This window comes from Dipodomys merriami, unplaced genomic scaffold (genome assembly GCF_024711535.1).
Source record: "Dipodomys merriami isolate MVZ:Mamm:240054 unplaced genomic scaffold, mDipMer1.0.p SCAF_2, whole genome shotgun sequence".
Lineage (NCBI taxonomy): Eukaryota > Metazoa > Chordata > Mammalia > Rodentia > Heteromyidae > Dipodomys > Dipodomys merriami.
Window position 1 is genome coordinate 8,067,526 of NW_027203381.1, and position 143,667 is coordinate 8,211,192.

Genomic DNA, 143,667 nt, shown 5'->3' on the forward strand with positions numbered 1-143,667 from the left:
CCACAATGAAGGGGTTATTCCCTCACATTTTTAGATTCTAGTCTTTCTGTTAGAAAGTGCAACAACATTCTAATTTCTTGTGTTTGGTATATGACTTAATTTTGGTCTCCAGAAATCTGTAGATTCTGTTTGCAGTATCATGAACTTTGTTCACAAAGATGGGCCTTGGGGGTGGTTATAGTTCTTCAATTTTATTGGCACTTAGTAGGTCCTTTTATCCTAGAAGCTCTTGCCAATCAGTTCTGAATTGTTTTTATTTATATTTTTGAAAAAAATCCTTTTTTTCCTTTACATTTGGTGTTTTCCCAATATCCTATTTTAATTCATGGAAGGGAATATATGATTACTTTCAATTTATTCTGGGTTCTGTCTCATCTCAATTTCTATTTTCCCTTCCCATCCTCAGGCAAACACAATTCTATATTGATATGCTTCGGCCCTTAGTTTTATTCTTATATTTTTCCCCATGGGAAACTGTCCAAATAGTGTGTTATAAGATTTTGCCTCTGTGTGAGCTTTATAGAAATCTGATATTTGCGGTTGTGTATCTAGAGCATAGGTCATCAAACTTGTTTGGTCAGGAACCAAAATAACAAGTATCTTAGTCTATGGAGGCCAACAGTCCCTAGCATTCAACTATGTCTGTGGTAAGCAGGCAGATACCAACAGGTGAACATGGCTACCTTTCTATACAATTTTACTTACTAAAACAGCCACTGATTTCTGCTTCAGAAATGTTCTAAATATGTGCACAAAATGGTAGAACTTCATCTAGTATAGATACAAACTGGACAAATTGTTTATCAAAAAGTTTTACTTACATATAGTTTTATATATAGTGGTCTGGATTCTTTGTTGTTCCATTCTATCTTATGTTTCTAAAATGCAGCCAAGTTATTTCTTATAAGTAGAGCTTGCATTTTCATTCATCTGTTCCTCCTCAGAACAAATTATCACAATTTTCTTATCCATGCCCTTGTCAATATATATTTATTTTCTGTTATTTTTATATGCTTTTTCAAATATATTTGCTCACCCAAAACATAACTCAAAAAACACACCTTCCCAATACTCACTACCATAAACTCTCTTGATTTTAAACAACCTAGGATGCATACACATAAGTCATAATTTTCATTTTCTTGACTGCTGAAGAAACTGAATACTCCTATGACATAATAATGATGTGATTTCCTCTTCTGTGCAATGCTTATTTGAAGGCATAGCGATGTCCCCAGACACTGGACAGCTCAGGGAAGCGCTTGCGGAAATGGTGCCCTTTGTTACAGAACTTCAGAAAGAAAAAGGAATACATTTACAGGTTCATTCTACATTCTCACTGGTCCATGCTTGCACAGATTCTGTAGAAAATTAACTTTCCCACATGCTGTCTGGATTATAGCCCACAGCCTCTCTGTGCAGCCAGCTGCTGGGAGAAACATCTCTAAAATGAAAGAAAATCTGGTGTTACTTTTCACATTCGATATGTGGCTTGAATGTCTGTGGACACTTTTCAGCCTATTCATATTTTAGAACAGGACCTCACAAGTCACCTGGAACCTTCTCTGGGAAGCTGGTAGAAACATGTGACTGGCTTCGCTGGGCTGTCCTGCTGGTATCCTCACAATATATCCCCACAATATACTTGAGTCTCTAGAAGAACTTCCCAATCTTCTCTGCAGAATAACAGCTGTTATATTTCAGGAGGCCTGTGAGGCCTGTAAAATTCAGATTTTAAACTTGCAGTCATTTTCACTTTTACCATAGCATCCCTGATCTTATCAATCTGTTGTTCTGTAACTCAAAGGTTTACCCTATATTTCACTCTTTCCAGAGAAGCAACCCTCCAATCTCCAACCTTCTCCCTGGGAGAAAAATAGAGAGTCCTAACTGCTTGGTGAACAAACTACTAGTCCTTGGGCTTTTGCTATTGTTTAAGTCGTCCATTCCCAAGATACCTGGTGCAAATTCTTCAGATTTTAGAAACACCAATTTTTAGTTTTCCCATAGCTCGCTTTCAAAGATTCAGTCTTCTTGGTTCTACTGAGCCAAATTTTTTACTTGTCATGAAGAATCTACTTTTTTGCATCTAAGAAGTTACTGTTGCATTCTCTTTGATTTCCTTTCCCTTTATGAGTGAATGCTGTAAAACAAAAAACTTCCCATTTTTCTTCTACAGTTTGAGGAGAGAGCTGAGCCTTAGTGTGTTTAATCTGCAATCGTCAATCAGATGTTTCCTAAATTCCTCATCGCCGTTTTCCCAAGACAATGATATTCCCAATAGTCGATTGACCACATTGTGACTAAGAGCAGGAATCTTCAAACTGGTGGAAGAGACATTCATGTACTGTTGGGGACCTAGTGTTGGCCAATACATTTGCCCGCGATGTTCCCGCTCATGTATGAGCTGTGCTGTGACTCCCTGCGTGACTTTCATCTGAGTCAAAGGTTACCTGTGACTTTTCACAATGCTTCGCCAGCTTAAATCATGGGTCAGCTTTGAACCTTACCCTAGTCTCTGTTGGTCTCTTTCCTGTGTCAGCATCCAATCTTACTTCCATGGCCTCATGTTCACATGCCCTCTTCTACCGCTCATCACCCGCCAAAGGAGACTAATGGAGACTGAAGTGCCTGGGGACCTAGGACCTGCAAAAGCAGAATGAGAGCATGTTGTGGGGAAATGGGCTCCGTGCTTTCTCCTAGGAAGGTCTTCATTTGCTCTTGGTTTTCCCTGGTATAAGCCATAGGGTCTTCACACGGAAACTTTGTAAGTTCCCCACGGTCCAGCAGCTCTGAAGAGACTGCTTATTCTTCCTGACTATGCCGGAAGTCAGCAAATCATTTCTTCTCTGTCTAACATGCTGTGCTCTTTCAACTCAATGTGCATCAATAACTGCAGAATATGTTCCTTAATATGCAGATTCAGAAGGGACTAGGTCTTTGATGAGATCTTACATTCTGCATTTCTTTTAGGTCATGTATCACCTTTCCACAGTCTAGTCTGAGGAGCAAGCACAGAAGCACACTGGAGTAGCATGGTTCCAGGTGTTCCCCACACTTCTTCCTACACTACCAGAACCTTCCACACTGGCAGAGGGTGGTGGACTCGGCTCCTCGTCCACATCTTCATCTCCCATCTTCTGTCTGGTTTGCAGCTAATGTTTTAAACCAAAAGCATTCACAGAATCTCTGTTGAGTGCTTGAATAACAATGATCCCAAAAATGAGAGAGAGAGAGAGAGAGAGAGAGAGAGAGAGGAGGGTGCAGAGAGAGAGAAAGAGAGAGAGAGAGGGAGGGAGAGAGGGAGGGAGGGAGAGAAGTGCTTGGAAGTATTGTAACTCCCATAGTAAGCCCATACTCATGAGCTGATGATGCGAAGATGTTTAAGTCCATTTCATTTGTTCTAATGTGATGCAAGCTCTGGTATCTGTTACCCCAGCGCTCTCTGAAGATCAGTGTGTTCTGGGACTGCACGGGAAATCACACCGTGTGAGCTTCTCCTTCCCTATTCTGCTTTTTCTCTCACCTCTGCTTTCCTTGTGTTCATTCTGACTCTTCTGAAGACTTCTCCTTCACAAATTCTATGGATCCAAACCTGCTAAGGGTCTACTTTTAAGAGAATGTAATCTAAAATGAGTAGGCTCATAGATGCCTGGGGAATGTAAGAAAAGAAGGATTATAGCAGACAAAAATCTCTACCAAGAGGCCAGGCACTGGTGGCTCACGCCTGTAATCCTAGCTACTCAGGAGGCTGAGATCTGAGGATAATGGTTCATAGCCAGCCCAGGCAGGAAAATCTGTGAGACTCTTATCTCCAATAAATGACAGGAAAACCGGAAGTGGCGCTGTGTCTCAAGTGAGAGAGCACTCACCTTGAGCTGAAGAACTCAGGGACAGTGCCCAGACTCAGAGTTCAAGCCCCATGACTGAAAAAAAAAAATCTCTACCAAGAGACTGTGGCTGGTACTTGCAAGTACCCAGTGCCTAATGGTAAGTACTTCATCAAATTTGGCTGAATGGCTGATTGGATCACCTAATCCAATTTCTTAGTGGCCTAATCTGATTTCTGGATCATGGGGCTCAAGCAGAGCTGAAAGTTCACCATACCCAACTACCAGCCTATCCAGCACCATCACCACCAAATGACCACAATCCTGTTCTTAGATTGCCAGGTGTTTGGGAAGGTTTAGCATCAAATATTCCAGGGCCCCGCATCAACCATAGGATCTGTACTGTAGGCCTGACCTGCACCCTTGATCCCCACTTTCTTGAGTGTGCCCCCCAGACCTTGCCACACTCTGGAAAGAAACAGCAAGATCTCTATCCTTGCCACATCAGCCCAGAACTGCCCACTGGACACTCCTCTAGCACTATGATCTTCTAATCGTGAGGAAAGGCAGGAAGATCAATCCACACGCAAACACCACTTCCTGCATTTTTCAGGGCCGCCCTGTAGTGCATGTGGACACCACCACCACCACCACCACCCCCCGTGCATGCGTTCTCGCACTATTTGGGGAAGACAGGCCCAGGAAAGGGGCGTGGGTATGAAACGTCATCACTAGAACAGTGAGTTCACTTGGAGTACTTTGAAGAAAAGGTTTGCAAAATCTTTTGTACGGTTCCTTGAAATTGCTGCATGACCTATCAAGATGTGAAATGCAAGAAATCACGTATTGTGGTTTGTGGGGGCAAAATATGAAATGATAGGATTCTGTCTAGGCAAATGATATTGGAAACACATAAATAGAAAATGTGGAAAGTTAAGACAGAATATTTGCTCAAGTCATAGTTATCATCGCTGAAGAGAGGAGCACTTCATTTCAGTTTTCAGAGTGAAATCCATGATAAGGATACTTGTTTATCACTCTTCCTTACAGCTTCAAAGAGTAAGGTTGTTTTTCTCTTTTGTTCCACTCTTGTTTTCCATTGTACTTTGCATCTGGCAATTCTTCACACAGTCTTCTCTTGCTTATTTTATTATGCCACTGACCCATTCAAATCCTTTTGCATTTCTTACTTCTTGGCTTCAAAATAGATTATGAGTTTTGCATTTCTTACTTCTTGGTCTCATAATAGATTATGAGTTTTGCTAGGGTAGAAATGTACACTGACACTGTTTCTTTGTGTATAATAATTATGCCTCTTTAGATCATTAATAGTGTGATCATTGAAACTGAAGATAGTCCCTCAAGTAATAAACCCTAGACTCACAAATAGAAACTATTATAGTTTTGATTTTTTTGCTTTTGAGTGTTAAGCTATGTCATGACCCTTGTAAATTTGACAATGGTTGCATAAATCTTATTTTTCTATTATGAAAGTCATAAATTTGGAAATCTTGGCTAAGTTTGCACATTTTTCTTTCCTCTGAAGCCTGAAATTTACATCCTTCTTTTTCTAAAATGTTTCTGCCTCTGGCTCTTTCTTTGATATTTATCTACCCAAGCCCCACCTCATAAAGCCCACACAAGTTCTACTTTTTGGTGCACTTTGGAAAGTTCACCAACTAAGATATAAAAAAAAAAAAAATAAGTTCAATACTCACTTTTATCTCTTAGAGGAAAATTAAAGGTTCTCCAAATAAGGACCAATGAGAGTAATACCATCTCTAAATCCTTTCATAAATCTTCAACTTTCTGAAGACCAACCCTGCCCTTACTCTCTGAATTTGTTTTCAAATTCTGAAGTTCTGATACGGCTAAATGTCTCACTTTACCATTCTGTCTGACCTTCTTTTCTGCTCTCCAGCATCAGTTTTGCTTTTTAATCTCCCATCACGTTCTCTCTGGCTTTTTCCTGTTTTCTTCTTCTTTTTGGGGGGTGGGGGTCAGGTCGTGGGGCCTGAGCTCTGGGCCTGGGTGCTGTCCCTCAGCTCTTCAGCTCAAGGCTAGTGCTCTACCACTTGAGCCACAGTGCCACTTCCGGTTTTTTTCTTTTTTTGCTTATGTGGTGCTGAGGAATCAAACCCAGGGCCTCAGGTATGCAAAGCAAGCGCTCTACCACTGAGCCACCTTCCCGGCCCTTTCCTGTTTTCTTTTTGTCATACATGTTTCCCAGCCTCTCCTGCCTGGGAGCAAGGCCATGAAGCAAGAACTCTCTCCCAAGATAGAAGCCAAGGGTACAAGACGGAAGCAAAGTGTGGAGCAGACTGGGAACACTCATTTATTAGTCATTCATTAATTTATTCATTTAACTCAACATAAATGATGAATAATTTCCCATTGAAAATGAAGATGTAGGTTATATTCAGCATAAAAAGTGTCAAAAAGTGCCGTGCCCCTGCACCAAACCTACCCCTGAGCACAAATGGCTGTGCAAAACAGCTGCCTTTCCTGCTCCTCACCACACCCGCGTACCTGCGGCTTGTTCTACCACACTAAGCGCTCTCAGCGATTCCTCGTTTCTGGTTCCACAGCCCAGTTTTACTAGCTGTCTTTGAGCCTCTTTTCATTTGGACCATTTTTACATTTCTCTTCGCATAGGCTTTTGTCTGACTAGGGTTGGGTTTGGAGAGGGGAGATAACAACCTTCTGATCTAGCTTTTCATCCCATTTCGTCCTTCCTTGGGATATTACTGTCTCCTGGGATTAAAATGTCCCCCATCCTTCACTGGACACATCAGATGTCTTTGCATCAGATTCACACAGGGAGTGGCTGACAGGCTTTTTTCACTAGGAAATGGTATCAACCTGAGGATTAAAATCACAGGTATTTGGGACACTGTAAGCATTCAACAATGTTGACAGATGTGAATTTAACTGACTTGCGGTCATAATTCCAAGACAACTTCTCAACCTAGCCCAGAGCTCTCCCCTTAGTGCTTCTTGTTGCAGCTGGAAGGGACTCCTCAATGAACTGCTTCACCTCTGCCTTCCTTCTCCCTCCCCCACAGCATTCCTCCTCTTGTGCTGGGCTGAAATAAACACTTCCCATTGCTGTATACGCCCCTTTGCTGGTACTTAAATAAGGTAGATGTTCAATTGACTCAAGCTTTAAGCCAATGAATAACAATATAACGGTAACATTGTCCCGGTAATAGAGATATTTTTATCATCTCCTCACTCCGTTATCACTATATGATAACAGAGATTGTGTCTCCTCCTCTTTTACCTCCCTGCATCCTCTCAACACTCACAACTGATTTCAGTAAAGAATAAACCTGCATGTTTGTTCAAAGCAGGATTTTGGAGCCTGGCCACTGTGGAAGAGCAGGCTAGCTTTGTTGTGGAAACTGTTGTTCCCCTCCCAATCTCTAGAGGGCAGTAGCACCCACCACCCATACACCAGACATTGCCAAATGCCAGCCCGTGGCATACATCACTGGAGAGGCATGATGCATGTGCAGCCTCCATTCATCTTTACAGAGATCATTCAAGGCTGAGCGGAAGGCCATCATATGAACTTCACGTCAAAGGGAGCCCATTACTTGTAAGCATGTCATTCATCATTGTAAACAACAACACTGCTTCGCAGGCATGACAACAGTCCTTTAATATTTCTCTGGTAACTAGTGATGTTATACATTTTTTTTCATCATTTTCTTGAGTTCATTTTGATGGTATTTTATATGATCAAATACACATAGAGCCGGGCGCTGGTGGCTCACGCCTGTAATCCTAGCTACTCAGGAGGCTGAGATCTGAGCATCGCGGTTCAAAGCCAGCCCGGGCAGGAGAGACCATGAGACTCCTATCTCCAATAAATCACCAGAAAACCGGAAATGGCGCTGTAGCTCAAGTGGTAGAGCGCTCGCCTTGGACAGCGCCCAGGCCCAGAGTTCAAGCCCCACGACCGACAAACAAACAAACAAACAAAAAAACACATAGATACTGTGCCTGAGAATAACCTCCTCTGGTCTCACTGTATGTGAATGTCTCAAGACGTGTGTAATTTATCAAGCTGCAGTTTTTTGTTTTTAAACCATCCAGTGTGTCTGCTGATTTCTAGGCACATTCTGGCTATCAAAAATGAGGGAAACCATGTAACCTATGTTTCTCTGGGTCTGGCTTACTTCGCTCAACAATGCTATAAAGAGGAAACAAAATCTTAAATCTTGGTTCATCCTCCATCTACTGGCCTATTCTGCTGTGCTCTGTGTTCTTTTTTTATTTTGTCGGTTGTGGGACCTGAACTCTGGGCCTGGGCGCTGTCCCTCAGCTCTTCAGCTCAAGGATGTTATACATTTTTTGTGCACATATTGGCCATTTATATTTTTGTCTGTGAAGTATCTGCACCAACGTTTTTGCCCGCTTTAAGAAATGGCGTGACTGTCTTGGAGTACAGCGCTTCTTTTATCTAGTACACACGCGCAATCGTTTCTTCCAGTCTATGACTTGCTGTTCTTTGTAAAGCGCTTCTCTCAGAGCAAAGATTTCACTTCCGATGAAGTCTGCCTATATGAAGTCTGTTTATATTCTTGAGATTCTAGGAAAATTTTTCTTAGCCTAAACTCATGAAGAATTTTTTCCTACAATTTTGTCTCTTTCCTTTAGGTCTATTATCTCCTTCAAATTAAGTGAAGTAAGATATATCAAGGTAATTGTAAACTACTCATAATAAAAACTGTCAGATCACTGATTCTTGCAACTTAGGTTCATATCAAACTCAATAGGCTGAGTTAAAAGAAGACACACACAAAACAATACCATATATTTGCATTCACTTTAGAAAATTTCAGGGGGGAGGATCAGGTAGGGAGGGTATAGGAAGGGATGGGAAGGGGAAACAAAGGAGGAGGCAACAATGCTTGATAAAAAATGTACTCATTATCTTGCCCATGTAATTGTAACCCCTCTGTATGGTATTTTCACACACACACACACACACACACACACACACACACACACACACACACACACACACACACACACACACACACACACAAATTACCAGAAAATGAAGCCGACTCCAGAAAGAATATTAGTAGTTGTCTAAGGATAGGATTTAGAAATAAAATGGTGGGCTGGGAAGTTGGCTCAGTGGTAGAGTGCTTGCCTTGCATGCATGAGGCCCTGGGTTCCATTCCTCAGCACCATATACGCAGAAAAACCAGAAGTGGCGCTGTGGCTCAAGTGGTAGAGTGCTAGCCTTGAGCTGAAGAGCTGAGGGACAGCGCCCACGCCCAGAGTTCAGGCCCCACAACTGACACACACAAAAAAAGAAGAAGTAAAATGGTTTTGAAAGATGGATGATGAAAGTTTAGAGGGCAATGGAAATGTTTGGTACTGAGAGTATTTAAATTTGTCTAAGTGATGAAATGGGTCAACATAAGTGCAGTTTATTAAGCCTAATCTATGCATTAATAAAGCTGTAAAAACTCAACTTGAGATAAAGGAGTTATAGGATTTTCCTCTAGCCAGTTTATGAAGAATTAAGATCCTACCTTTACACCATACCAACCTCAGCATTTGCCTAATTCCACATAGCACCTGAATTCTCCATGACTTACCAGTCTTGGCCTTTTGCTGGGTTAGATGCAACTCCTGTCCTCTAGGGGGCAGACTTAACCAGGAAAACAGTTCAGGAAGCTACTAGAACACTGGGTTGGTCTTAGGTCCCTGGCTTTTCTCAGCTTCCAACTGCCAATTCAAATGCCATTTATTCTTCAAGTTCAACTCCATCCAAATGCTCCTATGACATGTCTTCTAATTTTCACACAGAGCAAAAATGTTTCTGCATGCCAAACTTGGATCCAATTTTCCTTTATTCTTTCCTATTGTTTCATTTATTTTATTTTATAGATCTTAAAACACCCAGTCTCCAAAAGGCAGTGCCAGTCTTTAGAGACAAGGTAATTTTTACTCATTTTTCCTTCCTCCTTGTATTTTTCACAGAGGTATTTCTTTTTTTTTTTTTTTTTTTTTTTTTTGTCGGTCGTGGGGCTTGAACTCTGGGCCTGGGCGTTGTCCCTCAGCTCTTCAGCTCAAGGTGAGCGCTCTACCACTTGAGCTACAGCGCCACTTCAGGTTTTCTGGTGGTTTATTGGAGATAGGAGTCTCACGGTCTTTCTTGCCAGGGCTGGCTTTGAACCGCGATCCTCAGATCTCAGCCTCCTGAGTAGCTAGGATTACAGGCGTGAGCCACCAGCGCCCGGCTGACAGAGGTATTTCTTAATAAATGTTTTTTGAGCTAAGAACAGCATTTTATGCATTCATTTTATTATTCCTGTATGCTACCAGAAGAGAGCACAGTTCCTATTTCCTTCCTTCAGTTCAGGTTAATGGTGTTTTCTGAGAGGTGTTGTCATTCGGTCCTGTAGATAAAAACACAGACAACTTTCTAAGTTCCTCCTGATTTGATATTTACAGCAAGTGACATGATTAGATTTTTTTCTTTTGAAATGTCAGAAAAGCCAGGCCTGGACTGCATGACCATAATCCTAGTGACTCAGGAGGCTGAGGCCAATTTGGGAAATTTAGTAAGACATGGCATGAAAATAAAATGGTCTTAAAGAGGAGTATAAGGATAGAACTTATATAAAAGTATGATATGCTTCCAAAACCAAACAGGAAATTTTTCAGGTGCTTTTTGAGATTAACCCAACTGATACATATTTAGAAAGATAATGAGTGATTAATCATATTTCCATTTCAGTAGAACAGCCTGCCCAACTTTCTTATCTACCTTGCTGAAATATTACTTTCAGAACAAGTTCATAATCTAAATTCTTTCTGTTTTAGCATTTGAAAACTGCACAGAAGTGATCAAACCCTATAGTAACAAATTCTGTAATCCTTGTCTACAACCTGGATTGCTTGCTTACAACCAAGGAAGAAGGTCTTCTACAACTGAGATCCAATGTTCAGCCCCATACCAGGTCGTCACCTTCAGCTTACCAAGAGTGGACCACAGGATATCTGTCTCTGATATGATGTTACCCTCATAATCATCATGGACAAATGTCTAACCTACATCAAGCCACTTCCTACGATAAGATAAATTCAGGACATGAAGATTTATTATACAAGACCACTCTCCTGAACTCTTCAAAGCATCAAGATCAGGAACTCAAAAAGCCAAGAACAGCTCCCTTTTAAAAACAGAGATGGGACACACATCCAAATATAATGTCAACACTTTGTGGAATTGTGGGTCACTCAAAATAACTGTATGAAGCTTTAAGGCAATTCAGCAATTTATAGTGTCTTTCATAAAATACATGTGGTAATAATATTAAGGCTTTTGTTCCTCAAGTGTTATATATTGTGAAAAATATATTATGAAAAAATGTCTTTATTCTTAGAAAAAGCATATTAAAGTATTTAGAGGAAAGTATCTTGTTATAGTTCAACTTATATTCAAATTGTTTGGGAGGTGATAGATGCATAGGTAGATGTGTAAAACAATAAATAACTCGTGAATCTGAGGTGTGTGCACATGTTTTCTAAATAGTTTTTTTAATTATTCTATAATTTTTAAGTTTTTCAAAATTTAAGACATGAAGATTGGGTACAAGTCAATGACAATTTAAAACCTGTACTGCTGGACACCAGTAGCTCACACCTGTAAGCCTATTCAGGAGGCTGAGATCTGAGGATCCCGGTTCAAAGCCAGCCTGGGCAGGAAAGTCCGTGAGACTCCAATAAAGCACCAGAAAAACAGAAGTGGTGCTGTGGCTCAAGTGGTAGAGCACTCACCTTGAGCTGAAGTGCTTGTGGAAAGTACCCAGGCCCCATGACCGACAAAAAGAAAAACAAATAAAAGAACAAAAAACTGTACCAAGTTTCACTTCTTATCATCACCATTTCTACCCTTAGTAATTTTCATTCTAAATCTCCATAAGCTTTTGAAGAACTTTGTTGCATATGGAAATGTATTTTAAATACAAGCGGAAGGGTCTCCTCTCCTCCTAACATTCTACCAAAGACAGGTGGCTGATAGATTTTAGATATTAAATGAAATTTGCAAACCCTAACCAGTGAGTCCCTAATGGAGGCATCAGTGGGTCTGAGTTCTGCCGTCACCTGCAGTGACTTACAGTGTCCCCAAAGAGGAGGATATAATCCTCAAGGAAAGCTCTGGAAGCCACAGACATCCCTGTGGTTGCTGAGTCAAACTTTATGCTTTTGCTTGTGCTCAGTTCAAGCTAGGAATGACTCAGGCTGATTAAGGTGAATTAGCTGATTAAGGTGATCCATTGTTATACATGCAGAGGAAGCAATTGCATAGTGCTCTCCACACAGCGTAAGTCAAAATTCTTACATGTACCACACAAGGACCTCAGCTTGAACTCATTTATTTTCCTCAAGAATTCACACTGAAAAGATTCTTTCTGTGAAGATTCTCTCGGCTGAACCCCATACTTGCATTCCATAGTCCTCATCAAAACATGTAATTAAACATACACTTCTGGATTCGCTTTTGAATGTGTTTCCGAACTCCACGGGGTGAGTGGCTGGGTCTGTGGAGGTGTGCTATGGAGGTGTGCTTAGTACCAGCTGTGCCAAGCACCCAGCAGCAGTACCTCAGCATGTATTGCCAGAAGGCTTACTGAGGTCCCTCAGCCGGCTCCTAGTGTACCCAGAGGAGCAAGCAACACCTTCAAACCCGCGTGACCACAGCTGCAGTCTCCACACCAAGGTAGTTCTCACTCCCCAGAGGTCAAGTCCACATTTGGGCAGCCAGAGCCCCAGGAAATGGGCCCAAGAACTGAGACTCTAGGGTTGATGTCCCAAGATGGAGGAGCAATAGTAAAGCTCTAGTGTTTCAGTCTGTGTTCCCTCCCCAGTGCCACCTATTACTTGCTTTGTATTTGTGCACTATTCCTCAGGCAGCTTTTCAAAGAATCATGGAATATGAGGGTCAGAAAACTAGCTATCTGGAAAACAATCTCAGAAAGTAAACCAACAAACAAACCTATGTTAATTGCATGAGTTAAAAATCTATCCTTGCTAAGCCTCACTCAGACATCTGTTTCCAACATTGTAGTGAACGCATAAACAAGTAGCCATGAATTATCACAAGAAGAATTAGAGTAGCTCATTGTATTTAACTTCACTACTTAGTGATTATATAATTTTTAATAATATGTATAATATAGTAATAGTATGCAATCATCTATAGCATCTCCATATAATATGGTCATAGTATAGGGTTGTATATAGTAAATCATGTAATCTATGAACACAGGTACACATAAAGAAGTCCACATTTATACATTCATGTATGCAAATTTCTCTGGAATTTTTGATAGGTAAACTCCACAAAGATTATCATCACATACTAGGCTGGGTTTGAGAGCCACTAACACGAATGCATATAGATATGTGTATCAATGTATATTATTCTGGATCCATTGTAAAGTTAAAGAGAAGATTAAAGCATTAAAAATCACATGTGAATAATCAGATAATGGATCAAAATTCTGACTATGTAAAGAACTAAAATAAATTAAACAGTAAGTAAACAATTCAATTAATATGCCAGCAAGAAAACTGAGCAGATAGTTCCCACAAGAAGAAATATAAATGACTAATAGATACTTGAAGATGTGCTCAATATCCTTAGTGAAAAGGAATATTGTTGAACCACACCACACTGGGTCCCATTTCCCCATTTCACCCCAAGGAGAATGGCAGCCAACAAGAAAACAAATAAAAGCAAATGCTGGTGAGGATGGGGGGGGGGAAGAAACCCTCATACACTGTTGGTGGGAGTGTAATTATGGAAATCAGTATGGAGGTTCCTCAAACAACTAAAATAGACCTTCCCTATGGCTGCTCCATACTGAAGTAGAATAAGTCAATATATCAGAAAGACATCTGCATAGCTATATTTATTGAAGCACTGTTCACAATAGCCAAATGATGGAATCATCCCATCATATATTAAATGTCATACGTATCATCATAATAGATATGGTACATATGTGTTATACATATGAATATTAAACATCCATAAAGAAAAATGAAGTCATGTCATCTGCAGGAAACTGGATCACAATTGTAGGGCATCCTACAGAGCAAAACAAGCGAAACTAAAAAGACAAAATGCCATATGGTTTTATTCATATGTGAAAGATTTCAAATACATACATATTTAGGGACATTATGGACATCTACTTGTATAACTACATGTATAGATGAGCTGAGCATGAATCTAAGGAACTATGTAAGAGGAGATGGAAAAGGAGGAAGAAAAAAATGGTTAAATAATTATTGAAATATATTTTGGAAGAAGATGAATGTGGTCAAAATAGATGGCTTGCAACTATAAAAACTCAAGTAAGCTGCTGAAATTGTTTTGAAAAGGAAAGCAAGTGGAGAAAGGGATTAGGTTGATGGGACCACACTATAAATGTGTGAACTCTAACTGAAATCTCCTCTGTCTGACCAATGTAAGCTTATAAAACATTATTCTAATTAAAAAAGAAAGGCATGGTATAATTCAAGAAAGATGCAAGGCCAGTTTGGAAATGGAAATCAAACTCCTGGATTATTCCTCCAACCCCGGTGAGAGCGCAATGGAATGAAAGGACAGGCCAGGGCAGGGAGCGCTTCCGCTCCTCCAGGAAGCTGAGGAAATTCAAGGACCCTGCTTGCTTCCTTTCTCCAGTGTCTTTTCATTGATGGAAATCCCTACACAATTTTAGAAGGATGTGGGCCAGCTTCTGACCTAAGCATGTCATAATTTTTTAATTAAAGCTAATAAGCTCACTCATCTTAATTTTTACATTGTTTCACCAGCACAATTTCCTATTTCTGATTTCTATTGCAACACCACCTAGTTACTCTCTTGTTAAAACTGCACACCATCAGGATGGTAGAGCATGCTATGTGTTTGTATGATTCTATACAACAGTTCCAAAAGTGGGGGAATCCTTCTTTCTAGAAAATTCTACATTTTGATAGAACAAACTATGAGAGTGTACCAATTATAAGATGTAGCTTTAATGTCTGTTTCACAAGTAATCTGAAGTAGAAGGCCCTTCTCCACAGATTTTTAGTGCTATTTACAATTCAGATAATATTATACTTCCTATAAATCTATCTCTAGCTAAACTGTATATAGATACAGAACATACTATTCATGTTATGATTCATATCACCTATATGATATATGTCATATGGGTGACACCTGTATTTATATGCATATAATAGCATATATACATGTAATCATTTCCATATGTGGCTTTTCTGCTCTACATGTTTAATTATTCCCATAAAATACGCTGCAACTATTTGCTCCTGATCTTTGGCCCCAGTCTATGAGTGTACTAGGTGGCACTTACTTTAAGTGTTCAATTTAATGATTTATTTATTACCTTGCCATCTTCTCTGCCATAATTCCTCTTTCTGAAGTTTGAAATACCAAGATCAAAGAGATGGATCTGTAACATGTCTAACCTCAAATGTTTATCTTTCATCGTATGCCAACGTATTCTAAAAACAGAGAGACAATGATTAAACATAAGCCTGCCGGAACAGGACTGTAGACCGGCCCCGGGGCGGGCTCTGCGCCGCCCCCTGGAGGCGAGCTGCAGGACTTCTCTGGAGAAATGCCTTGCTTAGATGCTCTGGACAAGAAGGCCTGGAATCTTTGCGTGTTCCTTGTGCTAAGGGGACGGACTGCAAGGAGCTTCCACAGTGCTCGCATCCACTTTGCGGCTTCTCTCTTTTTTCTTTAGTTTGCTTTTGTCCCCCCTCCCTGTAGGTTGTCACGTGTCATCCAGGCTGGCCTCGAACTCCATCCTCTCGCTTCAGCCTCCCCACTGCTAGGATGACAGGTGTGTATCACCACACCCAGATTCTTTCAACTCTCCGACAGATCCAAGTACAGGAGTACATTAAGAAATCAAGTAAGCTATGTCTGGGGCGAGGCGTGTAAAGATACAAATGTTAAGGAATAGTGACTGGGTTTTTTTTCTTTTAAATATCAAGCACATAAGGAATTTCTTTGAACATAAAACGTAACTCATCTAACTTGGTGGCTACTTGGCATAGTCTTAATGTGCTCTTTATGTGAAATGAATGAAGGTTTTTATTCATGCTTTCTACTAGAAGATGTTCATTTCTCTTAAGCATTTATTTTTTGGCCAGCATTTGTGATGATAAATTCTAATGATATTTAACATGGCAATATCAGTTTATTATTCGTTTTTGGCAGTGGTGGTAGTACTGAGATTTGAGCCCGGGGCTTCATGCTTGCTAAACAGTCATTCTACCACGGAGGCACATTCCCAACCTTCTTCTTCTGAGATAGTCTTACTTCCTGGCTTTGTGCATGACTGGGACATGATCTATCTATTTATCTATTTCAGGCTTCCTGTCCCAGCTCGTATAACAGGCATACAGCACCACACCTAGCTTGTTTTCACTGAGACAGAGAATCAGACTTTTCTGCCCAGGCCTACTTGGAACTATGATCCTCTGATGTCATGTCTCCCGAGTAACTAGGATTATGCACACAAGTCACCCATGTCTATCTTGATTACTTCTTCAAATTACTTTTGCTTTTCACAAATCCACTGCTCCCTTTCCTCTACTTTCCTTCATCTTCTCTCTTGTGATTGACTCTATTTCTTCTGATTTTTTCTTTCTTCTTCCTTCCTTCCTTCCTTCCTTCCTTCCTTCCTTCCTTCCTTCCTTCCTTCCTTCCTTCCTTCCTTTCTTTGGTTGTGAGGCTTGAACTCAGGACTTGGGCACTGTCACTGACATTTTTCACCCAAGGCTAGTGCTCCACCACTTTGAGTCACAGCTCCACTTCCAATTTTCTGGTGGTTAGCTGGAGATAAGAGAATCCGATAGAATTTCCTTCCTGGGTTGGTTTTGAACCTCAGTCCTCAAATCTCAGCCTCCTGAGTAGCTAAGATTACAGGCCTGAGCCACTGTTGCCCTGCAATTTATTTATTTTTACTTTATTTTTACTGATTTATTTTTACTTCTCTTCATTAGGAAAGTCAAATTCACAGATTCCTCATTACAGTATCAGTCTTGGGCCAGGGGGAGGAGAGCATTGAAATAGTTCCTACTTAGGGGACCTAGTTTACGTGACTCTTGTGGTTCAGCACACAGAACACACCTTGTCTATATTTACACCAAACTTCAATGCAATCTTGACTCCATTATGTTGCCTTCTATCCAGTTATACAGCTTAGAACAAAATACATTAGGCAAATATGTCAATTTACTTTTACATGTAGCAATGATTTTACAACTAAAGTTACACCCTGTCACAAATAAAACTTTCCTCTATTATACAGTGTTTAATATCATTTGAGAGCACTGAGTAACATCTTAGTTTGAGGAGTAATTCCTTACAGGAAATGATGTGTCCCCTGAGCCCAGGATTCCTCTCTGTCTCTTTCTCTGTCTCTGTCTCTGTCTCTGTGTCTCTGTCTCTGTCTCTGTCTCTGTCTCTGTCTCTGTCTCTCTCTCTCTCTCTCTCTCTCTCTCTCTCTCTCTCTCTCTCTCTCTCTCTCTCTCTCTCTCTCTCTCTGAAAAGAAGTAGGAAAAAAGCAAGACTAAGAAAGTTAAACAGAGAAGTTCAAGGAAGATCCAAGTGAGAGGATAAATGTGAGAATGGTACTGCCCCTGAGGGCGGATGGAATGATACAGAATCAGGAGGAACAGGGCAGAGAGATCAAGGAATCAAATCCCACACTTTCCAACCAACATTGAAATTCAAGTCAATGCCAAAAAAATCACAAAACACAAAACCCCCACAACAGTCAGGATGGCTTACATTGTAGAGGAAAACAAATACTAATGGAAAAGGGAAGCTGATCAGTCCCTGGTGGTCCATGGAATCATGCACATCAGAAAGAAGACCATTAATGGATTTATTCCGGGACAAAGCCATGGATTTGGTAAGTTCACTGATGAGAATTCAAAAATATTACACTACCTTTTCTTTTCTACTGTAGTGTGTGTGTGTGTGTGTGTGAGTGTGTGTGTGTGTGTGTGTGTGTGAGAGAGAGAGAGAGAGAGAGAGAGAGAGAGAGAGAGAGAGAGAGAGAGAGAGAGAGAGAGAGAGAGAGAGAGAGAGAGAGAGAGAGAGAGAGAGAGAGAGGCTGGATTCAAAGACACTTCATAAAAGGTCAAGGCCAATTAAGCATCAAGATTCTACTTTCTGGGAAGTTCAAGGGTTCGCTTCACATCCATCCGCTGAGCTGCCCGCCATGCTCCCCAAGAACACAAAACACATAGCCGCTGGCGAGAAGAAGCCTGGCGGAGGGACACTTTTTCCTCGGCGGTATTGCTGCCGTAACTTTAGGTTCTTGGGAATCTGTTCATTTTTGCCTGCTTGTTTTGCCTGTAATAGAGAGTGGTTTAGTACCCAGCACTATGTGTCCCATTCAAACTAACCATTTTACCCTTGGAATCTTAAATTCCCGGAGAGTTCTCATTATTACCTACGTCCTATAAGTACCACTTTTCTCAAGCACATTTGTTTTTGTATTTGTTTCTTTACCTTTTTCTTCTTTTTTTGTTTTGTCTTGTTGATCAGACTGACAAGAAGAATTAGTGATTTTTTTTTCAGCATTGAAAATGAGGGAGTTCAATTAAGTTGGACTATTTCAAAATTATGTATACTCTATCTGGGTTTCCCATATCTATTTATTTATTTATTTTAACTTTCTTGGGGTGGCCAACATCAACTGTCTTCATACACTTTCTTGGCTGCTTCTGGAACTATTTAATTTGGAAATTATAGTGACTCAGATGCCAGCTAAGGTAGTGGAAGGTGCTTAGAGCAAATTAGGGAATCAGTTACTAGGCGCACAAATTTACTCAATGAAAAAGACCTCAAGAGGCCAGTAAAGGTTAATAATAGCCCAATATTACCGATATTTCATTAGTTACACACCCACTGATTGCTTTCAGTTCTGTGAAAACCTAATTGGAATGTCCCATCTTAAGCCTATTATTAATAGTAGGTAGAGAGAGGGTAGAGAGATAAGAAAACTATCTCATTGCATGGAACAATCATCCTTAAATGATTTGTCTGGCAAAGTGATCATGCAAAGGTGCCACGGGAAATAGCATGGGATCAGAAGATACCACAGCCTAGTGAAGGAGGCAAGATTAGAATGCCTGTTTTGCAGAGAGCAGCTTAGCTCTGAGAGGTTCATGCCTTGCCCAGGTTTGTTCATTACCAAGTACAGATTCAGGGTTTACATTTCTGTCACTAGACACTGAGTCTAGTGATTTCACCACCACCTTCTCAAGACATGCCCTAAAAGGGAACTCAGGCTTTAGTCTTCACATGTGTCATGGAATTTGGTGGTGAATCTGTCTCATCCTGGACTTTTCTTTGTTGAGAGACTCTTGGTTATTGTTTCAACTACATTGTTTGTTATAGATTTGTTTCAGTGGTTTACATCTTCTTGGTTCATTGTGCTCTATCAAGTGAATCTAAAACTGTCTCTTTTTCCTAGGTTTTCCAGTTTAATATATATTTCCAAAGTGTTCCCTTATGCTCTGGATTCCGTTGGCTTTTGTTGTGATGTCATCATTTCCATCTCTAACTTTACCTGGCTCATTTTCTTTCTCCTTTTTAATCTAATCTATAGGCACATTCTAGTTACTACAAGTGAGGGAAACCATGCAGCCTATGTTTCTGGCTTACATCAGTTTCTACATCTTTCTATTTCCTTATGAATGGTACAATAGCATTCTTTCTGATGGATGACTAGAATTCCAGTGTGTGTGTGTGTGTGTGTGTGTGTGTGTGTGTGTGTGTGTGTGTGTGTGTGTGTGTATCACATTTTAGCCGGGCGCTGGTAGCTCACAGCTGTAATCCTGGCTATTCAGGAGCCTGAGATCTGAGAATTGTGGTTCAAAGCCAGCCTAGGCAAGAAAGTCTCTGAGACTCTTTATCTCCCATAAACCACCAGAAAACCAGAGGCACTGTGGCTCAAAGTGGTAGAGTGCTTGCCTTGAGCTGAAGAGCTCAGGGACAGTGCCCAGGTCCAGAGTTCAAACCCCATAACCTACCCATACATATATATTTTTTCTGGACCCATTCACATTTTCTTGACCCATTAGTCCAGTGAGGAGCATCTAGGTTGATTCCATATCTTGGCTATGGTAAACAATGCAGCAATGAGCATGGTTGTGCTGGTCACTTTAGTGTGGCCTTGTTTGTGTTCTATTGGTTAAATACCCAGGAGAGGAATTGCCATAGGGAATAGGCCATAGGGAAGCTCTGTGTTTAGTCCTTTGAGGAACTGGGACATGATACATTACGCAGAGCTCTAGGCACTCACACAGAGTGAGATGAAGGGGGATATTCTTAGGAGTCACAAAGGAGCAATAGCCATCTGTACCTGACTACATAAAATGGTATTTATCAAAATCAACTCAAGGAAATGAAAACAAGAGATTTTTTATTCTCTTTGTTGCTGTTTTTGTTTTCATTTCCTTTCATCTTGCTTATTTATCTGTTTTGAGGAGGGCACGAGGGGCACAGAAATGCAAGGAAAAAGGTGAACAAATGCAGCAATGATACTCACTAGACAGTATGTTGAAAATGAGCTATAGAACTTGTGGGTGTGGATGGGAGGGAGAAACTGGGAGAGAGAAGGGAAGGAGTGACACTGTTCAAAAAGAAATGGACTCATTACCCAACTTATATAACTGTAACCTCTCTGTACAACACCTTTACAATAACAATAATGGTTTAAAAAAAAGAATACCTGAGTCCCCCTGAGATCTATCACCAATGCAGAGCTCAGTGAGTTACTTGTCCCTCCATGGGCAGGCACAGGGGTATCCCGCCTGCTGCCCGAGGGGTACACTAAGGAGACCACAAACTAACAAGCACTGAGTGAGTAGCAGTGTTTTCAGTAACCAAAAAGGGAAGCTTCCAGAGTGGAAGTGAAGAAGTGAGCAACCTCCTCTTACCACCCTTCTCCCAACTCACACGTAAAACCAAATGGAAGGAAATTCTCTAAGTTGTGTTTAGGGGCCCAGGGGGCCCTTGTCTCACAAGTTCTCAGAAATAGAAATGCATCCTTATATGTATGTCTAACTCCTTGAGACACAAACCACAGCTGGCTCTAGTTCTTACATTTCACCCACGCCTTCCTACTGTCTTAGTCATTTGCCAACAGGCTGAACAGGGACCGCTGCATCTCAGAGGCTCTTACTTCTGTGAGGAGAGCCATAGCTTTTCAAGTAAGTTGAAGGATTTCTGGTTTTCTGGTCTCTAAGAAACATCAGCCAGTCACATTATTTCAGCTGACCCTTTTATGTGTAGGAATTCCCAGAGCCGTTTTATTAGAATCACACCTCTAGACTGGGAGAGTTGCTAATAAGACCTTTGGGTATTGGCAAGACATTAATTAATAGCTCCAAAAATTAATAGCTTTGAAAAGAATTATGACTTTCTCATTAATATTCCAACCCACACCTAGCAACTACAAGTTTTCCCTTTTATGTGGTCTTACCATAAGGAGTCCCTTTCTCCTTTCAGAACCATAGGAAGAAAAGGCACCTCCTTATGCTTATAAATCAGTAGAATCACAGTTTGCCAGTAAGACAAAAAAATTACTAAGACCTCAGCTCATCTCAACCAATAAACAGGAAGGGTACCTGGGGGGAGAGCCTGTCATGCCAGCTATGTGGAAGACATAAACAGGAGAATCAAAGTCCAAGTAGACCAGCTGACCTGGGATGGGGAGAGGGGAGAGACAGATCCTATTCCCCAAATAACTAAATAGAAAAAGGGCTGAGGCTGTAGCTCAGGTGGCAGAGCATGTGGCTAGCAAGCAGAAACCTCTCAGTTTAAACCTCATTACTGCAACAAACAAACAATAATCAGTTGGATAAAGATACATATATTATTAGCTCTGTTTCTTGATGAATAGAATGTGTTCTTCTGTAAATATATATGGACAATTCTGGAGAAGAATTATCATTGGAATAGAGAATAAGTGTCCCTTCTGTCAGAATTAATTCTCAGGAGTACTTCTTAGATTTTTACTATTGAGATCATGATTATATAAACTTTCAGAAAGTTATTGTAATAAAGAATACCAAGCTAATGAAATCATCTAAAAGTATAAACAACCTAAACTTAAGAACATATTGCTATGTAATTACAGAGTTGCTCAAGTTTATAAGAGGTGTGGTATTCCAGGAAAGTCTGAGATCAGTAGAGTGAATTGGTCAGTCAGTAATCATGCCAAGGTAGGAGGGAGCTATGTGAGGTGGGGAGACACAAGAGGCCTCTGAACACCGCCAGTCTAGAAGTGATATCTGTTCTAAAGTTTGTGACAGCATGCTCTAACGGAAAGAGCACACAGGATCTGGGGCAGTTGCTAACCTCTCTGATCTTCACTTTTCTTATAAACTGTAGATGACAATAATGAACACAAGCCTTAGTGACCATTGGGATGAAAAATGTGCAGATGTTTTATCCTGATGATGATGATGGCAATGAAGGTGGCAGTGATGGCAGAAGGTTCTTTCTCTGCATGAAAAGAGCCATGAAAACAACTTCCTCCTGGTCCTGTAGAAGGGCGGGGATATTCAACACACCTGGGGCAGAAATGTCGATTCACATTTCCAGTATAAATAAGGGAAGTACAAAACTGGGATTGCTGCTTTCTACTTGAACTTTAGAGAATATGTCACTAAAAGTGAGCACTCAAGAAAGTGTAGTGGGCATGAAGAGGACGCTGTGTTTCACCTTAGAAATGTTTAGCTTTGTTGGACTTATAAGCTTCTTGAATTTGGATAAAGTTACTTAAATATATTGCTGGCATCTGCAATTATTAAAGCGATATGACAGACTGAAATCATTTGAGTAAGAGAGCCCTACAGTTATATACCCAATTAATAAGCAAGAAAAGATTTTTGAAGTCATCTTTATGTAAAAACAACTTCATTACAGGGTCAGCAACTTCAACGACCCCTGAGCGTTCCTTCCTTTCCAAATCAAATCCTATGGAGTAACAATTATATTAATTTTTAAAGATATTCAGAGGGTCTCTGATGTGTCAGGTTGTTTTAGGGATGTGGGAATACAAAAACAAATCCAACATGAATGTGGTTCAATGGAAGGAGCTACACAGCTATTGCCTTTGCTACCACTGAGATGAAAACTTACTCCATGTGGGTCACATTTTCAGAAGCTGTGTCAGCCTTGTGCGACATCCCCCAAACCAAGACTAGGTGAGAATAACACATATAGACATTCCATGAATGGAATGGAACTCTTTAAACACGAGGTAAACACAATGAAGAGATCAACCTGTCAAAAGTGTGGGGAACGTTTATATTGAGTTTATCTATATTGCTCTGGTCTAATACTCATCCCAAATCCATGCACTGGAACTTAAACCCTCCACGCAATAATGGGCTCTTCGGAGGTGACTAGACCCCAGGACCTCCACGCATATAAACAGGACCAGTGCTGGTGTAAAAGAGATGGCAGGGAGCTGCCTTGTGGCTTGTGCAGCTCCAGTCATGGAAGGAAACAGCAGAAAGATGCTCCCTGAGGAGAAGGTTTCTCATCAGCCTCTGGATCCCCTTGTCCCTTGATTTGAGCTCTCTAGCTTCTAGAGCTGTGAGCAAAAAGTTCTATTATTTAAAAAACAAATCACCTGGTCAAAGTTATTCCATTATAAAAGTTTAAGCTGACCAGTTACCCATGTCATTTCCCCCACTTTCACACTTTCCAGTGTTCACAGCAAACCTTGGAGGCTTTGAATCTCCCCGTAGCTACCCAGAGAAGCCTGTCAGCAGCACATGTCCCTACCAATGTGAACTTTATTGTTGCCATCAGAATACATGCTCCTGTCCCCCCTTCCCTGGGGGCTACACTGGTTTTGAAGAGTTATAGATAGGAATAGTAACCAGGATGATCAAGTTCTCCCTCCAAGCAAAGCACTGCAGACCAGTTAGATTTATCTCCTACCAAGTTCCCACCAAGGCAGAATAGGTATTCCAGATTATGGCATACAATAGGCATATACTATAGAATTGTTTGGTCAGGAGACTTTCTGCATCTTTTATATTGTGACAGATTTACTCATTTATACCATATTGGTGAATTCCACAACACTTGCTGAAAAAACATCAAGTATCTTCCAGGTCCACTGCTGAGCATTGTAAGCTACCAGTAACTTCCACAGTTCTCAGGAAAATGCTTTTCAAGAAAAACATTTTATGAATCAAATATAAACCTATGAGCTGCTATTGCTTATAATTCATAAGTAAGTTCAGCATAGTCTACTGACCCTCAATATATTTTCCGCACATCTGTAAAAATAGCCTGTGACTTCCTATAAATATGTATATCTGTGAATATTTTTCCTTATAACCTCAAATCCTTGTACAACTTCCACATCTTTATAAGTAATTTCGTGTGTAAAACCAAATTAGCCACATCGAAGCAAATCAGACTTAAAGTTACAAAATTATTCTTTCCCAGTATTGCTTGCTTCATATAGAACATACATGCTCAAAATTAGTCAGAGGAGTGCAATCACACTGAAGAGATACATTGTATTTCTTTATTACGATAAATAGGAAAACTTGTAATTTTTAGAGTATATGAACTAATAAAAACAACAACTACCAACAGTTGAGAAGTACTTAATATTTGAAAAACTATGTACATATTAAGTCTTATCAAGGATGGCCCAAAGGATTTTGACCTAACATTATTAATAAAACATTTTGGTTGGTCCTCAATCTTTTATGTTTTCTTAAAACATAGATTATGCACTGAGTTTAAAAGAACAAAATGTGTTCAAATGAACTTGTATGTCTTCTTAAGTCAGCAAGGAAATAAATGTGATATCCTTCACATTTACGTTTAAGAAGCAGTAGGGCTTATTTCCTTGATAATTTATGATGAAGTTAGAATGTCTTCAATAACAGTAGAAGTCAAATGTCATTGCCAGGGCCACCTCTACAGTCTCATTGCTAGTACAGCAAGCACAATAATTCTCAGACAGAACATGGGATAAAATAGTCTCAACGATGGTGGGTTAAAAAGTCAAAGAAATTAGTAACAGATGACGCAAAGCAGAGTAGAAATTCGAGAAGCAAAGACCAAGCCCATCAACCAAGGGCCGCTGAGGAGTCAAGTCACCAATATCATCTGATGACCCATGTTAGGAAGAAATAAACACCAAGGCAACACCATGTACTTTTTAATGAAACAAATTGCTTCTGTGTCTCGTGTGTGACAGAGACTAATAGAAACCAATTGGAGTTTTCAAGGGCAAGAGACTTTACCAATAAATAAGATGATGTCGTTCTTCCTGATGACAAACATGAAAGGGTGGTCCACTCTGAACACAGTGGACTCCGGGAGTTGCTTCTCCACGATGTTGTTTTCCGTGGCAGCCGTGGCCTCCGTGCCATCTTCACTGACCTCTATGTACGACTTGTGCATTAGTTTTGAGATGTAAAGACGACCTCCTGAAGCTATTCCGGAAAGATCAGCTTTGGATTCTTCAAATATATCTTTCAGCCCAAGGGCTTGCAAATAGCGTTTCATTTCGTAATTCTTCTCTATCTTGAACTGAGGAAGAAACACTTCCACATACTGCGAAGTCATCTTCCTTGGATTGGTCCAGTTCATTAGATTCCGAAAACTCAGTTTCTTTTCAATCTGTAGGGAGAAGCAGAAGGTAATTTAGAATCACATGGGAAAGAAAAAGAATGAAACAAAAACTACAAAAAAATATGGTTTTCCAGGGGCTGGGAAGGTGGCTCGGTGGTAGAGTGCTTGCCTAGCATACACAAAAGCCCTGGGTTCGACTCCTCAGCACCACATAAACAGAAAAAGCTGCAAGTGGCGCTGTGGCTCAAGTGGTAGAGTGCTAGCCTTGAGCAAAAGAAGCTCAAGGTCAGGTCCTAAGTTCAAGCTCCAGGACTGGCAAATACACACACACACACACACACACACACACACACACACACACACACACACACACACACACACACACGATTTTCCAGAATATCCTCCTCCTCAAAATTGTGAGAAATTATTTCAGTAACTAGCTTGAGTGGTTTGTAATGAATCACATATTTAATTTACTCTTGGATACTGAAGCATGATTCATTTGCCCTTTAGGACATATCTCTTCTCCTCATACATATGAACAGATTCAGACAAAGTCATATAATTATTGTTAGTTGGCAAAAGAATATAGGAATCAGAGATTGTCAAAGAGCAAAAAGAGCTCAGTGATTATTTAAATTGGTGCTTTCTAACCATTTTACCCATCATAAAATACACAGAAAGTAGTCGTGTCTGTACAGTTGACAGGAGTAAGCTATGAAAAGCCAGATAGACTGAGGAAAATGACCCAGAACCCCAGCAGTAGGAGTTTGGGAGATCAATATTTCTTAACATATTCATGTTTCTTAATCACATTCATCAGAAAGCTTGGATTCAAATTGAGTCTTCTACTCAACAGATGAGACATTGAAAATCAAGAGAATGTGCAAAGTGATTCCTGGGGCATACGGCTAATAGCAGAAAAACCTGGTTGTTTTTTCATTTACTTATCAGTTATGCAGAAAGCATAAATAGGAAGATCATATTCTAAGCTGGACAGGGGAGGAGGGGGTAAAGCCTCCTCACAAATAATCAAAGCAAAATGGGTTGGAGGTATACTACCTGCCTAGAAAGTATGAGGCCCTGCAAACAAAACAAGCAACCACAAAACTAAAGTAAATTTCAAATCTTTAAATATATATTTTCAAAACATAGGAAAAACCTGGGTAGAAATAATACCCTTGGTTAGCAGAAACATTTATTTCTTTATGTTCTTTGTATTTCCAAATTGTTCTATACTAGCATTTCCTTATTTTCCAGATCACAGTACAGTCAACATTTTAATTACATTTGTAACTTTTAGTGTAACTGAAATGTTTGTGTGTATTTGCCTGCATATTCACAGATACATATTGGGTTACATGTATCTACCAGATCTATTACCTAAGTTCCATCAGTTTCCTTTTCCTTTATCACTTGTCTCCTCCAAGAATATACTATAATACAATCATGTGCTACCACAAAGTAATATACATGGAATGCAGAGTGCATGGCCTGGCATATGGCAAGTCCTTTTTCTTCCCAGCACTGGAAAGGACAGTGGGAACTCACCTGAGACACGTCCTCCTCGGGCAGCAGTACATACATGCTGATGCCGCCATTATATCTGAGCTGAAGAACTTGCATGGGCGGATCCTGAACAGCAGACAGATTGAACCTCCGCTCCTGGTGCATCATAGCAACCGCCTTCCCGGAGCACTGCAAGTCAGACCACAGACAGTTACTGAGAATCCCATTTCATCTGACTGGTCCACCAGGGGCAGTATTTTCCCGTGCTCTTGGTCACGGAGTCCTGTTGATTTCTTCTGACGTGTGGTTACTATGGATCACTATGGTCACTATGTGCCTCCACCTGCCCCCGTTCTATGTCTGGAGGGGGTGCAGTTCCCCTCTGCAGAAGAGTGTGAGAACGGGGGGGGGGGGGCGGGTTAGTATGTCCAGTTGTTGGAACATTGCCTCACACTTAGGGTTTTAATTGAAAATGTCCTTATAATAAGTGACAAAGTGCAGGATGTTGGTGGCTCACATTTGGAATATTAGCTACTAGAGAGGCTGAGACTAGAAGGATTGCAGTTTGAAACCAACCACAAAAGAACAATCTATGAGATTCTGTCTCCAAAAATAGCAAAAATCCAGGCCAGAGGCCTGGCTCAAGTGATAAAGCACCAGCCAAACAAGCAAGTCATGCAAGTGCAAGACTCTGAGTTCAAACCCCAAACTGGCAAAATAAAATAAGATGTAAAATAAGAACTAGGCTAGTAAAATAAATACATTAATTAAATAACTAACCAAGTGCTTCAAGAAGTAGAACACTTAGAGCACATCAAGTGCTTTATTTCTCATACATCTTCCTCATATATAGCTGGGATTACAGGAGTGCCTCATCATTCATGTTGTGTATGTGTGCTAGGAAGGAAGGAAGGAAGGAAGGAAGGAAGGAAGGAAGGAAGGAAGGAAGGAAGGAAGGAAGGAAGGAAGGAAGAAAGGAAGGAAGGAAGGAGGGAGGAAGGAAGGAAGGAAGGAAGGGGAGAGGATAAGAGATGGAAGGAGAAGAGAAGGAAGGGAAATAAAAGGAGGGAGGAAGGGAATGAAAGAAGAAATAAAAATATGAAACAGAGAAGGTAAGAAAGAGAAGAGGAGAGAGGAGGAGATGGAAGGGAAGTTGAGGGGAGGGAAGAGGAAGAAGGGAAGGAGGGGAAAAGGAAGAACAGAAAGAAAGAAGGCAGGAAGGAGAGAGGAGGAGATGAAGGTGAGAAAAGGGAAGAGAAAGCAATAAGGAGGGAGAAAAGGAAGGCAGACAGGAAGGCAGAAAGGCGAGAAAAGGGAAGAGAAGGCAATAAGGAGTGAGGAAAGGCAGGCAGGCAGGCAGGCAGGAAGGCAGGAAGACAAGAAGGGAAGAAGGAAGGAAAGAAGGAAGGAAGGAAGGAAGGAAGGAAGGAAGGAAGGAAGGAAGGAAGGAAGTCAGGCAGGAAGGCAGGCAGGCAGGAAGGAAGGCAGGAAGGCAGGAAGGAAGGAAAACAGGGAAGAAGGGCAGGAGGGAGGACTAAACAGAGGGAGAAAAGATGGGGCTAGTGCATTACTCCAGGAGAGGTGACACAAATGACAGAAAGAAATGGTGAGGTCGTTATTTTGCCTGTGTAAAGATCACAAGTGCCTGCAGAGCAGAACTTCCACATACCTTGGGAGATCGGAATCGGCAGTTGACTGTTTCACTCTTGGTGAAGGCCGACTCCCACTTGCCTTTGAAGTAAACAGCATTGACCAGCACCATGACCGCAGACGAGCTAATGCTGCTGTCACTAAACACCTTCCTTATTTTCCCTTTTGAAACACAAATTGAAGGAAAAGAGTCATTTCTTTACATACATTTCAAAAGATATGTATATATTATATATATATATATATATATATATATATATATATTTCCAAAAGCCATTAATGGGCATGAGTTTTTATTCTTAACCACACTATAGTTATACTAATGATGGTACTATTAGTAAGCAATGAATGTATCTAAATTCTTTAAGCCTCATTAGATTTCTGAGGCACTCTTACCACATTCTGTTGAGGAAATGGAGGTGCAGAGAGATAAAGTAACTCATCCAATCACAACAAAAAAGCAATGGCACTAGGATTCCTCCCCAGGCAGCCAGCCTCACAAGCCGGGCTTCTAGGCCCAGGATTGCCAGTACTGCTTAGAGGTTACCTGTGGTACCCGCCAGTCCAATGTCATTTACCTCCACCAGGTTGAAAGCATTAATCCCGCCCCTCTGATTCTAGATGGATGTGACTTTGCTAGATGCCTTGCACTACACAGGGTGCTTGCGTTGCAACAGCCGAAGCCATAATTCATGCCATCACTGAGGCTCATGGTGTAACATGCAGGATTCAACAACCAAGAAAGCAATTGTGACACACCATTGGCTCAGAGGGGTGTCGGCTGGTCAGTGGTGAGGATGCAGAGTGTAGACTCTTACGTGTGGATAGGAGTGTCTACTTAAGTGGAAAGCCATAGGAGAAGGGGGCGGAAAGATCTCCCCAAAATAATGCGAAGTTTTGTTTCCATATAAGCATTTTATGCATGTTTAGCAAAATGATCATAATCATATATAGACTTGCATGAGAGAAAACAATGTAAAACTAGTTCAAAAGGAAACAGTATTAGTAATCTAATATCCTTAAAAACTACTTAAGATTCCATTCAGTTGTTACAAAAGTAATAGTTTTATGAGGGTTTTTTTGTAAGTGCTATATTTGAAACATAATGGCTAATGTAACCCACCAGTGATGTGATGAGAGCAAAGTGAACAAAAAGGAATTTGAATATACTGTATTATTATCATCCAGGACTAAGTGAACCTTGCTAATTTTTTGCACTTAAAAGTATAAATTATACATCTCCTATTTCCCAACTAAGCTCAATGTTCAGAATCAATCTTGACGTAAAGAAATAACAACTAAGGGCTGGGAAGGTGGCTCAGTGGTAGAGCGCTTGCCTTGCATGCATGAGGCCCTGAGTTTGATTCCCCAGCACCACATAAGTAAAAAGAAAAAAAGCCAGAAGTGGCGCTGTGGCTCAAATGGTAGAGTGCTAGCCTTGAGCTGAAGAGCTGAGGGACAGGGCCCAGGCCCAGAATTCAGGCCCCACGACCGGACCCCCCCCCCCCAAAAAAATAACAACTAGCATTGGAAACAGCTGATTAACAAGACAAAAGATGAACAGATTTTCCTCTTTCTTTCAAGCGTAACCAGGACAAGGTTAGAATCCGGTTGTTAGATGGGAAAGATGATTTCACAAACAAATAGTTGTCCCTTGTCTGAAAGGTACAATACCATCACTAAATAGGTTAATTTGATAAATGAGAAAGTTCTGCAAACATTGATTACTCAATTTATACTGCAGACAAATACTAAAGTAACTTTACCTAATAGTAATCATTCCTTTGGATTAGAAGCAGCTGCATTTTAGGTCTACAAAAATTCTCACCATTAGAGTTGACAGTCCTAAATATTCGCATATGACTGACAAATCTTGTAGAAAAACAAGGCATTGCACTTACCATGTGTCTCATTTTCAATCCATTTATTAATTTTGTATGTGGTGTCTTCTATATCATTCGTAAAGTCAGCTCTTGCTACTTTGGCATTATATAGTTTCTCAGCACATTTAATGTAGTTCTAGAAAGAAGAACAAAGTTGTTGTGCCTACAAATTACCACCAACCAACATAGAAGAAATTCACTTTTGAATTTGTCTCTTAATTCCTTCTGCTTTGTTCAAGGACTCAAGTTTGCCTCAAAAATTAGTCCATGCAACTGGCTGACACTGAAAGGGGATGGGTAAGCTCAAAATTGAATTTGTAGAACAAGCACACTCTTTTTTGGGGGGGGAACTGAACTCTGTGCCTGGGTGCTGTCCCTCAGCTCTTCAGTTCAAGGCTAGTGCTCTACCACTTGAGCCACAGCGCCACTTCTGGCTTTTTTCTTTTTGCTTATATGGTGCTAAGGAATCGAACCCAGGGCCTCAGGCATGCAAGGCAAGCACTCTACCACTGAGCCACCTTCCCAGCCCCAAGCACACTCTTTTAACTTCACCTGAAATAGATTGAGGGATGTTACCAGTGATTATGGCTACAACCCATTGCTTGGACTTTATGGCTGTGTGTTTCATTGTAAATAATCTGATAGCATCTTAGCTACAATCCTCCTGCTACAAACCCCCAAAGTGGCTTAGTGTATTTAAGATAAAGGGCAAGCCTTTGATCTCAGACTGCTAATTTTCACCTATATCATTTATTTCTAGTCTATTTCCCAGTCACACTCTGCTTTCTTGCCACAACTAATTCCTTGCAGTTCCTCAAATATACCACCCACAGTCCTCTCTCACAACCAAGGCCTTCGACATGAATACATGGATACATATATTATATATATATATATATATATATATATACATATACATGTTGTATATATATATACATATACATGTTGTGTATATATATATATATATATATATATATATATATATATATATATATATATATATGTGCTGAGTGCCAGTGGCTCTTGCCTAAAATTCTAGGAACTTGGGAGACTGAGACCTGAGGATCAACATTTCAAGCTATCCCAGGCCAAAAAAAAATAAAAGTTCATGAGACTTTTATCTCTAATTAACCAGCAAAAAGCCAGAAGTGGAGATGTTCTTAAGTGGCAGAGCACCAGCCTTGAGGGAAAAAGCTCAGGACAGTGCCTAGACCCTGATTTCTTCAAGCCTCAGTAGACCAAAACTAAATTTAGTCAAGGTGTAGAATTCAAAATCAACATAAAATTGTAACACTCATATCAATAAGCTTTCTGAAAACAAAAAGAAATCCAGAAAACAATCAATCAAACAATCAATCTCACAGTTAGTTGTTACAAAAAAGCAATAAGAATTAATTTAACCAAGGAGGTTAGATATTTGCATACCTAAAACTGTTAAACAATGATGTATAGATATTATTAATTATATTTAAAATAAAAGTCATTTTATAGAAAACTCCCTTTGTAAATGCTTGGGAGGGCAAAATGTGTAACCTCACATTCTGTGTTTTTGATCAGTTCTTATCTTTCTTGTGCCCTTTGTGCATCTGACTACATCTTTTCTTTCTTTCTTTCTTTCTCTCTCTCTTTCTCTCTCTCTCTCTCTCTCTCTCTCTCTCTCTCTCTCTCTCTCTCTCTCTCTCTCTCTCTCTCTCTCTCTCTCTCTCTCTCTCTCTCTCTCTCTCTCTCTCTCTCTCTCTCTCTCTCTCTCTCTCTTTCCTTTCTTTTATGGCCAGTCCTGGGACTTGAACTCAAGGCCTGGTGATGTCCCTGAGCTCTTTTCCTTAAGGGCTAGCCTTCTACCACTTGAAGCCACAGTGCCACTTCTTACTTTTATTTTTTATATACTATGAGTATCAGACAACATGAACATGAAAATCTACTATGAATAGCAGAATGAGGGCCAGGTCATGGTGATGCATATTAGGCATATGCTGTAATCCCAAGCATTCAGGAGGCAGAGATAGGAGAATTAGAGTCCACAACTATCCAGCCAAAAGTCAGAGACCATACCTGAAAGGAAAAAAGACATAAGCACTGGTGTAAAACTCAGTTGGTAAAGTATTTCTGTAGCAAGCACCAGACCCTGAGTTTAATGTCAATACTGGGGAAAAACACCCAAAGTAGCATGATAGACAAGTCAATACCAATGTAGAAGAGTGCAGGGTACCTCTGGGTGCAGCCGTGTGCTGTGAAGGATACTTAGATGCCCTCTGTAAAACTTGTGTGGAAATCATTTGGGAGGCCTGAAAAACAAATGCTGGCCTAATGCTTCATAATTGGAAAGGTCCCAACGGGTTTGGGAGTGGCTCTAGGGTGGGGCAAAGAATTTGAGTGGGTAACAGAGGGAACAGTAATGGCTGGGTGGAACACAGAGAGCTGGGTGGAGATTAACCCAGCAATGTCACAGAGATAGAGTTCGATAGATAGTTGTCTGAAGTATGGAGAAATAAAAGGGAAAGAAAATGTCCAGATAAACACAGGGGCACTGTGGCAGCTAATTGTCCTGATCAGGTAAGCAGCTTCTGGTAGTCCTAGCAGTGTATGTGGAAAAGAACAGGTTGGCTGTGTTGGCTTGAAAAACACCTTTCAGGCTCAAGTGATCTTTGATTAGACAGGATGCCTTGATAAATAGAGTCATAATCAACACCAGAGAGAAATACTGTTAATTTGCTCACCCCCAAAATCTCCAGACTGGAAGCTCAAAAGCATTTTACTTTGGGGTCTCTCCTCAATGTTCTGGAATTCCTAAAACTCATCCTACCACTAACAATTATAACTCAGCAACATGGCCAATGTAGAAGTTCTCCTCTGTTTTGGAGCCCCACAACCTGTCCCTTTTGAAGACCCAGATTTTTCAGAGTGAAGTCAATCTCTGGAAGAAGTGAGGAAATTTTAAAGACCTTTGAGAACCAATTCATAGCATCAAGGAAAGATCCCTTTTGTCTGGCTCAGTAGAAAGGCAAAGCCTTTATTCACATAATGGACGGAACATGATTCTGGTCCAGGATGGAAAAGCTCTTCTAAGATGTACACCTTCACCTACCTTGTGAATGTCAAACACTTGTTCTGCAAAAAGACCAGTAGCAATGCTGAGCTCATAATCCTTGTGAGATGAATTTATATCAGAGAGAACTCTGTGCAGCTGAGACTGGAGTCCTGGCTGTTTAGAAAAAGATGAACCAAAATTTATCCTTACTATCATTAATTTATGCTTACTCTCATTAACATGTGAAGCAAATCATGTATATTTTACTACAAAAGAATTGGAATATAATGGTATATTACAAAAGCAACAAAGATGCAGCATACATAATCAATGGCTTTATGAGTAATGCCCATCTGATAAAGAGCTTATTGAAATAAATCAACTTAGAATTAAGATATTATTAAGAAACAATGAGCTTTCCTTGTATACAATGAAATAATTTTCCTAAGTAAATTGGCTGTGAAGAATGAAGGATAAAGCTGACCATTTAGTTCTGTGACATCTTACCAATATTTAGCCAGTATACATGCAAAATTCTGATAAATTAATATGACCTAATAAATTGTCCAAAACTGTATTTGAAAAATTTATAATCTGAGAATTTGAAACAGCCTCTTTTAGAAGATATAAGGAATACAGTTAAAATTCTTCATGAGGCAGTCATTTTCTCAATTTAGTCTCACATTTTCTTTTTCTTTTTAAGGAACACATCATTAGAAAAACAAACAGATGAAGAACACATCCATGTTTACCTTGTTATTAGAAGAGTTTCCTTGTCTTGAAGGGTTGTTAAAGTACAGCATCTGCAAACAGGCCACAAGTAAAGCAATCAGACTCAGAGGAACTGGGGAATAGTCAGCAAGATGTTTTAAAATTAAGAGCTTCCTCAAAAGACTCAACATAGAACTCCCCCTATGATCCAGGCATTTATCCAAATGATCTCAAAGTAGGCCACACTAAAGCTACCAGCACAACAATGTTCACTGCAGAATTATTTACCATAGCTAAGATATGGAACCAACCCAGATGCCCCTCAATAGATAAATGGATCAAAAAATGTGGTTTGTTTACACAATGGAATTTTATGCTTCTATCAGAAAGAATGACGTCCCTTTTGTAAGGAAATGAAAAGACTTGGAAAAAATCATATTAAGTGAAGTAAGCCAGGCCCAAAGAAATATAGGCTCTATGGTTTCCCTCATTTGCAATGATTAGTATAAGCATAAAGTCAGTCCTGACAGAGAATCATAACAGCTCAAGAGCTATGAACATATGACCATAATACTAAAAGAAGCTAATTGAAATGAATTCCAAGATATGGAAACAAGAGGTCTTATGTTTTTAGTTGTCAACCTTGATGTCACCAATGCACTTTATCTAGTTCTTTCTTCTTATTTTATTCCATTTTTGTTTTTCTATTGGTTTATCCCTGGCAATCTCTGTCTTTGATTCGGGTACCCTACATCTTGAATATGCATTTCTCTGATTGGGGGAAGGGAAGGGAATAAACAAAATGCTGAAAGATAACCAATTGTAACAATGATACTCACAGGACACTATGTTGGAAATGAACTTTACAACTTCGTGGGGGGAGAAGTAGGGAGGGAGAGAAGGGATAGTGGGAATACAACAATGGAGTGGGTAATAATGTTCAGTGAGAAGTGTACCTTACTCATGTAAATGAAACCCTCTCTGTACAGCATCTTTACAATGAAATAACATTTTAAAATATTTCTTCCCTAAAACATGTGTTTCATTTTCATTTCAAGTTCACTAGTGCCCCAGGTTCCAATTCTTCTGTGACTACAAGTGCACACTGATGGGCTGTTAGGAAAGATGATCTAGCTTTTATTTTCATCACATCTTCCTTTTCTGCTCTCAGGATCACCAGGATTCAGGGATTTGTGTTGGTTTACATCAATGCTATAAAGCTTTGCTTCCACTGAAACACTTCAGCCTAGCGGTCAGCCCAAACACAGATGCTTTGGATTAGTTTGGGCCTGAAAGATTCCCAGAGCTCACGCTCATGGACAGTAAACTTGGAGTAAGGTTCCCGGCTGGATGAATGGATTAACCCATTTCTGGAGTCACAGCTTCATGGGTTGTAATTACGGTTCTCCGGCTGCCATGAAGGGAGCTGCTTTCACTCCACTGTGTACTCCTCCCCTTCCCACCCCCAAGGATGTCGGCCCTCATCACAGGCCCCAGGCAGCAGGCACAAGCCATCACAGACTGAAACCTCCAAAAATTTAAGCACTACATTCTGTATGTCAGCCATGACTGTGATTAGAAGATGAAGATGTCTGACTGAAGATTTTCCCATGGCGATGTGTATAGAGTTATGAAATATTTCCTCCCCAAAACATTTGTTTTTACAAAATGTTATCATTAACTCTGTCATCCTCCTCGCTCGGTCCTGCCCTCAGAGATTTTGACTCAAGGTCATGTTCCAGTGACTTATGGCAAAAGACTCTTGCCCTCTCTCACTTTAATTCAACACAGTGTTTATAACAAGTTAAACGTTTTAAATGTGAAGATGTTGGTGTTAGATGGGTTTATATTTAAAAGAAAAAGAATGCTAGAGCCACAATCTAATCACACTGGAACACTTCATATATTTTTATTTATAAACAGCTATAAGAGCTGATTTGCAAATGTCTTTAATCAAGTAGAAGACAGGAGAAGTATAAATTACCGTGACACAAGTAGTGAAAAGTAGTCATTTACTATCCAGGAATTATTCACTCTGGAGCTCAGTCAGAAATTGAGAGGCATTTAAGATTCTTTCATTATTTGAAAGGTGAAGCAGTTTAAGAGGTTTTTTTTATTTTCCCATATGGCTCTCCATTCATTTTTCTAATAATGTTTCCTATAGTCAAATCTCGATTTATTCTTTTTCTTTCTAGATTCCTTTAGAACCTATGAGATCTAAAATGCAAAACTCATCCTCAATTAGGAAGTTATAAAATGTGCTATCCTGATGACATCCACTTAGGACGGGCAAGGAGAACATGTGCCACTTGTCCATCGATAAGACCCAGAAACAGCCATGGACTCATTCAGACTCTGCTCCTACAACCACTGTGATGAAAGTTCTACAGCGTTGACAGATGGTCATAGATTTGTTCTGTTGACACAAGATATGACTGTTTCAAAAAAGATATATGATTGTCTCTTCGAGTCACAACTACATTTTATGTGAAGTTATTTCTTGCCTTACTAATGGGTCATGTGTGCTCTATTTGACCACAGCTTCAAGGAAGAGAGACAAGACTTGAGATGGGGAGGGCCATTCTGCATATAGGTGACTAAACATTCTGTGGAAATTGAATTAAACCAGCCAACGCTACTTTCTGTGTCTCGGTAACTTCATCGTAAGGCTTCATGCCCTAAAATGAACAGCATCACTTTACAGACTGAAGTGGAATGGCTCTGGAGGAGGTAAGAAAACTTACAAGCTCTGTGTCACCATCAGAGTTAACGGGCTACCTGGAATTGTACTTATCCTCAATTTCCACCTCTTGTTAGTCTGGAATAAAATGTGGCATGGAAAGAGTGATATGGCAGAGTCCACAAGGCAGATCTCACATGCGAATTTAGTAATTATTTAACATTCACAGATAATGTCTTTACAGGCAACAAGTAACAGCCTGGACTTCGCAGATCAACCTGGGTGACATTTATCTCCTTCGTTCTGACTTGTTGTGTAGGACATGAAGAATTCAGCATACTTTCTTATTTTCCTTTAACCAAACACAGGTTTTCAGTGTCCTAAAGAAATATAGTAGTCATCTCATACCAATTGATAGAAGGATCTGGAAATATGTCAAGGTGATTTAGATTCTCCTGCCTCTATTTTTTAGTCAGTTTCATTGTGACTGAGACTCCATCAGGAGAGGAAAACTCAAGGACCTGCTCTCTTCATGGTATTATTTATTTTTCTATTACAATGGAGAAATTTGAAGCATGAATTTTTATATAATGAAATATGTCCTTGTATTTTCTTGTGTCTTCTTAATATCGGTTAGAAAATAACTGAAGTTTATCTCTCAGTGTTCCCCAAAATGGAAAAAAAAACAAAAAGTGGAATTTATTACTATCCTTAGTCATCTCAGTTTAAGAAGGGGAGGAAGAGAAGCCATAGTCCACTAGTATGCACTCGCCTTGAACTTGAGTGATTCCTTCATACCTTTCCTTCCTAATACTAATGGCCCAGAGTAGGAAGGGCTTTGAAACAAGTGAGGAACAAAAGTTTAACCAACGGAAATCTGCTATCACAGTGGAAGCTATCTTTGATTATGGTTTAATGTTGTCTTCAATAAACCATAAACGGCTTTGTAAACTTGTATATATATATAAAATAAGACATAATTGGACTGCTATTTGGTCCTCAGAGATTGGAAGCTTTTACTCAAAGCTTGTCAAAGACAATTAATCTTGTCAAAAATAATTGATGTGAAGTCTAAGAAGGGGAAAGAAGTCTCTTCTTTGGCCAACACTTACCCTAAAGCAGATGCTTAGCTAATTTAAAAAAAAAAAAAAGCAAAGATCCTACAGAGCTCTAGAAAAAAAATCCTAAAGCTACTATTGCATACATTGTTACCTGAGATCAAATGGTATTGAGAACAAAGGAATGATATTTGAGAACAAATACCATGAAATGATGTTAGGACTACAACATGCAAATATCTTTTCTGAGTTAACTCTTGGTACACTTAGGCAATACAAGAAAATTACATAAATATTCAGTGGACCTCCCTTTTAAGCTTGTGAGCAAAGTTTTAAAGTTATTCAGGTCTGGTGTCATTCTTTGATTATTATTAATTTTAATCCATTTTGACATTAATTTGTTGATTTTCTAATATTTCTAGCAGGCTTTTAGAACGTTGAAATGCTGCACTATTAAAGGGAAGCATGTTCATTTTTACCTAAATATTTCTAAGATTCAACAAGGAAGAATCCCATATCTAAAATGCAATAATGACACTAGTAACTATTCATCTGTGATAAATATTCAATAAAATGGAAAAGGACTTATCACAAGTACTCTATTTCTAAATTTTTCCATCAGATTCCTTGGAGTATGAGGAGTATTATGCTTTCATATTTCCTAGGTAATCAGTTTCATCACTTTCCAATAACTAGTTAACACAATCATATGATGGTAAAACATCATGGATCTATGCAATATAAGTATTTTAGGATGGGGATGAAGGTTAAAATTAAAGACAGAGAAGGTGTAAAACATATTTTACCCTCTTTATGTGCTCATGCCACAAGTTACTGCTTCTGAAAAATAGTAAAATCAAATTATCTTCTATGGCTAAGTGTCAAACACTTTCATTAAAATAGATTTGTGTTTTAGAAAGCTAAAATATGTTCAACTTTTAAATGAAACTGTAGTCCACACATGATGTAGAAAAAATATAAATATGGTCCAATGTATTTCAATGAAAATGTTATAGGAAAGGACATAGAAGTCCCTCTCTCCAATAAGGTGAAGAAGTGATACTTCCACACTTGAATTAAAACTAGCTCCAAAAAGACAATATTATTAGAGCTAAATAAAAGTATATGAGCCTGACCAGATGAGTTTATAAATATAAATATATAAATATATATATATAGAGAGAGAGAGATAAACTCTTTCACCAAATAGTGAGCAGCCTTTGTGGTTCTTTTGAACTCTATTGAATCAGGATGCTGATTCTTGATTAATCCAGTAAATAAGCTGGCTCTTCTGAGAGAATGTCTGAGCGAAGAGATGAGCCAAGAAAATTCATGACAAGGAGAATATAGGTAGATTTTAGGGCTACTACAAGGGATCTGTTTTTAGAAGACAACCTTCATTAAAGGGATATCTACCATGACAATGCAAGCACACTTTTTCAAAAGTGACAGCACTAGCCAGATACCAGTGACTCATGCCAGTAATCCTAGCTATTCAGGAGGCTGAGATCTGAGGATTGCAGACCAAAGCCAGCCCAGGAAGAAAAGTCCATGAGAATATCGCTTGTTGAACTACCCTACATATATAACTGTACATCACCTTGACAATAAAATATTTTTTAATTTTTTATTGTGAAAATACTATACAGAGGGGTTACAATTACATGGGCAAGGTAATGAGTACATTTCTTATCAAGCATTGTAGCCTCCTCCTTTGTTTCCCCTTCCCATCCTCCCCCCGCCCCCCACCCCCAGCCAAAGTTGTGTTCATTTTTTGACATAATGACTTGTACATCTCATTGTTGCAATGGGTCACCTGTCTCCCTATTTAAACTGTTTGTTTTTTCCCTTCCCCTCCGCAAATTATACCAACATCAAATACAGTGAAAGCAGGAGTTATACCGTGGGGGAGGGACATACAAAGTAACAAAGAAATCATCGTATAAATGTGTTAGAAACAATCGCAAGAAAGAAAAAACATTTGAAAAAATATGGAATGCTTCATGAATTTATGTGTCATCCTTAGGCAGGGGCCATGCTAATCTTCTCTGTATCGTTCCAATTTTCGTGTATGTGCTGCTGAAGCGAACACTAAAATAATTTCTTAAATGTCCATGAGACTATTATCTCCAAATAAGCACACACACACACACACACACACACACACACACACACACACACACACACACACAAAATCTGGAAATGCAGCTGTGGTTCAAGTGGTAGAACATTATCCTTGAGCACAAAAGCTCAGGTACAGCACCCAGGTCATGAGTTCAAACCCCAAGACCAGCACTAAAAAAAAGACACAAAAGATGCCCCCTTGCTACACACACACTGAACACTGGGCTATGCAGGGAAAATAGAAGGATCTTTATAATGTATCGACACAAATAATCTTTGACAAGTATTATGGGACATGTTACAGATGGCCCAGCTCGTAGCACCTATCAATGAACTAAAACAATGGACAGGATCTGGGGAAGAGAAGGATAACTCAGCAGCCTCTGCCTGCAGCCTGCATCTAGTATCTTATTGCAGTTGAGTTGCTAGACTTGCATGGCAATTTCCTGAGAAAAGGAAGCAGTGGCCACTGCAATGCACATAGCTGCGTTAGGGGACACGATGATGCTTTTGGAAGATGGCGGAGAAGGTGATAGTGATGGTGACTAATCAGCTAGTCTCCTGTCATCTGGTATCTCCTATTATGTCATTCCTGTCCATTTATCATGAGCCTTTAAACTAGGACATTTGGCTCAGGAGGTGTAGCTAACTCAGTGGTAGATCACTTGCCTAGCATGTGCAAGGGTCCAACACTTAGAACCGCAAACCAAACAGTACCAAACTAGGACATCACTAGTATCTCTCTAGCTCTCATATCTGCTGTCATCTTCCCAGGCAGTGGTTCTCAAACCTTTGTGTACATCTGGAGAGCTTATGAAAACCCAGTTTTCAGGCCCCACACCCATAGTTTCTGATTCAGAGGACCTGGGGTGGAGCCATGCATTTACATTTCTAACAAGTTTTCCAAGTGATGCTGAGAACGTGGATCTGGGAAAAACACTTCGGGAACCACCATATGGAGGAAAAGAATCCAAGTTCCAGTGCTACAAGGAGTCTTGTTGCTTTCTGGTTTAAAAACAAGGTCTCAGGTGTGTAGCTTCATGGTACGGCACATGCCTAGCATGCACTAAGCCCTGAGTTCGAGCCTTAGCCCAAAACAAAAAGAACAAAAATACTGCAAGCTGTGTGTTTCAGTCATACATGAAGCAGGATGCATAAGGATGTGTGAAGATGTGACCCCCCCCTCCAATCCTGACATCATCCTCCACTGACAGAGGGACCCCACAGTGAAAAACTCTTGGTAAAAAGGATTTGTCCTGTGAGTGATTGCAAAAGCTGAGACTGACCTTATCGATCTGGTGTGCGCCATCGCCACGAGCACCCAAACGAACCAGGGCCAGCGCCGTCAAGATGCTCAGAGAGGAGAAGAACACATTTTCATTTCCTTGATTGCTATCCATCTCCCGGAACAGGTCGAAGCCAAATTCTGCATTTGCTGCAGCAAGGGAGGCCATTGTGAAGTGGACTGCAGCCTAGAAGGCGATGGAAAACCACATTACTTCACAGCACGTTTGCTCTGCCTATGGTGGTCTTTAGAATCATTTGGTTTTTGATCATTCAAAAGCTTCATTTCTTCACCATGGAAAGCAATCATGTAGTAACAGGAAATAAATAACTAATAGGACAGAAAGACAAAGTTCCTGGGGTTCAGCACCCTTGGTATCAGTAGTCTAAAACTAACATTTTCTGGAATATATACATATATACGTGGTATATATATATATATATATATATATATATACACATATACATATATACGTGATATATATATATACCACGTATATATGTATATATTCATTTATATCCTAATATATATACACATATGTGTATACATATACATATACACATATATATTGAGATATAGTAATTTTTCTCACATTTTTTCAGCAAAATATTTCTACTTAAATTCTCCTATTCATATCAAAGATATATATTTTATTCTCCTTGAGAAAAATTTCTAGACTTTCAGGTCTTTGAGTTTTCAAAGCCACAGTATGAGGACTAAATGGTGTATGTTCTCAAATCATTTCAGCTTTCTCAATTGGAATAGAGCAAAAGTTTTTACAGCACTGCACAGATGACAGAAGGTGCTGTGAATTTGTTTTCTAAATTAATAAAATATTAAACTAATAGTGATTTAATAAAGTGTTAATATTTGAAACTTTAACACATTGTTTCTTCACCCTTTTCTCTACTGTACACATTCTTGAGCAATTCAGATATGCACTCTGATAATATACATATTTGAATATCTTTTATAGATGACTACCTTTTTGTATGAAAAATATGATTATCATCATATGTATGGTCAATGTGCTCAAGATATGCCAACACTAACTCTGCTCACTAGTAGAAAAGTAGTAGCACATTTAGAATTAAAGAAGAACACTATTCTTTGAATTCTTGATAACATCATGTTTGTACTGAGGACTGACAAATGATGAGTCTTTCACGTATTGGTCCCAATATCACATGTACAGATGCCTCAGAATCCATCAACTTGCATGAGTGCTGTATGCAAATTTATTCCCCTTGAATGTTACAGAGTATGACAAGCAACAAGATCTAGGAATCAGAAGTGTTCAAGGTGCCCAAAGCCAGCGACAACCAACATCCCAATAACTGTGCCATCTGGGCCAAGTATTGAATTTCTCTGTGCATCTGAGTTCAAGCTTGCTCAGTGAGATGATCTTTTTACAGCATACTCAAGGGTAAACCATACACTTTTCAACCCATTGCCTGATAAAAGGAATACACCATTATAACAAGTCTCTGGTGGGAAAAACATAATGTAGTAAACAAAGAAGATGCCAAGAAGAGAGATACATACAATTCAAAAGAACGAACTGATGAAAGTAAGTCTTCAAGTTTTGTCAGATTCAAGCTTGAGCTTAAAAAGTTAAGGAACAGCTGTTCTAGTAGATTTGATACATTGAAGATCTTGAATTCATTATTCTCTGTAAAGTGGTAAGAACCTATTCTTTCTTAAAAGACATTTCCAGAAAGCATATTCCCAAGCATTTCATTGTCTGCACTTTGGAATTCCAAGCCCAGGAAGAGCATTGAGCCGAGAGACCACAAATTAGTATCTTTCGGGGTGAGCCATTTGCGGTTCAGTGCAACTCCCATTCCTTGGCAGCATTCCTCAAAAAGGTACCACATATCTTTACTTCAAACAACAATAGCTATGTTCTTATTCGGGGCCTGAAATGTAGCTCAATGGTAGGGAGATTGCTTAGCATGTGTAAGACCCTGGGTGCAAACCCCAGCAATGTCAAGCAAGAAAATAAAAAAATCTCCAAAAGTATTATATTGTTTTAATAGCGAATCCAAATAATCCAGAGCCAGGAGCTGTGGCCATTGCCACTGGTGCTACAGGAGAAACTCCAGAGCAGCCAAGGGGAAGAACAGCAGAAGTTGAGGCTGAGGTGGGAGCTGGCAGGTACAGGCCAGCCTTGCACGCCGAGCCACGCTGGCAGTGACTGTGGAAAAAGAATCTCACTTCTAAAATACTAAAGTATTAAGAAAATAACATAAATATATGTATGCCAATTTGGAGGAATTGTGTGCAGGATTTTCTTCCCTCAAAAGAGTTTTCAAGGCCTTATGCTGATCAGTGGAAACCACACACTGTGATAGTGAAATTAGTTGCTTTGAGGAAGTAACTTCATAGGCAAGGTCTAAGTAACCCTATCTAATATGTATAATGAAAATCATTAGGTAGAAGAGTGTGGGTCTATTTGAATACATGAAAATGAAGGGGGCTAGCACCTTGAAAAAGAAAGATTTTAGGATCTTGTTTGGGGACTTGCTTGAACAGATTGATGGAGTCTGGAAGCTACTAGATGGTATCATCTCCCAAACTCCAAACACACATCTTACAGCACATTTTTATTTGGAAAAGGCTCAATGCTTCTTGTTGCTTTAGAAGTTATGTTTTACTAATTTATCCCGAGGGTTAAAAATGACTTTCTTAATTTTCAACATCATTCTTTAAGTACTATCTAAATGGCAACCACAAATCTTCATTTTCTAAACTTTTAATCTGCTTGGTAACTTTCCACCAAACTGTCATCAGATTGAAGAGAAGAAGAGCTACACAGGATTTTGTTCATTCAAGAGTCATAATCTTTTTTTTTTTTTGCCTAGGATAAATTTTATGGCAGGAACATAATACGAATGAACATAATTACAGAAAAACACGAGCCAAGACATTCCTAGACAATTATAAATTCTCAAATAACTTTCAGAATGATAGACAGCATTACATTCTATCCATTTAAACACTTTTCTCCAGACAGGTTCATGCATGCTGAAAGTAAATGACAAAAATGTGTTCTACTTCACATAATTGTTTTGTGGTTCTTAGCACAGTGCCCTATAGTTTTCTAAAATGTAGGTTCTCATCTATTATAAAGTCTGAGTCCTAATAGAAGATAGATAACTTTATCTAATGGTAAATTAATGACTTGATGCCCTAAAATTCCATCAAGTGACAGATGAACAAGCATCAACATGGAACCAAAATAATGATTTACTTTTTAGCCACTTGTATAAGAACAAATAACTAAATAGATATAGAAAATGTTTCAGCAAAAATAAAATATATTCAAAGAAATACTAGTAAGGGCCAAATGACTTGGAACTTAAGTTAGATAACTACAAAACTTGAAAAAGGAAAATAAGCTATATTAGACCACCAGATGTGATTTCCATTAGCTAGCATATCATTGAAAGACAGAACAACAAAGGAAAATTCTTTTCTAATCATAAATAAAACCTGAATAAATAAAAACTGAAGCCAAAATTACTAAAGAGTAAATTTCATTTTACTAAAAATATATTTATATGTTTCTTGCATAGGTAGTTAACTTAATATACAAGTAAGTAGTTGGCGGCCTTTAGGAAATTTATAGTATTTCAGCCTAAGAAACATTCTACTTTTCCATTCTATTGTCAGTACACTGTCAAACAAACAAAACAACAAATGTATTTTCACCGACGTTTTGTTGGAAAAGTCTAATAAAAAGAAAAGGACCTTTAAAAGAAAACACATAAAAACCAACCAAAACACAAACTTAATAAAATGTGCCATTAATGATAATATTTCAGGATCTCTAATGCTACACAATTGATAAGATGTGCCTCAAAGTCTCTATGAAAATATTACCTAACGTTAAGCTAATTCTGACTGTACAAGGAAAATTAACCATGGCTCACAGAAAATTATTGAAGAAAGGCTTTTCTATTTGCTGAATTAAAATTATGTATTAGAAGGGGTAAATACTAATGTGTACAATTTTTATCTTTATCAATAAGTTAAATGGATATTGAAAAGATAGTTGCTACTCTACAGGAGAATCTTCAGAATTTTTTCATTTCTTTCAGAAAATAATTGCAAACTTTAACAATCTTGAATTAAATGAGTATCCCACTTTGCAATTAAAGGAGTTGAATCTTGCTCCCAAGAATCAGTACATCCCAGGCTGCAGTGAGTTAAATAAGAACATAGCAACAACAGAATCCAGATTTGTACTTAATTCCCTAGTTATCTGTCAAAAGTTGGAACATAAAATTTGTGACCGGCACCCTCCTCTGTGCTGTTTTTCATGATGCTGCTTAAAATTAGTCACAGAGAAGCCAACCGGTAAAGCAGCAAATAGGGTGAGACCATTCTGATAGTTTTATGAGTTTAACACCTCATTTAGAGAGGTAGCCACAATTCCTTCATTTCTCTCCTCAGTCTGTCTGTCTAGTTACCCTTCAAGTTGAGAACTTGGGACGTATTTACCTTATTGTCTTCATAGAGGAAGTTGCAGCTGGTTGGGTGAGTCTGAGAGAGTTCTCTGCATTACTCTGAAATATAAAGCCTCTGACTAAGACACTCCCTGTTTCCTTTGGTGATCATCATGATAGTTTGAAATAATTCCATTAAGTGAAACTGTGTTCAGGCCCTTTAGAAAATGGATTAAAAGAAATGTGGGAATTTAGCTATAGCTTCTGTGTCAAGTAGTTAAAATAGATAATGCTTTAGTAAATCAAATTTTACCAGGAAAGTTTATTCATTGGTATTTAATATTACAGGACATTTCAGGATAGCATAAAAAATCCCGTATCAGGACACAACCGGTAGTTCTTACAAATGGAAATTTGATCATTGATCATTTATTTATTTATTTATTTATTTATTTATTTAATCAGTCATGGGACTTGAACTCAGGGCCAGGACACTGTGCTCAAGGCTAATCCTGTAGTAGAGCTACAGCTCTACTTCTCCTTTTCTGGTGGCAATTGGAAATAAGAATCTCATAGACTTTCCTGCCTTGGCTGGCTACACTACAGTCCTCAGATTTCAGTCTTCTGAGTAGCTACGATTACAAGCATGAGCCACCAGTGCCCAGCTCAATCATTGCTGTTTGTTTCGTACCAATTCTGGCATGGGAAAAGAAACACAATAAAGCTATCCTACAATGATTCATATTCTAGCATTTCCGAGTTCATTATTATAATAGGAAGCTTCCTCTAGGAAGCTTTCCTAGAGGTACAAAGGAAGTAAAGTCCTGGAGAATAGAGTGGGCATCTCCTAGTCTTAAAATAAAAATTCATATCATACACACACACACACACACACACACACACACACACACACACACACACACACACACACACACACACAGAGTGATCACAAGCCTAGGGTTTGTCTTTGGAACTGAACTGAGAAATACTGCCTTTGGGGTGGAAGGGGAGATGAGCAGCAGGAACATATTCTAAGTAATGTTGCTGGGTTTACCTTGGGCCTCGGCCTCGGCCCACACTGCCTCCATCTTCATGGCATGGCTGAGTGTCAACACTGATTTCCATCAAATGGCTTAGTGTTAACATTGCATGTCTTGATCACTGCTCGCAGAGCATGTGGGGAAAGCCATCCAAGTGACCAGAAAATAGAAAAAGAACAAAAATAAAAGATAATAAAATAGGAAAAGAATAATTCACAAAACTAAAAGATAAAACGTGTTCCTTATTAACTCCAGAGATGACAAAGGTTACCTTGTGAGCTCTATTACACTTTATGTTATAGGTCAGCCACAGATAAAATTCTCTTCGTTTTAATGATAAATATTGACTATTAAGCTGAACCAAAAGATGATTTTTTTCTCAAGGGCGATTAGGATGAGGTTAGAAGGAGTGGTGTGAAGAGCAGAGCATTCAAGAAGCACATCCTCTTTCCTTGAAAACAATTCTTCAGTTCCCAAAAGCAAAAGGCAGACAGGAAAAGAAATACCATTATCATGTTACTGAGGTGCCTGGAAGAAGATTTAAGAAATGCATTCACGCAGCCATTTGTGGATGCTGCTGGGAAGTGGGAATGGAGCTAGGATGAAGACTGCACATGAGCTTTTCGCTCTCATCTGGACCCCTCTCTGCTTACCTAATGCATAACCTGGAAAAGAATAAATGCCTAAATCCCTCAACTCCATAGTCTGTGTGACCTAGATCAGTTAATTTCTCAGTCCCTCTATTCTCTCACCCATAACATTAGAATTTACATAAATTTTCACTATATGTATTTTCACCACACTATATTAAAAAAAAAAAACCTCAGCCACCCCTACTATTCTCACATAGCACATTACTTTGCATGTTCTAGGCTTTTGCCAGTGAACCCCTTCTAGGGTGGTGATTTTGACTTCCTCAGGAAAGTTATGCAAGGGCTCCTAAGAGAGACTTTAGCCCTGGATGAATTGAGGATGTTTGGGCCGTTGGAAGAGAAGGCTCAGAGTTAAGGTCCTGGGAGGATGATGTGTGGAAGAGAACAGGAGGATCTGCCCATGTGCTGGGACTTCCTGGTTGTATTATCCCTGGACTTTCACATCTTGGTTGGATGTTCACCATTTCTTTCTTCCAGGAATATATGCCAATCTTCTCACAAGAAATGTGCTCACTGCTACACCCCTGAACCATGCTCCACAGTGGAACACCGTGTCTAAAGCTAACAGAAGGTATTCTGTACCCCTCAAAATATCCCATCATCCACTCAGCCATACCTAAAACATCCATGACAGGAGCCAGGCCACAGAAATGAGGTTTAGAAACCCAGGATCACCCACAAAAGATCGCTATGTGATTCCCTCATGAAGAGATCAAGGCAGGCACGAGCATCAAGTTTAACAATGTTTCTGTGGGTTGACATACCATGTCAACAATGACAGCCCGGGTTTCTTTCTAGTGGGAGAAAGATTTTTATAGCCAAAGAATGTGGAGGAAGATCTCGGGACTTCTGGCGATGTTCTGGGCTGTTGTTGTATGCTCATGTTGGGTGTACTTTTCTGTACCCAAGTTATCTATCACAGATTTTAAAAAGTCAACAGAAAAAGGTTAAATAAAAAAGGTTAAATGATCACTAACCTAATCCTGAGAGCAAGTTTTGTTGGAGGATAGACATAAATCCAGAGACCTAGAATAAATTAGTAATGAAGAGAATGTAAACTGAGGCCTGGAGGACTGAAGGGCATGGCCCACAACAGAGAAGAGGGGTCACAGTATTACCTCCACCCTACACACCAGCAGATCACTGGCTACCGGTTGCCCTCCTGGAAGAGGAATCTGGTCAGGAAGCACTCTGGGGAGACTTCAAGTTCCACACGATCATTTGCCATCGACATCTTTTGAATTCAACTGTGAACTGAACTCTTACCCACATGGACAGAAGCAGCATATTTGGGCAGGTAAGTAAGCAAGGTGCTCACTCCAACATCCTAACCCAGAGAGGGAATATTTCCATATTGCCCTCGACCCCTCAGCCACAAAGCTTTTTCTCCAGGCACTTAGGAATGACAAAGAAGGTCTGAGATAAGACCCTGATTTCTAATGTATAAGTCTAAGAAGACATTTCTCTTTTTATTAAGGTAGAGAAATTACCAATATATCTCATAACAAAGTAAAAAAAATACAATATCCCTGTGCTCTCAAGAATAACTATCTGCAAAGGAGTCACTCACTACAGAATATGATGGCACAAATACACATGCACACATACTCAACACTCAATATCCATATATTATACATGCTTCTCCAATCCTGGAATTTTTTTAAAGTTGATTATCTTTAAGTATACAAAGGAGTCACCGTTGAACAAAGCAGTTTGTAAATACCATGCATCGTGATTGGTGCCATGCCCTTCAACATTCTCACCCCTCTCCCTGTGGCCCACATCTTCCCTTACTTTTCGTAAGTTTCACTTCGGTCTCCCCCCACGTCCCTCCTCCATTTGTCTGTCCCTTTCCCTTTGTCCCACCCCATCTCATAAAGTGGGGTTTCTAAACACATAGTTTTAAAAATCTTAAAATCAGGTCTCAGTGGCGGTGCCTGGGGGCAGTCTGCACCCTACCCAAGCATCTGCTGATTGATGTTTGCTGTTCTCTTCTGAGATGGTTTCTCTGTGAGTCAGAACACAACACTGTCCCTAAAAAAGTTTATGAGCACTTAGCTTTCCATCAGGTTTCAAAATAGTATCTGACTAACATGATCGTTATGCGATTCATTCGGTGTAGGTGAATCAGAATTGAAGAGGTGATTTTTCCATGTCTGTTCTTTATAATGTGACCATGCAACTAACTTAAACATCAACAGTGTTTATCAGCCTGTCTCAAAACACATTCCTCTGCAAGAGGACATAGCAGTAGACTAATTAGCTATAAATAGATTAAAGCAAAACAGCGTTAATTCTGAGAGTTTAAGTATCTAATTTTATTGCTTTTGTCTCTGATCTCATGACCCACTGTCTTTTTTGCCCTATCCTATGCAAATTTTTCTGACCTAATGACTCAAAATGGAATTTGGTGAAAAAAATTTTAATTATTCTTCAAACTCAAATATTGATTTGGACCCCAATTTTGGGAACTGGCTTCCCTTTCTGCTGTTTTGCTGTCCTTACTTGTTCCTTCTTCTTCCCATTGGCTCTGGCCTGGAATTTTCCGAAGACATATCTGTTGGGTTAGTTATCTCACCTGACCTCTTCAGGTGTTTGCCCAAACCAAGGCAGCTTCAGATAGCATTTGAAACTGGGAGAGTTGGTTCATTCTTGTCACCCTGCCAGATTCTTCTCCACCCTTCTGACTAGCAATGGAAAGCCATATCTGCACCACCCCTACCCATCTCTGCTAGAACCCAGACTGGGGAATCAGCCCCCTGAAAAAGTGACAAGATGTGGGGACCAAAGGTAGATCAGGACCAAGCAACTGCTTATAAACAATCACTTCTCACTTGCCATAAGAACACGCACACAGAAGCACCAGCCCAATCCAGTCTTGGCTCTAGCATCATGATAATGAGTTCTGGGTTGTGTCCACTTTGATTGGCTGCACACGGGAAGAACTACAGCCCTGGTTCTTCTTGCTTATTGATTTCTAAAATAGAGTTGATATTACCACAGTGACTGGTACTCTGTTGTAAAAGACTATTAGGATTGGAAACCGTCATCCACTTACAAGGGCTTTACCCTTAGTGTGCCAATTTTTATCTTCCTTTCCAAGAAGGGAGGCTGAATAGTATGTTAAAAATTAAAGGGATAGATGCTTCCCAAAACTGAGTTTTCTTGCTGTATGCATTCTAGTCATGGTGATAATTGTCTAAAGTAAGCTAGAGTAACTTTTTGGCAGTCCTGGGGCTTGAACTCAGAGCCTGAGCTCTGTCCCTGAGCCTTTCTGTGCTCAAGGCTAACACTCTACTACTTGAGCTACAGAATTACTTCTGGATTTTTCTGAGTAGTTTATTGGAGATAAGAGTCTCACAGATTATCCTTCCTTGGCTAGCTTCAAATAGTGATCCTCAGATCTCAGCCTCCTGAGTAGCTAGGATTACAGGCGTGAGCCACTGGCACCCAGCTAGAATATTTTTAATCCTACACTTTAATTCTAGATCCATACTTCCTATTCTCTACCCATTCTAGAGATAAAATGTTGAAATAGGTGGCAAGGAGACCAAGTGGCACACCTACTGGATAATCCTCCCGGAATTACCAAGAGTCACCATAATTAAAGGTCTGCTCACCATTGTTCTCTTCTTCACTTAACTCACAAATTCCTCCCACTATGATGTCGGCAACAGTTTATTTACATCTAACCAATCCCAAACTGGCGCAAGTCCAAGAAGGAAACTCAGTCATGGGAACTGACATGCCATGTACTTCCTTGCCATACAATGATAATCCAGCTTTTGATAGGTCTTCCCAGCTCACAGGTACAGACAAGGTCACAGTAATTGTAGCAAACTAAATTTGATTCCTAATCCTTTCTTACCAAGGGCTAGGGTTCATGACGATGGCAGAGAGCCCCATAAGGAAACAAGTCTTCCTTAAGCTAGAGCTGCTGCACTGGAATCCTGAGTTTCTTTTGACCTACTCTGGCTTCTCACCCATAGTCTAAATCTCCAGGTAGCATCTCGGTGTCTGCCTATTCATAGGGGTGGTCAGAACTCTCACTCGGTCCCATGAAAAAGTAGGAAGAAAGGATGATTTCTCAATCCTATTATGGGCTCCTAGCCGAAATACCTAGTATATGTGCAGCTTCTAAGACACAGATCATGGAGTTCAGGTTAGACACAGCCCAGTAATGGGAAGAAGTGATGACAGTCTTTACAATTTCCCAGATTTCTTTTTCAGGACCATGGACATCTACCCCTGAGATAGTCATTAGTTTCCTTTGTGCCTCTCAATGGAGACCAAGGGAAGAAAATAAGAGCTTTCTTCTTGGCCTTTGTTAAAGGGCACAAAGGAAATAAATGGCTTCTACTTGAGAGTTATTTAAAGAAATATTAAAGATAAATTGAAGATTATATATAGAGGAAGTTGTAGACTCTGGTTAGAGAAATAGGCTGAAAATATATAAATTCTCTTGTAATGGTGTACTAATAGACAGGAGTTCTAGTTTGAGTGCGACCCTGCAAAAGGGAATGATCTGGATATAAAAGATCCAAGCCAGGCAAAATTCCCTGCATGTGCTAAGATACATTAGCCTATTCCCTGGAAGTGAAGTCCTTTTCAATTGTTTGTTTGATATCTTGCTTGTTCCAAATTCCAGGCGATGAATTTTTTACAAACTGTGTTTACCATATCTAATCCTTCCAATCTATCTAAGTTATTTATTTGAATAAAATCCAGTAGTAGCCAGTTCTGGAGAGTAATTGCATGTTGTAGCATAATGAATTCATTCTAAGTGATTTCATGATTGGTCTGTTTTCATTTCTTGGTAATTTTTCTGCTGTTCTACCATGGGCAAAACACAAAATAATTCAACTAGTCTACCTTTCTCATACTTACTCCATTTTATTTATTTTATCCACTTACTTCTTCTCTTCTGGCTACTTATGAAATGACTAATCTTGGCTTTCACTTGGCAATAAATACCATATTAATCTTCTTGGGCAGTTAAATAAATGTGAGCCTCTCTTAAAAGTCTGAAAGAGGGGAGATGGAATTAGTACAATTCTTCATCTCCCACAACTCAGCTATAATAACAGGAGGGAAATATATGGACAGATGTTTGAAAATAAAACTGCATTGTACTGATTATTCAATAAAGAGTGAGGAGTTTAGTATTCTTCCCTCTCCCAGTCCCATCTTGAATTCAGCCCAGCCCAAAATCTTGAGTCAACTAATGAGTAGCAGACAGAGCAAAATCCAGCAGAAGCCTTGTATTTGTAGCCTGAATAGCCACAAGGAGTGCTCCAAATGGTTCAGTGGATGTGAAGGAAATCCTTCAGAAATTTACTCTCTCCATTTCCTGCTCGCTACATACCAGTCCTCAAGAGAACCCAGGGCAGGGTTGGTCATGGCTGTTGCAGCAAGAAAAGCCTGGGATGAAGCCCTCTCCTATTCAACATAGTGCTAGACACAAAAGACATGACTTACCGTGAGGAAAATTTCTAGATAATAGGTTTTATGATAAAATTTATGGGAGACACGAATTATGTGTACACAATGGCATGCTCACTCACACCAGAACGAGATGTAAAATAGTTATTCAATAAAATATATGCAAGAATCTTTATGCTAAGAACTACAAACCACAGAAAGTCCAACACCATCTAAATAAGCATACCATATTTTACACTAGGAGACTCAGCATAGAAAGATGTAAATTCTCTCCAAATTTCTTTAAGACTTAACATAGTAACAATGAAAAACACCCACAGGAATTTTTTTATCAATAGAGCAAGATCATTCTAAGGTGTGAATGAAATAGAAAAGAAACCAGAACAACTAAAATAAGTTTCAGTAGGAGATCTGGAGGAATCACAACGTTGACTTTCAGGACTAGTGATCAAGGTGGTAGGGTACTGATGAATGTATCTTGGAAACAGAGTGGATACTTGCAGGAAGTCCTCACAAATCTGGCCAACTTGTTTTTGGCAAATGTGCAGAAACCATTTGATACAGAAAACACCATCTTTTTAAAAAATAGCTTTGGAACTAGATGCAGAAGATGTAAAAAGGAACTTCCCATAATATATAAGAATTAGATAGAAATGGGTCATGGGTCTAAATCTAAACTACGAGACATAGAATTTTTTAAATTTCTGCAAGAAAACACAGCAAAACATTTTTATGCTCTGAACGATGAGAAAAATTAAACATGACAGCAAAAATAGTGATCCATAAAAGAAAGGAAAAGATACACTGGATTTCCTTAACATTTAAAAACTTTACTCTGTAAAAGACATTGATGACAGATTGAAACTCCACCAGGTGGGAGGAAGCTTCGATACTACACTAAAGAGCACAAATAAGCATGCAAGCAGCTCAACTTCCTGGGCCATTAGTGTAATGAAAACCAATGCCTGACCACCACAGAGGGTGTGGAGGGATAGGCCTTTGTAAAGTCACAATCTGATAAAGATAACATACAGATTTAAATAAATTGTCTTAGAAAGTTAGAAAAATAGCAAAACTAGATGCAAAATACACACCACACACAGACACAAACTGAAAATCAATTACAGACCTAAATTGTAAGAAATAGGACTAGTTTAGAAGTGCATGACTGTAAACTCTACTCAGCACTCAGGAAGATGAGGTGGGAGCAGCACAAATTTGACACCAGTCTTGACTATAAAGGGAGACTTCATGGGGAAAAAAGCAAAAAGGAAAAGGGGTAGAAGAAGAAAGAGAAGGAGAAGGGGACGGGGAAGGAGGAGGAGGGAAAAGACAAAGAGAGAGGGAGGGAGGAGGGGAAGAAAGGAGAGAGGGACGGGAGGGAGGAAAGAAGGAAGGGAGGAAGGAAGGAAGGAAGGAAGTTAGGAAGGAGGGAAGGAAGGAAGGAAGGTAGGTAGGAAGAGAGGGAGGGGCGAATGAAGAGAGAGAGGGAGGGAAGGAGGGAGAGAGGGAGGAAGGAAAGGAAACCACATAAAGTTTAGTTTCTATTTAACTTCGGCATATGAAAAGATTCTTTATCTGGGGCTGGGAAGGTGGCTCAGTGGTAGAGCGCTTGCCTTGCATGCGTGAGGTCCTGGGTTCGATTCCTCAGCACCACATAAGCAAAAAGAAAAAAGCCGGAAGTGGCGCTGTGGCTCAAGTGGTAGAGCGCTAGCCTTGAGCTGAAGAGCTGAGGGACAGCGCCCAGGCCCAGAGTTCAGGCCCCACAACCAGACCCCCCTCCCCCCCAAAAAAAGAAAAAAAAAGAAAAGATTATTTATCTACAGCTCAAATTCCAGAAGCAATGAAGGGGAAAAAGTATATGAAGTGCAGTGTCAAGCCCAGGGAGACAAAGAATAAGTGTTTTTCCTTATATATCAAAGCTAGATTTAGCTTATAAACTTATAAGTAAATACATTGAGTGGTATGCAAGTGAATACTGGTCTGTGTATGTATTTACACATGCATGCATGTATATAGTCTTTCTACCTCTGTCCACTGAAAATGTTAGAAATAATAGCATTTCTGAAACAATGAACACACAGCATTATGGTTTCTATTCATCATCAATGTCTAATACGTGAGCTTGATTTCAGCACTGGAAGAAGGAAAGCATAGGTGAAGCTGGAATGTCATAAGCTAACAGAAAGGACTGAAGTGCTCGTGGAAAATAAGAATTGTCTAAGGAAGGCAGAAGCTGCTTTAGAAGAACTACAAAGCTGGTGGGGGAGGAAGAGCACACCAAGCTATAAAATGAATAATTTGTAATCATCACTTGAACTCATAAAATAACCTATACATTCATACAAATAGAAACAGAAAAGTCCATCAATAAGGAGAGTTTTAGCACATCTTTCCACTGAACGAATTCCAATGAACAAATGTAGACAAGAAAAAAATAGAAAATGAATATTAGTAAAATAGCAGTCCTAAATAAATAAATAAATAAGTTGGCAGGCATTATCCATGGATCTATATTAAAAGTACCCCAAAGTTGAAATGCCATCTCCTATACAAAACAAATAAATTAGTGACTTAGAAAGAGGTCTTGCATTTTGTGCTGTTCTTGCACAAATAAAAATGCAAGACCTCTTTCTAATCATGGGAAAGACATCATATAAGTCCAAACGGACAAGCATTGTATCACAACTAATGTTCTCATCCGTGATAAATTCCTGGCACATAGAGACAATGGAGGAAATGCCAGGCAGAACTTCTTCATGAAACATAGGAGTCAGAGGAGAGCCCCACTAGACAGAACATGGAAGTGAATGGACGCAATTTCTATCTGCAGTTCAGCCAGTAGGAACGTGGATGAAGGCTACAGAGAGATCCTCACTTTGGAATTGTTCTATCATTTTTAAATAGTTCAAGACAAAACTTTTAAAAGAAAGCCAAATAATCTTCTAATTGCTATGTGGTGGTAGAATAAACAGTAGGAGGCCAATAGGGAACTGAGGGGAGCAAACAGGAGAGGAATGAACAGGGCCACAGGGTGGCGGTGGGTGAATTCACTCTGTGTTTGAGGGCTGATCCGCAGAACTTGCTGATGGACTGGCTGAGGGAAAGGAAAATCACTTCAGTTTCTTTGGTATGAGTAACAAAGTAGATGCCGTGTTTTGTTCTGAGAGGAGGAAAAGGGGAGAAAATTTCCATTTGTTTCCATGTCAGACTACAGCCAGTATCATTATCTAGACCCTTGATCTCATACATGGCCATATCTGGCTCAGGTATCAAGTCAGGGATGGAGTTCTGAACATGGAAATTTTACCCATGTAGATCACCAGAAACCCAGGGCACTAAATGAAAAGTAAAGGATAAATGAAGACAGGTGATGGGCAGCACTGGGTGCTCTAAATTGGAGCAGTGAAGAGGCAAAGCCGTTAGGAAACTTTGAAAAAGAGAGACTGGGATAAAAGGAAGCCAGCAGCCCCAGAAGACATGTGGAAAGCGTATGTGAGTTGTCAACAGCCAGGCCAGAGGAGACGCGGCAAACCCAGCCACGTGGAGGCTACTGCTGCCTTTAACGAAATCCCTGCCTGAGAACCATAGGAACCAGGCCTCAGAAGAGAAGGTGGAGAGATGGGAGCTGGGGACCAGAAGGATCATCACCCATGACTCTTTCCAGAAGATTGATGCCAACAATAGTAAAGGAAGGATAAATAGATAGATAGAAGGATAGACAGACAGACAGACAGAGACACAGAGTATAATATCTGTGTATATATCCTAAGTCAGAAGATGTTATACCCTTATTTTATTGTGGGAATAGTGTAGTGGAGGGACCATTTCCGTAAGGATTTGTGGTATGGTGCACTTCAGCAGCCTGAACTGAAGTGTAGACTGACTGAATCTGGGTATCTCTAGAGCATGCCCAAAGTGAGATGCTCAGGAAATGCTAGACATGATTGACAAAAGATTTATTTGTTCCACAACTTACTGATTGATTCATGAGACTTTGGATAGATAAAAAGTTCTTGACGGATAAAACACAATTCTTCCTTCAAGGGGCTTAAAGTTTAGTACCAAAAAACACAAAGAGATTTAATAAGCAAACATATATATGCTGACCAAGAATGCTAATTCCCTACTCAATATTCATTTTCCCTCTTTTGCTTTCAAAGAAAATTTTGTTGGGAGAAGCCCATATGCCCACTCTGCAGAGAGAAATAAACATCTTTCCAGATCCTGCTAGCTTGGGCACCCAGAAAACATTTCCAAAATAGAAGTGATTCAATTGCTATCTGCCTGTTCTACTTTCTTCTCTTTCCCTCCTTTTTCTTTCCTGGAATATATGATACTGGGTGTATTGCAACCTCTTTGTGTTAAAGGAATGATTTTGAGGGAAAGAACAAAGGTATCTCAGAGATAGATGTTCTGATAGACTGGAGCAACCTAATTAAATGATACCAACCTCTTGCCTTATTGTGAATTTCTAATTACATGAGAGAATAAATACTAATACACTAAGCACACATATACACTACAAATAATAAGTGTTGTAATGAAAAATGTAAGCTCCTAGAAGGAATGAAGATTATATGATCATGGAAAGTTTTTCTAAGTAAGGGAGAACAAATAAATTAGGGTCTCTACTGTGAGTAATAATAGAACAAGAATGTACATTGGAGGGGGGATTCGATGTGGTGAGTGGAAGGGGAAAAGAGGAACATTCTAGAAAGCAGAAACATCAAGGATACAATGAGCAAAGATGAGGAAGTGAAGCTTCAAGTATCTGTCAGGCAAGTGTGACTTTTATTTTTTATTCATTTTTAATTCTCTAATTATTATAAAATTACATAAGTAAAGTGTAGATTTCTTTTGGACAATGTCATCCTTGCTCGATCTCTCCCAGGGACAGTGTGATTTTTGTATGCAAAATGAGAAAAGAAGCCAGTAAGATTTTAAGCAAGAAAATGGCTACTTCTTTACTTTTTAAAGAACATTCTAGCTACCCTGTAGAAAAGACACCAAACGTGGACAAGAATGGGAGCCAAGTAAGACAAAAGGTTGTAAAAACAAAAAGAAAAATAGTCCAGGTAACAGTGATGTGGACTAGAGATGAGAACCAAAGATGGAGAAAGCAGCCTGAAGATGAGAAGGAAAGAAAATGGACAGAAGGGGCTGGGAAGGTGGCTCAGCGGTAGAGCGCTTGCCTTGCATGCATTAGGCCTTGGGTTTGATTCCTCAGCCCCACATAAACAGAAAATCCAGAAGTGACTCTGTGGCTCAAGTGGTAGAGTGCTTGCCTTGAGCTGAAGAGCTGACGGACAGCGCCCAGGCCCAGAGTTCAGGCCCCACAACTGACAAAAAAGAAAAGAAAGAAAACAAGAAAATGGACAAAAATCCAATGTCCTTCCAGAAAGGACCAAACTACGCAATCATTCCATATTAACTTGACCTATCAGTTTGAAGTCAACTGGGTCTTTGAAGCCCCCTAAAAGTAATTGGGGAAAGAGTGGTGGAACATTGGCAAAACCATGTCTTCTTCAGTTAGATGAACATTCTGCCTCTATGTATTCTACACCATATCTGGGGACCGAAGGCTGGAAGTGTTTGAGACAAATTCACCCACACCTATCAGATCCATCACCCCTCACAAGAGTCTAACGCAGAAAAGCACATTCCTTTCCCTGGGAACTGGTTAAGTTTCACTCTAGAGCCTGCCTCCAATTTGGCTCATACCACATAAATGGCATGATGAGTTTCTGTTTTCATGACTTGGGAAACGCTCCCCAAGTGTAATTGTATTGTAATGCAATTCTTTAGAGTGTGACCCATTTAGGAACACAGGTCAAACTTGTTCTTTTCTGGTTCCTTGGCCTAGAATAGGTTCCCAAGACAAAGGAATTCTCCAAGCATAGCCTGGTGAGATAGATGCTACAATTCCAAAAACCAAAAACTAAGTCTTTGACTTAGTGGAATAACTAGAATGTAAAGCGCATTATTTTTTAACAAAGGAAAGTGTTCCATATGTTCTTTGCTTGATGGTCAATGATTTGTCTTTCACTAAACTCAAATCAAAGGTTTCAGTGAAAACCTTTGATTACAGCTAAATTATAGCTCTGTACCTGTGACTTTCTATTATTTAATATACTTTTCATAAATAATTATATTCCTCAGGTACTTTAACTTCAATTACTTAAGGTTTGAATGGTAGCCATCCCTTAGGTCAAGTACCAGATAAATTTGAACATTATCAAAAATAGCTTCTCTCCATGATTTAACTATAGATTTTTTGGAGGAAAAAAACCCTATTTTTAGATCTTCTCTAAGCAAAATGAACCCCAAGATAAGAACACAAGAGGTTTTATCTTTGTTGTTATTCTTTTCAAAGTACTTATACTGTACTATGTGATTATTTTTGTTTCTTTTGTATGTTCCTCCCCTATAGTATAACTCCTGTTTTCACTGTAGTTGATTCCTGTGCCCTATATCATGTATATACATTTTTCTAATTTGGGGAGGGGAAGGGAAATAACAAAGTGGTGAAATAAGGATACAGGTTGACCCATTGTAACAATGAGATACAAGGCACTATGTTGAAAATGACTTTACAACTTCAGAGAGGGTGGGGAGGAGTTGTGGAGGTGGTGAGGGAAGGAATGGTAGGGGAAAAACAAAGGAGGAGATAGGAAATGGGCTCGTTGCCTTACTCATGTAACTGTAACCTTCTGTACAGTATCTTTACAATAAAAAATACATTTAAAAAACTATTTTTAGATCTCATATGGTAGAATCTTTACTAATTTTTATTTTATTTATCATTGACTGACTTTTTAAATTATGTTTCAGTTGATGGACAAGGGCATTGCCATTTAACAAAGCAGTTTATGAACACAATATAGCTTCATCAATGTCTCCCCATCCCTTCCCTCACCAGTCTTCAGGTTGTAGGGTTTACACTGGGGTTTTTACTACTTCCCAACCCCCCTCTTCTCTTCATTCATCTACCCTTGTCCCCTTGACCACACCCCAGACCTTTGGAGTACCTGCTTCCTGGTGTTTTATTTTGCTGAACTTTTTTTTATTTTTGTTTTAATTTTAATTTTTTGTGAACATACTGTACAGAGAGGTTACAATTACATGGGCAAGATAATGAGTACATTTCTTATCACGCATTGCAGCCTCCTCCTTTGTTTACCCTTCACATCCCTTCCCAGCCTCCCCCCCCCCACCCAATCCTCCCCCCCCCTCCCCGCACCAAAGTTGTAAAGTTCGTTTTCGACATGACAACTTGTACTTCTCATTGTTTCAACAGGTCCACCTGTATCCTTAAACAACTTGTTTTTCCCCATCTCCTCCACAAATTATACCGACATCAAATATAGTGAAAGCAGGGGTTATACTGTGGGGGAGGGACATACAAAGCAACAAAGAAATAATCTTATAAATGCATTAGAAATAAATGCATGAAAGATAAAAACATTAAAATACATATCTAAGGGTTCATTTTCCTAACATCACATTATCTGACCTTTTCTGCTTGACTCATACATATACTAGATATTGCAAATAAGGGAAACCATGGGTTTCTATGATTTGGCCTTTCTAAGGAATTACACTATTTGAGTTCTCACTTGAATCAACCATATTTCAGTTCATACATTTGTATACACTTGCGTACCACCCAATGCAGTTACTTAACAGTTTACAAACTAAATCTAGCTGGCCATGTGCAACTAAATCCTTTGTCTCTCTGGTTAGTAGCAGCAGAAATACTATAAGACTTTATTCTTGCAGTAAAATTACTTTCTGGAAAATACCATTTTCAATAACTCCTTATAACAGCTCAGAGAATCATTATAATGACAGAGCAGTGGAGCAGGCTCTGTTGGGGAAATAAGTTTGATCAAAGTAATTTAATCACACATATATGTATGTGTGTATGTATGTATGTATGTATATATACATACATACACACATATATGTGTGATTAAATATACAAATATAAATATATATACTTAAGTATATAAATATATATTTATATATATGTATAACAGAGCAATGAGACCTGCTAAAACTTTTAGAAACTGGTAGGAAGATAAGGGGCAGTGATAAAGAGAGAGTGATCAGAAGATCTTGCATGCATGTGTGGAAATGTTATAATGACCCTACATATACACTGTACATCTAGCATATGCTAATAAAAATCATTAAAAATGATAGTGAAAGGTAAAAGCTCATGTAACATTATAAAGGTATCAAGACTATCCAGAGCAGTATTTCAATCTACCTCTCTGTTCTAACTCCAATCCACTCAAATCCCAGTCAATAAAACATGCTCAACACTAGACCACAGTAGCAGAATTTTCCTTCTTCTTTGATAAATTTAAAAAATAGAGAAAGCCTAACATCAGAAAAAGTCCTTATCTATGTCTTAATTCACAATATCTGTTAAGTAACTAAAGTTAATGTTTAATTGAATGTTCTATTTATATAATCTCATTTTATTATTAAGTAAGTGATGATTGAAAAGTAAGAATGAATACAGTCCAGGATAGATTTCATGCCACACTAAAAAAGTGAAGTCCTGTCTGTCACCCGTCACTAGTCAGGAAGGGCACAGATACCTGAGAAGAACTCACTGTCGTGGGTGGTACCAGGGCAGGTGCAAGTCTGGTGGGCTGGAGAAATTTGTCTGGAGCTTCATGCTTGTGAACATTTTAAAACCATGTAAATCATGCATTTGTTTTCTATAAACAGAGCAAACAATGGCAGGGACTCTGTGTGTGTGTGTGTGTGTGTGTGTGTGTGTGTGTGTGTGTGTGTGTGTGTGTGTGTGTGTGTGTGTAAATGAGAAAGATAGACAGAAGAGAGATACACAGAGAGATGTCAGCTGTCGTGAATTGGCAACTCAACAATCACACTACATTACGTATGAAGGAATGCTTACTAAATCTCAAAGCCAACACTTCCTCCACACTGCTCATAACTCAGTGAGCAGGGCGAGAAAGGATTGCTTAGAAACTAAAACTTAGAGGAAACTGTGTATAGCAAACTATGCATTGAACTCTGTTGTAGTTTTGGCTTAACATAGTGTCCAGTGCTTAGTTAAACCAAAGACTAAGCAATTCATTGTCAAAACTTATGGAAACTCTTGTTTCCATTTCTTGGAGTTTCTTTCAAAAAGCATCATTTTATACGATTGTACCAACATAGCTATTGAGCCTTTGGTATCTTCTAAGAATATCCTCCTTGGGTCTCACTGTGTGGGTTTCTAGAGTCATGTGAAATTAAACAGGAGGGATTTTTATTTTGCTTTTTGTTTTGGGGTTTGGGTTTTTTCTCCTTTGTCAGTGTTTTTTTTTTTTTAATTTCTATCTTTGTCTTTGTGCAAGCTTCTCTGTCTTGGGGAGGGTAAGGGAAACACAAAAATGGTGTGGAAAAGCATGAACAAAAGTAGCAATGATTTTCACTAGACACTGGATTGAAAATGAACCATATAACTTGTCGAGGAGGAGGGGTCAGGAGGGGGAAAACTGGGAGAAAACAAGGAAGAGGTGACAAGGTTCAAAAAGAAATTAGTTACCTGCTTATATTACTGTAATCCCTTTGTATCTCACCTTATAATAACAATAAAAACTTAAAAAGCCTATTTTATCACAAATTCCAAAGAGTAGATGTTAGCAAATGTATTCTGGAGGGGACCAGATAGTAAACAGTCTTTGCTTTGGAGACAAATATGGTCATCTGTGGCAATTTAATTTTTCAGTTGCCACATAGAAAGAAGATATATAGATAAGCAAACAAATAAAACATGGCTGTGTTCCAGTAAAACCTTAGATATAGAATAAGGTGTTAAGTAAGGTTTGGAATGACGCACAGCTAGCTGTAAATTTTTAAATGACTTCTTAGAAGTTAGATATAAGCTAAAGTATTTGACAAACCACCCAGTCGATTTTTATTATAGCTAGCTTTACAACGGAAAATTCTTGGGCCCAGTTCATTATAGTAAGTAATTAGATTAGGGTCTAGATGACAGCAAACCAGGTCCTCTCTTGAGCTCCTCAAACACAGACACTATGTTTCCCATCTAGATTTTTACTATCATTATTCCTATTTTGCATCTAAGAACAGAAATGTCTAGCTTTTCAAGTATTTTTCCATGTAGCAATGGATGAGAGCAATGCAGAGCTGATAAACTTTTTTTTTTAATTTTTGGGTCCGGTTGTGTGGCCTGAACTTTGGGCCTGGGTGCTGTCCCTCAGCTCTTCAGCTCAAGGCTAGCACTCTACCACTTGAGCCACAGTGCCACTTCTAGCTTTTTTTCTTTTTGCTTATGGGGTGCTGAGGAATCGAACCCAGGGCCTCATGCATGCAAGGCAAGCACTCTACCACTGAGCCACCTTCCCAGCCCCCTGATAAACTTTTGACTTTATAAAATCAAGAAATCCAGACTCTACATTTTCTTTTTGCAGCCTATTAAATTGCTTTGACAAAGAAAGATGCACCTTCTACTGCTAGTCCTAACATAGAACAAAATGTTTCTAAGTGGTGATGATGATTAGCATAGAATGAACTAGAAGCCAGGAGCCAGTGGCTCATGCCAGTAAGCCTAGCTACTCAGGAGGCTGAGATCTGAGAATCACTGTTCAAAGCCAGCCCAGGCAGGAAAAGTCTATGGGATTCTTAGCTCCAATAAACCACCAGAAAAACTGGAAGTGGTACTGTGGCTCAAGTGGTAGAGTGCTAGCCTTGAGCTGAAGAGCTGAGGAACAGTGTCCAGGCCCAGAGTTCAAGCCCCACGACCAGAAAAATAAAATAGAGAATGAACTAGTGAATGAGAGGAAAAGAAGGTTTTAATCCACAGTAATGCCATCTACAACAAAATAGGAGTCCCTTTAAATTTTTCTGTTTTGTCATATGGCAGATATATGCATTCTTGTGTACAAATGCCTGATTAGTCCTCAATGAATGAACTAGGAAATCTATGTTTAATCTGCAACAAATTCATCTGGAAACATAGCTTTTACCACAAAACATTGCAACTGCTGGTGTGAAATTTATTTCGACCTGTGTCATCATCTACCAATCTCTGAAACACTCTTCAGACAAGTTTTTCTTAAGAAAAGTTTTTTTTTTATAAGAAACACTTCTAGATCCTTATGGAGGCATCGGTATGTGATTTTTATCAATTCAAATTGTGAGTTTTTCTAGTTATATATTAGCACTGAAAACCCTACCACAGACTTTGAGACAAAAATCTTCCCGATTTTTGTTGTGCACATTTCTGTTCTAACTGCCACAGATGTGAAGATCTTGCATATTTACATAGTATTTTTCCTTCTTATGAGCAGGCAAAAACACCAGCAGAGATGTCAGAAGCTGCAGATCATTTTTGACAAACACAGCTGTCATACAGAAAAGTTCTAAAGCCTGGCTGTCTCAGCTTTCGATGCATTGGACTGTTAGGGGCTTGGATTAAGTCCATCAAACAAAGTAACTAAAGTTTTTAAGCTTCAGTGGTAATAAGGAAAATACAATCAAGAAGGAATATCAGTGAGTCCAAAGGAGGATATTCTGAGGGGAGGAACACAAAGGCACAATATCTATGTGCCTCTGATCATATAAAATTTTGTGAAAATGAACTCCAGGAAACAGACACCTAAAACACAAAGGATATCTGACACCTACTAATACATTTTGGGGGGACTGTCGCACGTTTTTGTGGTCTCTTGACCTGGACTTCCATGTGACTTGTCACCTAGATTTTGGCTCAGAAATCACCACTCATTCTTTTATATACACATATTTAATTCAGTATTTCTGGGCCATCCAGAGATACACAGACAGTGGCATTAACTCCTGTGGAGGTTGTCTTTTATACACTTCAGCAGCTGGCAGCAGCTGGCAAGTGAAGAATAAAGTTGATTTTCTCACATGAAATGTGTCAGCCATGGTGACAAACACTGTGATCCTGAAGCTCACTCCCCAACAACTCTACTGAGGGAGGGGAGCTTAAGATAGCTTCTGGGTCTTGCAAACAAAAGAGGGTGTCTAACTCCCAGCAACCCAGGGAGAGGGGAGAAGCTGTTGTGTTGACTGACGCTAGGTCTCTGCTCACAGCACATAGAGCCTGGGCGCCAGGGGCTCTGCCTGTCACCTGGGCTCACAGCACACTGAAGCCCAGAATCACTCCGCGTGCGTCAGAACGCCACTCACCTCGTCCCACTGCCGATCGGTGGCCTTGGCTTTGGGGATCCAGTTCCTCCTGCCTCCTTCCTCCTCCTAAGATCCTCCACCCCTCCAGTCACCTCTGCCAAGGCTCAGGGAAGATTCCCCAGTCTTCCCATTGGCTCAGCTCCGCAGGCAGAGGCACAGCGATGCCTAGAGTCCCTCCTCCCTCCAGACTGCGCTGAGAGGAATGTCAAGTTCTGGGAAGATCACCCAGGAGGGCCTCCAAGGGCTTTCCTAGCCCTGCTCAGCAGGAAGCCTCGGGCCCTGCCGTGATGTCACGTTATCCCTCCTCCCACAGAGCAGGAGGAGGGAGGTAAGCCCAAGGAAGTGGAGAGTCAAACACTTTAGAGTCCCCTTCCACCTGCCCTTGGAAAACCTGCGTGCCTGGGTTAGCTAGAAAGGGCTGCAGGTGAAAAGGTGGCCATGAGAGGCAGCAGAACTCAGAGACCAGGGCAGGGACACACAGAGGAGCCAGCCGGAGGCAGGAAGGGTCAAGGGTGAGATGTACAACTGAGACAGAATGGTCCTCCACGTTGGAGTAAGGTTGGAGGCCTGGGTTTGGTCTGTTCTCAGGGCATTCTTTATATGATGTCCCTGAAAGATGAGCTCACCAGTCTTGTGGTAAACTTGCAACCAATGGATGGTTTTGCCAATCACAAAGGGCAGTGTGTGGCTAAGAAGAAACACTGGCCCGTTTATATACACAGTAGAGACCATATATTCTGAGACAAATGTGTCGTCTGTCTCCTAGAAAAGGGCTTTGGATAGCAGAATACACAAGGCATGGTGTAGTGCTTGTATATATACATTATGCATCATGTGTGTGTGCATGTATGTAGGCATGTATGTATGCATGTACATATGTACATATATATATGTACATATACATATATATATATATATGGAACCTCACAAACCTGGACTCCAAGTTCAGCTCCTCACCTTGAACCTATGTGACCTTCAGCCAGTTGCTTCACCTCTCTGAATCTTGTTTTACTTGTTTGAAAAACAGGGAGAATGTGGATAACGTAGAGTTGAGGGGATTATAATTAGCATGTCAAGTACACAGTATACAGTAAGCACTTAAGAAATGTAGCTCGGATTATAGTATCGGGTTGAGACAGTCATGGAAACTCTAGGACATGGATGCACTCCACCTAGAACCTTCCTTAATCTATACATTGCTTATTACTCAAGAGCCAAGCTAAGTCACAATGTCCATCCCATTCCATATTTTCAAATCCCATACTGACTTTTTCCTTCCTTTGTCCATTCCTTCCTTTGTTCCTTTCTTTCTTTTTTCCTCTCTTTCGGTGTGTGTGTGTGTGTGTGTGTGTGTGTGTGTGTGTGTGTGTGTGTGTGTGTGTGTGTATGATACTGGAGTTTGAACTCAAGGACCTGCACCTGCTAGAAGACAGATACTTTACCACTCAGCCATGCTACCTGCCCTTATTTTTTTTATTTCTTGATGATATACTTTGATCAAACAATTTTACTCAATTTTCCCAATTGTTACATATAATTTTATATTATCATTCTTCAATGAATTCCAATTCTTTTCTGACCATAGAAAATAAGACATACTGTTTTAAAGTCTCTATGTTATCAAACATTTCAGAACAATTACACATGTTCACCTGGGAGGAGTAAGTGCTCTTGTTCTGTTACACAGTAGGATGAATATTGGAAACAATAAAATTCCTGTATTTCATCAAAACATCACATCGTACCCCATAAATATGCAAGCTACTAAGTAGCAGCCAAAAACAATTTTATAAGAAAACAAGTTTTTCAAGATGAAGGGGCTGGAATCATTTTAACTTTAACTAATTTGCACATACCATTCTAAAGGAGGCTTGAAGGAGACCGCCTGACCACACGTCATCCTACTTGTACTCCTTAAACTGAGTGGAATGTGGTCAGCAAAATGGAGCCATTAAATTCATAATGGAGGAAGCCTTCAGTAAAAATTGAATGGAGATATAAATTCTATATTGAAGTCACACATAAACTTTTTTATATTAGAAGGGTATGAATGATAAATCCACAAATAAGATTTACAAATACCCTAGATCTCTCTCCTGAGACCAAGTTTGCCATCTACTGGTCTATCCATGAAGTGCCATTCATCCTTCACGATTTATACAAAGCCTTTTTCTGGATTTTAATATGACAACTTACATGTATTAAATATGTTCACTTCTTTAATCAAAATTTTCAAATATAAGGGGCTGGGAAGGTGGCTCAGTGGTAGAGCGCTTGCCTTGCATGCATGAGGCCCTGGGTTCCATTCCTCAGCACCACATAAGCAAAAAGAGAAAAAGCTGGAAGTGGCACTGTGGCTCAAGTGGTAGAGTGCTAGCCTTGAGCTGAAGAGCTGAGGGACAGCACCCAGGCCCAGAGTTCAGGTCCCACGACCTGACCCCCCCAAAAAATTTTCAAATATGAGTCAGGTATGAATGACTTATGCCTGTAAGCCTAGTTACTGGGAGTCTGAGATCTAGGTGATCACAGTTCAAAGCCAACATGAGCAGAAAAGTCCTCAAGACCCTTTAACCAATGAACCAATAAAATCCAAGTGGGACGTATGGATCAAATCACAGAGCACCAGCCAGGCAAGCACAAGATCCTAAATTTAAACCCAAGTACTAGTTTAAAAACTGTTAAGTGCTATTCACCACTTTCAAATAAAATCCAAATATATAGATGTGGAATTCAAGTTAGGTACACTATCTATTCTCCATCCATAAAATGTAAAGAACTCTGGAATTTCAGTTTCTCAATGTCATTAATTTCCTGTGTGATCTTAGATAGATCTTTGTACTAATTTTTGGAGGTTTAGGAGACTTATGGCTGAGCAAAGATGCATATAAAATGTGGCGGAACAATGTCCGTCACCCCTTTCCTTCATCTTCCCTACAAAAGCCCTCCCCTTGGGCCAAAAGCTCCAATACTCTCCTCCCCTGTCCCATGGTGTTCTGCTTCATCATGGCTTCCTCTTCCTGCCTAGCTCTTAAAAGCCAGCTTAACCCTGCCACACACCTTTCTCTGACAAAATCCTTTTCCTTCATTGGATTCCTTTACTACAGTGTCCAAATCCAAAACCAAGAAGCACGGATTTGGACAAGACTTTTTGTGGACTTGTGAATATTGGTTGTGCAATGTATTTTAAAGAGTTAAGAATGCTAAACTTTCAGTTGTGTAGTTCACCAATCTCTTGTTTCACAAAGAAGGAGAAGGAAAGGAAGAGGAAGAATGAGAAGAAAGGGAAGAGGAGGAGGAGAAGTAGAAGAAGGAGAAGGAGAAGAAAGAGGAGGAGGAGGAAGAGAGAGAAGGAAGAAGAGGAAGGAGAAGGAGGATGAACGGGAGGAATCAGAGCTAGAAAATCCAGTGTGGCTCAACTCCTGACAGCACTTTCCAGAAGCCGGGCAGTTTGGGAGTATAGCATGTAGGCTTTGGACACAAGGAAGCTGTTGTCAATATTTTTGTCTTTCTTCTTTTTAAAACTTTAATTGTAAAAGTGCTATCCAGAAGTGTTACAGTTACATAAGTAAGGTAATGAGTACATTTCTTGCTGAGCATGGTTACCCCCTCCATTTTTCTCCCATTCTCCCTTTCCCTTTCCTATCTCCCCGCCCCCAGCAAAGTTGTTAAGTTCATTTCCAATATAGTGTCTTGTGGGTATCATTGTTGCATTGGTCCCCCCCCTTGTCCTTGTTTCACATTTTGTTATTCCTCTTTTTTTTCCCCCAAGTCAGATAAATGTATATACAAGATGCAGGGTTCCAGAATCAAAGACAGTCATTGCCAGGGATAAGCCAAAAGGAAAAAGAAAAAAGAAATAAAATAAAAAGAAATAATTTGATACAGTACATTGATGACAACAAGGTCAACAACCCAAAAGCGACCTGTTGTTTCTATGTCTTGGAGTTCATTTTGATTAGCATCATTTTATATGGTCATATGTACCTAGCTATTGAGCTATTGTGATCCTCTGCTAGGACTATCCTAGACATGTACTAATTATTACACTTGAAGGAAACCATGGAGCCTCTGTTTCTTTGGGTCTGGCTTACTTCATGTAATATGATTTTTTTTCTCTAATCTTTCCATTTCCTTACAAATTGGGTAATGTCATTCTTTCTGATGGAAGCATAGAATTCCATGGTGCATATATACCACATTTTCTAGATAGATTCTTCTACTGAGGGGCATCTGGTTGGATCCATATCTTAGCTATGGTAAATAATGCAGCAATGAACATAGTTGAAAATAAGCTGGTTCAATCACTCTGGAAAGCAGTATGGAGGTTCCTCAAAAGACTAAACATAGAACCCTCCTATAATCCAGAAATCCCACTTCTAGGCATTTATCCAAATGATCACAAGCAAGGCCATACTAAAGCTACCAGCACAACTATGTTCAATTTTTTTTTTCTAAAGGCAATCAAGGGAAGTCCTCCCCGTACCCAACAGCTTCTGGAATTCTGCCGTTTGTCCTTACACATACAGTCCAAGTTGCCTCCACTTGCATTCGAGCAGGCTTGAGATGGATGCATCCATGACTGACAGAATATTGTGGGGTTAGAGCTGACGGTTTCCAAGGCAATGTCACGAAAAGCTTTGAAATGTCTGCTTTGTCAGCAAAACCCTATGTTCCAAGGTAATCCAATGACCTGTCGTTGCCATGTTACAAGGAAAACCAAACAACATTCACAAGAAGGTCCTGGGAGTATATACAGAAGCAAATGGCTCCAGAGTTTCTGTCCTCCCTCCTTCTGCTCATAACCGGCTGGCAGCACTTTACAGTATATCCCAAGTCAGAACCACCCAACCACATCCTTCACAAGAGAAGCACATTGCATGCATATGTATTGTGTCATGATGAAAGCACCTATTATGTGCCACTTATATATGTCAATATTTTTAAAGACTTAGAGTATTTACATGTATTATAGGTAATTCAATATGTACACATAGTGAATAAAACAAGAACTGAGTGAGGATTCTGGTTTTTCCAGTTACTGTGTGTCCGGCACTAAATTGCTTCATCAGTCTGGGCCTGCATTTTGTAAACTTGAAAATAAAGTTTAGCATATCACTACCTCCTTGGTCAGAACAAATGATTGTAAAGCACTTAGTATAAGCAGGGTCCAGGAAAGCATCAATAAATACCAGCTAGTGGTATCTGATTCTCCTTATGTAGCCTGGGTGGGAATGTTTATAGACTGTTAACTATTTTTTTATATTTGGCAATGCATGTTTTCCTTGTTTTGATTCAGCTTTGGGAATAATCAAGAGTAACTGTAACTTGCTTCCTAAGTACTTTACCTGAGCAGTGGACACACACTTCTTTGGCAATGATCCGTCCATCCCCCTCTGGCTGCTTTGGGGCTCTATTTCCAAGCTATCTAGCTCTGCAGCAACCACTACAAAGGTCAGCATGGATGTCAGCCTTTGTGGATGAGTGGCCATGCTAGTAAGGGCCTGATTGTCGTTCTGGTCATTCCAAGACAAACCCGACAGCCTAATCACCCTCCTGTCCTCATTCCCGGACCCCGTTTCCCTGGAGCTGTCTACAATGAAGACACAAAGTTCCTCAAAGCCACTAATCTCCCCTGGGTTGGTAGAACTAAGCAAACAAGTTTGGAGGTGCATCATGGGTATTCCACCTTCTTCCAGACAATGTAAACCCTAGCATTTTCCGTCTTGCTTTCAGACCAAGTCCTCTGCAGATGAACCTAGGTAACTCTTCATCCTATAATAAAACACACATGCTATGATGTTATGTGGGACACTTCTGGCCACTGAGTTTGTCTGAATGCAATTTGTCTCAATGCAGATATTAGCAGCAATGAGCACCCAGTGCACTATAAAGAAGATTGCTACAGCATCTGCTCAAGATAAGCCAGGAGGCCTGCCTGGTAACCTCTCACTTCACAGCCTAAACCCAGGTCATTGGAAAGGATGCTGCTAATCAGCTGGAAGGCACTGCTGATAGGTGAAACAGTGTGACTTCAGTCCAAGGAACCCACCAGGGATCCTAGAAACAACATGGCTACTCCACCTGTAAGAAATCAGATTTTCCCCATCCTCTCTACCCCTTCCCACCCTCTCCATAGGCCTGGAGTGGAGCCAGAGGCTCTATTTCAAATAGAATGGACTCATACCACGCTTGGACCAGAGAGGGTGTGAATTACTATCTGGGACCAAATGTATTTGAAAACTGTGACATGACACAATCACAGACCTGCTAGAGTTCAAGTGTGACCAGGAAGATATGAGACCTGCTGGTGCTTGCATTCACATCTCCCACTGGGAAGTGTTATAATCACCATGGTAGAGAAAAAAATAAGGCAATTTTTGATATTAAATGTCATGAGTTCAGCTGGGATATTGTATCCTTTACAGTGCTATTAGTTCTTTGCAAGGGTGAAAATAGCTCCTAGTGGGGTCTCCCAGCATTTGTGTCTGCCATGGTGAATTTTCCCAGACATCTTGCTTGGGTCACAGGACTGAGGTATTTGGTCAAGCTCCAGGTTGGTCAAGCTCCAGGTTGGATGTTTTTCTGCAGGTATTTTTACATAAGAGTAATAGAATCAATTCACTTAGAGCAAAGGGGATTACCCTGCACCGTGAGCAGGCCTCAGGCAAGCAGGGTGAGCCTGAAGGAAAAGCGCCTTGAGGTTCCCTGAGGAAGAGGATATTGTGCTTCAAAATCCAGCCGTGAGACTGCATGAGCCATCTACTCCACAGAGGGGGGGGGGAGAGAGGGGGGGAGGGAGAGAGGGGGAGGGAGGGGGAGCTGAAGAGAGAGAGGGAGAGGGAGAGCGGGAGAGGGAAAGAGAGAGAAGAAGAGAGAGTGAAAACAGGTTTTTCTCCTTTCTTTGTATATACATACATGTGCATGGATATGTTGTCTCATGGAGAGACACAAAGCGACAGTGGCAGGTGTAGGAAGAAGAATGGATTTGTGTCCTCTACTTTGCGCTGTGAACATCCTAAAGGGACCATTTGAAGTCAGCCTGGGAAATGCTGGGTTCTGTGACTCAAGCTAGACATCATGTAGATCTGTGCTGTAGTTGGATCTTAACTGTCTCCCATAGGCTGGTGTGTAGAAGGCCTGGTGACCAGCATGTGGCGCTGTTGGGAGCTGGTGGAGCCTTTAGGGGGTAGGGACTAGTGCAGCAAAGTGATGTCATTAGAGGCATCTTTGGAGGGTATCTTGGGACTCTGGCTCTTCTCTCCCCCATCGGACCCGCTCTCTGCTTCGTGGCTGTCCACAAAGTGAGCAGCCTCCTCCACTGTGTTTGCCTTGGCAAACATAATGTCTGCCTTGCAAAGGAGACAGAGCCAAGCGCTCGTGGAATGAAATGTTCCAAACCATGACAGTAAATCTGTCCTCCTTCTAAGTTGATTTTCTCAGGTAGAGGCAACCTGGACACTTGGCCTCATGGCAGGACCTGAAGAGACTTTGCCTAAACCCACCTTGAGAGCTGAGGGCTATGGGGCTGGAAGGCTGCTGAGGTGCCCGTCCTTCTATAGGGTGGAAATGGGAGCTGATAGGGGGCGTGTGTTCGTCACCACCTTGCAGAGAAATGCACCAATTATATTCTGGAGTGTTCTGACTTCATATAGTGACCATTCATGCTCCTACCAATCTCTTTCTCTATTTCCCCCTGTCCCCCTTTGTTCCCTTCCTCTCTGTTTCTCCTTCTCTCCCCTCCCTATGTGATATGTATATATGGATGGATATCTATGCACACAAATATTTGATACCTGACACAAAGTTCCACTTATGTCCATTGAATTCATTATCCTGATTCAAGGATCTTTCTTTCTCTGTGATTTAAGTCGTCTGGTGTATTATAAATCTTCAAAGAGCTTACAGAATTTCAGGTATTTATTATGGTAAGTACAGCATTTTGAACTAAAATCCACAATATCGCATATTTAAACATGCAAGGGAAAACACAATCTTTAAACATCCATCGAAGCAGAATCCACTCAGTTGGTTTTCTGGGGGCACAGCAGACACTTGCACGTGGCATCCCTGACACGTGCAGATCAGGAGAATTGGATCCTGTAACGTTTTCCCCGTTCACTCCATCGTGTCGCCTGCCGGGTATGCCAGTGGAACAGCAAAGATGCAGAGCTCAGAAAAGGTTTTGCACGACTGGGCCTTTTCCCCACAATAGCCACAGTCCTAGGTTCAACAGCTAACAGGAGGAGTCAAAGCGATCACAAAAGGAGGCCACTGCGGCCCAGAGGTGTGCGGGATGAGTGTGGTTGGCCTTCACCTGCTCTGGGACACCGAGCCTTCCCCTGCCCCTCTGTTCAGGGAGAGGCAAGCTTGCCTGAGAAGAAGATCACCCCGGTAGAGATGTCCATGATGAAGAACAGGAAGGGATGGTTGGCCACGAAGCGGTCTCGGATGGGGAGTCTTTTGACAGCCACGCTCTCCCCGCTGGCGGCCGCGGCCTCGGTGCCCTCTTCGTTGACCTCCACGTAAGCCTTGTGGACGACCTTGGACAAGAACAGGCCTGGGTCCGGGGACATGCCAGAGAAGTCGGCTCTGGCCTGGTCGAAGATGTCTGTCATGCCGAGGGCTTTCAGCAGGGAGTTCAGCTCGTACTTGTGGGTGAGTTTGAACCTGGGGATATGCACCTCCACCTCGCGCTCCACCAAGGTGGAGGGGCGCGTCCATTCCCGGAACGTCCTGGCATTCAGCTGCTTCTCTATCTGAGAGACAGAACGCACACAGGTGAGCCCACGGGAGCCAGATCCACCGCCGCGGCCCGGCAGCCCTGCTTCTGTGACTGTGGATGGGAGCGGTTCCAGCGCACCCCCTTCTCCCCTATTACATTGTATTGGCCTGACACGACTGTTCTTTTCTCCATGGAGAACAAGAACAGCGAGTCACGTTCTTCATGCTAAAGTAATATGTTGATTTTTTTGTTTTCACTAAATAAATAAATAACGCGGGGGTCTGGGGGCTCACGCCTGTCATCCTAGCTACTCAGGAGGCTGAGATCTGAGGATCGTGGTTCAAAGCCAGCCCGGGAAAGAAAGTCGGTGAGACTCTTATCTCCAAGGAACCACTCAGAAAAACAGAAGTGGTGCTGTGGCTCAAGTGGTAGAGCGCTCGCCTTGAGCTGAAGAGCTGGACAGCGCCCAGGCCCAGAGTTCAAGCCCCACAACTGACAAAAATGAAAAATAAAAAATAAAATAAATAAAACATGCTCTTGTTCCTACCTATCTGGAAAAAAAATGTGTTGCATTGCACGACATCTTCAGCTTTGTACCACCTCCCCATCTGTGTTTCATTACTAACCTGCAATGTGCATTCTTGCTTCACTCAGCAATTAAGCCATATCCAAATATACTCTCTGTGTGTGTCTCTGTCTCTGTCTGTCTCTCTGTCTGCCTGTCTGTCTGTCTGTCTGTCTGTCTGTGTCTCTGTCTCTGTCTCTGTCTGTCTCTGTCTCTGTCTCTCTGTCTCTGTCTCTGTCTCTGTCTCTGTCTCTGTCTCTCTCTCTCTGTCTCTGTCTCTGTCTCTGTCTCTGTCTCTGTCTCTCTCTCTCTCCCTCTCTCTCTCTCTCTCTCTCTCTCTCTCTCTCTCTCTCTCTCTCTCTCTCTCTCTCTCTCTCTCTCTCTCTCTCTCTCTCTCTCTCTCTCTCTCTCTCTCTCTCTCTCTCTCTCTCTCTCTTTCTCTCTCTTTGTGTTAGTACTGGGGCTTCACCTCAGGTCCTGAGTGCTATTCCTGACCTGTTTTTGTTCAAGGATGGTGCTCTACCACTGGAGCCCCAACCACACATGCAGCTTTCTGGTGCTGAATTGAAGACAAGAGTTTCATGTAGTTTCCTGGCCAGGCTGGCTTCAAACTGTGATCCTCGGAGTGAGGCTCCTGAGAAGCTAGGATTACAGTCATGAGCCACCAGGACCAGGCTTAAATGTTTCTCTTGGTTGCCTTTGAGGCCATCATTTCCTGCATGAATTCAGTCATTTGTTCCCCGTCATCTATCCTGAAATAGTTAATCCCACTCTTCTTCCCGTCCTTGGTTCTCATTGGCCTCTAGGACATCTGTCATTCTGTTACCCTGCCCCGGGAAGCTGGCCTTGTGTGCTCGCTGGTTCTTTATGCTTCTCCCTAGCTTTTCACCCCCACATCCCTGCTCAGCTCCCCAGTGCAGCCTCACCAGGCCAGCTTCTCATCCTCCCTGCTCCTTGATCATCCTGGTCAGTCCTTACACATCCCCCTTGGGAGCTGTCCACCCAAGAGCCAGCCCCCACCCTGCTGTCAGTCCCAGCATTCTCGTCCTCACCTGCCAGCCTCACAATAGGAAATCTTGTGTAAGAGAAGTACAATCTCAGTTACCGAATAAGGATTGGTGTGTGTGTGTGTGTGTGTGTGTGTGTGTGTGCGTGTGCGCGCACGCTCATGGAGGATCTAGACAGCCATGTCCAACTGAACCCCTTTTCAGTCGTACTTTGTTCTTTGCTTCTCTAAGCTTATTGTAATGCACATGTTAAATAACAGTTCTTTTTCTAAGAGCTTATCTTCCAAAGTGTCTTTTCATTCATTATTTTCACTTTTCTGCCCTCATTCAGGTTACCAGGAACTCCTCGTGACCCCCATCTGGCAGCCTTGCCCTGCCAAGGCGGGGACAGGCCCTGCTTCTGCATTTATGCACTACACCTTCGCAAGGTGCAAGTGGAGATTATCTGCTAGGAAACCTGCCCTTTGTAATTGCGTAGGACTTTCTGCTGAGTCTACATTGCTTCCAAACATCATATGGGTCCAAATGCCTTCCCTCCAAGCTAGCTGCAGGCACCCTAGCACCTGATCCACACCTGCAAACATACCGGTTTCCATGGTGACCACTGCACTCCTCTTACCACAACTCCCTCTGTCTCATTTAATCCCAAAGCACACAGCCCAGACCAGTTCTTTCAGGAAACCCTCCCACCTTCCCTTCCCCACCCGGACTCCTCAGCTTTATCTTAAAGCCAGCAATTTCTGGCTTAGCAATTCACTGACTTAGAGAAACCCCTGCTGTAGCTCTCCCATGAGTCAGCTTTGCTGGTCCAACAGGCTCAGCTCATCTCCTCAGAAGCCATCATTCCACAGAACGCTAGGAGTTTTCCAGGGTGGTCTGGGGAAGTGAAGGGGTCACTCCTTGGTCTTTCTGTGCTAAAACTTTGCTGCAGACAAAGAGAAGGGTCATCTCCTAACAACATTATGACCTTTTCTTCATGGTCTTCTCCTCACCAAACCAAGACATGAATATTGGTTAACCATGAACGTTGCTCCAACTCGATCAGAATCACTGCCCCTTGGAGGAAGGTGGCCAAAGCAGATTTCCATGAACTAAGAGCCCAGCTAGCATTGTGATTTCATTACTACAGGGAGTATCTCTCTAGTGTCAAAGCCCCTGTGTGTGTGTGTATGTATGTACAGTGTATGTACAGGCTGGATGTACAGCCTCTCCTAACTAAATAAGTTGTACTGATTGGAAGAGTCATGATTCCTTCTTCTTAGATCTTTTCAGACTATTCTGCTATGCCTAGCTCATAAATCAGTGCTCGACTACACAAACATGATGTGATACAAAACATGTATGTGTGTGTGTGTGTGTGTGTGTGTGTGTGTGTGTGTGCTTTTAGCTGCATGCAGCCACTCGAGTTATCTTACCTGGTCTAGATTCGCTGTACCTTCTGGGAGCAGAATAACCATGCTTAGATTGTTAACATAAGGCAGTTCAAGAACTTGCATATATGGATTCTTTATGGAGGCTATCTTGAATGTTCCAGTTTGGTACATCATGTCTACCATCACACTCTTACCCTGTTAAAAGAAAGATGGTAATTAGATAGTATGTTGCATAAGTGAATGGATAGTAACTATACCATTTTCTTGAATAACATATCTACCTGTATTATAATGTACTCTAAAGGCAGGGGTAAAGTATAAACTATATAAAACTATATCCTTGTTTAAGTTCCTTACAAAACATACCTATCCTCAAGACAGAAAAGATAAGATATATCTTTCCTCAAGATAGGAATTTTTATTTTAAAATAGGTCAAAGTTAGAGACTAGCTAGAATGTGTATGTACAAGAGGTAGCTTCGAGCCTACCAAAAACAAAGAGAGTTTCCAGCAAAATGATTTTTATATAAAATAAAATCATAAGATCATTTTATTTTTAATATATTTAGAGATTATAGAAGGAAAAAACAGATCATTTTATTGTGCTCCTAAAGAAAATAACCACTACCCACACTGCAGTTGGACAGAAAGCACACAACAGATTTCGCTGTCCAGGAGTTGCATTGTCTGAGTTCGTTACGTGCCCTGTGAGAAAGATTACTGCTGCTAAGGGAAACTTATTTTTTAAATATGAAAGAATTAAATTGTACACCAATTCAGAGCAATATTTTCACTCTTTCTGAACTATTCTGAAATGTGAATTGCATGCCTCCAAACTTCTCATCCGTCTGAAAATGAATTACTTGCCTCACTTAGCTGAAATGGAGTTTTCGTGGTCTCCTTTTCCTGAAATTTATTTTGCCATTGTCCTTTGTAATATATGGCACTCACCAGGACCATTACAGAGGCAGGGTCGATGGTGCCTTTTCCAAAGAGGTTTTTTACTTTTCCTTGTATAAAAACAAGACAGAAAAAAGGTAATTTAAACTTATTGATATCAGACAGTTGAATAGTCACAAGTAACTTAGACATTTTTTTTCAGATTAATTGTAATGTTGTTGTTCTAGAAGAACTTTTTTGTCTCCCGGTGCTAGAGTCTTCTTGTCAAAGGAAGTTATGCCAGTGAACAGCAGATGCTTTACTGTTTCCATTTAGATAGTAACATTCAGGGAATAGGTAGCATATTAATAGTGAAACAGTGTCTTCCATGGCTATACACTGAGCATTGCTTCTTATTTAGAAAATTGTTTTTCTCATAGATTATCTTTACTGTTTGTCAAGTTCATACTTACTAACTGCTCACTAATTCAAGTAAATCAAAAATTAAAAAGATTCACCCATTCTGGTAAATGTGCTAGAATTAATGGGTCACAAATATTCAGATACAGTTTAGGGAACATTTTTTTTTTCTAAACCAAGAGTTTACATTAAAATACCAGAAGTTGCTTGCTTTGTAAGTGTATTGGTTGAAACAGTCACCTTGATGCATTTTAATGCATTGCAATCTAAAAGGCCTTTTTTGCAATATATTTTGTCATTCATACAACATGAAATTCAGGGATATTTGGTGCATTTTATCAAGATTTTGTTCTTGAAAGAGCTTTAGTCTGGACCTAACATAATATTTAGCATATATTAAAAATATGTATACATTTACAATAGTTTCTTCTCAACTAAATATTTTAAAATAAATATATGAGCACACCTTTGTACCAAATATTTAATGGGCCATTTTTTAAAGAAAAATACTTAGCAATAGATAGAAGAATTTTTTAATTACAAAAAGTGCTCATTCTGGTTCTTGACATCACTTCGTATGTATCATTTAGGATAAATGAGGTATTCCAAATTACAGCCTTCATTTCCTTCCTTGTTGACTGGTTATCAGGTTCTAGACTTTTATCAACTTTCTTACTGGCCTATTACCTCCAGAAGTTTATCAACACAGCTCAGATAACACTTGCAGACAGAGGTCTGTGCCTTATTCTTACCATTCGTTTTACTTTCAACCCAGGCATTAATAGATTTCCTCGTTTCTTCTACGGACTGGCCAAAATCAACACTTTGCAGCCTGGCTTGGTACAGTTTCTCAGAACAGCTTAAATATTGCTGTAAAAGAAAGGACAGCTGAGCAAACAACAACACGAGAAGAATGTAAAGGAAAACTTATAGCTAATGTATTACAGAATCCTCACAAACAAAAGCAACTTGGTTAACCAAGTTTGAATAGATTCAAAATCCTTTGTATTTCTTTTTAACAAAGCAAATAAATTTAAGCAAATTTAAAAGCTTTCTCCCAAAGTGTTCAGAAATATTTGGTGGTTGCTTCTGCCATATCATTCCCTTTCTTAGTTCTAAAATGGTTATTTTTTTTGTGCCTACCTGAGCACACTGTGAGGATTATATGAAGTAATGCCTATAGTGTATTAAGTAGAGTGACTGGTATATTTCAACATTCAATAAAACCATGTATTGCAAAGCCGTTGGGAAAGGGCAAAAATAGTCTTCATATTTGTGAACTAGAAGACTTTAGTCTAATCTTTTCATTTTAAAGATAAGAGAAATGATTCCAAAGTCATATGTCTAAATGAGAACAGAATTCAGATCTCAAGAGGAGAATGTAGCCCAGTATCCAATGTATATCCTCAAAACTTCAAGAAGAGTGCAGGAAGGGATGGGTAAGAGAGGGATGGATGAGAATGTTGAAAGGGGTTTCATGGATCAGGATGTATTGCATTCATAAATTGCTGTATTAAATGGCAAGTCTGTTGTACCAACTACTTACAGATACTAAAATATTGATTAAGAAACTCAGTCCTCAGCACATTGAACTAATCGATGTCCTTTCAGCTAATATTTCATCCTCTACAAGTAAGAGTCTTTGAAGAAGATATGAGAAATACATGAGAAATATACTTAGTTTGTGTTCTGGTCCATAGCTCATCATTAGCTGTTTTACCTTTCATCTCTGACCTTGGCTCTTGGGTATCTTCAAGGATTTTGCAGTAGTAAGGAATTTTTATGTGCTATTTCCCAACTCCTAATGAGTGTCTTGGTCAAACCATTTCTCCAAAACTTTAGTTAATTTGAGAGATGTATACTATCTGACTCTCCTCCCTTTTGATTGATTTCAGAGTATGAGGTTGACTGGATAGTATGGATTTCATAGTATGGAATGCGGATGTGCTTACCTGGTGGAATTCCAGTGCCTTTGTCCCATAGAGCCTGTTGGCAATGCTGAGGGTGTACTTAGAGTGTGGCTGGTTGATCTGAGAGAGCAGAACTCCAAGCTCTGAGTGCATCCTCCCAGCTTGGCTGCACTAACGCCAGTAAACAAAGAACAATACGTTAAATTGCTTGATTAGTTGTCATTGGAGGGTTCTAGATACTATGAAGACAGAATCTGGAGATCAAGGTGTTTGCCTTGAATAAAAGGGCAGTGAATGCAAAGATAAACAATCGTTTGAAGCATGTTTCTTATCTAGTTGTCTTTACTACAATAATCGTGGCACTCTATGACTTTTGATGCAGACTGTGTGAACGTGTTGGCCCCATTTTTTTAATTTTTTGCTATTTAACAAGGCAGTTGATGAATACAATAGATCTTGATCATGTCACCCCTTTCAACATTCTCACCAATTCCTTCCCGCCCCGCCCCTTCCCTAACTCTTCTTAGTTTTGAAGGAAATACATTGGAACCTCTTCATTGGCCTTGCTATTTAATTCAAATTATTCATGGTATCCTAATGGGAATCTAGGACAATAACCTAAAGTTTTATTGATGCCTTTCTATTTATAGCATTGCTTTTCTTCACATTACCTTTAAGCCTCCTTGTTACGTGACTCTAGAATCAAACCCGACCAGTCCTCACACATTCACGTCCCTTCGTGCTAGCAATTCTGCCAAGCACCTGTGATATATTTGACATATGGCTAAGGCTTCATGCACACTACAGGACCATGCCTATATTCCCTAAAGCAACGGTTCCCAAATGATGACCTCTGGTGTTCTAACAATAAGTGGGGTTCTGTGAAGTAAATTTTCTATACATCTGTACATAGTTCAGTATACTTTATTTATTTTTCATTATGTTTATTTTTTTCTGGCCTTGAAGCTCAACCTCTGGGCCTGAACACTGTGGCTGAGCTTCTTTTTCTAGTCAAAGCTAGCACTTGACCACTTGAGCCACAACTCTACTTCTGTCTTTTTCTGTGATTATGAGATAGGAAGGTCTCCCAGACTTTCCTACCCAAGCAGACTTTGAATTGTGATCCTCAGATCTCAGCCTCCTGAGTTGCCAGGATGACAGGTGTGCACCACCGGCACGCAGCTTGTTAAATACATTTTCAAGTTCTTTCTACAACTATTCTCATGTTGGGCCTCTAAATCTTATGTCAAAATAAATGTTCCTGCATGAAATAGCACTGTTCTAGAGCATGTGGGCGGGGCAACATCTGTTCCATTATTTAATTATCTGACAAAACATCATGTCTTCTCAGCCTGCTCAGCCTCCTCAGCAGACTGGAGAGAGAGAGGAAAAAAAACCCCTAACACTGACAATAGGAGATTAAGTTTTGGCAGGAGTGAATCAGTTAACAAAATCTGTGGGTCTTTATTGCTATTGTTACTACATTGTATTAAACTGTATCAGTTGTAGTGGCTCACAACAGGGTCAAAGGAGGAGACCAAGGGAGGCAGAGCTAGCTCCTTTATGAATTCTGCAACTCCACCCCAAAGTGGCTTCTTGATCTTTTATGTTACAGCATTTGCCAGCTCAGCAATGACATTATTTTACCTCTGACGAATCCTTCAACCTTGGTTTTAAGAACTCTGCAGAATGATGGTAGTGAAGCACCTAAAGGAGAGAGGAGGTAGTTGCCATCACAGGTATGTATTGTCTATAAAAATGAGCTGTAGATACTTTTCCACTTCAGATCACAACCCATACAAATAGTTTCACAATTAGCAGTATTATGCTCTAAATCCTAAATTAGGTCTTCACACATCTTCTTTTAATCCTTCCATCATACGAGTAGATCATTTTACCTCCATTGTGGTAGGGGAATGGATATCTACCAGGTCGAGTGTCTTGCCCTAGACCATTTTGTTAGGCTGCAGGGGCTGAGTTCCCTAACATTGAGGCCCTTTTCTATTCTTGGACTATTAACTAAGGCAATGCCCCTCTGAGGCCAGTTGAAACATTGCATGTGTTTCCAGCACAAAGAGAAACAAGATAAGCAAATACCTTGAGAATTGTTAAGTGATATTCTTCTAAACACTGTACAATGATAAAAATAGACTGGGGGGAAAATCACTACTAGCCTCTGTTACCCGAAAAGTCACCCTTCTTCTCCAAATGTCAGTTTTCCCACCTGTAAACTAAACAGGACAATCCCTACCCGCTACACAGGTATTATAAAGAAATGGGATCGTTTTCTTTTCGTGGAAATAGCAGTAACTTGGCAGGTGAGAGGGAAAGTTTGGAAGCTGTTGTGGCTGGGGAAAATCTCTGTTCCGTTCTTTACCTTTTCAACTTGGTGTGCGCAGTTTCCTCTGGCACCGAGAAGGATCATACTGAGAGCATAAAACAGACTCAGTGGAGAAAAGAAGACGTTCTCTCCTGCATGGCTACAGCTCAGCTCTTTGAACACATCAAGGCAGAATTCCACATTTGTGGTGCTGAGGGAGCCCATGTTTGTGCCAATCACTGCCTGTGAACAGAGGAGGGAGAAATCTCAGAGTATCACCTGAAGCTGCAGTGCATGAAGTTCCGTGCCTGAGCACGCTGATTCATGAAAACATGCTATATCCTTGCTGTGGTTTCATGAATAGAAGATTAAATTTCTCCTCATCCAATAGCACACAGCTTACCTGCTAAGACTGGTATAAAAATGACCTGTAATTGTTCTGGAACAAATGAGCAGGGGGAAAAAAATGGGTCTTTAAATGCTTAATTTACATATGTCATCCTGGTATTTGTGCATGACCAAAGAAAAAATGCTTGAGTCCCCAGGCTCAGGCCAACAAGCTATGTTCCTCACTACACACCCCACCTTTGCAACTGCATGAGAGGGAGCACCTCTCAGACATCAACAATAATCTTTGGCTAAGTTCTTGGCACGTTTCTATTTCCATGGTGCCTAATTCCCAGTCGCCCTCAAAGAAAGCAAACCAACACCAATGATGAGGTGGGGAGGTGGTCAATGCAGCCCCTAGGAGCTCACAGGGAACCCGGACACCAGTGAAAACTGCACAAGAGGAAACTCTGAAAGAAAAATAGATGACGCTGTCATTTGCCTGCTTCGAAGATGAAAGAAAGCATGTTGGGACGGAAGACTTGCTCGCTTTCAGTCCCACAAATCCTGATTGCACACTGCTCATTTTAGAATTGTGGATGCCAAGTTGATCAAGAGCACTTCCTAGTGGATTCTGGTGGCTCACGCCTGTCATACTATTCAGGAGGCTGAGATCTGAGGATTGTGGCTCAAAGCCAGCCTAGGTAGTGACATCTGTGAAACTCTGATCTACAATTAACTGCTCCCTCCACACACACAGCCAGAAGTAGAACTGTGGCTCACGTGGTATAGTGCTAATCTTGAGCAAAAAAAAGTGAAAGAGTGAGAGAGCAAGAGAGAGAGAGAGAGAGAGAGAGAGAGAGAGAGAGAGAGAGAGAGAGCACGGAGTCCTTCCTGTCCTCAGGTAGGCTCCATTCATCTGAAGCTTCATGGCCATCAAATACTTCCTCACTTTGACTTCCAGGAATCCAGTATCTTTTGATCCACCTACCTCCTGGTCTGCCCCCCTCCATTTCTCTCCATTGTCAACCTCCCCTACGTCATAACACATCAGAACTCAGATGTGCAATCCCTCTTGCATTTAGAACTGTAGATCTCATGTAGTCTCGTGCCTTAGGTGTCACTATTAACACCTTGTTCTAGTCTGCATGTGGAATGTCCCCTAAAGGTCCACTGCTGGATATTTGCTTCCCAGCTGAAGGAATGCTACCATTTAGGAAGTCCTGAAAAATCTTAGGAGCTGAGAGTCTAACTAGAGAAAGTAGATCACTGAAGACATATCCTTATGACTATTCCTTGGACTATTTCTTCCCCCTCTCTCACTGAAATGTGAGCCAAAATAAATCCTCCTCTCCATTTATGGCTGCTTTCTTAGATATTTGGTCAGAGCACCAATAAAGCCGCCCTACACACTTCTGCTTTATGCTTGAATGCTAATCCACTGTCCCAGATAGCTAATAGTTCAGGCTCATCATGACTCAAAGCAAATGCTTAGATTCCTAACGCCTTTCCCTAGCCAGTTCCTGCAAGCTTTCCTCACTTCTGTAAATGACATTTCTATTTTTCTACTTTTGAAGACAAAAAGCTTGGGAATTTATACTTAAATCATTTCTCATTCACATGTAACATATGAAAACACCCTGCTTCAAAAGCATGCCCACTTGTCACACTCTCTGATTTTACCGCCCAGGGCAAAGCTACAACCTTCTCTTCCATTAATACGGACATAGTCCCCTTATCCAGGACCATCTTCACTCTTCACCCTCCTCCATGGCATTTCCCAGAGACGCCACAATGGTATTTTTTAAGGGTTCCATTCTCCTCCCTATTCAAAGAATCAAGTCACCTGCTCTCCTCTCCGTGTCTTCACTGAGAGGCTGTGTGGTCTGACTCAGCTAACTCCCAGTCTTCATCTCCTATCACTCTGCCACCAAGCCATTCTACTCCAACCATGTCTCCTCTTTCTATTCTTTGACTTCCATGATAAGTCTTAGTCTCGTGGCCTGAGCGCTGTCTGTCCCTCTGTGATGTTCTTCCCAAAGGTACTGAATGGCAGCTCACTCCTCTCTCTAATCACGTAGTAATCCACTGATGAAGCTTTCCCTGACCACTTCATTTGAACATCTTCCTCCAGTACATTAGCTTAGTTTATTTTTGTCCCTGGCACATGTCACCGACTGACTTACTGCACAGGCATTCATTGACTGATCTCCTCCGTCTAGGGTACCACCAGAAAAGGCAACACTGTGTCCTGAGAAGCCTTGTGCACACCATTGAGAAGTCACAGTACCCCAGATAGTAACTCACAATGGGGCTGGGTCTGCATGCCACCCTGTCAATGGTTTAGACTATTTCCATGACGCAGCTATCATCACGATGCATCTCCACCCCAAGGATTTTGCCCGATTTATTCTCATTTAGCTCTGCCCATCTTACTATCACATTGGTCTATCCGTCCATTAGAATGCTTTCCTGGTTACTCTATCTTCTCTCTTCTTAGATGCCTTCAAATACTCTCCAGATAGTAATTCTTAAAAGCCTGTTGATGGCTCAGGCTTTACCAATTTTATTCCCTTCTGTGCTCAAAGAACTTACTTTGATGCAGATTTTTATGTGGCCAGGAGCTGAGAGAAGGCTCCACCCTTCCCAGGCCCCAGAAGTGAGCCTCGATCAGCAAACCAGTTGAGATAATTTTATGGCCCACATCAGTGATTGACTTAGAACTCAGAAGATGCAATAACTCTTGCTAATAAGACAGGAGGAATTGCTGGAGGGTTTCTGGGAAAATGCCCAGTCTTTTTTTTTATTGCTCTGTTCTTTTGTTTATCTTTCTGACAAGAAGAGCTTCACAGATGGAAACCATCCTTCTTCCTCTCAGAATTGTACCATCTTCATGTGACTACGTCCACAGCTATTTTGTGTCTATGAACTGGACAATGAGGATGTCAGAGAGAAAAGCTGGAGGAGATTTGAGTTTTGATGATTCACCATTGAGTGGACAGATTAAAAACCCTGGACCTGCCCTCCCTCGGGAATGCTTGTCAGGGTAGATGAAAATTCTTCGTTAGTATTTAAATAAGCCATTTTAACTGAGTGTTCTGTGACTTTAATCTAAAAGCATCTCAACTCGCTTTAGGGATTTCTTTATATACTCTCATCCTCTAAGGCCAATCATCCCACTGAACCCAATATCACATTTTTCTAGCATAACTATATCTTCTTTTAAAAATTTAATCCTCTCTGAGAGCTGAAAATCCTTTGTACTATTACCTCTGATTTTTCTAAGTAACAATAGCCCAGGACATTGTAACACATGGTCAGTATTCAAGCCTAGCTGTGTGCATTTATTTTAGTTACTAATTCTTCTTGTTTCCACCGGGTGTATCTCTGTGCTAAGCTCACGGAAGTATGTTCTCTGGGGTGTGACCTTATTTGTCACTGGCTCAGGCATTTGAGGCATGCTTCTCACCAAAACGTAGTGCCTTCTTCCCTGAATGTCAACCAGAGCTGAGAGAACACAGCCCTGAGACCAGGGAGAGGAGGAGAGCTTATGGCTCATCCGCTGTCAGGCAGAGAAGGACCAGCAGGAAATGTGTCACCTGTCGACTGTCAAAATAATGACTATGGCATTTACGTGCTGAACATGATGACCATACATCCTTGTAATTAAACCTCATTGCCCTGAAATGATTGTTCAGGAGAATGTACTGAGCATGTACTAAATCAGACCAGTTGTCAGACCACTCCACACAGTAGAACAGGGCCACTGGTTAGACAGGACTAGACCAAGGTTATAATTTTCTTTGCTTTCAATGTGTTTCTTAAAGATATAACAAAGAGTTTTGCTCATTATCTTCTCTCACTGAAACAGGAGCCTAAAATCCTGACGTTAGCAGAGTGCTAGGCCTCAAGTAAAATTTGCTACTGCTCACCATAATGTATGGTTTAAATAATGAAATTTCACTACATAATGAAGCAAGTCTTCTTATGCTCTTCTTATGATACTCTGTAAGATGAGGTAGATGGCATTCAGATGATTGTGTTCATGTTCTAGAATGTAACTTCAGATGTATGAGTAAATGTAAATTTATATTTATTAAATTGATGCCATATTGTTACTATAAGAGAGTCTGTGCACATCTATCTATCTAAGCCCTTACAGTTGCAAAGGACGTGGAGCATACTCCTAAGGGCACTCATTGTCTGCTGGTACTTTTATTACTGTAGATGTGTTTCTTTGTTTCTCCCTTTATAAGCATTAGAAAAGAAGGTTGAAGTAAACACAGTCTTTGATTCTCTTCTTTGTTTTGTTTTGTGCAGTACTGAAGTTAAACTTCAAGTTGAACTTGCGCAGTACTTAGGTTGAACTTCAGACTCAGTACTGGCTAGCCTGGCACTGTACCACTTGAGCCATACCTCCAGCCCTGGTTTTGCAGGTTACTTTTAAGATAGGATCTGTTGGTCTTTTCTGTCCCAAATTGACTCAATCTATAATCCTTCCTTTCTCAGCATCAGAAGGAGTTGAAATCTATAGGTGTGAGCCACGGGACCCCAGCACAATCTTCAATTTGGGACACAAGCCACCAATCTGTTACAAAGCCATTCCTTCCCTTGTTTATAGCCTTACTCCTAATTCATTCTCTTATCCCTCTGCCCCCACAGATAGCAATTTTAATTTGCTTTAAATATATCCCCTTAATACGTGTTTTTATAAAAATATCCGTTTTGTTATTTAATGCTCTTTTAATGTTCAGAAATGAGGTTCTGGAATGTGGTTTAGTGTTGGTCTCTTTTTGTTTTGGCAATGCTGGGATGGATCCCAGGTCCTTGTGAATGTGAAGCAAGGGCTCTATGGCTGAACTACATCCCTAGCCCTCACCCATGCTACTCAAACAACAATGTTACTTCACTTCCTGCTCTTCCATCAATCCCATTTTTGTGTATCCCTTCCCTGGGGACAGATATCCAAATGGCTCCACCCCAGTCCATGGCGACTAAATCTCTGGTTTCATAGACATGGGCATGTTGAAGAATCTTCAGTCCTGGGAGGATGAGCCTTGTGTCTTCCATACTTCAGGGGAGGGCTTGGGCAGGGGTGACCACACCCTGCAGGGAAAGGAGTCAGGATTTGAATGGGGAGCCGCCATGGCCTCTGATCTAAGCTCCTCCCACTTGCTGCTCTCCGATAAGATCGCAGGGACACAAGCAAGAGCACCTCTCACTAGGCGGTGAGGGAAAGGTGAAAGTCGAAGTGCCTGCCAATTGAATCCCCAAAGAGTACAAGAATACTAGAAAACTTCTTTGAGTGTAGCCTTTCTGTCTACTTGTTAGGAGAAAGATAGGTAGGTAGGTAGGTAGATAGATAGATAGATAGATAGATAGATAGATAGATAGATAGATAGATAGATAGATAGATAGATAGATAGATAGATAGATTGATTGATTGATTGATTGATTGATAGATTGATAGATAGATCTGCCAGACAAATAGGAGGTGTCCTCTGGAGTTTGTAACAAGAGAGAAGAAAGGAAAAGAGTCCTCAGCCTGTGGCCCTTTCAGGTTAGAAAGGTGTCCTGAAAGGACATCTCCAGTCAAGAAATCTGAGGAGGAGACGTGCTTCCCAAGGAGATAGTTCAAGGGCTGGAAGGGAAGGGATTGCCCACGGGAGGCTGAGACACCAGCTCCACACCATCTGGAACACAGTCTAGGTAGGTGAAACCCATATGCAGGCCTCTTATCCCACGACTCCTTATCTCATGTCCTCCCAGACACTTCTTCCTAAAACAAAGCTATTTTGCTGTTGTTTGCTGTTGTTGTTGTTGCTGAATGGGACTTGAACTCAGGGCATGGAAACTGTCCCTGAGTTTTTGTGCCCGTCTAGCGCTCTACCACGTTGAGCCACAGCTCCATTTCTGGTTATCCGGTGCTTACATGGATGGAAGAGTCTCACGGACTTTTCCCACCCCGGCTGACTTTGAACTGTGATCCTCAGATCTTTGCCTCCTGAGTAGCTGGAATGAGAGACGTGAGCCACCAGCCACCAGAGCTAATCTTTAACCTCATTCTCTGTCCTTCCACCATGGTAAATTTTACACATGCTCCTTCCCAGAAGCAACAGAAATTTCTGAAAACTCACCTCACCACCAGCAAAAAGCAGACATTTTACACCCATGTCCAAGAGTACAAATATAATTTAAGAGCCTAATTCTTCAAGTCACAAGACAAACACAAACCTCAGAGAACACCTAAAGACTAATACCTAAAGACAACCAGATCTTCTAAGGGGTTAAGATATAGCTTCATTCATCACACAAATCATACAGCTATCTCATGACCTGCTCTGTCCTGAGTAAGGATTATTAGGATTTGAAATAGAAAATACCAACAGAGCTCTTTTGCCAAGTAAATCAGCTACATGAAATCAAGTGAGCCTGGCTCAAAGATTTTTAACTGTACATTGTCAATGAACTCTTCAAGAAGTCAACAAAAGGACCCATTCCATTAAACAATAAGCTACCCCCTCATGGTCTTACCACACACCTATCCAAATGCCACATTTTACTCACATTTGCTCCCCCTGACAACAAGCTGCAAGTACAGAAGCACTTTGCTTTACCTTTGCTGCTTCCCAGTGGTGATGTAGACAGTTTGGCAGGTTAGACTGGAGCTGTGTCCCTCAAAAGGAAATATAAGCCTTCACTTTTTTGCCCCTCCCTGTATCCTTAGTGATTCAGCTCCCAACCTCCTGGGTGGAAAGGACAGCCCTAAGAAGGAAGTCCTTCTAAAGATTACAACTGCAGAGGCTAGGGCTTCCTGATGCTTCCAGAAGCTAGCCGTTCCTCCTCTTCTCCTTCAACACACACACAAGTCTGGCTTCTAGTTAGGAAAAACAACAACTGTCTTTCTAAAAAGAATGACATCAACATATCAAATTGGCAATGCCAAATTCAAAATTTCATGGATTTCTAGTGTCCATGTTCATGATACAAAGCAACTAAACAGGAACCTGGCCTCTTCTGTGTATAGCATTCATTTTTATGTGGAACTTCAGCAATCTGCTGGCAAGCAAATGCTTCTTGCCATAAAAAAGAACACAGAGTGTACTCAAGAAAGAGCTATTCTGTGGCTTCAATTTAAAAGCTTAGAGAAACAACAAGCCACCACTACCTAGAGGTCTAAGGCTGAGGTACAACTCAGACGTGGGGGAGAAAAACAAAAGGTTCAAGGATAGGGATGAGAGCTGGAGACAAAATGTTGAAAGGTACAGTAGCCAGAATTAGTATGATCAGAAGGCTTTATTGGCTTCCCAAAGGCCAGTCTTGTCCATATAATATACCATGCATCTCCCTGAAAATCACACCACTTCCAACCAAAGTGGTGCAGACAGATTGCCCTGTTTGTAGTAGGAGAAAGAGTCTTATGTCCATGTATTTTTAGTGTGCAGTAATCCTCTCCTAAGTCAAAATAAAATCATCCTACAAGACACAAGAACCAGAAAACCTTGTTTGTGATCATTTGGGTAAATGCCTAAAAGTGGGATTGCTGTGTTATAGGGGAGCTCTATGTAGAGTCTTTTGAGGAACCTCCATATTGCTTTCCAAAGTGGTTGAACAAGTTTACACTCCCACTAACAATGCAGTAAGGTTTCCTTCTGTCCACATCCCCTCCAGCATCTGTTGTTATTAGAGTTCTTGATTATAGCCATTCTAACTGGGGTGAGGTGGAATTTGCATTTCTTTTTGGCTAGAGAAGTTGAGCATTTCTTCATGTGTCCTTTGGCCATCCTTATTTTCTCTTCAGAAAAGTTTCTTTAAGTCTTTAGCCCACTTATTAATCAGGCTGTTGTTTCTTTGAGGACTTGTTTTTTGAGGGATTTGATTTTTTGAGTTCTAAATATATTTTAGATATGCAAACAAAGCCATACTAAAGCTACCAGCACAACTATGTTTACTGTAGCATTATTTACCATAGCTAAGAGATGGAACTAACCCAGATGCCCCTCAGTAGGGGCACACAGTAGGGGCACACACACACACACACACACACACACACACACACACACACACACACAAAATGGAATTCTATGCCTCCATCAGAAAGAATGACACCACCCCATTCGTTAGGAAATGAAAAGACTTGGAAAAATTATATTAAATGAAGTAAGCCAGACTCAAAGAAACATAGGTCCCCTGGTTTCCCTTATCTGCAATAACTAGTATATGTCTAGGACAAGCAGAAGAGGTCAAAAGCTATGTACTTAATAACCATATAACCTGATGCTAAATGAAATGAACCCCAAATAGGGACACAAGAGGTATTATCTTTGTTGCTGTTCTTCTTGATGTTTATAATGCACTATGTGAAACTTTTTTGTTTCTTTTGTATGTTCTTCCCCCATGGTATAACCCCTGTTGTCACTGTATTTGATTCGGTGCCCTGCATCTTGTATATAGATTTTTCTAATTTGGAGAGGGGAAGGGAAATAACAAAATGCTGAAATAAGGATACAGGATGACCCATTGTAACAATGAGATGTACATGACAGTATACTAAAAATGAACTTTACAACTTTGCAAGGGGGGAAGGACTGGAGAGGGGAAGGAGGAGTTGGGGAGCTGGGGAAGAAAGGGGTGGTAGGGGAAATATAAAGGAGGGTATAGCAGTGCTCAATAGGAAATGGACTCATTACCTTGCCCATGTAACTGTAACCCCTCTGTACAGTATCTTTACAATAAAAATATATATTAAAAAAGAACCAAAAAACCTGGATCTAAAAGTATGCTCCTAATTTACATTGGGTCCGCAGCGTTCTCATAAAAATGACTGTATACAACTTTCTTCCCTTCTCTTCTCAAAGCAAGTGTTTTCTAATATGAGCCAATGTGGCATCTTGGTTTGCCAGGCTCAAGTGCACCTCTTGATTTTGTTTTGATCTCTATTGAGACCCCATAAAAAAAAGGATTGAATTTCCTGGCTTTCTTTTTTCCTAGGAATTAGGCTCATCAAAGAAAGTCATCTTTGATAGCTTTGTCCCTCATCTACATTGTATCCCTGTTATTTTTCCCCATGGTAAAGGAATCATTTATTTCTGATGTTTGGTTCCTAATGGAACATCAATTCACCAAACACTCTGTGCCTCTCTTTATCCTCTCATTCGTTCCTCCTGCCTCTGAGTCTTAACTTGGATTTTTCAAGAATAGAGACATACAAAGTTTATGACCAGAAGTCAGAGTAACAAACAACATCTCACAAGCATGTACTTCTATTCATAGGGAACTGAAATATGGGAGAAACAAAAGACTAAACATAGGGCTTCCCTGTGACCCAGCAATCCCACTCCTAGGTATTTATCCAAATGATCACAAACCAGACCGCACTAAAGCCACCAGCACAATCATGTTCATTGCATCATTGTTTACCATAGGTAAACTATGGAATCAATCCAGATGCCCCTCAGTGGACAAAAGGATCAAGAAAATGTGGTGCATATATACGATGGAATTCTATGCTTCCAGCAGAAAGAATGACATTACCCCAATCATAAGGAAATGGAAAGACAGAAAAAATTATATTAAGAGAAGTAAGGCAGACCTACAGAAACATAGGCTGCATGCTTTTTCTCATTTGTATTAATTAGAATGTGTCCATAAATCTACAAGTAAACCCAATGGATAGCAAAAGACAATAATTACACTTGGACATGATTAAACAGCAGTCTAAACATTCTCACAGCGAGAACAAAGGAAGGTATTCTTAGGAGAGTATCACAATGGCTCAACAGCTATGTGCATATGATCATATATAATGATGCTTATTGAAATGAACTCCAAGAAATACAAGCAAGAAGTTTGTGGTTCTTTTTTTTTCCTTTTTTTCTTTGGTTTATTCCCTTTTGTCACTATTTTTTATTTCTGTACCATTTGTCTTGTATGTAAGTTTATCTAATTTGAGGAGGGGAAAGGAAAGTGCAAAAACAGTGAGACAAAGGGTGAACTAATTAAGCAGTGATACTCACTAGACACTGTAAGAAATGAACTATGGAACTTAGGGAGAAGAGTCAAGAGAGGAAAAACAGGGAAGAAATGAGGGAAGGGGTGAAACTTCAAAATGAAATGTACTTACCTGACATAAAATTGTAATCCCTCTGTACATCACCTTTAGAATAATTTTTTAATTTTATTTTATTGTGAAGGTGTTGTACAGAGGGGGTTACAGTTACATGAGTAGGGTAATGAGTACATTTCTTGTCGAGCATTGTTACCCCCTCCTTTGTTTTTCTCCTGCTAACCCATCCTTCCCCACCTCCCCCACTTCCCACCCCCAAAGTTGTAAAGTTCTTTTTCAACATAGTGTCTTGTGAGTCTCATTGTTGCAATGGGTCATTCTGTGTCCTTGTTTCATTATTTTGTTTATTCCCCTTTCCCTCCCCTAATTAGATAAGTGTGTATACAAGATGCAAGGTACCAAAATCAAATACAGTGAGAACAGGGATATACCATAGAGGGAAGAAATACAAAAAAAAAAATTAATCACATAGTACATTAAAAACAACAACAGCAAAGAAAAACCTCTTGTGTCCATATCTTAGGGTACATTTCGCTTAGCATCATCCTATATGGTCATATGTACATAGCCTTTGAGCTTTTCTGCTTATCTAATAAGATTACCCTAGACATATAATAATTATTGCAAATAAGGAAAACATGGGGCCTGTTTATTTGGGTCTGGCTTACTTCACATAATATGATTTTTTTCAAGTCTTTCCATTTCCTAACAAATGGGGTGGTATCATTCTTTCTGATGGAAGCACAGAATTCCATTGTGTGTGTGTGGGGGGGTGAGACATAGCACATATATACAACATTTTGTAAGGCCTCACTGAAGGCCTGTGTTATCACTGATCAACTTCATAGCAAGTAGTGGAGAAGCTTTCATTTCTATTTTGCTTTCTCTCCTATTTCTTTGCTTTTTAATTTTATTCTATTGGAGTTGATCACTGTTAATACATCCTTCAAGCCTTTAGAGGGCCTTACAAAAAGTTTCTCAGAGATGTCTACCAATAGGTAAAAGTAAGGTAGAGTTATTGGCTTTTATTTCATTGGTCACAGACCAATGTGTGCAAACACACACTACACTATGTGTGTGTCAGACATGCAGTTCACGTATTAAAGTCCTGAAGTTCCAAGCAAGATGTGATGCAGGTAGTGTCAAGGTGTAATTCCTGCCCTGCCCTGGTAGTCTCAGTCATAGATGCATCAAGGGGTTTGATGACAGCATCCGTGGGGTCCACCAGTGGTGTCTAGCACATCCATCCAGGGCATACTCTGTTGGTGAGTTCAGAGGAATATGCCCCTCCACTAGCTTCCTGTGGGTTCCAGGTGTCAGAGGACGTGTGCTTTCCTACCTACTCCTCTTGCCTTTGGTTTTCCCAGCACAGAGCTCATGTGAGATGCCAGTGGCCACCATGACTATAAGTCATGCATTGGTGTAGGTCATAGAACCAGAGTCAGAAGTCCCATTGTTGGAGCCAACAATTCATGTGCCTAATTGGCATCCTCTGACCTATCTTTTTTTCAGTTGAATATATTTATTAGCCTATACTAATTCAAGAACCCACACAGGCTTCCTCACTGAATACCAAGAGTGGCCAGATCCACCCTTTATTTTCCAGGTATCTACAAATGCATTTTGCTGTCAGTTGCAAAGTCTTCAGCTTTTGGGCTTCCTAGACCCTTGGAATATGCTCCCCACAAAGAGTCTCCACTTTTTGCCAACATTTCAACACTATCTTGGAAAATATTTTCAAAGAAAATAAAACCCATGGGGCAGTTTTCAATAAGACATTGCAATTCTTTTCTTCCCCTGTGCATAAAACAATTCCTTCCACAGAAGTCATGCCATGTGAAAATCAAGAATTTTTAAAGCATCACCCAGAGCACTTTCCATGTAGTCAGACAAGCATTTGACAATGACCTAGAGATGCAAAAAGAAAAAAAAAATTAGAAAGTGTGTGAGAACCATCTCCAGAAAAACAATCAACAATGCTACCACTTTATTTTCCAGGCGGTGGAGAGCCTTCCGATTCTAATGAGCCCTTTTAGGCTCTAGAAGTATGGATGTTTTCAATCTTACTCTCATGTGTATGCTTGGAACATTTTTTTCTCAGGTAAGTCAAAAGGAATCCAGGAATGCACAAGTCAAAACATAAACTAAAAGAGAATTGGTCTTGTAAAAATAAAACCTATAAAGCCCATCAAGAGACACTATCAAGAAACTTTTAAAAAAATCCAGATGGGAGAAGTTATTTACCACACAGAAATGTTATATCATAGAGAATACCAAAAAAATAACCCTATAATTCAAAAAATTAAAGAAAAACAAACAGGCAAAACATTTGTTCTGGCACTTCACAAAAGAATATGTGTAAAGAGACAGGAAACATTTAGCAAAATACTTGACACCATTAGTCATTACAATAAGGGAGTTAGAAACACAAAGACATACCACATCACACCCATAAGAATGAGTAAATCACAAAGACTGATTATACTAAGTTGACAAGAATATGGACAAACCAGAACTCTCCAGCAATAATGATTCCATTCAGAAAACAGACGGATTCTTTCCAGAAGTCAAAAATGCATTTACCCTGTGACCTAAGGGTGAACATCTTCCTCCAATTCCTCTGAAGTACTTACTTACCCGAGACAGCTATTTGTGGATCGCTGCTCCCACATCCCAAGTTTGTTCTCACTATGTAAGTCCAGGCTGACCTCAAACTTAACAGTCCACCTGCCTCCACCTGCCTTTCCCAAGTGCTGGGATTACAGCTGGGAGACACCATGCCCAGCTCTTGATAGCAGTTTTGAATGTGAGAACCAAATACTGAATGTCCATCAAGTAGAAAATCCAAAAAAAATTAATTTACCTTCTTACAGAAGATCAAAATCCAGCATTAAAAACGAACAAAATACTGATGTATCACCTCAGTGGAAATAAGCCAGGCTTTAAAACAAAAATTATAAATGGTACACACTGTTTTTGTGGGGAGAGAGAGAGATACTGGAGAATCTAAAGGCAGAGCCTCACATTTGCTTGTCTGCTGAGCTATGCCTGGCTCTTGCTCCTATTTCTGTTTTTAGGATAGGGCTCTGTTTCCCTCCTGGATGTGAGCCAACTATATTTAAGCCTTATGCTGCCGCTGGGATTGCAAGCACAAAACAACTGTGTCTAGTTTTCCATCTCTGGAGACAAGGTCTCCATGACTATTTTGCCCAGGCTGGCCTGGAATCATGATCTTTCCAAATGCAGCCTTGGATGTCACCCTGGATGATAGGCATGCACCACTGTACCAATCTCCACAGATTGAGAAAATGTCTCACAAAATTTTCTGCCCAGTCTGGCCTTGAACAACAATCCTCCCATTCTTACTCTGACTCGAAAGCAGCTAAGATTACAAGCATTAGCTACCAGTGCCCAGCTCAGAGAATATATATACTTCAAAATCCGAGCCAGGCACTGGTGGTTTATGCCTGTAATCCTAGCTCTTCAGGAGATTGAGATCTGAGGATCATGGTTCAAAGCCAGCCTGAGCAGGAAACTCCGTGACATTCTTATCTCCAAAAAACCACCAGAAAACTGGAAGTGGCTCCATGGCTCAAGCGGTAGAGCACTCACCTTGAGCTGAAGAGTATAGGGACAGTGCCCAGGCCCAGAGTTCAAACCCCCAACTGACAAAAATAAAATAATAATAATAATAATAGTAATAGTAATAGTAATAATAATGAAACCCAAAAAACAGCTGTCTTCAGGAGGATTGGCTGGAAATGGATAAAACAAAGCTTGTAGAGTAATAGAAATGCTTCATTCCTGTTGGATTAATGCAAGTCCATGCATGAATCAAATCACTGTATGTCAATAATAGCCTTTCATTTTGAGATTATTGACTCATAGGCAATTTATGAAATAATAGAGATCCTGTAGATCCTTTGATCAGTTTCTCACAATAGTAATATTTGCAAAGCTACAATACAATGTCTCAGCCAGGATGTTCACACCAAAGAACTCAAAATACAAAATAGTTCCATTACCACAAGCATTCCTCATGCTTTCTTTCATTGCTTCAGTTACTACACCCATTCTTGAACCCTGACATTCACCTGTCTGATCTCCATCTTTAGAGTTTTGTTACCTCAGTGATGATGGAATTGTACAGTATGTAACCTTTGGGCCTTGACAGGTTGTCACTCAGTATAATTTTCTGAAGATTCATTGTTGCCTTTACCAACAGTTTCTTTTTACATTGGAGAAGTGTTACATGATAGGGATCTAACACAAGATATTTTAACTTCTCCTTGAGTGAAGGATATCTGGGATTATTTTGGTTGCTTTTATCAAAGATGAAGTTTTGTTAATATGCAAAAGTCTATTCTTTTTCTTATGCACTAGAAAGTAAGGGCTAGAAACTGACATTTAAAACCATAGCATTGTTTAGGTTGTCATAAAAAATTAACACTTCATTACAAATCTAACAAAATCTGTACTAGACCTAAATATAGAAAACTGCAAAACTGTTGATGTAAGAAATCAATCTGGATCAAAATAAATGAAAAGATAGTCCATGTTCTTGGATAAGAATATTCATCACTTGAATTTGTCTTTCACAAATTGATTTATAGGTTTGATCTATCCCCTTTTTTAAAAAGAGACTTTGCATGCATACATGCAACTTAAAGTTTGATTAAATAAGCAAAAGACATAGAATACCAAACACAATAACAAACAATGTAAAAAAAAACACTCATTTTTGTAGAGAATTGACATTACAAATTTTAAAAATTCATTTTACAGCTTCCATAATGAAGGCAACATGTTGTTAGGGTAAGGATGAGCAAGATGATGTTAAGCGAAATGAAGCCCAAAATAAGGACACAAGTGTTTTTTTCTTTCTTGGTATTGTTTTTAACGTATTTATAAGGTCCCATATGCTTTTTTTGTTGCTTTGTATGTCCCTCCCCCACAGTATAACCCCTGTTTTCACTGTATTTGATGTTGGTATAATTTGGAGAGGGGAAGGGAAAAAACAAATTGTTTAAATAGGGATACAGGTGGACCCTTGCAACAATGAGATGTACAAGATGCTATGTCAAAAAATGAACTTTACTATTTAGGTGAGGGGGAAGGGAGTGTAGTTGTGTAGATGGAGGGAAGGGATGGTAGGGGAAAAACAAAGGAGGAGGCAACAATGCTTGATAAGAAATGTACTGGTTACCTTGTAATCCCTCTGTACAGTATTTTCACAATACAAAACTTATTAAAAAAAAAAAAAAAAAGAATGAGCAAGCAAATGAGTGGAACTAGAAGAGCCAGGAACTAGATCTAGACAAGTATAGAGTCATGTGAATTTGGACTCAGTTCAATAACTCAACAAATCATACGGGAATACCTGGACAACGGACAAACAAAAAAGAAAATACAACTTAATAGTAACCTCACACATTTTACAAATATTAACCCAAAATTAATCGTAGACTTGTCCCCAAGCTGCAAAGCTATAAAACTTGTAACAGACAGCTTAGAAGAAAATCAAGGTTGCTCAGGAGGCTGAGATCTGAGGACCATGGTTCAAAACCAGCCTGGACAGGAAATTCCATGACATTCTTATCTCTAATAAACTATTCAAAAAAGACAGAAGTGGCACAGATAGAGTGTTTCCCTTGAGCAAAAGAAGCTCAGAGATAGCGCTGAGGCTGAATCAAAGTCCCACGACCAGCAAATAAAAAAAGGAAGAAAGAAACTCAAGGTAACCTCAGGTTTCATGCATTTTTAACATTTATCTTTTCTCAATATGACTTAATTTGCTTAATACGATTACCTACAGTAGCATTTTCCTGCAAATAGTTTCAGTCTTGCTTATAGCTGAATAATACTGCATTGTGGGCATCGGCATTTCTTTATCCATTCATCAGCAGTTGGGCAGCTAAGCGGATCCCATAATTTGGTTATTGAGAAAACTACTGCCATACACAGACGTGCAGGTCTCTATTGTGTGCTGACGGGTTCCTGTAGCATAGCATGTGGCTGTTCTATTTTTAATTTCTTAAGGAACTTCCATGCTGATTTCTATAGAAGTTTGACTAATTTATATTTTCACCAACAGAATATAAGTTCCTTTCCCCACATCCTTGCCAACATTGGTTGTTATTTGTTTTCTTGATGATTGCCATTCTTTCTGGGTTGAGATGGAGTCTTGGTGTCATTTTTATTGGAATTTCAGTTATGGCTAAAGAGGTAGAACGTTTCTTCACACATTTATTAGTCATTTGTACTTCTTTGTTTTCAGAACTGTCCATTCAGTTTATTTGGCTCTTTAGACACTGTGTACCTTTGTACTGTTGGTGTATAATTTTTTGAGCTTTTTATATATTCTGCATATTATTACTCTCTTGTCTGATGAATCGCTGAGAAAGATGTTTCACAACTATTCTGTAGGCTGTCTCTTCATTGTGGTAATGGATTCTTTTGATATACCAAAGCTTTTTAACGTGATGAAATCCCATTTGTCAATTCTTGCTCATATTTCCTGAGAAATCGTGGGTCTTATTCAGAATGTTGTTGCTTCTCTTTATATCTTGAAGTGTCTACTCTGTATTTTCCTCTAGTCATTTCAGAGTTTCAGGGCTATTTAACATGTTTGATCCATTTTGAGTCTAAAGTTTGTACAAAGATAGTTGCACCCATTTCTAATAACTACTTATAAAATTGAGGGATTTTTATGAGAAGAGTCAGAGAAAGCTGATCTCACTCTGAGGAATGAGCATATTTAATGACAAGCCTAAATAGACACAACAAAGGAGGATCCAGGTCTAATCCTCCCTCACTTGGACTCATCCATAACTTGGGTGAAGCTACCACTACTTAATTGAGCCCCTACTACACACTAAGTCCTAGTTTAGAATGGGGCATACAGCAAGGACTACAACAAAGCCCCTGCCACAAGGGTGTTTCCTGTAGCTGTTCACATGAAGCCTGGAGAAAATTCTGAGTTTCATCTATAGTTCAGCTAGCATAGCATACAGCTCAGCTGTATTGAAAATGAATCTGTTCTTCCACAGCTCCCTAATGTCTGCTATTTTAGGAAAACCCTGGGCTCAAAACCCCTGTCCTGCTCCCCACGTGCCCACAGCTTCCATCTCGGAGTGTAGTCTCTTGCTCAGTTGCCTGTTCCGTGGCCAGAGCCATGGAAGGCTGGGGTTGGAATGAAACAGAACGCCTATGGTACCAATACTAAGATAGTCCTAGACTCTGGTTTCTAGAACATTCTGTTTCAATTTATCAGAGCTGATCTTTCTCCTGAATTTCTCAGTCTCTCAAAAAACTCACCACTCCTCCACCCTGTCCAAGCATGCAGCCGTTTCTGTGTTCATTCACGTCTGCACCACACAAGGTTTGTATTTGTCGGGTGGGGTAGCAGAGATAAACATCTCAGCACCAGGCTGGTCCTGAGCATGCGCCACCCTGTGTCCCAACGCATGCCAGCAGCAGAGTGTAGTGAACGTTAGGTGTTAATCGTAGCTGAGCTTTGTGCTCCCAAGAGTCTTAACTGGAGAAAAGAAAGGAAAGAATAAGGACAAGGGAAAGGAGAAGGAGGAAAGAAGGGAGTTAAAGAGGGAAGGAGGGAAAGTCGTGAGGGAAAGAAAAAGGAAAGGAAGAGAGGCAGGGAGAAAATAGTTCCTTTGTCAGGAATATGAAGTCACAGCGGTAAGGGTGTAAGATCATACAGAACTTAATCCATGCAGTCTTTTTATTTAAAAAAGATGAAATATTTAACATGGCTACCAGTAAAATAGGAAAGATTCAAATCAGTGTGTTTGATTTAATAAGGATCAAGACACTAAAAGTTCCTTCAGGATGCCAAGGAAAGAAGAGAGGAAGGTGCTAGAATCTTTGGGAGGGGTCCGTGGAGTGTGGCGTGAGCAGCGAGGTGTCCGAGGCCAGACACAGAAAAGAGACAAGGTGGCAGAAGAGGGGCTCTCAGACCATGGGCCCCAGCTCTGAGGCCCGGTCTGCCCCTCATTTTACCCCTACAGGAGTGAGACTATAAGTCCCTTTTACTGGGCCATCCTAGTAAAACCAGCCTGGCTTCATTTTTGTAAGTAGTAACTCAAGGTTGTTGAATCAAGTGATTATTCTAGAACACCCACCCCCACGCCCACCCCCACCCCTCTCCCTGTCCTGGTTGTAGCCCCTTTGCTGAGACTTGAAGTTCAGCAGCCTTGCGAAATAACTCAGGCTACTGCTATTTTCTTTGTTGTTTGTTGTTGTTGTTGTTTGTTTCTCTTTGTTTCCATTCCTGGAGCTTGAAATCTGCCTCTCAGCTGTGTCCCTGGGCTTCTTTTGTTCAAGGTGAGCATTCTACCACTTGAGCCACAGCGCCATTGGCAGCTTTTACTGAGTAGCTTATTGGAGATAAGAGTCTCACAGACTTTTCTGCTTGGGCTGGCTTTGAACCTCGATCTTCAGATCTCAGCCTTCTGAGTAGCTAGGATTACAGGAGTGAGCAACTGATGCCTGGCTGGTTTTTACTAAGTTGTTCATTGACTGTAACTGAATTTATGGTGATTGCTTATTTTCATTCTCTGATTTCTTAATCAGAGACTTTTAGAAGCGAAGGTCATCTGACTACTTGCTTCTCATCATAATACGATATTATTTCCTAGGAAATGATAGAGTGTCTATTAACCAAGCAACACTCTCCATTGTTAACCCTGAGATCCTATAATGTCCCAGGTCAAATGATAAAAGATCGGTGTATCACTGAAATCAGCAACTTCACAAAGAAGAGACAAACTAGAATTTCTTCTTCGAGCACAGCATAATGAAGACAAGGTAACAGTGCTTGTGGCCTGTGTTTGCTCAGAGTGTTAAGAACAAAAGCGCGCAGAGTAACTGCAGGTTGCTCGCTCCAGCTAGAGAGTACAGAGCACTGAGGTTTTGGGTTCACTGTGGTAGAGCAATAGCTCCAGAGTCCTTGGCTGGTATCTTCCATGCTGAGTCTAACCACGTTTGAGGTCTTGGCCTCTGAAGGTACTTACTTATACAATAAGTATACTTGTTCACTTATTGGAAGATACTGTAAAATGCAGAACAACGTGAGGGTACAATCGGTCTCCTCTGACTTTTGTATTTTCAATAATACTGGTTTCAAGTCAGGGTTCAAAACTTAACTAATTAGGAACAAGGAGACAAATGGGCAAATAAGTTATGAATGGACATGTAATCAAAACGTTTGTGGTTCTAGTGAAAACAGATACGCCAGCACTGAGCTCTCGGTCTTGTCTTCACCATACTTGATTACTTCAATCACTAGGAGAAGTTTCTGGAATAAACATGGCCTGCATTCCCCCCATAGTCAATCTAAAAAAAGGACAGGTTTCAGCATGTAGATGGAACTGCTGAGAGACTCAAAGTTCACTTTGACCTGCTGATAGCATATCTCACAGACGGAGAAAGCTGGCAATTGATTGAACCCAATCTATTGTCTAGAGGCTGAGCTAGGAATGTGAACAAGTTGGTTTGTAATCCCTACTACGGCTCCTAGATCTCTTACTTGATACAGAAATTCTTCTTACTTTCAATAGCTTTCCATGTCCAACCCACCAAACCCTATTTGAAAGTTGGGGCTAGGCTTTCTCATTTACAACATGAACATGTAAGTCAATTGATCAATAAATAAACTATTGTATATTTGAGCCTGAAAATGAAGGAGGGACTTTCAGTCCAGACGAGAGAGTGCACATTTTTCTCTCTCATCCTCCTCAGTACGCCTAGCACACCTCCCTAGTATACCCTGTTGCATAAGAGGCAGTCAAGGGCATACACCGGAAGTGCTGCACAAACGCAAGCTGGCTCATGACCCTAGAGGGCCAGCCCAGCAGCAGCACTTCCTGTCCCTCCCATGCACCAGGAGGCAGGCTCAGGCCGTGCCCTTCCTGACTCCAGGAAGCAGCCCACGTTAGTTCACTCCTCCAGGCTGAACAAGAACTCATTGGCCTGCCAGGTGAGCCTCAGGCCCCTTGAGCCATTATCAGCTCTCCAGAGAGGAATTAGCCAGGGACATGCTCTTCTGAGACTGATCTCCACCTTGGGGAGATAATAGGCAGGTGTCACAGTGAGGAGGAAATACAAAAGAAAAGACCACGCCGGAGTATTGATCATTTACACTACAGGAACTTGGACACTCTAAGATGTAAACCAGTCATTCTGACCTGCATGGAACTTCTTGAAGGGGAAGATGAGGGAGGAAATACCTACACAACAGGAACGAAGTCCTTCATCGAACAAGATGAACTGTGATCATAAATTTCTTTGTTAAATGGCAACTCCTGTCTACACATTATCATTACCTTCCTTCCATGTCGTGTCACACCACTGGACTTGGATCTACCATCATGACAAAATTAATTGCTTTAATATAGGAAAAAGTGAAGAGTGTTATCTATCTTGGCTGGCTTCTCTCTTGGCTTTTCTCCCACACAAGTCTGAACATTTTCTTCAGTTAAAAAAAAAAAAAAGATCTTTAAGAAATTAACTCTGAAACTTCTTCCCACTGGTCACGTGAATGGCCTGAACTACTTTGGTGTGCTAGTGTCTGTTCCTACTACACTTATGCAAAATGTTACTTATTGGGGAAAACAAGTAGAAGGGTGCACAGAAATTCCTCATATGGTTTTTGACAAGTTCTTGTGAATTTGTATTTTAGGATATCTCCCATATTATCACAATCGATATGAAAAGATGTGCACAGAAAAGTTGAACTTTAATAAATTCACACATTTTTACTGTTCCACCAAGTACATTCAGAAGTAGAAAAAGACATTTCTGTTTGCAACAAGGAATTGTGACCTCTGGTTCAGTCTGGAGCTACTACTCTGCTTTGTGCTAAATCGCCAGAAGTTCTGCTCATCATTTCAGCACCAATAGAACAATTCACGACATATTTAAAAGACAAATGGTATCTCAGTATTTATCCGTGGGTGAAACATGGATAACTTTTTGACCAGAAACTTCATGGTGAATGTAAGCAAAAAATACAATATGACATGTTTGAGAGCAAAGCCATATTACAGAAGCAAAGGACAGAGGTGCTGAGCTTTGACTCTCCAAACCAGAATAACAAGAAGAGTACATTAACCATAAAATAATGGTTGCATGGATGGATGGATGAATGGATGGATGGATGGATGGATGGATGGGGTGTCTTTTGATTTATGTAAGGGAGTATGTACAATAGAAATGAAGATAATATTTTTAAGTTTATGAATGTTGAAGTATGATTCCAAAACAAGTGAAAAATAGAAATTAAAAAAACACACACAGAAAGGAAAAGCTGAACCAAGCCTATACTGCAGAAAGAATGATGACTCAACTAAATTCTGGACAACTATTCTCCCTTTTTACTTTAATAAGCTAGTAAGAGACAAGGACATGAAATTAAAGCGATACTTTGGCATTCTCTTTCTCCTCTGGAGTGAGAAGAGACTTTGAGAGAGGGAAGGAAGTTTTTAAAACCTTTGAAGTGAATGAAAAAGGGAAATTGACCCCAGTGTTCGAGGTTTGGAAACTGTTGAGAGAAGAGCTGGAAGTCAGACTTTAATAAATAAGAGTTTTCACAATCAGATGGAGTAACAGATATCCCCCTCCCTGTGTCTGGTGATATCAGCCTCTTCTGGATCGCTCCTCTTGCACGCACCATGGGGTGTTTCCACAGGATGGGTGTGGAAGAAGAGGGCATTCTTCTAGGCTTGCAGAAGAAAATCCAGAAACTTGCTGAGCTGTCAGTCAGGAAGTCCTGCGCTGCTGTGTTCGGGTGGCAGCCAGGCTCACTGTCACCGGCTGATGTGGTTGGCCACAGGCAGCAGTTGAAAGCCCCCAGTTGTTAAGCCCCTAGATCAAAGCTCTCTAAGATCTCTCCTCAAGAATTCCCATTCCTTCTTTTTCAAAACACAAAACAGGTGCTCCTTGTACATTTAAAGTTGACATCTAAAAATAAAATTTCCCCATAATCTATAGAGTTGCAAAAGATAGCCATTCTGGTAAATTTGTGGGTGTTGCTATTAAAAAAAAAAAGCTTTATGCATCCAGTGGAATATAATGATAAAGAGACCGAAAAAAATCTCTAAAATTCAGACTTTTATGTGATTTTTTTGCTTACTTTTTTCAATATACTTTTCTTTTTTAGAAAATTAAGAATAGCTGTAAAGGTGATGTACAGAGGAGTTACAGTTACATATGACAGGTAATGATTCCTTTTTGGACAATGTCACCTCTCCCCTCGTTTTCCCTCAGTTTTTCCCTCCTAACCGCCCTTGACAAGTTGTATAGCTAATTTTTATTTTCTTTAGGTAGCTGAACAAAAGGAGTTGCCATTCAACAGAGTGGTTTATGAATACAGTGCCTCTTGATTAAATGTCACCCTTTTCTCATTCTCTTTTTTTAACTTTGAAATAGTATTTCTTACTGCTTCCTCTCCAAAGAATTTGTCCCTGTTGCAATATACTTTCACAATGAAATGTCTCTGATTGATGTTAGCTTCTCTGAACTGAAAGTATATGCATAAGTTTAAGATACAAAATATCACATTAGATTCTAGAGTCATTTTTGTTTCCATTTTCAGGTCCTTGTGCTTGTTAAGAAGGTGCTCTTACCACTAAGCCATGCCTCCAACCCTGATTTCTACTCATTGTTTTAGAAATAGTCTCACTTCTTTCCCAGGCATGTACCTGGGTACTGGCTACCTTTGTTAAGCATACTAGTAGCTAGAAAAACAGCTATGCAACATGGCACCCAGCTTTTCCTTGAAAAGGGGTCTGATGAGATTTTTATTGGGCCAAGTTGATCTTGAATAGAAATCTTCCTTATCTCCATCTCCCAGGTAGCTAGGGTCATGGTTGTGAGCCACTAGCACCAGCCAGGAGTACAATCTTGACCTAAGTCCAGTACCAGAAGCAGTGAGGCTTAAGGGGAAATGATCATTATCTCTGCCACTCTCACACTTCCCTGCCTATATTTCTGCATTATTTTGGTTTACTATACCAAGCATCTAGTAAGTGAGTCATTTAAAAAAAAAAAAACAATGCCATGCTGATTTTCCTTTTGGCTCTTGTCTTGGTGGTATATGGAGAAAGGATCATTCAATAGCCCTTATAAACAAACCTGCTATGTAGCCATCCCTCAAGGAGGCCCAAAGCATTTATCAAAATTCCAAACAGCTGTAGTCAGAGACTGCTGGTTACAGCCAGACCTGGTACATATTGGAAAAAAATTATATATATATATATATATATATATATATATATATATATATATATATATATATAACATATATGTGTATTTGTTAAATTAATGCATTCTACAGAACAGTAGCTGTCCTACTGAAATGTTATCAGAGCCACACAACCAAAAGTAGAAACTCAGGTCATTTTCCTGATAAGAAGTATGGAATGAATTTTTCACTAAGGACTGAATAAAATAATGTAAGCACCCATTCCGCCCGCCAACATTAAAATAAGTGGGAAGAAAGGACTAGTTAAAGGAGCTGGACACAGAAAATGTCAGAGAAGAGAAAGGGGAAAGGGAAGAGCTGAGAACATGTAGAGCTTGCAATCGAGGCATGAGAGCTGCCGAGGGAAGAGAACATTAGATAAAATGCCTGGGAAATGTCTGCTTATAGTAGGTGGCAATGGGAAGGAGGGTGAAAACAGGAAGTCTTCAATCAAATATAGAAAATAACTTAAAAACAGAATTTTAAGAAGGAAAGTCAACAAAGACAAATGGGTCAGAGAATTCAAAACTGAGAAGGTATTATCAGGGAACCATTACAAACTCACTCAGGTACATATGTTTATATGAGGGCAGACTGTACTTAATATCAGTTTTACCATTTTACCTATGTTTTACTGCACAGTTCCACTGCCCTAAACACATGGCCATGTTGTGCAATCAACCATAGGCCCCACGAGTTTCTTCATTTCAAATGGAAGCTCCGTGTCCATTATCGCATACTATTTCCCCATTCATCCATCCTTAACCATGACGACAATTCTGCTACTTTTTGTCTCCATGAATTCCACTATTGCAGGTCTTTCAGATCAGTGGAATAATAAACATTTTGCTTCTGGGTTATTTTACTTAGCAAAACATTTTCAGAATATATCCTGTTTGATCCTGTATCAGAAATTCTATTTATTTTAAGGATACATTGTGTGTGTGTGTGTGTGTGTGTGTGTGTGTGTGTGTGTGTGTGTGTGTGTGTGTGTTGTGTGTATGTGTACTTGTTAACATATGTGTTTGCTGGTCCGCACATAGACTTTGTGAGTTGCTTCCACCTTTGGTTATTGTGTCACTGGTGGGCACATACAAATTCATGTCTCTGCTTCAGCCCCTTTGGGTACTCACATAAAGGCAAAACTCCTGGGTCATGTGGTAATTCTGCCTTTGGAGGAAACACTGTTGATTTTCAGGTATGCTGCACCAACTTCGTGAAAGCAATGCACAATGGTTCCTATTTCTTCACAACAACTTACAGTTTTCTGTTTTCCTGTAACCACCACCCTAATGAGAATCAGGGCCACAATTCCTCGGCCTAACCGATAATCTACCCTGATATATGTTCCATGTTCACTTGAGACAAATGTGCCCTTTGCTGCTTGGAGTTTTTTAAAGTATTCTATATCTATTATACTCAATTGATTTGTGAGCATAATACTCATAAAGATTATCATGAACAAAAGGACAAAAGAAAAGCAATTCGTGAAAGAAGGAATTTACCCAAGAAAGAGATATAAGCTAAAATATGGATGAGGTGCCATTTATCATCCATCAAATGAAAGCTTTGAAGTCACTCAGAAAAATGGCAACAGTTGGGATGAAAAGGAAAAGTCTGGGAGAACAGGAAGGAGATGGATTCCTTATTATTAAAAAGTACATGAGAGATGGTCTGTGGGTACATGTGCAGTCGGAAAGCACAACAGGAATTGAAGACCAGAAGAGAACAGCAGGTAGAAAGGTTGTGAGAATAAAAAAGGTCTGGATTTCTGGTATATGTATGGGGGCGGGGGACGATAATGGCGAGGAAAGATTAAGGAGCCTGCAGTTGCTAGGGGAAATCCGTAGTTCAGATAATAGAAGAGGAAGGGATAGTTCCTGGCAGGGGGAGCATGTATATTGATATGTCTTTGCAATAAAACAAAACTGCCAAGAGAAATCAGAGAGGGAGTTACCGGTGACCAGTGAAGGCACGAGATTAAACTTGATTTAAACAGAGAATGATGCCAGTCCTGTGCAGTGGGAGAGGGGTGGAGGTAGGCTGGAGAGATAATATCATGTTGTTCTTATTCTATCTTACTGTCTATGAGACTGATTCCTTAAATTGTCTTCTAAACTTACCAGGACTGCTTTTTCACTACCTCTGGAGAAACTAAAAGGGAAGACTGGTTAATTTTTACTCAGAGGATATTCAGTACCTATGTTTGTATACCTACAATAGTACTGAAATCCTAAGGAATACAATAATTACCACAGAGCATAATGGTGGATACTTTAAAATCTTTTCCACTAGACATTTTTGTAGACACGGTCACAAGTACCTACTTGACAAGAAGGAAGAATGAAATACTATCTTTTTGGTTATTATCTGCAAATAGTGGTACAAAAGGGTTTCGATGTGATATGACCCTGCATGTGGACCATGCATCTTGACGAAGGTCACCCTTCCCTCCTCCCCCTCCTCCTCCCATCAACACCAATGCCACCCACCACCTCACGTTCCCTGCTCCGTTCTCACACAAATACCTTGAGTATTACAACTGCATTTGTTCACCATCCCTCTCTCCATTTCTCTGCTCCCTCCCTCGGACCCTCAACCCCCTCAAATAAGACCTGGTTTAATCTCCCTAAAATCCTATTTTTTAATTGTCTGTTAATTGTTCATGAAGAGTCTATCAGGAAACCCACCCTAGAACATACCATATCATCATGGCCCTGTATATGTTTTCATATATATTTATAAGCTAGGTATAACCTCCACATATGAGAGAAAAGACTGTGCCCTGAATTACTTAATTAAATAAGAATTATTACTTTTGCTTTACAACTTACTAGTGATTAGAACACTTGGTACCTCTCACCAAAAATCAAGGTTCAGGAAAATCCAGGCACTATTTCATAACCAACCTGTAAAGATATTAGTAATCACAGGATGTTTTGTAAAAATGCAAATTCTGTGGGGTTTGGGGTTTTTTTTCTTTTTGCTTGTTACTGGTCTTCCATTCTTGGGTTCCTAGAACTAATAAAGTTGGGGCAACTCATGACATGATAAAGCAATAAATATAATTATGAATATTCTTATGCAAACCCAGGATTGCTAAGTGTTCTGTGACTGTGTAGTATAATGATGTTACAATCCTGCCTGTCAAATTCTGGAAACACACCCTAGGAACAGGGAAGAGAAAAGTATGGGATGATTTCTCATCTCAATTAATCCAAGTTCTGTCTAAATTTAAACAAATCCCTGGTGATATTAAATAGTTTCATTCCTTCATATTCAGTTTCAAGAAAATCACACAAATTAAGAGAAGGCTTCAGAGAAAAAAGACTTAATAATAGCATGAAAACACCACCCAACTTCCTCTTACCATTATTCCTTACATGCAATTGTTTATAGGCCCCAATTCTCAAACCAAAGGCTGAGACAAAGAATTATTGAGAGAGAAATGTGGACAGAAACATATTGTGATCCTAACAGCCCAAAGATGTCTTGTTTCATTTTTATATGAAAAAGTAGAAGACCCTTGTGTGTTCCAATTGCTCTTCTTGTCAACAGCATGTCATTGAAGAAAGATGAACAATCTTTTCCCTGAGCTTAAGCAGCCGAAAAATATGGAATGGCTGTGGGAAGAGATAACATGGAAAGGTATCAGAATGGACCAAGGCAGAAGCCTGGATAGGGGCAGGGGACCAATAAAATCCTGTGTCAAATTTGCTGAGACATCTTTTGCCAATATCCGTTGGACTATACTTATAATTATTCTCACATGTGTATATATATACACATATATATATGAAAATTTGGTAGAAACCATAAAAACTTTCAGAACTAAAATGTAGGCAGAAATCAGCTTTATGGAGTGGTAGGTGGACGCAGTATTTTCTTGAAGGCAATTCAACATCCAAATAAAGATTGTTTTTAAAGAATGAGGGGTGTGTGGAGGGATGGAGGGGAGAGTGTGTTGAGAAGCTGAGGAGTCTGATTTGTTGTGACTGGTATAGGCAAGATTGGACATAAATTTGAGATGAGTCAGTGGCTCACCGTGATTGCAGGTCTACATTTCCCTGCGGGCGGGCAGCCGTGTGGAGGGGGGTGGAACTGTCACTCTCTTGGCTCACAAATTTTCCTATTCAGAATGGTGAAAGCTGGCCTAATTGTGAAACCTTCAGTTGAATTTCTTGAAGTACCAACTGAAATGACGAGGCGGAAGGGACAGGAGGAGAGCTATATATTACACCAGGGTCTTAGCTCACCGCCTCATCAACCTCTTCAGCTTCCATTTGCGGCACAGGTAAGCACAGACACAGGTAAGCGCTTTGGGCTGTGACAGCACCACAACATGAATTATTTTCAGGACTTTTGTGTCATGCATGCACTTTATTCTATCTGGGTTTTATGTATCATATCAGGGGAAAATACTAATGCATCCTTGGTCCAATTAGTCCCTCAACTCAATAACTGGTTTCCAAGGAAACAAATGCATTTTTACAAGCATGTAGGCATGTCGGTACCTGCAGAACCTTGAAGGAAAAGCCAAAGAGGAGGCTTTGGCCAACTGGCTGGATGTTATCCACAGAAATGTTCACCATGGCCTTCTTTATCCATCTTTCTATTCAGACAATGATGAACAGAAAACGCAATGACATCCAATCATCTGTTTACAAAAGTCTCTTTCAGTCGTACTTTTACTAATCCATTAAGTGGGAATTCTATATATGTCCACAATGGATCTCATAGAAAATGAAAGGAACAAAAGCCTTAATGGCCAGAATCCGACACAGCAGATATCCTTAAGAAACTTTCACCACAGAGTAGGGCTTCTGCTCTGTAACTCGATTCTACAATGAATGGCATTTTCCTTTTTCTAGGAGTTGCAGAACCCTGCCAAGATCACCATGAATTCCCTCAGTGTGGCAAACACCAAGTTCGCAGTTGACTTCCTCCGGGAGTTGGGGCCTTCCACAGACAATGCCTTCTTTTCCCCTTTGAGCATCGCCTCAGCCTTCTCCATGGTCTCCTTGGGAGCCAAGGGAAACACTGCACACCAGATTAAGGAAGTAGGTGTTCCCTTCCTTCTGTTGACCTGTGTGGTCTTCTCTCCCCTGCTCGGTTGGCTAAGCCAGCATACAGATGGACAGTTCTGAGTATGGAGGCCTGAGGGAGGCACAGGAGGCCAAGCACGCATGCCTACAACTGTGTGGTCACAGTTCCCAAATTCTTGCCCTCTACTTCCTTGTGCCAGGCTGTGCTTTGGAAGCTGGGCTATCTTATTAGACCCCCTAGGAAACAGAGATGAGCTTAACATGGGAAGACTACTGGTTCATTGGGTGACTTCAAAGGGACACATCATCAGACATGTTTGAATCAGAAATGATGAATGAACGTTCTTTGAAGGAGCTGATGACAAAATGGGATTTGTTCTAAAGTGTTTTGTTCAAAGAGCAAACTCATTCCTAAAGGTGGCAGGTTTTTTTTTTTTCAAATTTTGTGTTTCTTTATTGTTCCTGTGAGCTTTCATTTCTTCTGAGGTGATGGTTGTGTTCTTTCCTCTGGTCTTCTCAGTGAAGTTTTCCTGTCTGCATCTCGTGCCTTTCAGGTCCTTCACTTCAGTGAAGTCACAGGGGAGACAAAGAAAACCTGCACGACCAGCCACGTGAGTCCCAGGACATTCCTATGTATTTAAGAACATGGGGATGTCATTGAACAGGCCGGGCTCAGGTTCCAGTACTGCTCTTCACAGGTGGTTTACATGAGCAAGACACAGCTGCTCTGAGTCAGTGACTTCATCTCAGTGAACAAGGGGCTGAAAGGGGTTAAAAAGCCCCTCCTGTGCAGGCATTTCTAACCCTGCCTACCATCTTCTCAAGAAAAAGTTCAGTAAAGGTTATTATGATTATATAATTAACAAGGGTCATAATCACAATGTCACTGAGACAATTTAATGTGAATTAACTCAGGAATAGGCTCAAGAGGAAGAAGTTCAAGTCCAAAGATATTTGGAAAAATGGTCACTAACACACATATGATTCTAGGGTTAAATAGTGACAAACTGTTAGCTAACCAATATAGAAGGCTCCAGTTTTAGACCAGCATATGTTAGAAACCTGCCTCAGCTAATTGGTGTCTTATGAGAAAAGATTTGTAATGCTCTGGGCTTTCCTAGCTTCACCTCAATTAAACTAAGCTTATAGGTAATCAAAGTAAAAACATCAAAGGACTCAGCACATAGATGTTAACACAGAGAATCCACCAAGGTCAGAGCCATATATTCTGGCCAACAAATTTAAGGTTTTCCCACCAGGAAGTATAACAGACTTTCATTTGTTTTAACAGGTTTAAATATGCCAAACTTCCCCATAACCATATTGTGCATGGCTGTTGGAAATGAAATATGGTTCTTGTTAAGGAACTTAGAGTTTAACTGGGGTGTTACACTTCCTAAAATCAAGGAGGGAGCCCAGTGGCTGAGCCTGGTTAGTTTACATGAGATAGACTAGAGCTAAGTGTATGAGAGCAGGAGAAATGACTTTCCTCCTGCTGAAGGTAAAGGAGCATATTCAGGGTATTTAAGGTTGACTACAGCAATTTTAAAGGAAGAAGCCAAAGGTCATCTTTGAGATTACTGACATTTAGGCATTGCTCCTGGGGTCTGAATTTCACTGACAGCCTAATTCAATGAGCATCTTCTTTGATGTTGAAGGCTGAAGAGTCAGAAATTGTACATCATCAGTTTCAAAAGATGCTGACGGAATTAAACACACCCACTGATGCATTCGAGCTGAAAATTGCCAACAGTCTTTATGGAGAAAAGACTTTTTCATTTCTTCAGGTAAGTTTGCCTGCCTTCCACAGCTTTCATCTGCATTCTGCTCCCCATTTCTGAGGCCAGATGGGGGGGAGCGAGGACTGACTGGGATGGGGAATGTTTGCTCCAGCACCACAACTCACCGTCACAGCAGTGTCCCAGATCCAGCCAGTGCATGTCACCTGTGCACACAGGAATTCCCCAAGGAGGATGTTACTGGGACTATGACAAACTGAACTAATACAGACACAGGGAATGTGTTTTGGAGAGAAATGTTTAGTTAAGAGGTTTCTAGAATGTGTAGACACTTGTATCTGTCCTTAAAGAGAGCTGGGGACATATCAGGGAATATTGTATTCATAGGATTGGACATATGCACAGAGATGAGAAATGCAAAGGTCAGATTTACCTGTCACAATTCTCATGAACAATGCCTTTCTTTAAGAGCATCTTGCTACTAATGTTGCATATCTTCATTCCTCCTCCATAGTCTTCATTCCTCCTTTCTTTCTCTACATCTCAAAGGAATATCTGGATAAGCTGAAGAAATTTTACCTAGCCAATATGGAGTCACTTGACTTTGCAAACAATGCAGAAGAAAGCCGGAAGAAGATTAACGCCTGGGTGGAAAGCCAAACAAATGGTAGAGTATGAAAGGGCTGCCTGCTACACATGCCTGCCTGAGTACCTGGGCGCAAGTCCTGCAAGTGACATGTGCAGGAGCACTGTGGTAGGACGTGGAGATGGAGTTGGAGAGAAGGAGGACATGGCACTGCAGATGTGGTGGGGTCCCAGGCATAGAGAGAGAATTAGGGGACAGGAGGGCAGAGGCCCTGGGTGACAGTGTCTTTGTGCATGCTGAGTCCATATCAGAGCTCTTTTGAGCTCCTATCCTTTCCTTGAAACCAAAGCCAACTTTTCATCATGGATGTTTAAAATGCAAAAAAAAAAAATCTTTCCTCTTTCTCTAATGAGAAAATGTAAATTCTTCCTCAACTCGCACTTCTTGACCTCAGGCCTGCACCTTCTAGGGTCATGTCTCCAACTGTACCTCCTAGATCATTACATATGTGTTCTCCAACCCCAACAGGCAGCTTTACAGAGCCGCCCTCACTCTGTGCATCTCTCCCCCATCCCACTGCCCAATTCTCATGAGAAGCCAAGGCCCCAGCTGCCCAACTTGAAAATGTATTCACATCCAAGCAGTGGCATCTGATAGCACAGGGCATACATGTCAAGTCATAGAACTCATGTTTTTCAAGACAATAGTTCAGTTGCCTCCATTTCCTCTGAGTAATGAGATAAAATTTGGGAAATCAAGTAGAAGGGAAGATGGGAAGGGAGTAGGGAAAGAGATAAGTTAGCATAGTTGACATGCTTGCCAGTGTTCAGTGGGAAATGGCTAGAATCACCATTCAGAACATCCCACCTGCTCTCCCATCACAAGAAGCTCTGTCTCCATCCCAGGTCGGCACCATAAAAAGGCTGCAGCTGCTGAACAAGCCAATGAGTCCCTAGGAGCTAAATTAACTAATGATCAGTCGTCACTTTCGCATAGCATCTCCCAGACAGATCGCTTGTACCTGCATGACAGGCTTTCGTGTTCTTTCCTTTGCAGACAAAATCAAAGACCTGTTTCCTGTTGATAGTCTGGACTCAAGCACCGTCCTGGTTCTGGTGAATGCAATCTATTTCAAAGGGCAGTGGGAGGAGAGGTTTAAAAAAGAATATACTGACGAAGGAAACTTTTGGCTGAACAAGGTAACAGTTCATTTAGGTATGCACTATAGAGTAGTTTTAAGTGAAAGATGTAATTGAAGCATGTTTGATAGGCTCTCCATTGAAAGTACAAATTGGAGACGTCATGTCTGCCATTATTTGGTTCATTCTAGTAGTTACATTTAGTTTGAAATACCTGAAGAGTCTTGTGTGTCTAGTTTATGAAATTCCTGTTTTGGCTCTTCCAACAACAAAGATGTGTGTGGCATCTCAGAAGATTACTCTGTTGCCTCTTCTGTCTCATTGGGTTTTTAACGCTCTAATTTCTTGCAGGATGTGAGCAAACCCGTGCAGATGATGAAACAAACTAAGCATTTCAATGTTGCATCACTGGAGGATGAGCAGGCCAAGATCCTGGAAATGCCTTACAAAGGCAATGAGCTGAGCATGTTTGTCCTGCTGCCCAATGAAGTGGATGGGCTGCAGAAGGTAAAACTTGCCTCTCCAGGTCCTCTTTCCTATACTGCCAGGTTGAAACCAGCTTCTAGACCAAGGAGCTTCAGAGTAATGAAAAATGCCAGCTGAGAAGTGATGTTTCCTCTTTGGAAGGCAAACATTTACAGCCAGACATACAACAATTTGCTAGAGTTATGCATTTTATTATCAATTAATGGTAGTGGTATACTATAATTTAATTTGGTCAAGAGATTAAATTATAGCAATATGTGAGATGTTTACAAATATGTCAAGTTAAAAAAATAACAACAAGGCCTGGGAACAGTCAAGTTAAAAAAAATAACAACAAGGGCACAGTGGTAGAGTGCTTGCCTTGCATGCCTGAGGCCCTGGGTTTGATTCCTCAGCATCACATAAGCAAAAAGGAAAAAAAGCCGGAAGTGGCACTGTGGCTCAAGTGGTAGAGCGCTAGCCTTGAGCTGAAGAGCTGAGGGACAACGCCCACGCCCAGAGTTCAGGCCACACGAACGGACCCCCCAAAAAAACAACAACAAATATGTGATAAATACACTATGTAATAAATAATATATATAGTAAAATAAAAGGAGAGTCGATCAAAAATGATACATTGCTCATGCTGGTAGAATAAGGAAGAGCAATGTTATAGTTTGCTTTGTACACAGAGCAATGTCCTGATTTTGATGTTGTTTATACATATAATATGTATACAATAAAATAAATATATTTATGTAGGCAGGAATTTTTGTTTATTAGGATAAGATCTAAGGAGTTGAATTAACTCTATATTCCATATTTTGCTAAAGATTTCCCACCTGCTCAGTTCATTTTTAAAAGGTGTTACAGATCTTTCATTTTAGCTACTTTTCCCCCTGTTCTTACAGCTTCAAGATAGTCTCACCGCTGAGAAACTACTAGACTGGACAAGCACACAGAATATGGTCAAGATGGAAGTGTACTTATGCTTCCCGCGGTTCAAGATGGCAGAGAAATATGACCTCAAGGAAACATTGATCCCCCTGGGAATGGCTGACATCTTCAATCCAAAGAAGGCTGACCTCTCAGGCATGAGTCAGGAAGGGGGTCTTGTAGTGACCAAAGCCCTGCACCAGTCCTTTGTGGAGGTTACTGAGGAGGGAACAGAGGCTGCAGCGGCCACAGGTACAGGCGTTAGTTTAACATCAGCACCAATACTTGAAGAATTTTGCTGTGATCACCCTTTCCTCTTCTTTATCAAGGAAAATAAGACCAACTGCATCCTTTTTGTTGGCAGATTTGCTTCCCCTTAAGTATAATGACTTTGTCCCCACTTTTGGGAAAAATTCACAAAAGTTATCCCAGTAAATGCATGGATGAAGACAACAAGTTCTCTTTGTTAGTTTCCCTCCCAATTTCATAGACACCACTGAAAACTCAGGAGTGGAAGGCTCACGATTCATTTTCCCTTTCAACCCACACATATACACCTCCTCTTTTTCTCATAAAAAATTCTCCTGATGTAAAATGTACAAAATTAGAATAATATTTCAATACTGATTCTTGTAAATTTGAAAAATGATTCTGTTTGTGACCTGTTTTTGATGAAACAAACCAAATAAGACCTTATTTTTAAAAGAAGTCTAAGAGTTGAGTTACCTACACTTTCTCATTTCCCTGAAATTAGGAAATATCTAAGAACCTGCTTATATTTTTAGTCTACAATTCTATAAAATATAGTATCAATAAAACAATGGCTTATACCAGGTATCTGTGGCTTTGCCTTTTATTAATGTCAAGAAAATGCGCGTGACCAATATCATTTAGAAAGATGAGTAATGAAGATATCAGAAAGAAAAATTCAAAATCAGTACAGACATGCTGAGCATGGAACAGTAGGCAGATAGCCTATTTTAGATATTCATTTTATGTTGTTTTCAATGAAGATTTATTTGTTTATTGCAGTGCTGAGGACTAAACCAAGGCTGGCCTTATTCATTCTAAGCAAGCTCTCTACCGCTGAGCTAAACCCCAGCCCAAGGAAAACTTAGAATTCTACAAGACAATAGCTACAGATATTAGCCCAAGAAATGGATTGAGGGGCTGGGAAGGTGGCTCAGTGGTTGAGTGCTCGCCTTGCATGCATGAGGCCCTCGGTTCAATTCCTCAGCACCACATTAGCAGAAAAAGCTGGAAGTGGGGCTGAGGCTTAAGTGGTAGAGCCTAGTCTACAGCTGAAGAGCTGAGGGACAGCGACCAGACCCAGAGTTCAGGCCCCATGACCGACCAAAAAAAAAAGAAAGAAAGAAAATGGATTGATATATTTGTCATATTAGTAGATGTCAGGAAACACTCTAGAATCTTGTACTGTTCAAGGCAGTAATCATTAGTCATGTGATCATTTAAAATTAAGACTAAACAAAATTAAAAAGATGATTCTTTCATCTTACTAGTCATAAATTACTTACTCAATACCCACATGGCTAGCAGACCCCAGACTAAGCATGCGCTTCCTATACATTACCAACATCACAGACTCTGAGCAGCCATGTTCACTGAAGTGAGAAGATATACTATGCGGTCCCTGAAAGGTTCTTAACAACAGAAACTAGTATCAAGTTGAGTGAGAAATACTACAAAAAATTGAGTTTGAAAGGTAAATAGAAAATCAATATTACAACTCTTTGACAATAAATTCACTTAAAAGAGAGAGTGGATCAGTTTATACTGTGACGTCATTTTTATTTTTGAGAATAATACACTGTACACGTATTTGTGTGTATGCATACAACCTATGTCTCAAGGAATATATAAGAAACAACAGCCAGGTGCAGGGCTCATGCCTCTAATCTCAGGAGGTTCGTGATTTGAGGCCAGTTTGGGGAAAAAGCTTCCTGAGCTGTAAACCAATAAAATGGAGTGTGGTGTGAACATTTGTTATTCCACCTACATGAGAAGCAAAAACAGGAGGATCACCATTCATATCAACCTAGACATCAATGCAAGACCCTACTCAGAAAAGTAGCAGAAGAGAAAAGAGCTGGTGGGGGGCAGGGTTCAACCCTTAGAGTCTCCCCACCAATCTCAAGGCCCACAAGGACCACTGTGAAATTAAAACAGAAAAAAGAAAAGGAAACCATACCATTTATTCTGAGGGAGGATGATTGAATGGCTTGATGACATGGGTGACAGAGAGATTTGGTACTGTAAGTGCTTTGTTATCTTTTGCATCCTGAGTAAGGTGCATGTCCTTGTCAAAAAAATCAATAAAATCAACATTAGTAAAAAGTTAACTATCTCTGCACAATGGTGGCTCATACCTGGATTCCTAGCTACTCAGGAGGGTGAAATCTGAAGATTGTGGTTCAAAACCAGTCTGGGCAGAAACGTCCCTGGGAGACTCTTAATTCCAACTAAACATTCCAAAACTGGAAGTGGAGCTGTCATCAAAGTAGAAAAGCAAAAGAAATCAGGGAGAGTACACAGGGTATGAGTTTAAGCCCCACAACCACCACCACCATAACTAATTCAACAATTTTACTAACATATCTAGGACTAGCTGGTAGTGCAGTAAGGCACTACCAACTTTCCAGGAAAACAGAGCATATCTAAATATGACTACTGGAATCAGATATGATTCATGTTGAAGGAGAATACTCTGTAATTATACTAGATTACTCCTGTCTACAAAGATGCACTATTATACTCTACATCCAAAAGGCAGGTTGAACAACAACCTACCAAAATCTGGTAATTCCAGTTAAAGATAAATAGTGAGAGAGGAAACAAAGAAATTATAGTAAAGAAGACAATAATTGAAAGTATACAAGTGCCATTTTGACGCAAAAGAGGCCATCTTACTCGTTTCACTACAAGTAGTGCCCCTATTTCCCACTTCCTTTGGAGGACTACCAGCCAAATTACACAATGGCTTCCAGTCCTCAACGTGGAAGCTTATGTTTCCTTTGGCTGCAGTCCATTTGTGAACACTAATTATCCTCCCCATTTCTAGAGTGAAATACACATGACAAATACATTTGTCAAGGTATCTTACTGGAGGACTAGTTATTATGTAGCTTGAAACCTTGTAGAGAATATATTGTATCTGCTTGATTTTATAAACAGGGAAGATGTCCTTTAAAAAAAATGTTCTTGGGGCTGGGAAGGTGGCTCAGTGGTAGAGTGCTTGCCTTGCATGCCTGAGGCCCTGAGTTCGATTCCTAAGCATCACATAAGCAAAAATAAAAGAAAAAAGCAAGAAGTGGCACTGTGGCTCAAGTGGTAGAGGGCTAGCCTTGAGCTGAAGAGCTGAGGGACAGCACCCAGGCCCAGAGTTCAAGTCCCATGACTGGACCCCTCCAAAAAAAAACTGGTGGGGATAAAAAAAAATGTCCTTATGCTGTGGCTTGAACTCAGGGCCTTGGTGGTGACCCTCAGCTGTTTTGTTCAATGCTATTCGTCTACCACTGGCCACAGCTGCACTTCGGGCGTTTGCCTCATTATTGGGAGATAAGAGTCTCAAGGACTTTCCTGTTCCAGTTGGCTTAACACGGCAATGCTCAGATCTCAGCCTCCTGAGCAGTCAGGATGCCAACTGCACCCAGCCAAGATGTCCTGTTTTGAATTGTATTTCCCTAGCGCATTGCAATTACCACAGTCCACCAGGGTCCCATCAGGGGATATTTTCAAAACCCCATGTCCTAGTGACCACAGCCAAGTGGAGGGGAAGAGGGGCAAGTCTTGTTTTCCCATGAAGATACCTCACACGGTGAAGCATTTTTGTCCAGTTTGCAAGCTGATTTGATCTACAGACATCCAGAAAAGCTGCACTTGGGGGTGATGAGATAGAAAAAGTCTGTGTGACTGAGCTGATCTGTGGTCTGCACATATCCTCCATCTTCCTGTGGTTGACCCTGTAAGCCCCAGCCTCCTGTTTCAATATCCCACGTCAGTCATGTACCATCTTATGATGATGCTTCTACCTCGAGTGCAAGGGACTTAGGGCATGAGGGCTAGGAGCACACCAAGACTGAACCGGATGGTGGGGAGTCTGAGGTGTGGTACCTTCACCTCTAAAGTGTCCTTCTTGGAGCAGCTACCTATCTAGGAAATGCTGCCCTCAGAGACATGAGGCACATGTCTGAAAATCCCAGCTCCCAAATGTATGGGAAACACTGACCAGACAATGCTGGAGAAGAAAAATCTTGTGAAATACTTACTCTTGGGGAGAATCCTTGCAAGCGTTTATAGCTTGAGGAGTGGCTAAAGCATTGGTTTTGTTTCCTCTTGAAAATATGAACTATCTGTACCTGTTCCAATCAAGCTAAGTTTAAAATGATCACATGAGTTTTTAAGTAATCACTGAAGTAATAAAAATCTTCTTCATTAGCCTATCTTTGCAAAAGTGATTTTGTTTATTTAAAAAAATCACTTAACACTCCTGCCCAAGAGATTCTCTAGTTGAATGTTTTCCATCCTAGTCATAGACAAGGATAGAATAGATCCAACGGTGAGACCAAATCTGTCCTTCCTTCTCTGGCGAACTCCCTCCCAACACACACACACACCCATTGTTACTCAGTGGTTTGAAGCATTTACTACACCTGGTTATTCTCCATAGTACTATCGACCTCAGGGTAAATCGACAATATATCAATTCAAAGTTTACAAAGTTGTCTAAAATTGACATGGTGCACAGGATTTTAGTTCAACAAGTTAACATTACAGAGATTCATATACGAGCCAGGTTGGAGGTCATAAATAAACCAAAATCCTTTCTTTCCTTCCTCCCTCCTTCCCTCCCTCCATCTCTCTCTCTCTGTCTCTCTCTCTCTCATATGCACACACACACACACACACACACACACACACACACACACACACACACACACACACACAGTTTGAATTTTAACAAGAAGAATGTTCACAGAACCCGACTTTGAGGGTTCACAAGTAAAGTCACTTATTAACTCCAACATGCCAAATAATGAGAATGGACGAGTTAGAGTGAAGAGAAAGTGTATTATGGGTCATGGCAGAAGAAGAGAGGTATACATTTCAACCCATCTTTCCTATAAAAATTACTTTGGGTTTGAATAGGAGGAAGAATTGGAAGCAGATGGAGAAGCATAAGTAGTAGTAGTAGTAGTAGTAGTAGTAGATTATTATTATTAAGCTGTCCTAATCACAGGTGCCCCAAAGGCTTAGATGGCACTCACTGGTGGACTGGCAGGTCATTATCTCAAGATGGGTCAGGTGGATCAGGTGGGGCCTTGTGACAGCAGTAAGAGGCACAGCTGCTGGCAGGTGCTGTTCTGGTCCTGTCAGGTGCTTCAGAAGCCATGGCAGGAGAGAATGGCTCAGACAGGACCCAGCCATGAGCTGGATGTTGGGATACCTAGCTTTCACCTGCTTTCAGTTAGTTCATGGGCCCAAGGAAGAAATCAGTGCTTTTCTGCAACAGAAGCTGATTTTAAGTAGAAGAGGTTGCCACAAATTTCACTGAATCTAGGATAGAACGCCATACTGCTACCTCCTTTCTAGGCTCCTGTAAAACAGCCTTTGGTAGCAAATGGGAAACCAGTCATGTCTCTTTCAAGAGCTCTCCATTGTCAGCTGCCTTGCAGAAAAGAGCAATGGTCTCAATAACTAGTATATATCTGAGACAAGCAGAAACGGTCAGATAAGTTATGTTAGGTGAAATGAACCCCAAGATAAGGATTCAAATTTTTTTTCTTACTTGCGATTGTTTCTAACATATTTAGAAGATATTTCTTTGTTGCTTTGTATGTCCCTCCCCATGGTATAACCCCTGTTTTCACTGTATTTGATGTTGGTATAATTTGTGAAGGGGAAAGGAAAAAACGAATTGTTTAAATAGGGATACAGGTGGACCCATTGCAACAATGAGATGTACAAGATGTTATGTCAAAAAACAAACTTTATAATTTTGGCATGGGGGCGGGGAAGGGGAAACAAAGGAGGAGGCAACAATGCTTGATAAGGAATGTACTCATTACCTTGCCCATGTAATTGTAACCCCTCTGTATGGTATTTTCATAATAAAAAAATGAAAAAAAGCAATGGTCTCTATGTATGTTATTAGCATCATAGGTATCTTCCATTTCCTGTCTGAATACTTCACTTAACAAGCAAGTTTTCAAACTATATTCTGTCCATAAGCAGACCTGTCCAAAAGGAAAAAGTTCTAAGGTGACTTCCTTGGGATTTGAGTTATGAGAAACTGTCTCCCAAATGTCTTCCCGGTCCTTCCCAATGTGAGTTCTGTCTAACCTCCCATTGAACTAAGGGCAAGTCTCAGATCAGTAACTTCATCATGTGACTATATTCTCCTCATGTATCTTTTTCTAACACTCATGGACATCTTTACAAAATGTTTGTTCTAGTCATGGTGATACTCTTTGTAGCAAGTGCTTAAGATATATTGTGGGTAATTGAACTAGGTCCCATGGATCTGACCAGCTATGGAAGCAACAACAACAAATGCATTTGATCTTATAAAACTGAGAGCACATCTTGTAATACCCTGGGGCCTATTCAAGCAAATCCAACCTACAAGTCAGTGTTGTACAAAACCCTGGATTTCACACATAATCTTACTACAAGTTGTTGAGACTGATTAAAAGTTAACTAGCAGGACTGAAATGGTTTGATGATCATCTGGTTAAATTTAATTACAAATCTACTGTGGATTCACCAAATTCAGACCTGGGTTTCACTGGACCCATGCATCCTGAATATTATCAAAGACAGTCATGATAACAGATCATATATTCCCAGTTCTGAAATCACGAAGCCATGCACCGTATCAAAGAACTAAGCAAAAGCCACCAGTGCATTTACCTGCCAGACAAAAGAACAAACCAGTGAGGGATTCATTCAGTACATGACTCTTACTGTGGTTTACCTATGAAGTAGACTCAGAAAGTCTCAGGCATAAAGAAAGGAATTCATTCACAATGCAATATTCAGAGAGGAGGCTTCTGGGAAATTATTAGATAATGAAATTCCTGACCTAATTGATGAATGGATCTTTTCATGGACTCACAATTGGATGGAACTATTGGGAGGCAGTGGAAACTAGGACTTGAAGGCTGGTGGGAAGAGGCTGATCACTGGGAATGTGCATTTGACGGCTGTGTCTTGTGTCTAACCCTCTTATTACTTCTCTGCTTCCTGACTGCCACGAGGTGACTGCCACGAGGTGAGCAGAGTCCTTCCTTCACGCCCCTCTGCTATGTGCTTCTGCCATGATGTTTCTGCCTTGCCTTGGACTGCAAAGCAATGGAGACAGCTGACCACGTACTGACATCCCTGAACCATGAGCCAAAAGACACTTAGATTGTTCACCGCAAGTTGTTTTATCGCAGCAATGGAAGGCTGACTGTCACTCATGGATAAAAGTCAGGGTTTCAATAGCTCGAGAGTATTAAGTTTGCAGAGGCTGCACTAATTTAACAGGACAAAACGTTAGGTTGGGTAGAACTTTTGTCATGGTAAAGTTGTCCTGTCCTAGTGCTGATCCCTTTGCCCTTCTGTTCCTCATTGTTTAACTAATGGAATTGAGCCAATGAGTTCCAATGTTTGTGGCAATATCCCACTGGTCATTGTGAGACTTTTTAAAAGGAATAGCTCAAGAAAATGTTTGATATATATACATACATATATAATGGAATTCTACTCATTCACACTCATAAAAAAATGGAGACCTGGAAATAATTATATTAAGCAAAGTAAGCCAGAGCCAAGGGAACGTAGGCTGGAAGTTTTGCCTCATCTGTGGTAACTAGAATGTGACTATAAATCTACAAAATAACACACAGAATGATATATCGATATATAGAGAGAGATGCCAAAGGAGAATATGCATTAGAATGGCTGACAAAGGCTCAGAGCTATGTGCATAGGATCATATCAATTACATTCTGGGAAATGAACTACAAGAACAGGAAACAAGACACATTTTAGTTGCCATTGTTGCTGCTTTTGTTTTCTACTTGTTTTGTCTTGCTACTTTGTTTGTAATCAGCGTGTTTCTTTTTTTTATTTAATTTTATTTTATTTGTGAACATACTGTACAGAGGAGTTACAATTACATGGGCAGGGTAATGCGTACATTTCTTACCAAGCATTGCAGCCTCCTCCTTGGTTTACCCTTCACATCCCTTCCCAGCCTTCCCCCTCCCCCCCAATCCCAATCCTTCTCCTTCCCCCCCTTCCCCCCCCCCCCGCACCGACGTTGTAAAGCTCGTTTTGGACATGACAACTTGTACTTCTCATTGTTGCAACAGGTCCACCTGTATCCTTAAACAACTGGTTTTTCCCCATCTCCTCCACAGTTATACTGACTCTTTGTTGCTTTGTATGTCCCTCCCCCACAGTATAACCCCTGCTTTCACTATATTTGATGTCAGCGTGTTTCTTGAAGTCCGTTTGACATCCAAATAAAGAAAGATTCCTTTTACAGAATGAAGGACGTGCAGAGGGTGTGAGGTGAGGGTATGCAAAGAAGCTGGGAAGTGCTTTATGGTGACTCATATTAGATGAGATTGTACATGCATTCAGATGAGCCAGTGGCCTGCAGCGATTGCAGATCCCTGAGTAGGGGGAGGCCTCTCACTGTCTTTGCCCACAAAGTTGCATACTCACAATGGTGCAAGCTGGCCTGGTTGTGAAATCTTAGTTGGATTTCTTGAATTGAACTGATATGAGGAGGCGGAAGCGCCAGGAGGAGAGCTATATATTATACCTCAAATCTCATTTGCACCAACATCAGCTCACAGCTTCCCCAACGACTTCAGTTTGCCTTTGCGGCACAGGTAAGCAGAAACACAGGTAAGCGCTTTTGGCTGTTATGGCATAACAACATGAATTACTTTTCAGAGTGTTATGTCATGCATGTACTTTATTCCATCTGACTGTTTTTCTGTATCGTGTCAGGGGAAAATAGAAAATTTCCCTTGCTCCAGTTAATCCCTCAGCTCAATGCATTTTTACAAGCATGTAGACTGGTTGGCAGCTGAAGAGCCTTGAAGGAAAAGCCAAAGAGGAGGCTTTGGACAACTGGCTGGATGTTACCCACAGAAATGTTCACCACGGCCTTCTTTATCAATCTTTCTATTCAGACAACAATGAACAGAAAACTCAATAATATTTAATTACTTGTTTGATAGTAGTACTTTCATTCATCTTTTTTAAGTAGGAGATTGATATATGTCCCTTATGGAAATCTAAGAAAGTGAAAAGAACAAAAGCTGTCATTACCAAAATCTTACATGACAGATATATTTTCTTTAAGAAACTTCCACCACAGAGTAGGGCTTCTACTCTGGCATTTTCCTTTTTCTAGGAGTTGCAGAACCCTGCCAAGATCACCATGAATTCCCTCAGTGTGGCAAACACCAAGTTCGCAGTTGACTTCCTCCGGGAGTTGGGGCCTTCCACAGACAATGCCTTCTTTTCCCCTTTGAGCATCGCCTCAGCCTTCTCCATGGTCTCCTTGGGAGCCAAGGGAAACACTGCACACCAGATTAAGGAAGTAGGTGTTCCCTTCCTTCTGTTGACCTGTGTGGTCTTCTCTCCCCTGCTCGGTTGGCTAAGCCAGCATACAGATGGACAGTTCTGAGTATGGAGGCCTGAGGGAGGCACAGGAGGCCAAGCACGCATGCCTACAACTGTGTGGTCACAGTTCCCAAATTCTTGCCCTCTACTTCCTTGTGCCAGGCTGTGCTTTGGAAGCTGGGCTATCTTATTAGACCCCCTAGGAAACAGAGATGAGCTTAACATGGGAAGACTACTGGTTCATTGGGTGACTTCAAAGGGACACATCATCAGACATGTTTGAATCAGAAATGATGAATGAACGTTCTTTGAAGGAGCTGATGACAAAATGGGATTTGTTCTAAAGTGTTTTGTTCAAAGAGCAAACTCATTCCTAAAGGTGGCAGGTTTTTTTTTTCAAATTTTGTGTTTCTTTATTGTTCCTGTGAGCTTTCATTTCTTCTGAGGTGATGGTTGTGTTCTTTCCTCTGGTCTTCTCAGTGAAGTTTTCCTGTCTGCATCTCGTGCCTTTCAGGTCCTTCACTTCAGTGAAGTCACAGGGGAGACAAAGAAAACCTGCACGACCAGCCACGTGAGTCCCAGGACATTTCTGTGCATTTAAGAACACGGGGATGGCACTGAACAGGCCGGGCTCAGGTTCCAGTACTGCTCTTCACAGGTGGTTTACATGAGCAAGACACAGCTGCTCGGAGTCAGTGACTTCATCTCAGTGAACAAGGGGCTAAGAGGGGTTAAAAAGCCCCTCCTGTGCAGGCATTTCTAACACTGCCTACCATCTTCTCAAGAAAAAGCTCAGTAAAGGTTATTATGATTATAAAATTAACAAGAGTCATAATCACAATGTCACTAAGGCAATTTAATGTGAATTAACTCAGGAATAGGCTCAAGAGGAAGAAGTTCAAGTCCAAAGATAATTGGGGAAATGGTCACTAGCACACACACTAGGGTTACCTAACTGTTACCTAACCAATACAGAAGGCTCCAGTTTCAGACCAGCATATGTTAGAAACCTGCCTCAGCTAATTGGTGTCTTATGAGAAAAGACCTTTAATGCTCTGGGCTTTCCTAGCTTCATCTCAGTTAAACTAAGCTTACAGGTAATCAAAGTAAAAAGATCAAAGGACTCAGCACATAGATGTTAACACAGAGAATCCACCAAGACCAGAGCCATATATTCTGGCCAACAAATTTAAGGTTTTACCACCAGGAAGTATGACAGACTTTCATTTGTTTTAACAGGTTTAAATATGCCAAACTTCCCCATAACCATATTGTGCATGGCTGTTGGAAATGAAATATGGTTCTTGTTAAGGAACTTAGAGTTTAACTGGGGTGTTACACTTCCTAAAATCAAGGAGGGAACCCAGTGGCTGAGCCTGGTTAGTTTACATGAGATAGACTAGAGCTAAGTGTATGAGAGCAGGAGAAATGACTTTCCTCCTGCTGAAGGTAAAGGAGCATATTCAGGGTATTTAAGGTTGACTACAGCAATTTTAAAGGAAGAAGCCAAAGGTCATCTTTGAGATTACTGGCATTTAGGCATTGCTCCTGGGGTCTGAATTTCACTGACAGCCTAATTCAATGAGCATCTTCTTTGATGTTGAAGGCTGAAGAGTCAGAAATTGTACATCATCAGTTTCAAAAGATGCTGACGGAATTAAACACACCCACTGATGCATTCGAGCTGAAAATTGCCAACAGTCTTTATGGAGAAAAAACTTTTCCATTTCTTCAGGTAAGTTTGCCTGCCTTCCACAGCTTTCATCTGCATTCTGCTCCCCATTTCTGAGGCCAGATGCGGGGAGCGAGGACTGACTGGGATGGGGAATGTTTGCTCCAGCACCACAACTCACTGTCACAGCAGTGTCCCAGATCCAGACAGTGCATGTCACCTGTGCACACAGGAATTCCCCAAGGAGGATGTTACTGGGACTATGATGAACTGAACTACTACAGACACAGGGAACATGTTTTGGAGAGAAATGTTGGCTAAGAGGTTTCTAGAATGTGTAGACACTTGTATCTGTCCTTAAAGAGAGCTGGGGACATGTCTGGGAATATGGTATTCCTAGGATTAGACATATGCACAGAGATGAGAAATGCGAAGGTCAGATTTACCAGTCAGAATGCTCATGAACAATGCTTTTCCTTAAGAGCATCTTGCTACTAATGGTGCATATCTTTGTTTCTTCCTCTATTCTCCTTTCTTATGTCATATACTTTCAACCTTTGGTAACTTCCTCTTTTGTGCCACACTGCATTTCCCTCTTACAATGCCTGCATGCCATTTGTATTCAAATATGAATGTGCCGGAAATACCGGATATGGTCATGGTCTGCATTCACTCACCACACTCATAAGCTAACTACTGCATGCACTAGTCTTCATTCCTCCTTTCTTTCTCTACATCTTAAAGGAATATCTGGATGAACTGAAGAAATTTTACCTAGCCAATGTGGAATCACTCGATTTTCTAAACAATACAGAAGAAAACCGGAAGAAGATTAATGCCTGGGTGGAAAGCCAAACAAATGGTAGAGTATGAAAGGGCTGCCTGCTACACAAACATTTTGAGTACCCTGGGCAGGTGCCCTATGAGTTACATGTGCAGGAGCACTGTGGGAGGACGTGGAGATGGAGTTGGAGAGAAGGAGGAAATGGCACTGCAGATGTGGTGGGGTCCCAGGCATAGAGAGAGAATTAGGGGACAGGAGGGCAGAGGCCCTGGGTGACAGTGTCTTTGTGCATGCTGAGTCCATATCAGAGCTGTTTTGAGCTCCTATCCTTTCCTTGAAAGCAGAGACTATTTTTCATTATGGATAATTAAGAGAATACACAAGAAAAGAATCCTTTCTCTTCTCTCTAGCTGAGAAAATGTAAATTCTCCCTGGAACCCACAATGCTTGCCACCTGAGCTGGAGCTCCCTGGGCTCATTTTACCCACACCTCCTAGACAAGTGCACACATGTTCTCCTTCCTCAGCAGGGGGCTTATCAGAGCTGCCTTTGTTCTCTGCATATCTCTCCTTCCTCCAACTCTCATGAGAAGCCAAGGCTCCAGCAGCCCAACTTGAAAATGCATCCACACCAAAGGATTAGTGCCTGACAGCACAGGGTGTACATGTCCAGTCAGAGAGCTCATGTTTTTCAAGATTAATGTGCAGTTGGGCTCCATTTCCTCTGAGTCATGATATAATCTGGGAAATCAAGTAGAAGGGAAGGTGAGAAAGAGTAGGGAAAGAGATAAGTTGGCAGAGTCAACAAAACATGCTTGCCAGTATTCAATGTGAAATGACTAGAATCACTCTACAGAAAGTCCAGCCTGCTCTGCCATCACAAGAAGCTCTGTCTCCATCCCAGGCCAGCACCACAAAGAAGGCTACAGCAGGCGAACAGGCCAATGAGTCCCTAGGAGCTAAATTAACTAATGATCAGTCATCACTTTTGCATAGCATCTCCCAGACAGATCGCTAGTACCTGCATGACAGGCCTTTATGTTCTTTCCTTTGCAGACAAAATCAAAGACCTGTTCCCTGTTGATAGTCTGGACTCAAGCACCGTCCTGGTTCTGGTGAATGCAATCTATTTCAAAGGGCAGTGGGAGGAGAGGTTTAAAAAAGAATATACTGAAGAAGGAAACTTTTGGCTGAACAAGGTAACAGTTAATTTAATTATGTGATATAGGGTAGTTTTAAATGAAAGATGCAATTTAAGCATACTTGTTAGGCTTTCCATTAAAATTTGTGGATATCTAGTTTATTCTAGTAGTTACATTTAGTTAAAAATATTGAAGAATCTTCTGTGTCTAGTTTATGAAATTCCTGTTTTGGCTCTTCCAACAAAAAGATGTATGTGGCATCTCAGAAGACTTCTCTGTTGCCTCTTCTGTCTCATTGGGTTTTTAATGCTCTAATTTCTTGCAGGATGTGAGCAAACCTGTGCAGATGATGAAACAAACTAAGCATTTCAATGTTGCATCACTGGAGGATGAGCAGGCCAAGATCCTGGAAATACCTTACAAAGGCAATGAGCTGAGCATGTTTGTCCTGCTGCCCAATGAAGTGGATGGGCTGCAGAAGGTAAAACTTGCCTCTCCAGGTCCTCTTTCCTATACTGCCGGGTTTAAACCAGCATCTAGACCAAGGAGCGTCAGAGTAATGAAAAATGCCAGCTGAGAAGTGATGTTTCCTCTTTGAAAGGCAAACATTTACAGTCGGACACAAAACATTTTACTAGAGTTATACATATGTATTATCAATTGATGGTAATAGTGGACAGCAATTTAACTTTGGTAGAGAGAGTAGAGAATTGTGTGAGATGTTTGCAAATATATGAAGCAAAAAATAACAATAAGGGATACTTGATAATTTCACTATGTAATAAGTAATGTATACAGAAAAATAAAAGGAGAGCCTACCAAAAAATGATACATTCATCACACTGGTAAGAGAAGTAAGAGCAGTGATATAGTTTCCTTTCTACACAGAATAATGTACTGATTCTGGCTTTGTTCATACATATACAATGCTCACACAATATATTAAATATGTATATGTAGTCAGGACTTTTTGCTTATTAGAACAAGAGCTAATAAGTTGAATTATCTCTATATTCCATTTATTGCTAAAGATTTCCCACCTGCTCAGTTCATTTTCAAAAGGTGTTACAGATCTTTAATTTTAGCTGCTTTCTCTCCTATTCTTACAGCTTCAAGATAGTCTCACAGCTGAGAAACTACTAGACTGGACAAGTGCACAGAACATGTCCAAGATGCGAGTGAACTTATATTTGCCGCGGTTCAAGATGGCAGAAAAATATGAACTCAAGAACATCTTGATAGGCCTGGGGATGGCTGACACCTTCAATCCAAAGAAGGCTGACCTCTCAGGCATGAGTCAGGAAGGGGGTCTTGTAGTGAGCAAAGCCCTGCACCAGTCCTTTGTGGAGGTTACTGAAGAGGGAACAGAGGCTGCAGTGGCCACAGGTGTACGCATTAGTAAGACATCAGCAATGACACGTGAAGAATTTTGCTGTGATCACCCTTTCCTCTTCTTTATCAAGGAAAATAAGACCAATTGCATCCTCTTCATTGGCAGATTTGCTTCCCCTTGATGGCTTTGTCCCTACCCTTGGGAAAAGTTCACACAAGTTATCCCAGTAAATGCATGGATGAAAACAACAGCTTCCCTTTCATTCGTTTCCTTCCCAGTTTCATAGACACCACTGAAAACTCAGGAGTGGAAGGCGCACGATTATTTTTCCCTTTCAACCCACATATATGCAACTCCTCTTTTTCTCATAAAAAATTCTCTTGACACAAAAAATACAAAGTTAGGATAAAGTGATATTTCAATACTGGTTCTTGTAAATTTGAAAAATGATCTGTTTGTGACCTGTTTTAGATGAAACAAACCAAATAAGACTTTATCTTTATGAGATGAGGAGAAGCTCAGTGAACCTCCTGTCCTCCCCTTCCTCCTCTTCCTTCCTCCTCCTCTTCTTCCCTCTCCTCTTTCTCCTCTTCCTCTTCCTTCTTCTTTTTTTTTTTGGGGGGGGGTGGGGAGGGTTGGGAGTAGAAGTGGAAATCTTTCTGCTCCATGGGGGAGGGGGAAAGAGGGGTGATATGGAGGGGGGGACGGGATATGGGGAAGGGCTGGGAAGGGGAAACAAAGGAGAAAGCAACAATGCTTGGTAAGAAATGTACTCACTATCTTGCCCATGTAATTGTAACTCCTCTGTATGGTATTTTCATAATAAAAAAATTTTTAAAGACTTTACCTTTAAAAGAAGTCTAAGAGTTGATTTACCCACACTTTCTGATTTACCTGAATTTAGGAAATATCTGAGAACCTGCTTATATTTCTTAGTCTGTGATTCTATAAAATACAATATCAATAAACAATGTCATACCATATATCTGTGGCTTTGCCTTTTATTAACCTCAAGAAATGCATATGACCAATATCATCTTAGAAAGATGAGTGATGAAGATATCAGAAATAAAAATTCAAAATCAATACAGACATGCTGGACCAGTAAGCAGGTAGCTTATTTTAGATATTCGTTGTATGTTGTTTCAAATGAAGAAATATTTGTTTGTTTATTGTAGTGATGAGGACTGAACCCAGGGTTGGCCTTATTCTTTCTAAGCAAGCTCTCTACCACTGAGCTAAACCCCAGCCCAAGGAAAACTTAGAATTCTACAAGACAATAGCTACAGATATCCACCTAAGAAAATGGATTAATATAATTGTCATATTAGTAGATGTCAGGAAACACTCTAGAAGCTTGTACTGTCCAAAGCAGTAATCATTAGTCATGTGATCATTTAAAATTAAGATTAAACAAAATTAAAAATGTGACTCTTTCATCTCACTAACCATAAATTACTTGCACATGGCTAGCAGACCCCATAGTAAGCATGTGCTTCCTGAACGTTTCAATCATCTTAGACTCTGAGCAGCTGTGGTCACTGAAGTGAGAAGATCTTCTATGCTGTCCCTGTAATGTTCTTAACAAAATAAACCAGACTTTTTAATCCATTAAAATTTAATCTAGCAAAATTTTAAATCAAGTATCAAGTTGAATAGGAAATACTACAAGAATTGAGTTTGGATGGTAAATAGAAAATCAATATTACAACTAGTTGACAATAAATTCACTTAAAAGAGAGATTAGATCAGTTTATACTGTGACGTCATTTTTATTTTTGAGAATAATACACTCTGTACACGTATTTGTGTGTATACATACAACCTATGTCTCAAGGAATGTATAAGAAACAACAGCCAGTTGCAGGGCTCATGCCTCTAATCCCAGGAGGCTCATGATTTGAGGCCAGTTTGGCGAAAAAGCTTCCTGAGCTCAAACCAATAAGATGGAGTATGGTGTGAACATTTGTTATTCCGCCTACATGAGAAGCAAAAACAGGAGGATCACCATTCATATCAACCTAGACATCAATGCAAGACCCTACTCAGAAAAGCAGCAGAAAAAAAGAGCTGGTGGGGGGTTCAAGTCATAGAGTCTCCCCAGCAATCTCAAGGCCCTGAGTTCAACCACGAGGACCACTGTGAAATTAAAACAGAAAAAAGAAAAGGAAACTACACCATTTATTCTGAGGTAGGATGATTGAATGATTTGATGACACGGGTGACAGAAAGATTTGGTACTGTAAGTGCTTTGTTATCTTTTGCATCTTGAGTAAGGTGCATGTCCTTGTCAAACATCAGTAAAATCAACATTAATAAAAAGTTAACTAGCTCTGTACAATGGTGGCTCATACCTGGATTCCTAGCTACTCAGGAGGGTGAAATCTTAGAACTGTGGTTTAAAACCACCCTGGGCAGAAGAGTCCCTGGGAGGCTTTTAACCCCAATTAAACATTCAAAAACTAGAAGTGGAGCTATGGTCAAAGTGGAAAAGCAGTGGCCTTGAGCAAACAAAATCAGGAAAGCACCCAGTCCCTGAGTTCAAGCCCCACAACCAACAACAACAACAAAAGTTAACTAATTCATCAATTTTACTCATATATCTAGGGCTAACTTGTAGTCCATTAAGGCACTACCAACTTTCCGGGAAAACAGAGCATATCTAAGTATGGCTTCTAGAATAACATATGTTGAAGGAGAATACTCTGTAATTATACTAGATTACTCCTGTCTACAAAATTATACTCTACTTCCAAAATGCAGGTTGAACAACTAGCTAACAAAATCTGGAAATGCTAGTTCAAGATAACAAATAGTGAGAGAGGAAACAAAAATATTTATAGCAAAGAAAATAATACAAAAGTATACAAATGCCGTATTGTGTTACATGAGTTGGTGATTGAGTTATGATGTCTGGGTCATAACAAAATCTCAGTGAATAATTCTGTTAAAAAGACATGAAGCCCATGTCAAGTTTGTAAGGACACAAAGAAACCTAGAAAAGAGACAAATTCTCTGTTACTACTACTACTACTACTACTATTGTTATTATTATTATTATTATTAAGCTGTCCCAATCACAGGTGCCCCAAAGGCTTAGATGGCACTCACTGGTGGACTGGCAGGTCATTATCTCAAGATGGGTCAGGTGGATCAGGTGGGGCCTTGTGACAGCAGTAAGAGGCACAGCTGCTGGCAGGTGCTGTTCTGGTCCTGTCAGGTGCTTCAGAAGCCATGGCAGGAGAGAATGGCTCAGACAGGACCCAGCCATGAGCTGGATGTTGGGATACCTAGCTTTCACCTGCTTTCAGTTAGTTCATGGGCCCAAGGAAGAAATCAGTGCGTCTTTTCTGCAACAGAAGCTGATTTTAAGTAGAAGAGGTTGCCACAAATTTCACTGAAATCTGGGATAGAACGCCTTTCTAGGCTCCTTTGGTAGCAAATGGGAAACATTCCACATGCAAACCAGTCATGTCACTTCCAAGAGCTCTCCATTGTCAGCTGCTTGCAGAAAAAAAGCAATGGTCTCTATGTGTGTAATTAGCATCACAGGTAACTTCCATTTCCTGTTTGAATCCTTCACTTAACAAGCAAGTTTTCAAACTATACTCATTGTCCATAAGCACACTTGTCCAAAAGGAAGATGTTAAAAGATGACTATGCCTAGCTTACAATATAGCCGGACAATAAATCAATAAATGCCCCTGTTCTCAGTTGATAGGTCATATATGGGGATTTGAGTTATGACAAGCTGTTTCCCAAAAGTCTTCCCAGTCCTTCCTAGTGTGAGCTCTGTCTAACCTACCACTGAACTAAGGGCAAGTCTCAGATCAGTAACTTCATCATGTGACTATATTCTCTTCATGTATTTTTTTCTAACACTCATGGACATCTTTACAAAATGTTTGCCCTGGTCATGGTGATACTCTTTGTTGTAAGTGCTTGAGAGATATTAGGGTAATTGAACTAGGTCCCATGGATCTGATCTGCTGTGGAAACAACAACAAATGCATTTGATCCCATAAAACTGAGACTAGATCCTGTAATATCCTGGGTTTCTATTCTATTCAAGTAAACCCAACTCACAAGTAAGACTGGTCCAAACCCCTGGATTTTGCACATAATTTTATTCCAAGGTGGTGAGTCTGATAAAAACTAATTCGCAGGATGGAAATTGTCTGATGACTTGTTAAACTTATTACAAAACTACTCTGGATTCACTAAATCCACCCTTCTCTGGCTTCCGCTGGACCCATGTGGCAAAAACACACATCAGTCTTGCATCCTGATTACTATCAATGAGAGTCATGATAACAGACCATACATTCCCACTTCTGGAATCACCTAGCTATATACCCTGTCAAAGCACTAAGCAAAGGCCACCAGTGCCGAGGATATACAACAGTGTATTTACCTGCCAGACAAAAGAACAAGCCAAGGAGGGATTCACTCAGTACTTGATCTTAGTGTGATTTGCCTCTGAAGTGGACCCAGAAAGTAAGTCTCAGGCATAGAGAGAGGACTTCATTCACAATGCAATATTCAGAGGTGGAGTTTCTGGGAAATTATTAGATCATGAAATTCCTGACCTAATTGATGAATGGATCTTTTCATGGACTCACAATTGGATGGAACTATTGGGAGGCAGTGGAAACTAGGACTTGAAGGCTGGCGGGAAGAGGCTGATCACTGGGAATGTGGGTTTGAGGGCTGTGTCTTGTGTCTAACTCTCTTATTACTTCTCTGCTTCCTGACTGCCATGAGGTGACTGCCATGAGGTGAGCAGAGTCCTTCCTTCAGGCCCCTCTGCTATGTGCTTCTGCCATGATGTTTCTGCCTTGCCTTGGACTGCAAAGCAATGGAGACAGCTGACCACGTACTGACATCCCTGAACCATGAGCCAAAACTGAGTTAGTTTGTTTATATCAAGTTGTTTTATCACTGTAATGAAAGGCTGACTAACACACATGGATAAAAGTCAAGTTTTTAACAGCTAGAGAGTGTAAGTTTATAGAGATTGTACTAATTAAAGAGGACAAACTGGTACATTGGATAGTACTTTTGTCATGGTAAGGTTTTCCTGTCCTAGTGTTGATCCCTTTGCCCTTCTGTTCCTCATTGTTTAACTAATGGAATTAAATCGATGAGTTCTAATATCCCTAGCAACATCCCACTGGTCATTGAATCTTTTGAGAAATGTAGAAGGATTACTTTAGAAGCCTTTCAATGTATATTTCTTCTTAGAAAAAAAAACAGTAAGCAAACCAAAAAAATAAACTTTCAATATTTGCAATGCTTGTTGCCAAGAGATACCCAGTATGCTCTGACACCTGATCATGGTTTCATGGGAGACAGAGTTATTCATCGGGCTGGTAGACCCTGACCAACAGGAAATGTGAGTTGCTGCGCTTCAGTATGGTTTTTATGAACCAATGACAATCAATGCATAAATATGTAAATCTAATTCATTTACATAAATGTAGCCATATATAGTTTGTGGCTGTCCTATTGAAGAACACAGGTTTAAAGGTTCTTCTTGCTTTCTGTTCCATGCTTCTGTTCATGAATTCACAGTCTCAGACATGAGAAAATTCCAGTGGTCAATCCTCATGTGTTCATTATATAATCTCAGAAGTTAGGGTACCTTCACACTTCTGATCCAAGAATTTGAATTCTCCCCTAAATTTATTTAGATATAAAGAAAATGACACTAAATAGAAACTTGAATATATTCAGAACAATGAGGAGTAATCAAAGTTAGTACATGGAGAAATTTTGTTCATTTTAAAATATAACTGGCTGTTTGAAGCAAAGAGCTAAGGAGCTACTGAGGAGTTCATAAGAAATGTAGAACACAAAAGATAAGGTGCCAAAGAAGAATATTTTAACGTTGTCACATAGAGTTATGATGCGTAACTGGGTGCCAATGACTTACACTTGTAACCCTGCCTACTCAGGAGGCTTCAAGTTGGAGGACTCAATTTTGAAGCAAACACAGCAAAATTCTAGGCTGGAAGCATGACTCAAATAGTAGAGTACTATCTATGAGCAAGAGAGCTGAGCAAGAGCACAAAGCTAGGAGTTCAAGCCCATACTGACACACTCACACACACACACACATACACACACACACACACACACACACACAATAAGATGTGTATGTAAATACAAACTTTGATGTGTGAAATATATGTATAATTATATATATTAAACCCTACAAAATGAAACAGAACACTAAAATTAATAAGAAAGAAGCCAGCAAAATAGAAAGAGGACAACAGAACATTGAGGCCATCAGGAAACGCTGCAGTATAGTACACTAACAACAAAAGTTAATGGGTTAAGCATTATTTGGCATAATTATTAAACTGCATTACAAAGCAAGACCCAGTACAACAGTCTGACTCCATTTTTGATATTTGGCAGCATCAAACCACCCACCCTTTCTTCCTCTGAGCCTCCTCTGTAAGGTAAGAAAGCTCTGGAGCTCCCTCTCTTGGCACCAGTGGGAAAGTCAAACCGAGCAAGTCCTATCCATGGTAAAAATCCTCACCCTGTTCCACCCTTTTACAATAAAAGCCAAAACCAGTTGACCTGAATGTTTTCACAAGTCTTTGTGGGACCCTCCCTGCCCTCTCCAGAGAGAGCTGTGGGGGGGGGGGGGCTCATGTGTAGCACCTCGGTCACAACTGACCAGTTGTACGGAGATGGGATTCCTCCAATCTCCCTGGGCTGACTACAGCTTCCAGCTATATAATATTTGTTTAAACCTTTATGTAAATACAATGACACATCTAATTCCCAAAAAATTGAGAAAAGAAATAATCAATGCTAACCAATGAAAGCTTGAGAGGTTACACAAATAGGAGACCAATTAAATGTCAGCACAAATACTATTATCAAGGATGGAGTAGAATTCAAAGGATGATTGTGATAGAGATCTGTAGACAGATGATTCATAAACATACCCATGTGTTCACTTGTCACAAAGCAGCTAAGGGAGTTTATCCTTTGGAGAAGGGAACGTTTCCAGTGAACACAGTTGAAACAACTGACTCAGAAAACAGTGAATCGCAAATATTGTTTCACAAAAATTACTTCAAAATAAACCATACGTCTAAATCCAAGTGCAGAGACTATAAAATCTCTAGGGAAAAAATAGCTTGTAACAAAATTTAGATTGGTTTAAAAAAAAACTTCTTATTGAAGACAGAGAAAAGTAGAAGCCAGCAAATAAAAAGCCCATGATGGTCTTAGTCAACATTTAAAATACCAGTAAGAAAATATGATCCACACATCTCATATAGGACTTTTATTCAGAATATGTTAAAAGAAATTAAAGCAATAGTAAGATAAATAATAAAAATTTTAACTGGACCCATATATGAATAAACACTTCATAAAAGAGGATAGGCACAGGGCCAGCTAGAACCTAAAAATAGATGCAACATAAGTAGTCATACTTCAGTTGTAAAAATTAAATCTAGAACAAGAATTATAGTATGGCTCCATGAAGATTGATCCTAAGTAGGGATGATGAGCAGCTAGAATGCTTTTACACTGCTATATATGTATATGTGTGTGTGCACCCATTGTGTGTGTATATATATTATATGGTTTAGCAAGTATGTATTTTACATACACTGTTTGATAAATTCAATGTATATTTATTATTAAAAGTCTCATCTACCTTTTTCAGACCAAAAAAACTCACTTCTAATAATATATGTAGGTATGCTCCCTTTCTGGAGGTGAAACTGGACTTAGTGACTTGTTCTCTAACAATAGAGACTGAGGAAAGGAACAAGCAGAATGTTTCTCTGGAGGAACGGGAACGGCTGAAATCCTATAGTCAAGGATAACATCTCCAGGCACATCACACAGACATCAGGGAGTGCTCATGATGAAATGACTTCTCATTTCCCATCACTCATAAGCCCCATCTGCCAGTGGGAAAATCCATGGGACATGCCCAAAGTGTGAAATACCTTCCTTCTGCCCCTCAAAACATGCAAGGTCATAAAAAATGGGGAAAGTCTAAAAACCTGTCACAGTTCAGATTAGAGGATACTATGGCATGGTAACTAAATGCATTTTTAATACCCTGTACAACAGAGGTTACAAAGAAGGAATATTAATTTTAAAACACCAGTTAACTATAATAATGAAATTTATCTAACAATATTTGCATTAGCTTTTCATCTCTGCCTAACAAATCAGCACTGGTTTATTTGTGTTCTGTTCTAAAGTCCTGGCCAGTGTGGGCCCAGTTGTCAGCTCTTTATTCTACAAAGCAGAAATCGAGATGTTGGTTCTTTGTGGAGACCCAGAGAATTGCTACCCAAATTCTTTTTTTCTTTTATTTTTCTTTTGTTGTTGTTGTTGTTGCTGTTTGTTGTTGTTGTTTTGTTAATTCTGGGCCAGGCGCTGTCCCTCAGCTCTTCAGCTCATGGAGAGCATTCTACCACTTAAGCCACAGCACCACTTCCAGTTTTCTAGAGGTTTATTGGGAAAAAAAAGAGTCTCATGGCCTTTCCTGCCTGGGCTGGCTTTGAACCATGATCCTCAGATCTCAGCCTCCTGAGTAGCTAGGATTACAGGCATGAGCCACTGGTGCCTGACCCCAAAGTCATTTTTCTGCCACTGTAGTGCTGAGCTTCCCATTTCTTCATAAGCAGAAGTTCTGTCAGAACTAGAGACTCCTCTTAACACTTGGAATTCCTACCTTCAAAGCTAGCAAGAAAATTTCTCTCTTGTCAAATCCATTCCAAGCTTTGCCTCTCTCTACCTTCTCTGTCTTTAACTACTAGGCCAAAATGGAAAGGGCTCCTGTGATTAACGTTCAAGTTCCTTCAGAGAAACACATAAATTAGTGTTTAAATAACTGAAAGAGAAGGTATGATAATATCAGACCCTGGAGTCTTAGGAGCCATCTTAGCATGCTGCTTACCCTGATGATAGATCAATGTTGCTTTCTTACATGGAATAAAGGTACCATAACTATTAGGGCATAATGGGTAGGTACATGAATCAATTCACTGTACTGACTTTGTGTGTTTTCTGTAATCTAAAGTGCTTCCATAGTTTAAATTTATATGAGAAATAATTCAAACTCATAATTGTAACTGCATATGTCATCTTTTTCCTCAAACTGCAAACAATAGATAGGAAAGGAAGATGAAGATTTCAAGTCTAAGGAGAGAAGAGAAAAAGCAAGAACCAATGCAACAGCGATATACACAAGACAATATGTTGGAAATAATCTATACAAAACTTGGGGGTAGAGGTTAGGAGGAGAAAAAGCAGGAGGAAAATGAGGGAAGGGGTTACAAGCTTGACACTGTAACCCCTCTGTACATCTCCTTGACATTGAAAAAGAACACCATAAAAATAATAATAAAAAGAATGAACGAGCATTGAGCATTTATTAAGCTCTAGATATTTTCTTAAGCACTTTGAATAAACAGTCTTATTTGATCTCCAAGTCTGCAAGCATTTTAATAGGTAATTTCTGAATTTTGCAGATGTGTTAAAAGCGATGCAGTGACTATGTAGCAGAATGGAGAATCCAGCTGAGGTCATCTGCTCCCAGAATCTTCATTTGGAAGCATTTTCCCCTCGTTCTGTTCGTCACCGTGACCCATCCCAGCAATGACCAGTCTTTCAGCCACTCGGCACCTTCCCAGACAAAGACAGCCTCCAAAGAACGCAACAGAGGCAGTAGTTTACATTTGACCCAAATACTCCTGTAAAGGTGATTCATAATTATAAAAGCCAAAATGTCATTATCATAAATCAACCAGCAATCATGCACACTTGATTCTCAATTATCTTGGGTTACTTTTTTTTCTTCTATGCTTAGAGCTTGGAGCTCATTCTGATGAACTCTTATTTAGAGAGTTTGACAAATTGCACTCAAATCTTACCAAACTCCAACTTTCTAACTACTTTAAAACAGACATGAATTATCCAGTTAACAAAGCACCACACATGAGAACAAGAAATAAGATATTCATCTGAAAATGAATACTTAGGTTGAAAATTCTATGGCTTAATTATAAGATTTTTCTCTTTTTATTTCTCCTGTAGTAGGAGTTTTCTATCTAGAAATGAATATGTCAAGATTTCCATTCATCACAAATGTATTAGCTGTGCCATTGGCACCATGAATCCCAAAAGCAAGTGTTTTTTTCAATGAATTCCTCCAAATATGGTTTTAGCCATCTCATGGACACATTAGCCCTAACTTGCCTGCATTGCCAGGTGTTTATCTAAGGAGGCTCTGCATTCCACAGGTTCTTTCAGTACCAAGTCACAACATCCAGCTAAAACTAGCTGAACTCACTGCAGGAAATCATTGGTGTCTGGAACTGAGAACAGTAGATCATGCGTGCTCTCACTGTCTCTCTTCCCATCTTTCTCCCTCCCTCTCCTCCTCTCTCTCTGTGTATGTGTCTGAGAGAGGAGGATAGAGACAGACAGAGGAGAGACAGAGACAGAGTCAGGGAGAGTGGCAGACAGAGACAAAGGGAGGCACAAAGCAAGATAGAGACAGATAGAGATGAACAGATCTGCTTTTTTGTTCCATTTCTCAGTATTCACCTTGTCCTCTCCCTTGGATTAGGAGAATAAAATTGTAAATGTCTTCAAGGAAGGATAGAATCTCTCCCATCATTTTCCATCAAGTCCCAGGCCCCATCCTTCCCTCTTTGTGGTTGAACAGTGATTGGCCAGGCCTGATCCTTATGATCAGTTGGACTTTGGGTACACTGTAATGGGCACCACATGGCACTCAGACAGGGTTTAACCAGAAACACCTCTTCTTTTTGCCAAGCAGGATGTTGTTCAACTATGTGGTTTGCTCGTTTCTTTCCCAATATCATCTTTTTACCATTTCAGAGATGCCCAGACCCATTGAGGACACTTGTAAACACAAGGAAAGAAAACTTAAGTGGTTACTCCAGGGTGTGGGGGGTGATGAGGCCCCGTTTCTGTTGGGGGAGGCCCAGATCATGAACCGGGGCTGCTGTTGTGACTGCCACTCCCCTGTGGTAGCTGTTTACTGGTTGGCCGATCCCTAATGCAGTTTGAGTCACTGCACTTCCGAAAGGCTTATTACTAAACACAGATGAATCACCTCTTCTCTCTTCTTCTGCCTTTTTTAATTGACTGAGAAGGGGTGGCCAGCTGAGTGGAGGAAGCAGCAGAACTGGTTTTACCTTCCCATCCTGTGTTTGAGAAGGGAGTCCATTTCCAATCACTTGAGGCCTCTATGAACATAGTGGCCTTCTTCCTTGGCAACATAACTACAAAGTCCCTAACAAAATATTATTAAAATGAATCCAATAACCCAGAGCCTATGAGACCCAACTTAGAAGTAGGTATTCAAGGAATTCAGGACTTATTTAATATCCAGTACAGCTATTAATAGAAAAATAGAACAAAATATACAACCATCTCAAGAAAAAGCTAAGGATTCAACAAAAATAATCATAATAGCTGGGCACTGATGGCTCACGCCTGTAATCCTAGCTATTCAGGTGGCTGAGATCTGAGGATTGCGGTTCAAAGCCAGCCCAGGCAGAAAGGCCATGATACTCTTTATCTCCAATAAACCACCAGAAAACCAGAAGTGGCACTGTGGATCAAGTGGTAGAGCACTCACCTTGAGCTGAAGAGCTGAGGGACAGAGCCCAGGCCCAGAGTTCAAGCCCCATGACCAACAACAACTACAAATAATAATAATAACAATAATAACAATAATAATGACTCAACAAACTAGGAATAGAAAAGAATTACTTATATTTACTGTGATAAACAGTATCTAGGGTACAGTTTTTTTTCCATCTCAGAAATCTACGAAAAATGTAATTCAACTAATAAATGAGTTTAGCAAATGAAAAATAAAACCAATCTAGAAAACTCAGTCACACTTCTATAGGCTAATTATGAGTAGTCAGAGGTAAAACTAAGAAAATAATTCCATCCATGGAAGCATGAAAAGTGAGTCAAAATAAATTCAGTAATAAATTTCAGTATACTGAAAATTATGTAATATTGTTGCAAAAAATGAAATTTCTAAATAATTGGAGAGACATTTCCCAAGTGTGGGCTAAAGGACAAAACTGACAAAATTGTATATAAATTTAATGCAGTTCATAACAAAATACTGACAGGCTTCAAACAGAAATTGACAAATTTATTCTAAATTCCATATGGAAATGTAGAGGGATCTGGCATGGTTAATGCATGCCTATAATTCCAGCACTCAGGAAGTTCAAATCAGAGGATCATGAGCTGGAGGCCAGCCATAGAGGGTTAAGATTAAAAAAGAAGAGAGAGAGGGAGAGGGGAGACAAGGAAGGGGGAGGGGAGGCAGAGGGCCTGTTGTAATCAAAACAATTTTGAAAAGGAACATAGTAGACTCACTGACTTGAAAACTTGTTATAAAGCTGTAGTAGTCAAGAAAGCATTAGCTTTATTTTTGGGGGAGGTCCAGTCGTGGGGCCTGAACTCTGGGCCTGAGCACTGTCCCTCAGCTCTTCAGCTCAAGGCTAGCGCTCTACCATTTGAGCCACAGCGCCACTTCTAGCTCTTTGCTTATGTGGTGCTGAGGAATCGAACCCAGGGCCTCATGCATGCAAGGCAAGCACTCTACCACTGAGCCACCTTCCCAGCCCCAAGAAAGCATTATTTTTAGAACAGCAATGTCAACCCAGGGAACTGGCTGAGAGCTCAGAAATATAACCTTATATTTAAAATCAATTGATTTTCATAAAAATGCCAAGACAACCCTGTGACAAAATGGCAGTCTCAAAACATAACAATAATGTGATAATTACTTGTATATATGCAAATATTAAAAATGAATTTAGACACTTACATCACCCCTACCCACCACACATATATACATAAACAATAAATAACCCATGGACTATTGACCTACTAGAATAAAGCAGAAAGAAAGTAGTCAGTCATGGATTAGGAGCAAGGCTTAGTTTTAACACCAAATGTGTGATCCTTAAACAGTTACATTGATAAGCAAGATCTGATTATGCTCCAAAAAGTCCCATAACACTGTAGTGACA

The 143,667-nt window shown here is 40.3% G+C and overlaps 4 protein-coding genes and 1 non-coding gene across 6 annotated transcripts; 2 read left to right on the forward strand and 3 right to left on the reverse strand.

The window, feature by feature from the left end:
• Positions 1–25,097: 25,097 nt before the first annotated feature.
• Positions 25,098–65,349, reverse strand: Serpinb7 (serpin family B member 7). The gene is made up of 8 exons (XM_070028615.1): positions 65,246–65,349; positions 41,457–41,642; positions 34,350–34,400; positions 33,655–33,771; positions 30,588–30,705; positions 28,706–28,848; positions 27,079–27,225; positions 25,098–25,575 (listed from the first exon to the last, which is right to left on the reverse strand). Exons 2-8 carry the CDS (start codon positions 41,622–41,624, stop codon positions 25,177–25,179), a joined length of 1,143 nt encoding a protein of 380 aa, XP_069884716.1. The 5' UTR covers positions 41,625–41,642; positions 65,246–65,349; the 3' UTR covers positions 25,098–25,176.
• LOC138832742 (U6 spliceosomal RNA) lies at positions 40,032–40,138 on the reverse strand. Its single transcript, XR_011373672.1, has one exon. It is a non-coding gene; the product is annotated as a U6 spliceosomal RNA (small nuclear RNA).
• Positions 65,350–73,202: 7,853 nt separating the features above from the next.
• Serpinb11 (serpin family B member 11) lies at positions 73,203–89,409 on the reverse strand. Of its 2 annotated transcripts, none has more exons than XM_070028617.1 (8): positions 89,385–89,409; positions 82,498–82,683; positions 81,768–81,827; positions 80,163–80,291; positions 78,963–79,080; positions 77,779–77,921; positions 76,955–77,107; positions 73,203–74,001 (listed from the first exon to the last, which is right to left on the reverse strand). In XM_070028617.1, the coding sequence occupies exons 2-8, from the start codon at positions 82,663–82,665 to the stop codon at positions 73,597–73,599; spliced, it is 1,176 nt and encodes a 391-aa protein (XP_069884718.1). In that variant the 5' UTR covers positions 82,666–82,683; positions 89,385–89,409; the 3' UTR covers positions 73,203–73,596. The 2 variants fall into 2 exon arrangements, with proteins under 2 accessions (XP_069884718.1, XP_069884717.1); XM_070028616.1 differs by lacking the exon at positions 89,385–89,409 and adding an exon at positions 84,954–84,975.
• A 21,580-nt stretch (positions 89,410–110,989) lies between these two features.
• Positions 110,990–116,532, forward strand: LOC138831550 (serpin B4-like). The gene is made up of 7 exons (XM_070028618.1): positions 110,990–111,151; positions 111,691–111,747; positions 112,795–112,923; positions 113,425–113,542; positions 114,518–114,660; positions 114,952–115,107; positions 115,977–116,532. Exons 1-7 carry the CDS (start codon positions 110,990–110,992, stop codon positions 116,379–116,381), a joined length of 1,170 nt encoding a protein of 389 aa, XP_069884719.1. The 3' UTR covers positions 116,382–116,532.
• An 8,352-nt stretch (positions 116,533–124,884) lies between these two features.
• On the forward strand, positions 124,885–130,760 carry LOC138831551 (serpin B4-like). Its single transcript, XM_070028619.1, has 8 exons — positions 124,885–124,907; positions 125,438–125,626; positions 126,164–126,220; positions 127,256–127,384; positions 128,066–128,183; positions 129,161–129,303; positions 129,572–129,727; positions 130,356–130,760. Exons 2-8 carry the CDS (start codon positions 125,465–125,467, stop codon positions 130,758–130,760), a joined length of 1,170 nt encoding a protein of 389 aa, XP_069884720.1. The 5' UTR covers positions 124,885–124,907; positions 125,438–125,464.
• The last annotated feature ends 12,907 nt before the right edge of the window (positions 130,761–143,667 follow it).

Coding starts and splice junctions, on each gene's coding strand:
- Serpinb7 (XM_070028615.1), bottom strand. CDS start 41,624: ATGGCCTCCCTTGCTGCAGCAAATGCAGAATTTGGCTTCGACCTGTTC. Junction 33,772..34,349: donor GAAACTCTTCTAATAACAAG/GTAAACATGGAT, acceptor TTTTCTAAACAG/CCAGGACTCCAGTCTCAGCT. Junction 28,849..30,587: donor GATTGAAAATGAGACACATG/GTAAGTGCAATG, acceptor GTGTTTCAAAAG/GGAAAATAAGGAAGGTGTTT.
- Serpinb11 (XM_070028616.1), bottom strand. Junction 80,292..81,767: donor GGTTGAAGGATTCGTCAGAG/GTAAAATAATGT, acceptor TACTGGCGTTAG/TGCAGCCAAGCTGGGAGGAT. Junction 77,922..78,962: donor GGTTGAAAGTAAAACGAATG/GTAAGAATAAGG, acceptor TTTTTATACAAG/GAAAAGTAAAAAACCTCTTT.
- LOC138831550 (XM_070028618.1), top strand. CDS start 110,990: ATGAATTCCCTCAGTGTGGCAAACACCAAGTTCGCAGTTGACTTCCTC. Junction 114,661..114,951: donor GAAACTTTTGGCTGAACAAG/GTAACAGTTCAT, acceptor AATTTCTTGCAG/GATGTGAGCAAACCCGTGCA. Junction 115,108..115,976: donor AAGTGGATGGGCTGCAGAAG/GTAAAACTTGCC, acceptor CTGTTCTTACAG/CTTCAAGATAGTCTCACCGC.
- LOC138831551 (XM_070028619.1), top strand. CDS start 125,465: ATGAATTCCCTCAGTGTGGCAAACACCAAGTTCGCAGTTGACTTCCTC. Junction 126,221..127,255: donor AAACCTGCACGACCAGCCAC/GTGAGTCCCAGG, acceptor TTGATGTTGAAG/GCTGAAGAGTCAGAAATTGT. Junction 127,385..128,065: donor AAACTTTTCCATTTCTTCAG/GTAAGTTTGCCT, acceptor TACATCTTAAAG/GAATATCTGGATGAACTGAA.